The sequence below is a fragment of the Zalophus californianus genome, chromosome 3 (assembly GCF_009762305.2).
Source record: "Zalophus californianus isolate mZalCal1 chromosome 3, mZalCal1.pri.v2, whole genome shotgun sequence".
Lineage (NCBI taxonomy): Eukaryota > Metazoa > Chordata > Mammalia > Carnivora > Otariidae > Zalophus > Zalophus californianus.
The window spans coordinates 191,703,717-191,825,612 of record NC_045597.1 but is presented as its reverse complement, the minus strand read 5'-3'; the positions used below and the strand labels follow the sequence as shown (position 1 = coordinate 191,825,612).

General features: G+C 54.7%; 3 protein-coding genes and 1 long non-coding RNA gene across 7 annotated transcripts; 2 read left to right on the top strand and 2 right to left on the bottom strand.

Annotated features, from left to right (window-relative positions):
• The first annotated feature begins 7,489 nt into the window (after positions 1-7,489).
• RAB17 (RAB17, member RAS oncogene family) lies at positions 7,490-17,797 on the top strand. The gene is given in 7 exon segments (XM_027591293.1): positions 7,490-7,646; positions 13,233-13,384; positions 14,200-14,325; positions 16,853-16,880; positions 16,883-16,945; positions 17,170-17,199; positions 17,202-17,797. Coding segments are annotated over 7 exon segments (624 nt in total). The 3' UTR covers positions 17,270-17,797.
• Positions 17,798-24,179: 6,382 nt separating this feature from the next.
• PRLH (prolactin releasing hormone) lies at positions 24,180-25,016 on the bottom strand. Its single transcript, XM_027591295.1, has 2 exons — positions 24,917-25,016; positions 24,180-24,343 (listed from the first exon to the last, which is right to left on the bottom strand). Exons 1-2 carry the CDS (start codon positions 25,014-25,016, stop codon positions 24,180-24,182), a joined length of 264 nt encoding a protein of 87 aa, XP_027447096.1.
• Positions 25,017-35,826: 10,810 nt separating this feature from the next.
• Positions 35,827-78,686, bottom strand: MLPH (melanophilin). Of its 3 annotated transcripts, XM_027591290.2 has the most exons (16): positions 78,475-78,686; positions 72,269-72,399; positions 56,657-56,878; positions 56,393-56,505; positions 55,185-55,223; positions 53,540-53,643; positions 52,224-52,340; positions 50,905-51,106; positions 48,562-48,701; positions 45,103-45,288; positions 44,671-44,826; positions 43,112-43,204; positions 42,399-42,470; positions 40,792-40,849; positions 38,664-38,764; positions 35,827-36,718 (listed from the first exon to the last, which is right to left on the bottom strand). In XM_027591290.2, exons 2-16 carry the CDS (start codon positions 72,376-72,378, stop codon positions 36,692-36,694), a joined length of 1,740 nt encoding a protein of 579 aa, XP_027447091.1. In that variant the 5' UTR covers positions 72,379-72,399; positions 78,475-78,686; the 3' UTR covers positions 35,827-36,691. The 3 variants fall into 3 exon arrangements, with proteins under 3 accessions (XP_027447091.1, XP_027447093.1, XP_027447092.1); XM_027591292.2 differs by lacking the exon at positions 44,671-44,826; XM_027591291.2 differs by lacking the exon at positions 52,224-52,340.
• Positions 78,687-78,774: 88 nt separating this feature from the next.
• Positions 78,775-89,398, top strand: LOC113919169. 2 transcript variants are annotated; one of them, XR_003518870.2, is made up of 4 exons: positions 78,775-79,120; positions 85,470-85,647; positions 86,658-86,723; positions 88,340-89,398. It is a non-coding gene; the product is annotated as an uncharacterized LOC113919169 (long non-coding RNA). The 2 variants fall into 2 exon arrangements; XR_003518869.2 differs by lacking the exon at positions 86,658-86,723.
• The last annotated feature ends 32,498 nt before the right edge of the window (positions 89,399-121,896 follow it).

Sequence of the window (121,896 nt, the reverse complement as noted above, 5' to 3'; positions counted from 1 at the left end):
GGACCATGGACCTGAGCTGCGGGGCTGATCCCAAGACCCTGAGATTGTGACCTGAGCTGAAGTCAGCCTCTTCGCCGACTGAGCCCCCCAGGGGCCCTGTTTCTTTAGATTTAAATGTGAGAGCGCAGGTTTCTCTCTCTTGGTGGATGTCTCTTTGCAGTGAGGTCGTCTTACAGAGATGAATGGCACATTTGGGACCCTCTGGTGGGGAGCAGGTGTGGAGGATAGTGACTGCAGAGCTCCCTGTGGGAGGGACAAGACTCAGCCAGGTGATGCATGTGCAGGCTAACACTGAGACCAGAAAAGTGGTGAGCCCCCCGGACCTCACGAGTAGCTGGGTCCTAGCCTCTCACGGTGCCCCTGGGCCTTGTGAGGTGGGAAGGGGTCAGGGTGTTTGGGGTTGGCCTGAGCCCTAGGGCCAGAGGGTGGGTCCCACCATCCACCAGCAGTGTGCTAATGGGGAGCTTTCCCTCTGGGTCAGCTGGGCAGGGTGTGGGGCTTTAGCTCACACTGTGGTGAGCAGGATTCTAGTGTGGCTCTCAAGACCACTGGCGCATGGTGTCCACACCTGGTATGATCCCCTCCCCCTGAGAGTGCTCAGGGCTCCTGAGTTAGGTTGTGTGATATGGCAAAGGTGAAGGGGTGTTTGCAGATGTAATTAAAGTCCCTTATCAATTGATTTGAATTAATGAAAAGGGAGAGGTGCCTGGTGGGCCTCACCTAATCAGGCGATCCCCTTAAAAGAGGGTCTGGAAGTCAGACAGACTCTCCGGCTGGCCTTGAAGAGCAGGCTGGCCTGTGTGAAAAGGCCACGTGAGGGGCCACGTGACAAGGACCAGCAGGGGGGCTGTAAGAGCTTCGAACGACCCCAGGAGACAGCCAGCGGGAGACCGGCACCTCACTCCTACAACAGCAGGGAGCTGAATTCTGCCCGTGACCGGCTCAGAAGGGACCTTGGACTCCAGAGAGCCTGGCCGCAGCCTGAGACCCTCAGCAGAGGACCCAGGAAGCTGTGCCCCCGCTCCTGACCCACGGAAACCGAGAGATCTTAAACATGCTCGCGGCCCTCTGTTCCACAGCCAGGGATGAAGACCGGGCCTGAGCCTGCCGGTCGGGCCCTCAGTAATATAACCTCTGGACAGCTGGAGAGTCACATGGGAGCTGAACGGACTCCAGAAATCTCTTCTCTGGACAGGGCCTGGCTTTCAAATCCATTGTCCGACTGCAGGCACTAATCTCCCGTCTTGGATGTCAGATGCTGGTTATTAACTATCTTGTCTGCCTTCCTGCCATAAAACTAGTCTTGACGACTCCCTCTCATTCTGGGCCCCCTTCCCCCAACCTGCAGGAAGGTGGGTACTTCACCATAGCTGGGAGCAGCCCATCCATGTTGAGAAAGAAAAGCCCATCCCTGTCTTTCAGAATTGGACCCTCCATCATATGGATTATAAGCAGAACAACACATCATCACCCAGACCTGTGGTTGCAGGTCTGCAGGTGGGGGGCTGAGGAGGCCATTCACGATGGGGGAGAATTCCTGAGTCTCCCAAGTGGCGCGGGGCCCAGCCAAACTTGCTGGTGGCACTTGGGGGGGTGGCCACACCCCGGAGGGAATGACTGCGTGGAGGAGGGATCCCCCGGCCCCCAGAGGTGGTGTGGGCGCAGCAGAGAGGAGCTGGACCTGCAGGGGTGGTGGGAGGGCACCCCAGCAGGAACCCAGCACAGAGCCCCCCTCCAACACAAGACCCAAGGCCCCAGCGATGGACAGGGAGGGCGGAAACCCTGGAGGTCAGTGGGACCGGAGTCCCCCTCTGTCCGTCCTGAGGCCGGATCTTCCCATCCCCGGGAGGAGCAGTCAGGCTAAGGGTGACAAACCTGGGAGGGGGCGTTAGAGAAACACAGCGCCTCCCCCGCTGTGGCGTGCAGCCAGGATCCAGGTGTCCGAGCCCAGGACTGGCCACCCTGGCTTGCCTCTGGCCCCAGGTGCGGCCCCCACTAGAGGCGGCTCCCAGCTATTTGTAGCAGGAATAACTTCATTTGACCGAAATACATCCTTTATTTTCCCGGACTTCGAGTGCAGCAAAGACCCGTGCCGCTCCCACGGAGAAACCCTCAGCTTTGAAATGAGGGATAATAAAGCTGAGACACTCCCTGCGGTTGGGTGACCCCCCCCCACCACATGGGAGTCTGGCTTCCTGCGGGCGTCCAGGTGATCCTGCAGCAGGCGGCTTTACCATCCAGCCTCCCGCCCAGCCCGGGCCCGGGTGACACATGACCGTGGCGGACTTTGCCCTGGGAGCCTCCCGGGAAGGGAGGCGGAGACCTGACCCGGGGGCGTGGGGCCGCTGGGCCCCACCTTGGCCAGAGCTGCGGGCTTTTACCTGTTTTCTGTTGGAGCAGAAACTCTGTCTGTCCCTGCCTGTGGGGGGAAGAAAGCTTGCCGGGACAGAGAGGAGGGAGAAAGGGGAGACGGGTGGGGGTCCTGTAGGACCCGGTGGTGACAAGCTACCAGGCTTCCTGGAGGTGATCAGGCCTGGGGAACACGTGAGTCGTTGTTTTAACTTCTGTGTGTTTTGCAGAGTGTGTGTGTGTGTGTGTGTGTGTGTGTGAGCGTGCGTGTCTGTGTATATCTCTGTGTCCACGCGTGTCCGTGTATTTCTGTGCGTGTGTGTATGCACATGTGTGCACGTGTCTATGCGTGTCTCTGTGTGCACATGCGTACACGGGTGTGGGAGGGTGCCTGTGCCTTTGGCCTTGTGCGCATAATCAAACGGGCAAAGTGTGGGGTGAGGAGTGTGTTCTCCTGAGGACCAGAGGGCTGTTGTTTGGATCTGCTGTGGCTGCTGGGTCAGGTTCCGGGAAGGAGATTCCCGTTTATATGGTGGCTTTGGGAAAAGTCCAGCTCCGGGCCTTGACCTTAAACTGATGTGGGGGAGCCCCCCTCAGATGGATCAGGATACTGAGTTAGTGCAGATTGACGGGGGGGCATTACCCTCTGCTCAGTAATCTCGGTGCTCTTTACGTGCCCAGGCAGGGGTGACACCAGTGACGTCCTGGACGGTAGCCTCAGCAAAGCAGACCCTTCCCTGAAACCCCCTCCCCTACCGAGAGAAAGGACTAGTTCAGATTTGTAATCCTTTCTTTTTCCCTTTGGTGGAAAAGAGACAAGCTGGTAAGAAACGTTAAGGAACCCCAAACCAGGATGCTCCAGAGGGCATCTCTTACCCGTAATCATGAATATTGTGTTCCTGAGAAGATCTTTGTGTTTAGAAAGACTTCAAATAACCCCATCTTGATTAAATTCTAGAGGTTGGGTCAGAAGTCCCATTTTCAATTTTCTCTCTGATTGTTGGAAGCTTACAGCATGTCATCACACAAAAAGTTGTACACAAAAGTGCTTTCTGCAGTCTTCCTTATTACCGAGAAAACAATTATGACCAAGAAAAAGTCCGTAGTTGGGAAATGAGTCGGCAAAGTGGAAAAGCGGTAGGAATGTTCTGTGGTCACTAAATATATTAAGCTGAATGCATGTGGAACATAAACAGCAATGTGGAAAGCTGCTTTTTATTACGTATGTTGCTTTTTGTAAAGATATGATACATAATTTTATGTTAAAGTTCTGGGTTTGGGTTTGCTTGTTTTTAAGATTCATAGCCAAAAAAACAAGAAGAAAATAGGCAAAATGCCTTTCCTGGTTATATTAAGCGGGTGGGATTTTGGGTGATTTCGTTTTTCTCATATTGACAATGATATGTTTATATTTATAGTAAAATGCTATTTTTTAAACAAAGAGATGTCTCATTGCTAAAGGAATAAGATGCTGTAATGCGGCATCATAGGAATGGTATATTCATTCGTAATCCACCTGTTTTGGTTAATTCAGACATGTCTTAGGCTAAAGATTTTCTAGACCTAAGAGCTTTATTAATCCGAGTGCATAAATAGCGAGGAAAACTTGAAGGGGTATCTTTAACTACTTGAGAATGCATCGCTGTAGGTGTGTTAGAACTTTCTCTGTGCAAAATTAGAATACAAATCAATGGGACACTTGCTTCCAGGCAGGAGCTGTAAGTACTTCTGGCTAGAAACAAGGGCATAGCTTGGGGTGGCACCGAAAGCTGGGACATTCCATTCTTATTTTTTTTTTTTTTAAGATTTTATTTATTTGTTTGACAGAGAGAGACACAGCGAGAGAGGGAACACAAGCAGGGGGAGTGGGAGAGGGAGAAGCAGGCTTCCCGCGGAGCAGGGAGCCCGATACGGGGCTCGATCCCAGGACCCTGGGATCATGACCTGAGCCGAAGGCAGACGCTTAACGACTGAGCCACCCAGGCGCCCCTGGGACATTCCGTTCTTAAAAGGATTTCTTTTTTTCCGGCTTGGTTGAGCTGTAATGGACATTCAACGTTGTGTAAGTTCAATGTATACACCACGGTGATTTGACGCATTTATGTACTCTAACGTGAAGGCCACCATGCTGTTAGCTACCACCTCCATCCTGGCTCATAATTACCATTTCTGGACCTGAGAACATTTAAGAGCTACTCTCCTAGGGACTTTCAAGGACGTAATACAGTGTCATTAGCTATAATCTCCATGCTGTATGTTAGATGCCCAGAATTGTTCATCTTGTAACTGGAAATTTGTATCCTTCGGTATCTTCTCATTCCCCTTCCCCAGCCTTTGGTAACCAGTATTCTGCTCTGTTCCTTTGAATTTGAGGGGGGTGGAAAAAGCAGCAGTTTATAAATTAGGGTTTGGTATTGAGCTGACTGTCCTCTTGGCCAGAGCCCAGGCCAGTGGCTCCCCTGGACGGGCTCACTGCACCACTGCTCTTGATGTGGGAAGTGCGTGCTGGTGCTCTCTGCAAGGGCAGGAACCACACTGGGGTGCCCAGTGTGACTGTGAACGCAGCCTGCTCTGGCTTTGAATTCTGCGTCCTTGTCTTAGAAGAGCTGCCGGGCCTCTCTGTAAGGTGGGGTAATGCCAGGACCCCTGGAGGCTGCTAGCCCAACTTCAGTAGGAGGCTCTGTGCAGCGCTGTGTGCGCACGTCCGCCCTGCTCCTCCGGGGAGGTGGCCTGTGTGTCAGGCTTCGTCACTTCAGGCTTCACAGTCTCCTCCAAGTACCCATGCAGGACAACCTTAAAGCAAGTAACGTTCAGCTTTTCTTGGCCGCTCAGAGCTGAGCCCCCTGCATGGAGCTGTTCTCAATGGCTGCTGGAGGCGCTTCTCCTGTTCAACATTTTTGCAGATGCCCCAATTCACTGCGTGGCCAGCTGCCTGGGGTTTGACCGGCCGTGCAAACCATGGGCTAAACAGCATGTCTGTCCAGTGATGGCTTTTGGCTGAGTCATTCCTGTGTGTGTTCATAAAATATTTATTGAGCACCTGCTATATGATCAATGAGTCTCGTCCTTGCTCTGATGAGAGGTTACAGCGCGGTGCGTGTGAGAATATTAATAAAATAATTATATAAAGTGGATCTCATTAGAGGTTACAGTCCAGCAAGAGAGGTAAGTCATTAGAAAATCATTCTATGAGTTAAGGCAGAGTTCAAAACTGGGATTATTTCAATCAAGAAAAGGGACAGGGGACTGTGGGCCACATGATGGCAGAGACTTTTATCTATTTTATTATCTGCTGTTGATGGGGACCGGATCTGATCAGGGGTGGCCGCCGTGGCAGGATGGAGGTTTGCATCAGCGGGACAGAGAGACCTGAGCAGATCTAGCAGATTTACCAGAAGCGGGCAACTCCCCAGGTGACCTTAGTATCCGATTCGCGAAAACAGAGATGGAAAACTTAAAATACTTTATCTTTCCAATCCTTCTCTGAAACACCATGCATCGACACTGTAAGCATCGTACTTGATGGCAAAACTCGTGAATCCCGCATAGGATGGGGTTCCACGTGCCTTCTGACAACTCCCCTCTGCCGTGTCGAGCCCCCTGTCCCCAAGGGGCAGAAACAGCCCTGAATCCTTCTCTCAGACCCTGTAACTCCCCGGTCACTTCTGTTGAAAACAGTTTTGTTAGTATTTAGGACTCAGCCCTGCTTGTTCCGGGACTTTGGTCCCAAGCTGGCTTCTTCCCCTTCTGTCCCTGCAGGCAGACCAGACAGGGACAGCTGCGGGGTGGGGGTGGGGGACACAGTTTGCTTCTTGCTGCTGTCACTTTTCTCTCTGTTCCTCTTGGAAATTCCTTCCCTTCGGGCATTCCCATCACCCTTGGGGGCCTCCCTCCTGCCCACTGAATGAGGAGGGAGAGGAGACTGTTCCCAGGACTGCCTGCTCCTGGTGGGTTTCCATGTTTTTTAGGGAAGTTTTTCTTCCTAGAAGCGACCCAGATCATAAATGGAGACAAAGTGGGGACATTAGAATGTCACCAGTCTACAGGTCCTAGGGAAATAGTGGGTCTGGCAACAGTCTTCAGGGACCCCTAACATCGCCACCAGAGCTCTTGGCCATTATTCGCCCCCTGAGGAAATGCAAAGCACTCATGAAGCATTCTTGCCAAATGACAGCCTGTATCTGATCACATTTCTGTTCAGAACCACCAAGCTGTAGCAAATACAGGGTTCACAGGACATGGCAAGAACAGGGGACACAAACAGCAAGGTCCAGGCTGCAAAGCTGCAGGACAATCTGATCTCTTGAACAAGTTAATTACAAAGAAAAGAAAAACAGAATACCTGTATATATACTGAGATTTGCTGATGGAACAACAGAATGTCTGGGCTTTGCTTCAAACCAATCGTTGGTGAGAGGGGGTCTGGGGATGTGAGTGAACCAAGGTTTTGGAAGTGGAAGAGGGTGCATGAGGCCAGGTGGGACGGTCTCCGTTCCACTGAAATTTTCTGTAATGAAAAGATATGCAGGGTTTACCCAAATTTATTTTGATCACAGAGCTGTTCTTCTCTATGGCATATCCCTAATGGGTGCTGAGGCTTTAGATAAAGCGGGAAAGACCAAAATACTTTAAGGTCCTTGAAACACTGACTTTTTCTTTAGATAGATTCTTTTGAAACACTGACTTTAACCCATGAGCCGCAATGGAGAGAGCACGTTGCCTCTCGGGTGATTCAGGTACTTTTTGGGAATAAGTAATTGATTGATTTTTTTAAAAAGTGAGAAGTCATGGGAATGAGGACAACAAGGCACTATGATAACCAGCACACACTGATTGTTTTTCAGGGTGTGTAGCGCTTAGGATGCAGTGGGTCCTGCTGGGCACCTTGAGGACACTTCCCAAGCACTGCTCACAACAGACCTGTCACGCAGGATCTGCTCACCCCGCTCTGCAGATGAAGAGATGGGGTGCTGAGTGGTGCAGGGGGACCAACCCAGGCTGCCTGCTTCTGACTCTGTGCTCTGTGCTGTTCAAGGCTGTCTGCCTTCCACCAGGGAAGCGGGGCCCCAAGGGTGAACTTGCTAAGATCATTTGGTGGCAGACATTCAACCTCTTTGCAAATGCTGTCTCTTTGCAGGGCATGGTGCAGGCGGGAGGGGTTCCCTCTCCTGGGGCTGCCCCGGACCAGCCCTGCGCGTTCAAGCTGGTCCTCTTGGGAAGTGGGTCCGTGGGCAAGTCCAGCTTGGCCCTCCGGTATGTGAAGAATGATTTCAAGAGCATCCTGCCCACCGTGGGATGTGAGTGATACGGGACAGCACGCCCTTGGTTAGTCTGCTAGAGGAGAAGCCAGGGTGATGGCCCAGGTGTGGGGCATTTCCCACACTCTGCCGGGGCCTTGGGCTGCGCCCAGTACTGCAGGGAGGGGATGAGGCCCAGCTTGGTCAGACACACGTGCAGTCCAGAGGGCGGTCCGGTGTCAGCTTAGCGGGAGGCTGCAGGGGGCAGAGATTCAGGGTCAGGGCCTCGGCCCCCAGGGCTTGGTGTGAGGGGTTCTACTTGGTGGAGGGGGAGCCCAGGGGAAAGCCCCCTAGGCTCTGCCACTCAGCTGCCCAGACAAGCCGACCTTCTCCCCTGCCCTGTGTCCCTCCTGCCAAAGCTATTCTCCTGGGTAGTTTCCCGAAGAGTGGCTCCCTTTCTGCCTGGTCTCAGTTTACCATCTGGCCTGGATTGGGGGGGTGGGGTGCAGAGGATGGGGCAGCTGGGAGGGAAGACCCTCTCCCTGCACTTCTTAAAGAGGTAACATATCATGGCTCTCAAGAGAAAGGCTCTTTGGAGCATCTGCTGGGCTGTCAGCCTCTGTCACATGCTGCCTGGGGCTGAAATCCTGTTTCCCACCCAGAATAGAGGAACTCAACATGCACTTCATGCCGACCCTCCTGACAGGTGGCCAGCATGGCGAAAGACAGATCCTGCACTCGGGGCCAGAGCCTTGGCTTCAGACTTGGACTCTGCCATAGACAAGCCTTCTACTTAGCACTTTGTCGAGTCCACTCATTCATTCATTCATTCACTCGTTCATTCATTCACTCCCTCCCTCACTCATGTAGCAAGTACCTGCTGGGCATGGCCTCTGTCCCAGGCTGCACTTGGTGTGGAGGATTCTAGAAGATGCCAAACGGGCACACTGGACATGGACACACAACGCTAAATTTGATGCATGCGTTAGCTACTTGGGAGCCCTGCAGTCTTCTCAGGAGGGTGATTCCCAAGAGCGCCTGAGGGCCACGGGGGCTGAGGGATCTGCCAGGCCCAGGCCCCCAGCGCTAGTGGTGAGCCGGGCAGAGGAGGGGTGAGGGGCTGGCACCAGGACAGGGAAGCTCCAAGAGAGCCCCGAGAGACAGTGGTTCAGGCTGGCTGAGGGGGCCCAGGGCGACCTTCTCCATCAGCAGGAAGCGTGACACCACTCAGCCATGATACTGGACTGGACTTAAAAAAATACAACAAGGTGCTAAGTTTGGCCTCGGGGTGGGGGGGGTGGCTTCATCTGAGAGCAGAGACTGGAGAAGGGGGCCTGGCCCAGTGGGATCTCAAGGGCTGTGCACCTTGTGAACCAGGTGTGAACAGGTGATGCAGATTCAAGATGAGGAAGAGAGACAGCAGGTTCTAGACCAGACAGCTCCTTGGGGTTGCATGGAAGACAGAGGCCTGCAAACTGGCTTACTAGGGCTCTGCTTGATTTTGCAAATAAGGTTTTCCAGGAACCCAGCCATGCCCATCGTTGCATATCCTGTGGGGCTCGTTTCAGTCTGAGGCCAGCATTGAGTAGTTGCAACTGTGACAGTAGGTCCCTTGAAGATGAAAATATTTACCGCCTTTTGCCAAAAAAGTTTGGGACCTTTGCTCTACCAATGTGTGAGAGGGGGCCCGTACCCTGAGGCAGTGGGCTGCCCCTGGGCTCCAGTGGGAGGGGAGGGGCAGGGATCGTGGTGTGGACACTCCCTGTGAGCCGGGAACTTGGCTCCATGGGATCAGCACTTGCTGGGTCCAAGGGGGTGGGCTGCAATGTGGACCCTACCCGGGGGGCAGGAGGGGGCCCCTAAACAGGGAGCCAGCTGCGCCTGGGGATGGAGCAGGCACTCTGTATTAATGGGAAGGTCACTAACTTTCCCAAGCCAAGCAGACAGCGTTTCCCAGCCCACAGTAGGTACAGGGATGCTGGGTGAGGGCCTGTCCTGCCCACAGCAGCCTGCACTGGTTCCTTCAGCAAGTCACGGACCACGCTGTCACCCTCCCACACACTCTTCAGAGGTTCTGCTGGGCTCAGGAGGGTAGACAAGCCTGGGCCCAGGTCAGAGTGGGGGTCTTCGCCTGGGGGCGAGGACTAGGTGTGCTGTCTCCACTCGTGGTCCTCTGCCTGGCCCCTGGACCAGCCTCATCCTCGTGGGCAGCTTTAGCTGCCCTCCCCCCTTCCAGGCTCAGGACCCTGCCTCTACCTTGGGGCTGGAGCTTTGGGCATTTGTTCCCTTCCCACTGTGCCCAGGGTGCATGAGTGTGTGGTGGCAGAAAACCACCAGATGAGCACCCACGGAGCCAGAGCGCTCTAGCTGACTCCGGCAATCCTTTATTCAAGCTGTTGCCAACCACGGGGTTAGAACTTACTGATGGAGCTCCTGCTATGTGTCAGCAACCGTGCTGGGTGCTGGGGACGGAGAGGTGAAAAGCCTTCCTTTGCTGTGAGGAGCTAAATCCCATGTGGAAATGCTGGCTTCCTCCACTTAAATGTCTGGGTCCACTTCACATGCTTTATGATACCACAGCCTGTGGAGGTGTCTACTACAATTATTGCATTACTATAAAAATAAATAAAGAAGGGCAGTTAATTATTTTATTTGTTACTATACTATGATATTTATCAGTGTATTATCGTCTATATGACTTATCAGTTATTATGCTGTTATAATTATTACATCGTTATATATTATTATAAAGGTCGATCTTCCCACTTTTCAGGCGAGGCGATGGAATATGATCTTCCTTTCACTTATGTAAATGTAGTCTGTGTTTTACAAAAACCCTCTGAGGGCGGACGCTTCCGTTGCTCGTTTCCACATGTGGCATCAGCTTTATCGAGAGAACTTGCTTTTGTTCTGGAGCAGGTGCAGAGGAGCTCAGCCCAGCGAGAACTCGGGGCTCACCTCCTCCTCGGCAGGTGGGCAGGTCGGCCGGTGGCTGGGACGATAAAGGAGGGAGTGTGGGCCTGGTGCTTTGCGTACTGGAAACTCTCAGTAACTGTGAGCCGAGTGACCGACACATGGCTAAACGGCTTGTTCGCTCATCTTGACATTGTCGTCTGTGAACCGGGGATGTAGACACCCCCTGTAGTGGGCTCTCCATGTGAGGCTGGCTCAAGGCTGTCTTAAGTCGTGGGTTACCATGTTATGACTTAAGGTCATCACCTACCGACCCCCCCCCTCCACTCCAGAGAGCAGAAGTGGGACCAGGGGCTGGCGTGTCCCGGTGTCCCAGGTGGTGCTGCCTTCCGAGCAGGTTGGCTTCAAGATACTCCAGCCTTTGGGAGGGTGGGGGTCCCTGGGCCCCCTGCCAAGGGGTCTGGATCTGTGGGTGATCGCGGGGTGCACAGGCCCTGGGTACAGCCTTCCAGAATGGTGTGCAAGCCAGGACAGTGTTCTAGCTGTCTCAGGGCAAGACCCTGTCCAGCCAGGGGAGAGACAGACCTGTGTGCCCGAAGCAGAGCCAGACTGGGAATCTCAAGTGAGCACAGCCCCCTGGGGGTCCACCTGCTGAGAGGAGACCCAAAAAGCCCTGGAACTCCTGGCCAACCCCCCCGCCCCCCACGGAGGCCCCCATCCCACTGCGGGAGAGGGCCTGGTGGGGGAGGTGGCAGCTCCAAGGGGGAGTGCTGTGGCCGGGGGCCTGGACCACGGGGAGCTCCCAAAGACCCCACTGGGCTCCCCCCAGACCCCTCATCCTGGAGTCCCTACTGGCCACAGCCCTCGGAATTCTGGCCCGTTTCCCAATGCCGGCCGCACTGAGTGACATCTTTTGGAGAAACGGTGACATCTAGTGCTGGCATGCGTATTTGCTGGTGGATCGCCGTGGCCTGCGTGCGAGGGAAAGAAAGGCAGCCCGCTGGCATTCAGCGTTGTCACCATCCTGGCTCCTGTCAGCTCTGACCCAGGAGAGATACTATGCATTTCAGGTTCCCTTCAACCAGGACTCCGCTGAAAGGCAAACACAGTGGAGAGGCTTCAGTGAGCGGAATCAGCTGTTTGTTGGCATTAAAACCAGAAAGAGCACAATCACGTTCCTTATGTCAACATTTATGGAGACACTTTTTAATCTGGGGCAATACAGTAAAGCTGGGGGCAATCCGTCATTCTTACGCCCTTCACTGCGCAGATGGGGGCGCTGTGCAGCTCACCTGCTTCCAGGAGCCCCCCTCCAGCCCCCCAGAGGATGGAGCTGAGGCCAGGGCTGATGCTGGGGCGCCAGTGCTGAGGTCCGTGGTGGGACCAGAGGCAGAAGGAGACCTGGTTTGTGCCGTGATGGGACCATGATATGCAAATGCACCCGGTGGCCCCAGCTCAGTCCACCCGAGGCCCCGTGAAAATGTGTGCATGTGTCATCTCCACCAGCCTATTCTAGAATGGAAAAATTCCTGGTTCTTGGCCTGATCCCACCCCCCCACTCCCCAACTTGTGGCTAATATCATTTGGTGGTTTGGGGCTTTAGCTGTGACGATGTAGAAAATGTGGTCAGTGGGTTTCTGAACAAGGGAGATAATTAATGTGGGCTGTTTTCCTGATTGGAGCCAAGGGTTTCCATGGGGCCGGGGTGGGTGGAAGGTTGACTTGGGGACCAGTCCAGGGGCCCCGGAGGGACCTCGTGTCTCTCTCCGGGGGAGTCAAGGTTCTGCGGTCTGTGAACACCCCGTCACTCGTGCCTCAGCATCGCTGGGACTGAAAGCCCTCTCTGCAGCTTTGTTGGGGTGCACGTGGACTGAGGCTCGACCAGCAGCCGTCGTTTACCAAGTGGAGAAGAAGCAGATGGGAAGCTAGGGTTGCTGAGCCGGCGAGGCTGACCCGAGCGTGACGCCCATGGGGAAGCTGGCGGTGGCGGGTTTTAGGGTACAACCAAAATCAAGTTCAGGAATGTGACTGGACATGAGAGAAGGATGTGGACAGAAGGCCACCGTCCCAGCCAGTGAGTCAGGGAGAGCCCAGGGCAGGCAAAGGAAGGGGAGCTTCATGCACAGGTCTGCTCTCTCTTTTCTCGTCGTTTGACACCCACTGTGGGAAGGGGGCACGGTTGGCTCCCAGTGAAGAAGAGGGCACTGAGATTTAGAAGGGTGGGAGAGACAGGCAGGGAGGTTGGGAGGGAGCGGGAGGGAAAGAGATCAAGCATCCTGTGTCTCTTCTTACAAAGGCACGGACCCCACTGTGGGGGCCCCACCCTCATGACCTCATCTAACCCTGATTACCCCCAGAGGCCCCCCCTCCTAAGACCGTCACTTTGGGGGATAGGTCTTCACATATGAATCTGGGGGGACCGGCACCTAGGAGGTTTATGGGACTTCAGGTTCGTGGCTATGCAGGGAGAGGCAGGATGTGCAGGCAGACACCGGTGGGTGGGTTCTGTTAGGAGCCCCCCCCCCAAGCTAGAGTCTCCTGCCACAGAATCACGGTCTTACCCACTCTATGCTGAAAACCTCCGCCCAGACTCGTCCCTTATCCTCTGTCCCTAGCAGGGTGAATCGTCCCCCCAAAGCTATGTCCACATCCTGCCTGCCTCGATGGCCCAGCCCGAGCTGTAGATAAAGACCGTGTCCTCTAGGTAAAGCTCCCCCCGGGCTTCTGTTTCAGGTGCGTTCTTCACGACGGTGGTGGATTTGGGCGCCGTGTCTCTGAAGTTGGAGATCTGGGACACGGCTGGCCAGGAGAAGTACCACAGCATCTGCCACCCGTGCTTTAGGGGTGCCAACGCTGCGCTTCTGGTATACGACGTCACCAGGAGGGTGAGGCTCACCTCCGGCACGTCCCCACCCTCCTCTGCAAGGTGTCTGCTTTCTGTTCTCTCAGGCGCAGGGCTGCTCTCTTCTGAAGGCTTTCCGTGACCAGCCCATGCTGGTGCTTTATGGGAAAATCACCACAACCAGTAGACAACTCTTTCGTGAACGTCTGCCACTTCCTCCAGGAAGCCCTCCCTGATAACCCCTGCTCCTACTACTGCATGGTTGAGTCTGTGTCCCTCCATGGTCCTCTCAGAACACCCTGCATAGAGCACTCCTATCCATCACCCATGATTCCCTGGGTGCCCACAGCATTGGTGAGGGGTGTGTCCTGGAGACAGCACACGGCCTCGGGCCCTACCTCTCCCCCAGTGTCGTGTGGGTCGATGCTAAGTACGAGTGAGCAGGTACTTAGAGCAGGAGGAGGGAAGGGCAGGGTTCTGTGGGAATTGATAGGAGGGGCACCTGACTCAGCTTGGGGCGGGGGTGTTTCCTGCAGGAAGGGAGAGAAAAGTGGGGATCAGCCTGGTGGGGTGAGGTGGGGAGAGGCGGAGGGCAGGTGAGCAGGAAGAGAGCAGAGTCTGTGGATGGGGTGGGGGTGGGGCAAGCAGGACGCCACGGGCTGCAGCGTGGGAGGCCGGCCACTTGAGCAGCTCAGCTGTAGGGAGGGGCGAGGGGCTACTTGCGGGGACTGTCACATGGCCAGTTGGATCACATGCCTTTTCCCAGGGCGGCCACCAACCTCTGCTTGTTCTTTGCCGGGATAGCCGATGAAAGCCACCCATGGGATTTGTCTGATGTTGATTTTTTCCCTTTGTTAGGATTCCTTCTGCAAGGCTCAGCAGAGGCTAAAGGACCTGGAGAGGGAGTCCCCCCCAGGGGAGGAGGTGGTGATGCTGGTCGGGAACAAGATGGACCTTGGCGAGCAGCGGGAAGTGACATTCCAGGTAGCCCTCGACACTGGGTCATTTTGTTCCCCGAGGCGGGAAGAGACTGACCCCAAAGCACACATATCCGCGCGCACACACACACACCCGCACCCTGTCACCCGCCCACTCACATGCACACACCCACCCACCCACGTATGTCACATGCACAAACACATACACTTCCCACTTGAATTTCCCTCTTAGGCAAAGATTTCTGGGCTCTCCTGGAGAAGTCAGGTCTAGAGATGGCTATTCCGCAGACGTGGGGAGGGCTGCACGCACTACCGAGGCCAGCCCCGCTGCGAGCTGGCGGAGGGTTGGCCCCGTGTCCTGCCTCCCAGGGAGCGGGGAGACGCTGTGCGGCCCACCTGCAAGGGTCCCTGCCGGGTTAGCCAGGGTCGCGAGGAGTCCACGGCCCTTCATACCCCGCCCTCCCACGTTCACTTATGTGGGTTTGCAGATCTTTTTCTTTGTGCTCAATAAATTATTGATAAAGGGACAGGCGAGTAAATCCAAATTTCCTTGCTAGGAACTGAGTGAGGGATAGACAAGAAGCAAGCCAGAGTTTTGTAAAACAACCAAAGGCAGAAAAAATGCCTTGGAGATGCATGCAGAGTGCTGTGAGACATCAGGGCAGTGAGCGAGGGGTGTGTATGTGTCCGCGCGTATAGGGTGCAGGTGTGTGTGTGCGCGGGAGGGGTGCGCGTGTCCGCGCGTATAGGGTGCAGGTGTGTGTGTGCGCGGGAGGGGTGCGCGTGTCCGCGCGTATAGGGTGCAGGTGTGTGTGTGCGCGGGAGGGGTGCGCGTGTCCGCGCGTATAGGGTGCAGGTGTGTGTGTGCGCGGGAGGGGTGCGCGTGTCCGCGCGTATAGGGTGCAGGTGTGTGTGTGCGCGGGAGGGGTGCGCGTGTCCGCGCGTATAGGGTGCAGGTGTGTGTGTGCGCGGGAGGGGTGCGCGTGTCCGCGCGTATAGGGTGCAGGTGTGTGTGTGCGCGGGAGGGGTGCGTGTCCGTGTGTATAGGGTGCAGGTGTGTGTGTGTGCGGGAGGGGTGTGTGTGTCCGTGTGTATAGGGTGCATGTGTGTGTGAGGGAGGGGTGTGTATAAGTGGTGTTCATGCGTGCATAGGAGGGTGTGTAGGAAGGTGTGTGCGCAGGAGTGTGTGTGTCTGTCTGAGTAGGAGTGTGTGTGTGTGTATAAAAGGGTGTGCAGGAGTGTGCGTGTAGGAGGTGTGTGTGTATAAGAGGGTGTGCAGGAGATGTGTGTATAAGAGGGCGTGCGTGCGCATGTGTGCGGGCAGGTTTCAGGAAAGGCTCTGGGAGGGCACGTGCCAGCGGGACGAGTGGAGTGTGGCGGGCAGAGGGAAGGGCAGGGTACTGGCTGCAGGGGGGTCGGCTGACCTCGTCAGGAGGGGAAGGCCATAATGAGAAGGCATGTGGGCTCAGAAGCAGAGATCCCAGCGTGTGGCATTAGGGATTGGGGCCAATATTTGGGGGGCAATAAGGAGTCCTTTGAGGATTTTGAGAAGGTGGGGGCCGGGGCGTGATGGGTGATTTGGAAAGAGTATTTTGGAGGCAAGGTCAGGCCGAGCTGGGGAGACCAGGCCCTGGGAGACCAGGCTGGGAGGCAGGCAGCCCCGCTCGGGGGGTGTGAGAGGCTTCAGGCGGTGGCATCCCAAACTGGGCTGAGCCCGTCCCGCCCATGCAGGGAGGCCTCCTGGCTTAGAGCCCACAGTAACGGCCACCCTGAGGCCAGAGCCGTAGACTCCACCGGCCACCCGGGCCCTGGGCCACCTCCCTGGCCTCTTCTTTATTCCGAGCTCCCACTAAGCACAGCTGGGCCTTGGGTTGGGAGGGTCAGGTGCCAGGGACACAGGCGTCCAGCACGGGGGAGCCGGCAGGTGCTTTGGCCGAGGTGGAGACAGGGCTGATCTTTGGGCAGCACGGATTTTAAATGAATTTTCGGGCTCTCATTTTCACGTAATTTCAGAATTACAGAAAGTATTGCGAAAGTACTACAAAAAGGTCCCGTATGCAGCCGCCCCCCAGTCTTCCCAAATGCTGACGTCTCGCATAAACACAGGACAGCGATCGAATCAGCAAGTGGACATTCATAGGACACTAAGTACTCATCTTACTCAGATTGTACGAGTTTCCCACTAGCATGCTTATGAGTCACTCCCTGCAGGGCTAACCCTGGGGAAAGCCAGGAGGGACCCCCAGAAGGAGGGCCCAGGTGGGCTCCCCGACCAGGGGCTCTGCCTTCCGCCGGTCCTGCCTTCTCACTTGGTTTTGCCCCACGTCAGAGCCCCCAAGTGCTGGAGGGAGAGACGCGAGTGCAGGGAGGGCTCTCCTGGAGGGGGGTGTGAGATTTCCTGGGGAGGGTGAGCACCTCCCCACCTCCCCGCCTCCCCGCCTCCCTGGCCCTGGGCCCCTCCAGGAGCAGCAAGGCCCAGAACGGAGGTTCCTGGGTCTTAGAGGGCAGCCGAGTATGCCTGGGAAAGCGTGTTTTTGTAAGCGGTGTGGGGATTTTGTGGCTGTTCCCCACAGGAAGGGAAAGAGTTGGCAGAGAGCAAGAGACACTGTTCATGGAGGCCTCGGCCAAACTAAACCACCAGGTGACCGAGGTCTTCAGCGCCGTAGGTGAGTGGTGGGGCCCCCAGGAGAGCCGGGGTGGGGGCATCAGCTCTGGCTCTGCTTCTTGGCTCTTCTTTCTGGTGTCTGGGACCCGACAGAGTGTCTCCAGGGGCGGGAAGGTGAGCAGGATTGCCAGGGGCCCAGTGGCTCTGGGTAAACGTCAGGGAGGGTGGGGACCTGGGTGTGCCTGGTGTGCACTCTCCCAGACCGCCCTCCTCTGCCCTTCACAGCCCGGGAGCTCCTGCAGCGAGAAGAGGGGCAGCGCGCGGGGATGCAGGGCTGCCTCTGAACGGGGCACCTACCCGGCAGGGCAGATGCTGTGCCCACTAGCAGCGGCCGTGCCCGGAGGGGTCTGGGGAGGACACCCCCCTGCCCACCCCAGGTCGGGCTGCTCCTCGGGGAGGAGCCGCTGCCTCCATCCACGGAGCTGATTCACCGTCCGGGAAGCTTGCTCCCCGAGTCCTAGAGGTTCTGGGAGCTCCCTGAGCGTTCCCACTTCCCAAAGCCGGCGGGAATCATTCAGGAGAGGATCCCGGGCCAAAGGGCTTCCAGGAGTGATACAGGAAATGTTCATGTTTTAGTGTTTCTGGGCCCTGCTCCTGGGGAAGCTGCAGTTTAATATCTACCGAGGTCAAAATGACTCGGTAAAACCTGTTCAAGGCACGGGCGCCATTTCTGCCCCAAGCACGCATTGTACACCGGCTTTAGTAAAGAAAAAAAAAAACAACCCAACAAGGAGCATCCCAAACATAAAGACAAGAAAAAGAAAACACCTCCCTGGTTCCTGTAACGTTAAAGTCATATAACCTGGCACACACTAAAAACACAAGATAAAAATCTGTAACTTTCTGGAATGTCTTTTGTTGTGATGATCTGTAACTCTTTATGCAAAAGACATATATATGGGATGTTCCTTTCTCCAGGAGCACGCTCTCCTTTGTGAAGGTTGTGGGTCCCGGGCAGCTGTCCTCACTTGGGTTCCAAGAAAACACTTTTCCTTTTCTCTTTAACATTTTAGAAAAGGTTTGTTCAATTTGCGTTGTTGGGGGTGGGTGTTGGCCCCACCTCACCGGACACTGATGCCCGGTGCCCGGCCCAGATGGCCGTTCCCTCAGCTGCCTCGCCACCAGACACAGAGGAGGGAGGTGGTCCAGACGGGACCGAGGATTGGGAACATGTGCTGGGCAGGGCGCCGTCTTCCTGGGGCTGGGCCACCTGGCTCTGGGAGCTGGGGGAGAAGCGGACAGGCCCACATGGCGGTGACAGTGCCAAGAAGATCATGGGGATGCGTCCACTTCCTGCATCTCGGGGCGGTGGCCCCGGGAGGGACAGCGTCTAATGGGGCAGCTGGGGCGGGGTTGGGGTTGGGGGGGGCCAGGCCTCTCTCCGCTCCCTTCCCCTGGCTCTGAGTTTAGCAGGTGATGGTTGTGCCCAGCGAGCCTGAGGACGCAGACTTCTGGCCCGTGGTGCGAGTGGTACTGTTTATGTGTCGGCAAACATCGAACCACTTTCTCTAACCCGGTGTTGCTGAGTTTGCAAGGCTGGGGTTTGTTATGCCTCGTGTTCTAGGAGGGCTCATCCTGAGCGAATAAGGAGGCAGGCCCATGCGCCGACCGTGGCTCAGGTGGCACAGGACATTTCTCCAGGGGTGACACGTCATGCGTTCGCCCCGTTACTGCCTGCCTTTAGGGGGAGGCCCAGATAGTCTTTTGCGAGCTAAGCCCTGATGTTGAGGTGAGGGTATTTCAGAGGGGACTCTATTTTGTGAGGGGGAGGGGTAGTGTTGGTTTCATCCTTTCATCTTTGGGTCTGGGATAAGCAAGTCTGAAATTATAAATACTGACACCGCTGTCCGCCTGAAAAGGCCGGCTTCACTGTATTCATTGTAAGGATCAGCAGCAGGACAGGTGTTAAGCATCCTTTCATGATGACGCTGAACTCTGGACACCCATGAAGGGCGTGCCAGCATTTCTACGGGTTCCTCTGGACTGGTTCTCTGCTCGTGTCCACCCTGCATGGGCCCATCATCCCAGCCATGGACCTGGACCTTTGGCTGGGGTCCAGCGGTTGGGGAGCCCAGGACTGACCAGGACACATCCCGGCATTGGCTAGGACCCGTCTAGCTGAGGTCGTCTCAGCGTGGCTGTATCCCGCCAAAGGTCAGGGCTCCCCACAAGGCTCCCTCCTACGTTCTGGCCCCTGGTCCCTCCCTCATCCAGCAGGCCTGGGACCTCCTGCATTCCAACCTCATGGAAGGAGGTTGCGCCCAGGCTCTGAGGAGGTGAGGACAGCCCAGGTGCCCCACAGATCCAGGCCTTCCTGATGCATATTCTCAAGGAGATTCTCGTGTGTCTTTCCAGGCAAATGCGGATTTCACAAGGCTTCTCTTGTCATGATTGTCAAGAAAAGCTAAAGGATAAATATAGAGATAAAAGCGTCCGAGAGAGCCTGCTACCCAGATTTCCACTCACGCTATTATGTTTCTTAAACAATTTCATCGGTTTCTGACTGTTGTCAAGTTGCACGGTGTTTCATATGATTATTCCCACAGAGATGAATTACGTGGGGGTGAGTCCCTGGGGTGCCAGGCGATGTCTTTCGCTCTCCCGGCGACCTCCCCGCTGCAGCAGGGCTGGGGACCCCCTCTGTGCGCACCTGGTGGGACCAACCTTGGACACGTGTGTGTCCCTGGCCACTAGATGGCGCTCCAGCATCGCTCAGGGCAAACCCTGCTGCTCAAGGACACGTGGGCCCAGCATTCTCTCTGCTAAATGCCAGGCTTTCAGAGAAATTTCCGACGAGTTGATTGATGCCACAGCAAGTAGGGAAATAGTGATCATGCGTGTAGGGTGCCCACATATCTATGCCTATTTCCCTCCTGTTTTGTCAAGTCAGTATCACTGTGCTAGAATTTATTATTAAAATATATCCTTGGACGGATTTCTACCAGGCATCCTTCCACCGTGCCCCTAGACTGGATGGGGTGCATTGTGCTTCTGGAGCTCAGGTTCCCCATCTCCCGGGATGTGATTGCTCCTCATCCTCTCTTCTGCCCCACCAGGCAGGTGGCTCAACCCTGCTTTGGAATCACCTGGAAGACTCTGCTTGCAGCGCCCCTTGCCCACCACAGGCTGCCATTCCATCCGTCTACGGTGCAACTTGGGCCCTGGGCTCTGGGCGTTTTGAGCCCTCCCCGGTGAACCTAATATTCTGGCAAGGTGGGGAATGTCCCTGAGGGCAGAGGTTCTGTTCTTCCTTCTGTGGGATGCTCGGTGCCTGGCAACATCTGACACAAGCCAGGTGCTCAACAAATGTGTGTCCAACAAGAGGATAGAAATTGGTCCTTCCCCTGAGGTCTAAAGGAAAGGCAGTCTCCAAAACCAGCCTCCACCACAACTGACAGGTGTTTATGGAAGGTTTTCTGTGCCATGCTTTGCCCACCTCAGCTCCATCCTGAAACCTGTGATGGGGGGGCAGTGGGTGTGGAGCACGCAAAGGGATGCATTCCCCAGGAAGGCTCCTGGAATACCACTTCCAGGTCTGCATTGGCCTCAGGTCCCGAGGGAGGCCAGCCTGGGAGCCCCCTGTCCCGCCTGCCGCCTGGGAAGCTGCTCCAGCCCTGCTCAGCCTGAGTTTGGACCTGGCTCCTCTCTGGAGTTGGGTGTGTGTGTGTGTGTGTGTGTGTGTGTGTGTGTGTGTGTGCACGCATGTAGGTGGTGGGGGCAGGAGGCTCCCAGGGTTCAGAAGTGGCCCCTCGGAGGAACCCTGCTGACCTGCTTGTGACCATACCCTTTCTCTGTCTTCTGTTTCTGTGGGAGGGGTCTCCCCCAACCACCCTGGAAGGGCCCCCTTCCCACAGTCAGAAAGAAAACCACAAGGCCCAAGGAGTCACTGAAGTTAAGGCATCAGTAAAGCCAGATTTAATACTTAACCTAACTGCAGTTTCAAGCCCCTCTGGAATGTAACCTTTAACCTGCCACCCTGGAATTTCCTGGAGGCACTCCTCTGAAAGACCCCGTCCCCCTTACAAGGGCGACCTTGCCTAAACAACGCGAATGAATTCCTTAAAAAAAAGGGAGGCTTCTCTCTGCGTTTAAAAAGCTTTCCTTTTCTGCACCCTGGCAGAGCATCTCTCTGCTGGCTAGACTGGATGCTGCCCCATTCATGAGTCACTTAATAAAGCCAATTAGATCTTCAAATGTTTGAATTTTGTTTTTTAACAGCCCAGAGGGCCCAGTTCAGGGATCCATTCTTCTTTTAAAATTTATTCCTGGGGCTCTTGGGTGGCTCAGTCCATTGAGCTGTCCGCGTCCGACTCTTGATCTCAGGGTTGTGAATTCAGGTCCCGCGTCGGGCTCCGTGCTGGGTGTGGAGCCTGCTTAAAAAAAATTTATCCTCGGGGCGCCTGGGTGGCTCAGTCGTTGAGCGTCTGCCTTCGGCTCAGGTCACGGTCCCGGGCTCCTGGGATCGAGCCCCGCGTCGGGCTCCCTGCTCGGCGGGGAGCCTGCTTCTCCCTTCCCCCTGTGGGTGCTCCCTCTCTCGGTGTGTCTCTCTCTGTCAAATACATAAATAAAATCTTAAAAAAAAATTTATTCTCTTCCTGGGGCTCCGAATGGCTAAAGTGAGGACAATCTGAGCATCCAAAATTATTCGTCAGTGTTGAACAAAGAGAGAGAGGTGGGTGGGACCTCCTTTAGAAGAAGGCAGCTAATAAATGTGGAAGGAATCGGAGAATCTCCTTTGTGCGACGGGACGTTCAGTGGGTGCTTACATCACTGGCTGGGGGCCCTGGGTAGACCGGCTCCTGCCTCAAGCGCACAGTGAGCCACAGGGAGGCCCCTTAGAGTCGAGATCCACCTCCATGGGAGGGTCAGGCCCAGCATCTGCCAGAGCGGGGCCCGGACTGTCCATTGGATGAGGTGCAATAGAAGGGGCACAGGGCCCTTGTGTCCCCCGTGAGTAACCAAATCCAGCTGAGGCCCTGGATCTCCCTCTCAGACCACAGGAAATGTGGGTACAGAACAGGAACAAAGTAACAACCCTCCGGGGGAACAATCCACACATCACACACTGGATCATTCTATAGGATACTGTGTCTGGGGTCTTGTAAAAGTCAACGTCATGACAAAATAAGATCAGGGACTAATGAGCAATACCTAACAGCAACAGTGAATTTAGATTGCGACCTGGTTTCAAAAAAAAAGAAAGTAAGACAGCCAAGACTTTCTGGCCATACTTGGCGGATTTTTGAATATGGACTAGAAACTAGATGATATTATGGAATTATTCGAAAATGATTTGAGCACAATAACTTGATGATAATGCAGGAGACTGTCCTTATTTTGAGGAGGAACATGTGGGAACATCTAGGGGTGATGTCATGGTGTCTACAACTTACTTCCAAGTGGGAGGGGGGGAGAGAGAGAAACTCGGTAATAATTGTTCAGTCTAAGTGGAGAGTACGTGGATGCTCATTAGACTACTTTTTGAACTTTCCTGTGTGTTTGAAAACCTTCATGATAAGTTGTAGGACACATAAACCCCCCGCCTCTTCCTCCGTCTGGGGCGCAGATGAGCTAGTGTCCTGGGGCTGCCCATCCTCACGTTGCTGTGTTGCCCTGTCTGACCCTCACCCTGAGCTGCGAACTCTTTTCTAAAAAAGTGTGCAATTCAGTGGCGTGAGCCCATTTATAGTGGTCTGCAACCACCACCTGACTCCAGTTCCAAGGCATTTTCATCCCCACCATTAAGCAGTTACCCTGACAACCAGCAATGTCTCTTTTCTGCACATTTCATACAGATCCGGTCATGCAGTGTGTGGACTTCTGTGTCTGGCTTTTTCCACTTAGCATCACGTTTTCAAGGACCCACGCTGGAGCATTCAGCCCAGCTCAGTTCTGTTTAATGGCTGAATCATAGTCCATGGTGTGGCTGGACCACATTTTGCTTATCTGTTCATCTGTTGCTGGGTATTTGGTGTTTCTACCTTTCTGTCTATTGTGAATTGTGCCGCTGTGAACATTTCTGTGTAAATATTTATTTGAACACTTGTTCTCACTTCTTTCGGGGATGGAGCCGGGAGTGGCTCTGGGCCATACGGCGACTCTATGTGTAACTTTCTGAGGACGTGCCAGACTGTTTTCCTGGCTGCTCCCTCTTCCAGGCCTGGGCCGGCACCTGCCTGCCCTGGGCGGGGTCCTGGCTCCTCCTGTTCCTGTGCCCATGTAGCAGGGGCTCTTCCCTGGGAGGAGCTGACCTCTGCGCCCCCTGGGGCCTCCCTGGGGCTGGGGAGGTGGGTGGGAAGCAGCAGCTCTGCTTCGTGTTGATGGACTCCCCTCCCTTGAACTGGAGCAGGGACAGCTGGGGTTTGGGGGCCTGCAGGCCTGCTCTGGGGCCTCTTGAGTGTGGACCGACAGAAGTCCCGTCATCAGGGTGGGTTCCTGAGACCCTGCAAACAGTGCAGGCAGAGGCCCGTGTGCTTTGGGTGTGGAAGTAACTGGATAAGCCTGTCCCCACCGCCCTCTGGATTGGAGTGGGCCTTGGGAAAGCGGTCTACACTGAACACACACACCATGTTGGCCTGCAAGCAGATGCTGTGCCTGCCTGAGCTGTGGAACGAGGCGGATGTTACTCTCCTGGGGTGTTCAGATGTGGAAATTGTGTCTCAGAGTTAAGGGCTGGGCTCAGTTGCCTGGTCGGAGGCAGGACACAGGGACATCTTGGCACAATTTGAAACAGGTGGTAAAAGGAAACACTGTGGTTCATCTAAGGTTCATGTCTCCTGCTATTGATTAGAAACAAGCAGCTCATGCTTCTCTTTCTCCTCCGAGTGCCAACAAGGGAGGTAAAAGGGACTGGGCTCGGAGAGGGACAGGTCAGGCTGAGGGGCTGTGCTGCCCTCCCCTGGGGCCTCCTGCACGGGGTGGTGCAGTGTGCAGCCTGGGCAGCCACTCAGAGCGGCCTGGGTGGAGGGTACGATGGGCTGCAGGTGACCCTGGAAGGCCCCACTCCCCTACTCAGTGTGGGCTGCCCTCGGGCAAGTCATGGCACCTCTTGGCTGCTGGGCCCTCAGTGTCCTTCCAGGCTAACATCCTATGAGGACGAACAACTCCCAGTGGCCACCACAAAGACGCACCTCAGCAAGGCCAGCTGCTTTTATTAGGATCGAGGGGGAAGTAGCCTGTGGTGGGGGGGAGGCTGGGGGACGGCTCCTGGAATTATTCCTCCGTGGGCTGGGCTGTCACCCATCCTGGGAGGGCTGGGTGCCTCCTCGCAGAGGGAAGCATGGCGGCTGGCGCCAGAGGCTCGGCCTCGCCACGTCGCCCAGGGCCGCTCTCCTCCGGCCGAAGCGGCCCACGGGCCTGATTCTGCGGCCCGTGTACCAGGCAGGATCGATGTCAGGGGCTGGGGAGGAAAGAGCAAGAGCCGGGCGTGGGTATGGGCGGTGTGTCCCCTGACACTGTGCACTGTGTGCTCCCGTGGGTGGCAGGGCCCAGTGCACGCTCACAGCGCAACCCACAGGGGCCCCCAGCTCACCCCTGCACACCTGCCCAGGCCATGCTGGGACCCACCTGCACAGCAGGGACACCCAGAGCGGGTGGCGAGGCCAGTGTTGGTTTGGGGGGGGCGTTGAGAAATGGCAATTCAAACTCACCAGCAACCCCTTCCTCCCCTCGCCCCACCCCCGGGTTCTCGGGCCAGGGGTGGGAAAAGCCAGCTCTGGCCCAGGCCACCCCGGGGACAGGAAGTGACACCCTCCACTGTGTGCTGCTCGGGGGCAGGGGCGCCGGGGAGCCGGTGACAGGGCCACTCTGTGGAAAGGCCTGGCGAACGGCAGGCCACAGCCCTCCCGGAGCTGAGGCACTTAGCAAGGCTGTTACCCCCGGTTAGGAGGTGGCCAGGCGCCGGCCACGGTCCCTGGGGGTGGAGGGGTGGGGGTGGGTGAGGGAGGCTGAGGCCCAGGGTCCGGGCACTCACTGTGCATCTCCATGGAATGCTGGTGGGCTTGGCTGGCAGCCCCCTTCAGGGCCAGGCCCAGCAGAAGCAGGCATAGGAGCCAGACCTGCAACGCCTTCATCCCCCCGGCTCCTCGCTCAGGCCCCGCTTGAGGTGGGATCCCACACGGAGGGCACAACCTGGGGCGGAAGGGCAGGAGCAACGTTATGTACACGCGGGACTGCGTGCTCGCCAAGGCGGCCACCTGAGATAATGTGAGCACGGTGTGTGTGCATGTGTGCACAGGTGCGTGCAAGCACACGTGAGTGTACGTGTGTGTACCAGTGTGCGTGAGGGTGTGTGCACGTGTGAAATGCATGTGTGCACACACACCTATATGCGGCAGTGTGTGCATGTGCGCTGGTGTACAGGAGAGTGTGTGCAAGCACACGTCAGTGTATGTGTGTGTACCGGTGTGCATGAGAGTGTGCACATGTGAAGTGCATGTGTGTGCACACACCTATATGCAGCAGTGTGTGCATGTGCGCTGGTGTACAGGAGACTGTGCATGCACACGTGAGTGTACGTGTGTGTACCGGTGTGTGAGAGTGTGTGCACGTGTGAAGTGCATGTGTGTGCACACACCTATATGCAGCAGTGTGTGCATGTGCGCTGGTGTACAGGAGAGTGTGTGCATGCACACGTGAGTGTACGTGTGTGTACCGGTGTGTGAGAGTGTGTGCACGTGTGAAGTGCATGTGTGTGCACACCTATATGTGGCAGTGTGTGCATGTGCGCTGGTGTACAGGAGAGTGTGCATGCACACGTGAGTGTATGCGTGTGTACCAGTGTGCGTGAGAGTGTGTGCACGTGTGAAGTGCCTGTGTGCACGCACATATGAGATGGTGTGAGTGTGTGTGTGTGCACATGCGCCTGTGTGCATGGGCGTGCATGCACGTGTGAGTGCACGTGTGTGCAGCCACACTGCCCTGTGAACTCCGATCTGTGCCAGAGTGGTCCTGGGCACACATCCAGCAGGCAAACCTGGCTCTTCGCAAAGCCCGTCGCCCTCCCTGGGACCTCATTCTCTCCTCTGTCCGTGAGCGTTATGTGAGGCCATCACGTGTGTGTCAGCCTCTGACAGGCTCAGACATGTTTGCACTGACCCTCTGTCATGGGGAGGATCCGGGAGGTGTATACGCAGTGGCACAGGGAGGTGGACTGTCTTGGAGCTGCCCTGGTCTGTCTGTCTGTCTGTCTGTTAGGGCACCGGAGGGACGGGTGCTCTCTGTACCACTGTGTGTGCTGTGCACCTGGGCAGGGAGGGCAGAGGTGGGGAGCTGGTCCCAAGGAGCCAGGGGTCGCTGCAGAGGTATAGGGGTGATTTGCCAACCTCAGACATGGCCGGGGGTGGAGTGTGTCGTGCCTGCCGCAGGCTCATGGGCTACGACCCCGGTGCAGGCTTCTTTCCCTCACTCAGCCCAGGACCTCCCGATACCCTCACAGGGCGGGCAGCAGCTGGGAGATGCAGGGGAGTGAGGCCTCTGTCCTTACCAAGAGCACTCACCCTCATCATGAGCCCAGATGCCACCTGCTGTGTCTCTAGCAGGTGGGATCTGCTCTCATGCAGCAGGGCCCCCTGCCACCCATGCGGCATGGCAGGACCAGAGGGCTGTAGGCAACAGGGGCACCCAGAAAGTCCTCGTTCACCCTGCTGGAGTAGAGGCGCTGACCTGCCTAAGCAGCATCCATCAGGCTGACCTGGTATCCAGCCCGCAGGGGCCCACACCCTTGGCACTTGGAAGGTGCCTGGGAGCCCTGTCTGTTCAGGGAGGACCCCCTCTGCTGACCTTGACTTTCCAGCCTGTCCGAGCCCCATGGAAAGTGCGATTTCAAATGCACACTTCTTTCCATTTTAGAGGCCTGTTGGGGTGTCACACACTGGGTGGGATGGGGACCCCCAATCTGGAGGAAATGGAGGGGCCTCCATGAAGCAGAGTAACAAAGAAATCCATCCAGACCGGCTGGGCTGTTTCTTGTCCCTCGGGGCGGGACCCACGCCAGGTGGCTGGCATTGTAGGACCTGCTTCCCAGCCTGCTGGAGATTTTTGCTGCCGGCCCTTTGGCCTTCCCAGTCTGCATTCCCAGAGGAGTTGCGTGGGACAACTTTGCCTTTTGTTTCCCCCACGGACCATGCTTGAACATGGGGGGCTCTGGACAGTCTGGTGTCCCTCAGACGCACCAACCCCTGGCCGCAGGGAGCGCCCACCCAGCCCGCCAGGGAGGAGAGTGGCTGGGAAGGAGCACAGAGAGACGGCGCGGGAGCTACTCACTGTGAAACCCACGAGGGTAGCGGCAGCGTTGGCGAGTGGGCTGTGGTGACCCAGGCAGATCCAGCTCGCCCCTTTTATAACCTGAGGAGGAAGCAGCCCGCCCCCCAGATGCCCTCCTCTCCGCCTCCCCCTCCCTCCCAGGGCAGCATCAAGACAGAGTCTCCACGGTTTTTCTTTCTTCTATTTTTTTAAAAACTCATCAGCGACGTGATTTGTCCCTTCCTGGGTTATATAATTGCATTTGGGTCGAGTGGTTTTAAAACACATTAGCCTTCCTTCTTTATGCTGGCCCTTGGGCGGACGGCAAAGGTAGCTGGAGCCCTCGGCCCAGCTTCACGGCCCTCAGTCCCCGCCGGGTGACACGCAGACCAGCCTCGTCCTGTTTCTGTGACGCGCACCATGCTTTCTCCTGGGCCTTCCACAGTCTTCACGACTGATGTGTAGAACTAGCAAGTTTGTTACTATTATAAAACAAATGAATTACTTTTTATTATAATTTTTATTATACAATAATAAATTTGTATTATAAAAGCGATTTATATACATTGGGGAAGAATTTAGCGCATATGGTAAAACGAGGGGGGAAAAAGCACCAATAATGTGGAGGAAGCCAGTCATTCAGCACATGTGATGTATCTCCTTCTAGTGGGGTAGCTCCCCGCACATTTTCTGGGTACATTCCCTGGATGTCCACATTTTGAATCTCATTGCTTTCATTCAACAGTCATGCCCTCAAGTTGTTAAAAAAGCCCTGTGGATTGATGCCATTTAAAATAGCTGCATAACACTCTGCCATCTAACTGGGACTTAAGAACCTAACTCATTCGTATTCGCAATTACAGAGGGTGTGAAGGTTTTGTACGGGCTGTTGTGTGCAGTGTTAAGGAGCCCCTCCCAGGGAAGAGGCCTCCTAGTGGCTCCCCTCAGATGAATGTGGGGGGACAACCCCCCGCTTCTTGCCTCTGTCAGACTTCTAGCGAAAGCTTCAGGGTGCACCTGACCCCTCAGGGGATCGGTCTCACGCACTTCTCCCTTGCCCCACGGCTGCCCATTCCTAGCGATGAAGGTTCTGTGGGCTCCCGGGACAATTGGGGGCCTGGGGGCACAGATGAGGGGGCACAGTGTAAGGAGCATGGGGGTGGAGGGCAGGTGGGGGGCTTCTACCCTGAGCTGTGGGGTAAGGACACCGGAATTCCTGGGGCGGCCGTGCTCAAAAGCTCCTGGCCCTCCTAGTGAAGAGTAGTGATGGTGATGCAGGACGCTGTCGTGGGGTGTGGTCCTATCTGGAGGGGGGTCCCCTGGGTGGCCCCCACAGATGTGTGCACAGTCCCAGGGCCCCCTGGGGCAAGAGAAGCGGAGATCACAGGAGCCCTGGGAAGCTTCCTGGCCATCACTGTGGGAGTGTGTGTGTGTGCTTGCACGTATGTGTGCATGCGTGTGCACGTGTGTGCACATGTACATGTGGGCGAGTGCGTGTGCGTGCGTGTGCACGTGTGTGCATGTGTGCGGGGGATAGTGAATCCTCCCTTGTCAGCTAAGTAGCTCTGTCCCAGCGTGGCGTTGGCGCCTTGCCACTGTGGGGGTCCGCCAGTAGGTGAAGGCCGGCAGGGGGGCTGGGAGGCTGCGCGGCATCGCAGCCTCGCTCCTACCTGCCCTCCCGTCCTTGAACCCTCCGGTGCACAAGCGTTCAAAGCCCTCCCCCACCCCCCACCCCGCACACTTGTCTGTCAGGGGTTGGCTAACCTTATCAGCTCTGCGGGCCGGAGTCCCTGCTGCAGCCACAGGCCACCCCGAAGTGACCGTTGGTGGCTGGGCACCTGTAGGGACTTTTACAAAACCAGACTATGGGCTGGATTGGGCCCCTGGGCGGCAGTGGGCTGCCCCTGTATTTCCAGCAGGAAGATGACTCACTGTAGGTGTGGGCGCATCATAGAGGGAGGCCCTCAGACCCTTGTGGAGAGACCACAGTCTGGTTTCTTGAGGTCGCAGTGACCATGTGTGGGATCAAATGACCTGCTCCCCTTGCTAGTTGAGCGGGGGGCTTTTCATCTGGATCTGGCAGCCCCACTCTAGGTCGGCCAGCGCCTGGGATGCATGTGGCCCTGTGCACCCTGTCTCTTTGTGTCTGGAACCATGAGCTATGGCCACTGCAGAGACAGTCAGGACTGGGGCTGGAGAGGCCGCTGGAGGCCGCCTGCCGAAAAGTCTGCTGAGCGGTTCACAGTCATGAGGGATGCCTCAGAGAGGTCACAAGGGCATGGCTGCCACAGAGCCTCCCCCAGCCCTGCCCTTTCTGAGGCTGGGTCTTGGGTTCCCACTGTCCTGACGGAAAGTGCCATGAGTCTCACACACTCTCTCTCTCGCTTGGGCCGGTTTGAGTGGATTCCACCCCTTGAAATTAAAGGATCCCCACATTGATGAGACCTTCATGAGGGGCTCAACTGTCCCTGTTCTTCACGTTAGCATGATTAAGACGACCACACTTTTGGAGTGAACTGGATGCTTTTGAAATCTTTGAGCTTTTACCCTCAATAAGGTGGGTCTCCAGGCATACTCAGCGGGTAGCATGATGATGGGTGGCTGTTTTGGGGTTTGGGTTTTAGACCATAATGGTGCAATGGGTTGAATAGTGTCCCTCCAAAACTCATGTCCACCAGGAACCTCAGAATGTGACCTTATTTGGAAATAGGGTCTTTGCGGATGTAATCAAATTAAGATGAGGTCATGCTGGAGTAAGGTGGGCCCTGAATGCAGTCACTGGGGTCCTTATAGGAAGAAGACAGACCCTCAGACACATCAGGGGAAGGTGCTGTGAAGACAGAGTTAGAGATGGGAGTGACATGGCCACAAGCCGAGGACTGGCAGCCACCAGGAGGTGGCGGGGAGGGTGACAGGGCTTCTCCCTCAGAGCTTCCGGAAGGAACCGGCACTGCTGGCATCTTGAGCCTGGACTTCCGGCCTCCTGGGCTGTGAGCGGGCAAATTTCAGTTGTTCTCATCCACTCTGCTTGTGTCACTGTGACATCAGCCCCAGGAAACGGATGCTGTGCTCTGTGGGAAGAGTGACTGATGAAACACTACTTCCTGGTGCTTATTTCTAGAAGAAGCTAGTCCTTGTGACTTTGGCCTGTGTGTTTTAAATATGGTATCCTTCTGGAGGCCCAGAAAGACAGGCACAGTCTGACAGGGAGGAGGCGGCCTCGGGGACTGGGAGTCAGCAGCGTCCTAGCAGCAGAGTGACCGTGGCGAGTGGGGCCTTCGGTCAGCGGCAAAGCTGCTTCTGACATAGAAGGCTTCTGAAAATCCAAACGCTTAAAAAAAATTTTTTTTTTACTTACAATCAATTTAACTCACATATAGTGTAACATTAGTTTCACAGGTAGAGGTCAGTGATTCGTCAGTTGCATACAAGACCCAGCGCTCGTTCCGTTAAGTGCCCTCCTTAATGCCCATCCCCCAGTTACCCCATCCCCCTCCCCTCCCCTCCAGCAACCCTGTTTGTTCCCTGTAGTTAAGAGGCTCTTGTGGTTTGCCTTCCTCTCTGTTTTTATCTTATTTTAATTTTCCTTCTCTTCCCCTATGTTCATCTGTTTTGTTTCTTAAGCTCCACATATGAGTGAGGTCATAGGGTATTTCTCTATCTCTGACTGACTTATTTCACTTAGCATAACACCCTCTAGTTCCATCCATGTGGTTGTAAATGGTAAGATTTCATTCTTTTTGATGGTTACCTAATATTCCATTGTGTGTGTGTGTGTGTGTGTGTGTGTGTGTGTGTGTACCATGCCTTCTTTATCCATTCATCTGTGGATGGACATCTAGGCTCTTTCCACAGTTTGGCTATTGTGGACATTGCTGCTATAAACATCGGGGTGCATGTGCCCCTTCAGATCCCTACATTTGTATCTTTGGGGTAAATAGCCAGTACTGTAACTGCTGGGTCGTAGGGTAGCTCCATTTTTAACTTCTTGAGGAGCCTCCATACCCATTTCCAGAGTGCCTGCACCAGCTTGCATTCCCACCAACAGTGTAGGAGGGTTCCCCTTTCTCCGCATCCCCGCCAACATCTGTCGTTTCCTGACTTGTTAATTTTAGCCATTCTGACGGGTGTGAGGTGGTATCACATTGTGGTTTTGATCTGTATTTCCCTGATGCCGAGGGATATTGAGCATTTTTTCATGTCTGTCGGCCATGTGTATGTCTTCCTTGGAGAAATGTCTGTTTATGTCTTCTGCCCACTAAAAATCCAAATTCTTGAGAACATTTTAAAGGACTCATCTTTCAGTTAGAAAGCTGTTTCCCAAGTATGTGTCATGTGGGAAGCGAAGTTCCCGAGAACTGAGATCAAGTTTTAGTGAGAGATGAGCAACGTTGGGAGCATCTTCCTGCCCCGAGAGGCAGTGGCTCTGGGAACTTGGCATCGCATTTGTGGTCAACGGAAATGGTGTTCTCCAACGCTTGCACGTGACTCCCACCCAACTGGTTTCTGAGTTTTCAGTGTGGGAAATATTAGACACAGCTATTGGGAACTGTGCATGAGTCAGTTTTCTCCAGAGAAAGGGCACCAATAGTGTGTGTGTGTGTGTGTGTGTGTGTGTGTGTGTGTCTGTGTGTGTAGAGATTTAAGGAACTGGCTCATGGGATTGTGGGCCTGGCAAGTCTGAAATCTACAAGGCAAGATGACAGGCTGGGGACCCAGGGAAGAGATGATGTTGCAGCTGGAGTTGGAAGGCAGTCCTGGGGCAGAATTCCCTCTTGGGAGACCTTTCTCGCTTAAGGCCTTCACCTGATTGGACGAGGCCCACCCACATTACAGAGGAGAATCTGCTTTACTCAAAGGTTGCTAACTGTAGTTGTTAATCACACCTAAAAACTATTGTCACAGCAACATCTAGACTGGTGTTTGGTCAAACGTGAGGGCACCATGACCTAGCCAAGCTGATACATAAAGTTGATCATCACAGACTGTTATAAGGGTTTGCAGGGATGTAGTCAAATGCTACTTTCTCCAGCATGACCCTTGCCTTGGGGTTCTGAGCCCGGGCACTACTGAGCTGCAGGTGTGGGAGTACTTGGGCGGTCTGAGGGGACTTGGCTTGTTTAGCTACCTGCAAGGCTGTCTCTGGGCAGACTTCGCTGGAGGTGTCTCCAGGGGAATCTCGGCAGCAAGAGAGGGTAAAACTCTACTTTCCAGAGCCGGCTCCTTCCTGAGAAGCCATAGCTGTGGGGGCAACATCCGGAGTGGGTTTCACCTCTATGCCAGGGAATGCACCTGCAGGAGTTTTAAGTTGGAAGCGAATATACGGAGGGATGTCCGGAGCGATGGACAGGCTTGCTGGTTGGGAGATGATGCTGACTGTTCTTGTTGCCTTAGCTTGTCCACATTTTCTATTTTCTTCCCAACAAAACACAAAGACAGCCCATAGGTCATAATAATTCTGTGCAAAAGCAACTTTGGTGCTATGAGTTTAATGGGCACGTGTAAAGTTCACTTGGCTGGCCCGCGTGCTGGATGCCAGGCATCTGGGGATCAGAAAGCAAGCACCCAAGAATCCCATCCTGTTTTCAGGGTGGGTTATCTGGCCCCCTGTGAAGTGGGTGCTTCCACACTGTGCTGCTGAGACCTACAGAAATCGTGGCTCACTATATCACTGCGGTGGAAGAACCCTGACCCGGGGGTGGCTTGAGGCCTGATGCGCTGGGGACCTCCTGGGAGGCTGCGTACTTCCCCAGCCATCTGCTGGGAGCTGGGCGTGCTGTGGGTGTCTGGGCCTGGACCGCAACGTGTCAGATGCAAGGTGATCTGAGCAGAGAGCCTCCCGCTTCCCGCTCCAGACTCACTTGAAACTCTGAGGGATCTTCGGGAGACCCGTTCATTCAGCTCCTCATGAAGCTTTTCCTCTTTTCCCTGATAAAGAAGACTGTTGGAGAATACAACTCTGGAGAAATTTTAATTTTTTTTTTTTAAAGAGAGTGAGCGAGCCGGGGTGGGGGCAGAGGGAGGGAGAGAATCCTAAGCAGGCTCCACACTCAGCATGGAACCCGACGTGGGGCTCAGACCCACAACTCTGAGATCATGACCTGAGCTGAAATCCAGAGTCACATGCCCAACCGACTGAGCCACCCAGGTGTCCTAACTCTGGAGACATTTTAAATGCTAACTCTAATATCCATCCGGAGTCATAACAAAAACCACCAACTTCTCTTGCTCTTGGTTAGAAGCAAGTGAGTGCCAGGGTCACTGGTCCCTGACCCGTCTGTATTCAGCTTCCAGGAAGGATGTCTCAGGAATGACCATCTGCTGGAAAAAGAGACTCAGGAGAATTCTTCCAAATACTGGAATTTATAGATAGCTTGGGGAATTAAATATGAAAAAAATCACCTCTTATTTGAGGCCATGGGGAGCTGTTGGCACAGGCTCCCGTATCTCCTGAAGATGCAGGGTACCTGCCTCCCAGCAGGACTCAAACCTTCGCTCTGAGTGAGAGACTGGATGGAGAACAGCCTGGGGAAAGTCCCACTCAGAGGGGGCAGGAAACTCTTCCCCTGGTCACCCCTTGGGGACCAGGCCAACTCTTGTCTCTGCTGCCTGATTCCCAAGGAAGCCCTCCCCAGAGCCAGGGATGCAGCCTCAGGGCTCTGTCTGGGCTGTGAGGAGTAGTGTTAGCCCTGGAAAGGCTGGCACGGAGTGGGCGCTTTGGGGGCTTAACCATTATAGCCACGGGGAGCCCACAGGTGTGGGGTTGTCTTGTGCTCAGGCCCGAGTTATTGCTTGGTGAGGTCACACGCACAGCCGTTGTTCCCGAAGCTTTCTGCTGTGTCAGCGCGCAGGCTGGGCCCTGGGGCATCTGGCCGTGGCCACTCTGCACCCGGTCACCCCTCTCCCCCTCCCCCGTCTCCCTTCCCTGAACTGAACTGGCGGAACTGGAGGTTTACTTGCACAAAATGGGTCCTCTGGCCTTGATGAGGCAGGGAGCGCTAAGTCTGCTCCTAGGTGAAGTAAGGACAGGCATGGACACCGGGGAGTGTCCATGGAGGCGGGGGCTGGGAGGACGGGGGTGGGCAGCTGGCTGTGCGGTGGGCCGCAGGGTGGAGCAGGGAGGGAGGCCCGTTGCCTGTGCTGCGCTCAGAAGGGAAGCGTGTGCCTGCGCCCAGGGGGGGGAGGCCGCTCCCCTGTGAGTGTGCAGCGCCCCTTCTGCCGGCTCCGTGCTCTCTTTTAGGGTCTGGGTGGGGGGTTCCACTCTGTCAGCAGACGAGGTTTCCCAACTTAGCTAGAGCGGGCTGAATGGTGGCTCCCCAAACTCTCACCCTTGCTCCTGGACCCTGTGAATGTGAACTCATTTGGGGAAAGGGTCCTTGCACATGTAGTTAGGGTAAAGACCTCCAGATGAGACGATCACCCTGGATAATCGAGATGGGTCCTAAAGCCAATGACAAGCATCCTCATGAGAGAGACCTGAGACGGACACAGAGGGCCATGTGAGGACGGGGCCGCCACCTGGAGTGAGGCAGCCACAGGCTCAGGACAGCGGGAGGCCCCGTGGCTGGAAGGGGCAGAGAAGGGAGTCTGTCCTGGAGCTTCTGCAGGGAGCTGGGCCCTGCTGACCTGCTGATTCTGGACTCCTGGCCTCCAGCACAGTGGGAGAGTCAATTTCTGGTGGGAAGCAGCCCAGATTGTGATCCCTGGTTAGAGCAGCCACAGGGCCCATGGCGATCTGGGCGGGCTGCCATCCCCTACTCCAAGCTGTAACGTCTTCAGTGTTTGCCAAGACTGTGCTAATGTGGGGCGATGCGCCTCTCTCCGAACACGTGGCGGGTGGGTAGTGCAGGGGCGGAAGGTGGCGGAGAGCGTGGGGCGGTGTGTGTGTGTGTGTGTGTGTGGCTGGTGGGAGGGCAGACTCGAGAGAAGCTGGTGTGCAGCCCTTGCCCTGGCCAGCCCTGCTGCAGGAGTCAGGGAGTCGGCAACCCCTCCCGTAAGGGGTCGGATGGTAAATACTCAAATGTGTTGTTGCAGCACAAAGACAACCCCCAGACAACGAAGCTCATAGATGTGGCCAGACTCGCAGGCTCAGGCCTAGACCATGGGCAGTGTCCTTGGGGGGAAGCAGGAGCATGCGCTTTGGAGAAAAGAAGGCTGCTTTGGATGGGGTCCCCCAAACCGACAGGCCTCTCAAGGTTCCCGGGTCGCAAAGCTCGCGGTCCAGGGTCTGTGTGGCGGTGCGGTGGGGCTCTGTCCACCATCGGGGGGAGATGGGCTCGCCCCCTTAGGCTCCTGGGTACCACTTCTCCATCTGCTTTTGGTTCCCAAGTTCATTTGCGCACAAACACCAAGCAGTTTAAGAGAGAAAAGTTACAGCTGACCCAAGATCACTTTAGAAAGTATCAGGATCACCTGGTAGCTTCTCGCTCCAGGCGAGGCTGCCTCACACTCGGGGCTCAGTGTCCTCCTCTACAAGATGGGCTTTAACTTAATCCAAAGATTAAACATGTGAGTCCCTGTGAAGCACGTAACAGTGCTCAGTTGGGGAGGGGGTGCAATTACAGTTACTTGTTCCAAGCGGCCCCGAGGGTCCCAGCGGGCTCCCCTGAAAACCGGATGAGCCACACAGACACCCAGAAGTAACGGTGAATCCCAGACTGTCCCAGGTGGAGGGACTTGGAGCTCACCCACAGCACGGACGGCAGGTGCCCAGCAGGCATCCCTGGTTGGTCCTGGCCCCGTCCCGCTGGATGTCACCACAGCAGCGGCAGCACCAGGCCGGACCCCACCCTCCTGCCTGCATGTCCTGGGCTCCAGCATCCGCCTCTCCCACAGGCCCTCCGCGCCTGCGCCTGGGCATCGACCTGAGGCTCACCTGCCGCCACGTGCTCGCTCTGCCCTTGACCACAGTGTAATTCCTCCTGGGCTGTGAGCTACAGGTGAACCCACAGAGTAGCTGCGAGGGGGTCGGGGGGTCAGCTGGCCATGAGTTCAATCACTCGTCGGGATGCCGGATTTCCTTGTCCGACAGCACACGCGTGCACACGCGTGCACACACAGGCACATGCACGTGCACATGCGCACACACGCCCACGCACACAGGCACTCTGACACCGCGTGGAATACACACAGAGCAGGTGCTGCACCGAGCCAGCAGGGAAAGGGCTAAAAGATCACACTGAAAGTGTTGTTCTTTGTGTCCTTCAGAGTTTAACGCCGCCCTAAAGGAAAACCAGGTCAGCTTAGATGTTTCTCACGGATCAGAGCGGGTCGGCAGGGGTGGGGGCGGAGGTCGTCTGTGAACGTGGGTGAGGAGCCGAGGGTCTGAGAACGCTGGTCCCTCGCAGGTGGGGGTCCCTGGTGGATGGTGCTGCGTCCTGTCTTCTCCCCGGACTGCGTGCGGCCCGGAGCGCGGGGCGGACGGAGGGACGGGGCGGTGAGGCGAAGGGAAAGAGAGTGCTGGGGCCCCTGGGCCACTCCGTCCCGTTCCCACAAAGCGCCCCCTTTAGGGCTGGTGGGTCATCACGGGTTTCTGTGGAGCACAAATACACACACACACAGTTGTGCGCAGATGGGTGTGCACACAGACACGTGCAGAGACACGCCTGTGCACACACACGAGCGTGCACACATGCACAGGCACACGTGGGCACATAACAGACACAGGAGTGTGCACACGCACAGGCATGTACACATGCACAGAGACACACGTGGGCACGCACACATACAAGCGCGTGCACACACAGAATGCACACACTCAGAGACGTGTGCACGCACACACATACAAGCGCGCACACACACAGAATGCACACTCACAGAAACGTGTGCACGCACACATACAAGCGTGCACACAGAATGCACACACTCACAGAGACATGTGTGCATGCACACACATATAAGCGCGCACACAGAGTGCACACACACAGAGATACACGTGTGCACACACAGACATGAGCGTGCAGAGTGCACACACGCAGACACGTGTGCACGCAGAGTGCACACGCACAGAGACCCATGTGTGCACGCACACACAAGCACGCACAGAGAGTGCACACATGCAGAGAGACACATGTGGGCATGCACACAAACATGGGCATGCACACACACAGAGTGCACACACAGAGACGTGGGCACACACAGACATGTGAGCGTGCACACACACACAGAGATACACGTGGGCACACAACACAGATATACAAGCATGTACAGAGTGCATACATGCACAGACACATGGGCACGCACACACACACACACACAGGAGTGCACACAGCAACACGCAGACACACAAACACGATCAGAAGGTGCCGGTCAATCCCTGTGTGGTTTCTGCACAGCGTCTCTGTCCCTGCTCCCCCAGCTGGGTTAGCGGCACCGGCCCCTCATCAGAGGGGGTGCACGGATGGACAGTATCCGAAAATGTAAGGCTCTGAAACACGAGGAACTGTATCCTAACCTGAAAGCATTTAGATTCTCAAGTCCCTGTTGGCCAGTTTCTTATTAGTGGTCATCAGCCCTCCGTCTGGGATGGCCCTGCACTGGCCACAGTCCCGATACCTTCTGGTTAAGGTGGGCTTGCGGGCACCTCTACTCTGTGCCATCTCCCCCTACACACGTCCCCTCGTCCCCTTGTTGGGGCAGCCAAATGATGGCGGTGTCACCCACCTCCCTGTCGGCCGGCATAAGCTCACACAGTTAGGATCAGCCTTTTCCCTGTAGTTGTGCATCCCTGGCGTGAGATGCTTGGAAACGCTTTTTTAGAATGGAGTTCACGGAGAGAATCAAGCGCCGGCAGGAGGTGCGAGTGGAGAGCCACCGGGGTCGCGGGGGTTTGGGCCTTGACTGTGGCCACCAGCACCGAGTTGTCATGCCCATCCCCAGGCTGTGGGCGTGACCTTGAGGTCCTAAAAGATGGGCTCTTCTGAGCAGTCACGGAGCCATGTCTGCGAGGAGCTGCTGGGGTTGCCTCGGGCAGGCAGCGCCCATGCGGGGGGAGCTGGTGCTTTCACCAGCTCTTGAGAGGGGGTGCCAGGATGGGGCATTCTGCAGAACGCTCTCTCCCACAGAACCTGGGGGACAGCCTTGACCCCAGCATCTGCACATGCGGTTTGCTGAATGACCTTTACAGCACTCGTGAGCTGCTGGGGCTGTGAGGAGAGTGTCCTGTCTTTCTCTTGTGGACAGTCCCCTCCCCCGAGTGTCCTCACTGTCTCGTGGGCGGTCCCCTCCCCCGAGTGTCCTGTCTGTGTCTCGATGGTCCCCTTCCCCAAGCCGAGACCCACCCCAGGGAAAGCGGGAACCCCTATCACTGGTATATGCTGGTACCTTTAAGAAACGGTCTCAATTTTTCTATAACTCTTTTGCTGATTTCACTTGTTAGTTTATCCCCATTTTCTCTGCTCTGGAGTCTTAACACCAACATGTAAATCTGACGGTCAGGGAGCTTCCAAGCCGCCACAGGAGGGAAGAGACAGGCTTACCGCAAAGCTGTGGTTGGCCACCCCTTTCCTGCCGTTGGGGTTTCTCTGCGTCAGGGATCCCCGGTACACCGACTGCCGACCAAAGGAGGCCCCGTCTTTACCTTCAGGGGCACAGAAGCGTGTCAGCAACTGTGCAAACACACTTCTTTCTCCCTTGCCTCGGAGCATTAAAATCCTATCTCGCGGCTCCAGAAATGCTCCCTCAGGCAAAACACAACACACCATTGCATTTCCTTTAATTCTTGAAGTGCCATGGGCCTGGGGGGCCTAGGGACCCTGCCCCTCAGAAGAGGGTCCCCCCACCCAGGGCTTCAGTTTAAAGCTGCGGCATTTGGTCTCACATCCTAGTCAACCGTTTGTGTTCATGGGCACGTGAGCAAATCTCGGGGGTCTTCCTCCTCTGGCAGGTGTGGTGGGGGCCCTGCCTGACATGCACCTGCTCCTCGGGGGGGGGGGGTGCTGGGCCACGTCTCCTCTGCCCAGCCCTGTGTCCCTTGACGTCAAGGCGGCAGCTTGACATCAGCCGCGGCAGAGTGTTTACAGCATGGAAACTGGCAGAGGCTACATAGTAGGGCTGAGTGTCACGTTTTGGCAGGGGGGCTGGCGAACGAGCTCAGGGTTCCATTGTGGGCAGAGAATGAGTTGCCGGGCTTTGCCCCCGTTCCTGCTCCTAAACTCTGTGGAGGGCGCTGCTAACCCAGCGATCCCAGCTACGGGGCACTGAACCCTTCCTGTGTGGGGACGGACGTCTGGCACACGGGTGAGAAGCCACCCCGCCGAGGCTGGCCGTGGTGACTGGAGAGGCGTGTGGGGACCAGCAGCTGCAGCTGGGCCGTTTAGCCCCTGGAAAGCCCACCGCTCCAGGGGGCCTGGGACCAGGTGAGAGGCTTCTGACTGACACAGGCGCTCACCCCGTGGCCCCCCGCTGTAACCGTGAGCCTTCACTTGGGTGGTAGCCATGGGGCCTGCTGGAAGCTCCCCCCAGCGCTGGTGTATGTGCGCCAGGAGCCTCCTCCCAGCCCCGCGGCAGGTGGCCTCGCTGACAAAGTCCGTCACCCCGCTTGTGGCCCTGAGTCAGGGATTCGCCTCAAAGGGCCTTGGGACCAACTCTGTCTCTGGCCTGACCTGCCCGGGTACGGGGAGCTCTGGGGTGCAAAGAGGAAGCTGCACGGAGGGGAGCTGGGTGCAAACAGGGGTGTGCAAAGATGTCCCCTGAGGAGGTGGTGGAGAATGTTCTGGAGGTGGTGGAGAACCTCCTGGGGGGGGACGCTGCACTTGGCCTTCAGAAGGCAGAGGCGGGTAGGAAAGGGAGTGAGGAGCCCTTGGGGCAGAAGGCCCGGCCCAGGCCAAGGTACGGAGGTGTGTGTGCACAGAGCGCTCGACAGCCCCATGTGCCTGTGAGGTGTGTGTTGTTCACCCAGGGGTCCCGTGTGGGGCAGAAAGTGAGGGTCTGGAAGGCTGTGCTAAGAAATCCCACTCATTCTGCAGGCAGGTGGGAGCCAACGATTATTTGGGAGCAGAAGAGGAACACAGCGCTGCGCGCTGGGACCGTGGCTGTGGGTGGTGAGGGCAGAGCTCAGATGCAGGGACAAGAGGAGATGCCACGGTGGCTCAGAGACCTGACACAGCAGCAGAGGGACTGGATCCTGACCCGGGAAAGGGGCTGCTTCCCTCTGTGATCCTCGGTCGGGCTGCAAGGGGAGCAAGACATGATTCCCCGACAGCCTGGCCGTGCACTGTGGATGAGGCAGCCAGGCCTTTCACCCTGTTTGCGGAGCAAAGTTGATGTCCTTGTCGCCACTGAGACATCAAGGGAAGCGAAAGTTACGTTCTGTGCTTTGCATGAGAAGGCTGGGAGCTGCTTAAGCCTCAGAGCCGTTTACAAGGCAAAACGTGGAAAACACCAGCACCACCCCCATTGCGTGTTCAACCAGGCGGGTTCCAGAACACCAACCCACTGGAATGCTTCCTGGCAGGAGTGGTTTGGAGAGTCGTCCTTCAGGCCCCGGGGGCATGAGATGCTGTGTCCCAGAGATTACACAGAAATGCAGAACACCCACTGGCCACTTTCACACCCTCGAGCTCATCTCCCAGGCCCTCGGGGTTGAGGGAAGTCACTAACTCTTACCTTGACTTTTCGGGGAATTACTGAACTTCCTTCTGAGAAGATAGGGCCCTGTCATCACCTAGAAGAAAGAAGACATCTCAGGGCTTCACTGAATTACTGTAATCCTTAGCAACACTGGGAGCTAAATTGGGACTTCTTAGGGTTCTTCCAGATTCTAGTGAATCCGGTCAGCTGTCTTCTGTTCTTTGTCGGAACTTTTGTCAATATTAAAATACACGGTATCAATAAACGAAGCACCAAATGCCAGAGCACAAAAGAGATGCTTACATTTGTCAACGGTGGGTGGGAGGGCAGGGAGAGCACGCATCTCAGCCCCGCAGACCTGGGTTCAGATCCAGGTACCCCCCACCCACCCCCGTGATGTAGACGACTGTGTGTCCTCTCTGAACTTGTCTGGAAAAGGGGCCACTAGCCCCTTCTCAGGATTACTGGGAGCCTAGCTGCTCCTCACATGTCCCCAGCTCCCACGGCTGTTGGTCCCCATGCCTTCCCTTCACTCTCCCGTTGACAGCCTCTCCGCGATGGCATCATCTGCTCCCTGTTCTGCCTCTCCAGGCACGAGCAGGTGGCCTGACCCCCCCTGGAAATCTTCCCAACGTCCGGCCCCCGAGATTCTGCCTGGCTGGTTTTGTGGGCTGCCCCTGGAGGCTGAGCTTCCCTGAGCCAGTTAGGAAGCACTGTGGCCCCCAGGAGAGGGTGGGAGGTCAGGGCCAGGGGGCCTGGGCTGAGACCCCTCCGTCCCTTATGGTCTGCGTGATCTCAATCAAGTACGTCAACCTCCCTGAGCTTGGGTTGCCTCATCGGGACAATAGGCTTAATCCCAATGCCTCCTCACCAGGTTTGTGAACCTCAAATGGAAGGGCGGGAAAAGCACTGTTTTTACCTGTAAAGAGCTACCCAGCGTCCTTGTCGCGATACACACGTGACCGCGTGTTCGCTATGGCTGCTGGTGGCATCAGGCAGCAGGCAGAACTGGGAATAGACGCCACTCTTTCTGGGGCACCGGGGATGGCGCCTCCCACTGCACCCCTAACCGCACAGCCTGCACCTTGGAGACTGGGCTCCCTCCTGGCCGGCGCCTCCCCTGCACGCTGTGAACGGGGCCACCGTCTCCCACACCCCTGGTCCCCGTGCCACACTGCACGCGCCCTGGCTCCTGATGCGTCCACTGCTAGAGCTGGCACCTGCATCTCCCAGATGGGGCCTGTCCCCAGGCCGCTGGAGCCCGCCTGCCTGCGCAGGGCCAGGAAGAGCCCGGAATGGACGGCGTCCATGAGTGACAGGTGTGCAGGGGTGCACGCGGCCTCCTTGCCCCCACGCAGGACAACGCCCCATGCGTCCCTTTGAGCCAAACATACCTTGAGTGGGGTTTGCCGAGGTGGGAGGCTTGCTTCTCCTTCCCTCTCTGCCCCACCTCCCCCCTCCCCAGCTGGGTTTTCCTGGGTTTCCCCCACAGTCTGACGCCAACCCTGTCCCAGCATGAGCCTCTGAGGACGCCATCCTGTGGGGCTGGCAGAGCTCACACGGTCCGTACGGGTCAGCCCACTACCACCCGGGCTCGCCCCACTGCTGGAAGAGCCGCCCCACTCTCTCGGGACGACCCATACCTCCTCCGCAGGGTCTGCATTCAGATCCTTAGGACTCTGGTCCAATCTCCCAGCAAGTCGGGGAAGAAATATCTGGAGGACAAGGAAAAAGCCTGTACCTGATGGCTGCTTGTTTGACCCCTGTCACAGGGGGGCCAGCCGGACAGAGGGATGGCCCTTCTCCCTGAACACGGGGCCAGGCGCTCAGGGACGGCCCGTCAGCCCCCAGCGCACCATGTTCAGCGAAGTAACACACGGAGTAGCCAGTTAGCTTTGAAGTTCAGATAAACAACGAATAACGTTTGTTTATAAGTATGTTCCAAGTATTGCACAGGGCATACATACGCTCGAAAATGATGTGTCATTTATCTGAAGTTCAAATGTACTGAGCATCTTGTATATCACCTGCAGCCGGACCTGGGGCTCTCCCGGGACCACCTTGTGTTCGGCTGCCAGGTTACCCCACTGGTGTGACCGGCCTGGGGACCCCAGCTTGACCTTGGGGAGAAGGGTGCTGGTCCCAGACCTGCAGCGGGGCTGGGGGGGCAGCCCCCTCGCTGCCATCCCTGGAGAATCTGTTCCAGTCACATCCAGCCAGGCTGGTGGGGCTGGAAGGGAGGTGGTCAGCCAGCCTCTTGGTTTCAGGCCCCGGAGTGTGGGGGGGACAGCAGCTGGGGGGCCGAGGTGGCCGGGGCTCTGGGCACAAAGCCGGGTGCCAGGGCCCCTGCACTCACCGGGAGGTTGGACTTCCTCTGGGGCTTTCCCGACGGCTTCACTGAGAGCCCTGCAGCCTGCAAGGCAGCAATCTTGGACTTGATGTTGGAGACCTGGCAGGAAAAAGGACGGACACACGACGTTACTCTGATGTGCCAACTCGAAGTCACAGTCCAGGAAGAGAAGCTGCCCGTTCACTGATTTTGTTACGGTCCCCTTAAGATGGGGGTCCCGACAAACGTGCTTCCTGGGGGCCCATTTTCATGCATCTTCCATGGTTGTCGGGGAGGGGGCTGCTGTTCCTTGTGGGTCACCCTCCAGGCAGGAGCAGGGGGGCTCTGCACACTTTCTGGCACATCAGAAAGTCTGGCTCCCCCCAGGCATGGCGAGGCGGGGCAGTGCCGGGGACAGTGTCACCATAGCTCTAAGGGACGGGGCTACACTCTGGGCAAAGGCTTGGCTGGCATCTGGCAGAGCCTGGCTTCCTGACATCATTTTAAATTGGCCCCCACAGCAGCCGGAGGAAACTTCTGGAAACAGAAACAAGGCCCCATCACCCCTGTTCTGATCCCTCCAATGGCTCTCTAGACTCTGCCCTCCCCTTGGACCTGCCTCCAACCCTCTCCCCCTTACTCCCTCTGCCCCAGGCTCAGGGTTTCACTGCTCCTTCCTGAACAACCAAGTTCAAGACCACCCCAGGACCTTTACACACGTGTGCTGCCTTCTTCTTGTAATATCCCTTCCTGAGCAGCCCACCTGGGGGCTCCACCGAGCCACCCTCACTTCCTGTTTGCCCAGCTTGCTTCAAGAACCGAGCTCCTTGGTCGTTGGCTTGTCCTCTATCTCCTCCCACGAAAGCATAAGCTCCACGAAGGCAGGGGCTCCATCTAAGAATGCGACAGCTGTGTCTTTTGTGTCCTGCCATTTGCAGGAGTTTGAAATCATTTGCCGAGCAAGAAGGAATAAAAGAACGCAAAGTCTTTGGGCTGGCTTGTCCCCCTAATGAGCACAGCTCTGGAGACATGCTCCTTACTCCCGGTGGGCACCTGATGATGAGCAGAAGTGAGAGGTGGCCGTGGGTGCTGGCTCCCCTTGCAGCCTGAGGGGCAGACCCTCTTTTCTCTGGGGGTCCCCAAGGGGAGGGCAGAGCAGAGCCCAGTCACCTCGGCTGTCCCTGAGAGACCCCGGCTCTGTCCTTTGACCTTTATACGCTACTGACACAACCCTCACCCGAACTCAAGTCCTGGACCCACACTCGGGCTCACAGGATGGCCCTTGTGTCAGAGTCCGGTCCTGAGCCCCAGGGCTGTCCTCAGACCTAAGCCTGCTTCTGAAGAAGCCCCCTCCTCCTGGGACAGAGAGGGGTAAGCGTCAACGTCATTCCTGTAGGGATGAAAACCCTGCCTGCCTCTCACCAAGGCAAATGGGATGAAGACAGGGGTGGTGGGATGGGCTACTCCCACAGAAACCCTCAAGCTCCTGTCCTGGAGCTTCGGGTAGGCTGTCCACAGCCTCCAGAACTTCAGGGCCCACCATGATTCCACTTGGGGAGCCCCCCACCCCCTGGGCCTGGTGCTACCTCGCTCTCCACCTGCTGAACCTCAGAGGCCGTGAGGGCCACTCTGTCCTCCAGCTCCAGCAGGTCCTTGTCTGTGGTCCTGCCGGGCTGCACGAGGTCCTGAGGGTCCTGGGGGGTGGTTTCCTGTCTGTACGCCTGGCCGGCAGCCACGCTCACCTAAGAGAGGGAAGCATGGAACATAACCGCCAGCAGGAGAGACGTCAGGGCCCTCCCCAAGACGGGCCCATCCTACGACACTCTTTCTTCTGAACTCGGGGCTGGTTGACCAGCTGGCTGGCCAAGGGTTAAGCATCCCATGCAGCTCTTGTTGGCCCCCAGGGCCGACTGGGCGTTGCCTGGCTGCCTGGGGTGGGCCAGTGGCTTAGTCACAAACTCTTGCCCCCTGGGCCCACCTCTGCCCAAGTCCTGCCGAGCCCACTCGGGCGGCCTCACCTCCGGCGCTGCCCCAGGGAGGTCCTTGATGGAGGGGCTCCTGTCCAGGTCTGCCTCTTCCTCCCTGCTCTCCTCCTCCTCGGATGAGGCCCCCTGGTCACTGATGTGGCTGGTCAGCTCCTCCAGCTTCCTCCTGAGGGTCTCTTCTTCTCTGTCGGCATCTGTGGGCTCGTAGCTGGTGAGACACTGAAACCAACGAACAGATCTGCGCTCAGCTGGTCATCCGTGTGCACCGTGCTCAGAGGCAGGGCTCTGGGGAAGTCTCCACCCCTTCTCCAGAAGAGCTTGCCCGCAGTGCCCGTGCTGGGGCCAGTCCCGGCCCTCAGGAACTGGGCTCTGCAGGGTGGGGCACTCCTGGTGATCCTGTTGCCACCCAGGCCAAAGACCCACCTTTTGTGCACCAGACACCGAGCTTTCCCTTGTGGACACTATTACCATGGGAGGACAGTTCTTCCCTCTGACCCTAAATGGGGTCCCCAAGCTGAGGGACTGGCCGGAGGACAACGCCACCAGCAGGAATCTGGGACCCATCACTGCAGAAGCACCGAATTCCCAAGCACTGGAAGGAAAGCTAAGGCCGCGATCTGTAACATGACCTGGGGAGGGGGCGTGAAGCCCATTTTGACACCAAGAGTTCTAGAATACCAAGCGAACCATGGGAGTGGCACCAGAAGAGAGGGTAAAGGGGTGAGCGCAGAAGAAGAGGTGACAAATTCAGTGAGCAAGGAAGCTGAATCTGAAAGGGATGATACGTCATGACCGAGGGCTAGCTTGTCTTGTCACCGCTGCTCCTGATCAGCACAGGAAGGCGCCTGTTCATGACATCAGGCTGCTCGAACCCAAAAGTCATTAGCTGGCAAGAGCCTCGGGTCACTGTGGGCCAGGAGGTGCCAGGTAACAGCCTCAAGTGACTAACATTACAACTTCCTCTCCCCCTGAGTCACCAGAGGCTATTAGCGCCCAGACCGAGACCCGAGAAAATCAATTCTTCCATCTTCTTCCAAGCCCAGCAGGTACGTCTTTCCTGCCATTATCTGTGGCTCACCTTTTTCAAAGGGGAATGGCCTTTGAGGGGCGGGAAGATGCTTTTGCTTTGTTTGATGGTTAATGAGATTGATCTGCACAGCTCTGAGGCTTCGAGTGGGCCAATCTGCCCCAAGAAGAACAGGAAGCTGAGAAACGTCAGCACGAGGGTCTCGGCGAGGACTCGGAGCGGCTGCTGGTAACTGAGCCCCCCTCTGGCTGCACTGGGCGGAGAGGTGGGGATCGATACCGGGCTGCAGGAGTGTGCACAGACCGCTTCCTGTGTCCTGTGCAAAGGACACGTGGCCGCCACGGCAGACCCCCCAACACGGTCACTGTCAAATGTCACCCCCAGAGTGAGAAAGAAAAGCACCCCAAGACAAGGAACTGGAATTCTCATCTGGGGTTGGAGGAGAGGCAGGAGCTGAGGGGCAGCACGAGCCGCGGCCCCTCGCAGGGACCCCTGTAAGAGTCTGCCCCGGGTTTTCCCCGGCGCACCGGGCCTGCTGCCCACTTGCCTTTACACAAAGATGCGAGGGGCGCACGCCGGGTGAGATGCCGGGGGAGGTGGAGTTGGAGATGGGCTCTAAGCATGAAATAGGGAATCGTTCAAGGAGGCAGGAAGGATGGTGGGTACCAGTAGGGCTAGATGCCAGGGCATGTATTTTACTGAAAGTTACTGAAGTTGTTAAGTTAAAAACTTGCTGAGAATAGACAATTCTAGTCTTTATTGCCGTCTTCTGACTGGGGGTTTCTCTGCCAGCCGTGGCTCTGGTCTCACCGCCCCTCCACTGCCGTCCCCAAGCCCTCCAGGACACAGAGCCCTGGTCTGATCAAAGGTCACCTTCCCGCGGGATGTTCTCCTCGCTATTCCGTAAAAGGGGGTTCAGGCCCTGAGAAGTGTGAGCCACCCTGGGTGCAGAATGGTAGATGGCTTTCACTGCAGACCTTCTCAGGGCCTTTCACACCCTGCTGTGCTCAGGGCAGAGGGAGAGTGCACTTCTTCCAGAGACGGAGGGAGGGCACAGAGAACTTCGAGCCTGCTGGCAGTAGGAAGCTTCTGGGTGGCATTCCAGGAAAGAGAGTCAGCTGTGCCTGAGGGCACTGACTCTGGGGAGCGAAAGACTCCACATTTCTGTTCTGCTGACATTGTTGAGCCCAATTTTAAAACAAAAACCATACACCGATTCCTCAAAAGCCATGCAAGGAAGGGCTCCTTCTACAAGTCTGCTGCTTGTTTTTGGCAGATCATTTCCTGGGGCTCGGCGAGAGGACGGAGGTCGGAAGAGCCTCTGACCTTTCCTACGTCAGCTGAGACTGGGGAGCGGCCGGCACCCCACCCGCCTCATGCAGGTCCTGCCCCGTGCGGGTACATCTGCTGCTGGGGAGAGAGTTCAGCAAAGCCTGGGCCCTGTTGGGCAGCTCTACTGGTCACCGACGGCTGTGGGCCGTGCTGGTGGAGTGACAGCCAGGACTTTTAGCTGGTGGTGTGGGCTGTGGCTGTGTGAGACCAGCTCCCCCTGGGTTGTCTGAGTGCACAGAGGGGTAAGGGGCTGGGGAAGGCCCCACGCTCAACATTGGTCAGTCCTTCCACCTGTTAGCCCAGGGCTCAGCCCCTGGGTCCCCTGTCCTCGTACGAAGCATTGTCGTCTTCCCCCAGTAAAGTGTACTTGCTCAGCCCTAAATCAGTTGTCTGTAAGCAGGACCACGGTTTAAATTCAGTAAAGGGAACCCGGGGTACTCAGAGGAACCTGTGGTTTAGGTCATAAATCAGGGTCTGCAATGTGAGGGAGTCGCACTACTTTAACAGGTGTTACATATTCTAAGTTAAATTTTCTTAAAACCTGCATAAGGTCTGCTAAAGGTATAAAAAAATGGAGTATTTCCTTCTCTTGTCAATGACAGAATACTTGATCCAGGATAAAGTATTTGCATCCAAAGGAATCAAGCACTGACATGAGCTACAATATGGACGAGCCTCGAAAACGTGACGCTGTGCGCAGGAAGCCAGGCACGGAAGTCACGTGGCAAACGCTTCCGTCTAGATGCAATGCGCAGAACAGGCGAAGCCAGGAGACAGGAAGCAGGCTGGCGGCTGGCCAAGGCTGGAGGGAGGGGACGGGGTGCGACTGCTCACAGGATCAGTTTCCCTTTGGGCCGATGACATTTGGGGACCAAGAGAAGTACAACGCTGCGAATGTACTAAGTGCGAGTGAATGCCCACTTCAGGACGCTGAATTGTATGTTCTGTGAATTTCACGCTGATAGAACAGTGGCTATTTTGAAGATATCACATGCACGTCTGCTACATAGGCTTGGGCAAACGTGCAGTTTTAAAGTACTGGAAGCTTTGATTTCTCTGACATGACTTGGCGTGGAGGTAAAAAGGCTCCACCCAAAGCAGCAGTAAGAAGGAACTGTTCGCAGCTGCCTTACCTGGCTCTGGGACGGAGAGCGGCCTCTCTGTCCGGAATGGCAGGAGGCCGCGCTGGGGGCCCGGGTGCTCTCGTCATCGGAGGCGTCCACGGCGGCCAGATACCGGGAGGGGAGCTGCTCACTCCCGATGGCACTCGTCCCTTTGGAGTGAGAGTGGGATCAAGTTCCTCAGAGCGAAAAGCCGGAGGCCAGTGGACACGTTTTTCCCAATACGGGAAAACGAGAGATGAGGGAAACCACGGACGTGATTACAGCCCCCTGAGGGGAGGGAGCCGAGAACCTCAGATCCAAGTGGGAACGGAGCAATGGCAAGCCCTCACATGGAAGCTTCAGGAACCAGGGCCCTGCCTGGCACTCTCGGTGGGGCCAGGGGAGCAGACAGGTACATGGTTGGTGGGAGGATCAGAGCGCACCGCATTCCACCGCCGGAACCCGTGTGCCCGGAGTGCGGCCCATGCGGGGCCCGGGGAGGGTCTGTGAGTGGAGGGGACGTTGGGAAGTCTTTCCACATTGGTCTCTACGGGCTTTTCCTCATGCCTGACATTATGTGGATCCCAGTCATCCACAATGTGCCTGGAAACGCTCACCCTGGGCTCCAGATGAGGGGGGGAAGCTTACTACCCCCATGGCCTCACCAAAGGTCCCCAGGGCTCCAGGCAGCCCGGACGGCGCCGCACACACCACCCTGGGACATGGAGGGGGAAGGAGGTGCGGCCGGGGCTGACCACACGGGAGCTCCTGCACCAGGGAGTCACTGGGGCTCTTCTGCCCTCAACGGCACCAGGCCCCACTGGCTCGGTGAGCCTTGCCAAACACCTGAGCAAGCTTGGGAGAGGGCCCCGAGTTCCAGCGGGATTCCAGCCCCAGGCCCCGCTGGTTTCAGCCTGGGAGCCCGCGCGCTGAGCACACAGTGAGGCTGCGCCCCAGCTCCCGGCCACAGGAATAGACAGGATGGAGGTGCGCTGTTTTAAGCCAATAGGTTTGCGATGCTACGGTCTCGTTTAGTGTCTACAACCATGCCGCACAACGGGCGTGAAGCCCTCTTCACGGTGAGGAGAAACCGAATCACAGTGGCTAAGCAGGTGGATCGAGCGGCATGCCACGTTCCACCAAACCTCAGATGGCGCACCTGCGGGTTGTCTGATGCATCTTTAGACAACGCTACCCATCAAACTCCTACATGGCCCCGTGAGAGGCTCCCAGTTTAAGGGAGGAGGTGAAAACTGTGCTGGTTGGTCAGAAACGCGGTCTCCCTCGGCCTCTCCCTCCCCGCCCGCCGCCCTGTCCGCGTCCTCAGGGGGGCGTGGGATCACGGTGGGGCGGGCGCGGAGTCTGTGCACGTCCCCGTTTGTCCCTGTCCTAGGACTTGTTCAATGTAGATTCATTTATTCACTGTTTACAGGGAATTAAAGCCCCATGTTCCTCCCAAAATGCCTCCAGCATCCTAATCAGCCTGTGGACCATGAGATTACGGTTCCTATAATATAATGAGAAGGAAAAACAGAAAGGGGACTGAGTTCCTGGCAGACGGTGTCTTAACCACTTTTCCCGGCAGCTGGCCCCACGCGGTGGCCACGTGGGGGCTCGTGAGCGGGAGGGCCGGGCTGCCTCCGCGGTCTCATCTGCTCCTGCATCCGTAGGGTGTCCGAACTCCTGAACCCACACTCCCACAGGGCACAGGAAAAGACAGCAATTCAGGATTTCATTATGAAGCACACTGTCTGACAACAAAATTAAACTGAGCAAGTCTAGGTTCTCAGCACTTGCAGAGACCTCGAGATTCAAAGCTGGGAGCTGGTGGTGGACCAGGGGAAGCAGTGCCCAAACAGAACCTGCCCCACCGTCCCCAAGTGCACCGTCCGTCCCCAAGTGCACCGTCCGTCCCCAAGTGCACTGTCCGTCCCTAAGCGCACCGTCCGTCCCCAAGTGCACTGTCCGTCCCTAAGTGTATTATGGGTCCCCAGGTACAGCGTCAGTCCCCAGGCTTGGACCTGCCCTGTCCTTTGATCAGGATGGTTGGCCCAGGTGACCAGTGATCCCAATCATTTCAGGGACACCTGCATGTCCCTACCCCCAGCCGGCTCAGTACCCTCCCTACAGCCGGTAGCGAGCTGTGTGGCCGCTGAGGCGCTAATGCTGGGACTTCTGAGTGTTAACAAGAGCAGCACCCAGCCTGGGGGGCGGGGAGGAGGCGTGGATGGCGTCTACCAGGACCGCACACGCCGGACAATGCGGTGAAGGAAGGGGTTGCTATCAATCGGCCAGGATGTCTGCACAAATCAGGGCAGTGGACGGGTTTTCCATGGACCCCTTCCCTCATGCAGAGCCCATCAACGGACCTACCGGCTGTGGCAGGAGTCCGTGGGGCTGTCGTGCACGACCCTCCAGGGATGTAGAGCTCAGTGAGGGTGTCCTGTCGCTCAGGTGAGGGGCCGTCCGTCTGCTCTTCTGGACAGGGATGGCACCCAGAGGCGCTGACATTGGCCTCCTCCAGGACTGTGGCCTCCGCGGAGGTGTCCTCTGCACGGGGTTTATCCGTGAAGGCCTGCGCACACGGGACCGGCCAGGTGCGTGACGTATTACTAGGTCTTACAGCTCCCTGGCATGTGGGTCTTTCCACCCCAGTCTGGAGGGTTTCCAGACATCAAGGAGCCAACGCCAGACACCCCTCAGCTCTGGCCCCTTGCAATTCAGTTCCCTTTACTTCCAGAAATCCTGCTGAAAGCCATTTACTGCCTACTCTGTATCGTGTGTCCGTGGAAGGCTGGGGCTCCCGAGACCCTGAGCCACTCATCGTACAAGGGAACACATCTGACAGTCTTGGGGGCTCCGACCCACCTAGAGACTGAAGCCCTGAGGAGATGGATGGGGAAGTTATTTTTTGGGGGGGCATTGTTCTAACTGCATGCACCTTAATACTCCCAGAAAGAGAAGAGGGGGTGTGGGCAGGGCTCCCGGGGGGCCCCTCGGCTGCAACCCCAGCACTTCCTCCTCTACCCTTCCTCGGGCTGGCAGAGGGTTCTCGCTGTTGTGCCCTCATCCCCAAGGAAACAAGGTGCTGAGGTCTTCTGGAAGCCACATGCCCCAGCTCCTTTCCAGCTTGAGGGGGGCAGGAAGGAAGCAGTCCTCAGGCCCCGGAGGCCGCAGGAGCTGGTCTTGCAGCGGGAGCAGGCTTGTGGCCCAAAGACCACTGCAGTGCCAGCCCGCTGCCCTCCCCGCAAAGTGGTCTGTGGATCAGCCTGGGCAGAGGCATCCCTGCCCCCGCTCTGGCCTGGACCCGCCAGTCGGACGCCCAGGCACAGGTCGGGCCCCGAGTCCAGGGCAGACGCCGGCTCCCTGGCCTGCCCTCCTGAATCACAGGGTAGAAGCCTTACTTCTGGGACAAGCAGCCGGCCCGGATCCCTGGCCCCTCATTTGTCCAGCCTGGGTTCCCATCCCGCACTCCCCTTCTCCAAGCTGCCAGACCCATCTCTGCAGAGATGGGGAGTGTGGGAGCTTCTGCATCCTGTGCCCCACCCCAACTCTCCCCTGGCCTGTCATGCCCTGATGCCTGCTATGGCCATCGCACCCTTTCCTGGAGCGCTGTCCCCCACCTGGGGCCTGAGTACCTGTCGCTCAGGTTATCCCGGGAAGGACGGGGGCAGAAACCAGAGCCCACTGACCTGTAGGCTGTCTGTGGCCGCTGGGACTGGGGACGAATATGGGGGGTGACTGCCAGACCAAGTAGAGTCATCGGAGTCTGCCTCAAAGTCCAAGTCGTGAATGGAGAGGCGCTTTTTCTTAGCAGGGGCAGATGTGGGCAAGAGGAGGAGAGTCGGGGTCAGCTTGACAGAGACGACCAGGGGCGTCTCAGCCCCGGGCAGCAGGGTGGGTGCCTCCAGGGGCACATCCACCTCCTGCACTAGAAACAAACCCGAAGGAGCTCGAAGGCAGCTTCAAGGGGCCCAGAGGGCTCCCCCTCCGAACCCCCTGCAAGAGCTGCATCCTCAGCATCTCTTAGAGCAGAAGGAAACACCTGCTCAGCCCGAGGGGCCTATGGCTGCTCAGATGTGCTAAGGACACAGGTCCCGGAGCACTGCAGCCTTGGGATGAGGGGTGGGGAGGACGGGCAGTCTTCTCTAGGGCTGACAGGTACCCTTGGGAGGTGTCGGCAGGGGGAGTTCAGGCAAATGAGGGGCACCCACAGTGAGGCCACGAGGTGGGGGAGAGCTCCATGTTGTTCAGATGAAATCCTCCCTCATGAGAATCTTGATCCTTTAAAGATACCGTACAGGGAATGTTCCAGACACTGGCTAGTGTTCTTTAAGCTCACTGAGTGGCAGGAATACAACTTTCTCACTGTAGACTGGCCAGACCTGGCCGGTGTCGAATCTCAAGGACGCTGGCCTCCTCCCGGGGTCTCCAACTAAACTCCTTGTGCCCCCCGCCCCAACCTGCTCTCCTTCCGTCATCCCCCCGCAAAACCCCGGGGCATACTCTGCTTGTTGATCACCAAAAATAAGTTACAAAATAAGTAAAGACGGAAATAAACACTAATAAAAGCAAGGCTCGTGGCTGGCTATGAAGAAAAGTAAAATGTTCACAGAGGGCAGTCTAAAGGGGTTCACTTCCCTGAAAGATGCCAAGGCCACCTTGGAGGACAGCAGGGCGCCCTCTGGGACCCCTGCCTGCCCTCACAACCTCACGAGCCTGCCCCCAGGACCCTGACCGGACGGGTCAGGCAGGCTTGCCTGCAGGCTCTGTCTCCCCCACAGCTTGCTTTGGGGTTTCTTATGGTGACACCAGGGGCTGAAAGCATGATCCTCTTTGGTGCTCAGTGTCTCAGAGACTGTCCGGGCACGGCAAAGGAGGCAGGGTCTTTGTGCTCACGCTGCGGGAACGGGCAGAGTCAAGGAGAGCACTGAGATTCTTAGGACATCAGAACCCCAGGCTCCAGCTGGGGGAGGGGCAGGGGCAGAGGTGACTGGGGAAGACTTACCTTGCTGCCAGCGGGCTGGGCCTGGGCCACTATGTCCAGTTCTCCAACCTCATCTGTCTGCTCACTCTCTCCACTTCCCTCACCAAGGCTTGGCTCAGGCCCACCTGCAATGGACCACGCACATGATTCAACCCAGGGTGAAGAAGACTGGGGGCAAACCATCCATCCACCCAACTCACCTACCCATCCAACCATCCAACCCGCCCATCTACCACCTGTCCGTTCACCCATCTACCCACCCACCCACCTATCTACCTACTCTTCATCCATCTACCTACCCACCCATTCATTCATTCTCCATCCATCCATCCATCCATTCTCCTTCCATCCACCCACCCACCCATTCATCCATTTTCCATCCATCCATCCATCCATCCATCCATCCACTCATTCATCCATTCTCCATCCATCCATTCACTCATCCGTTCTCCATCCATCCATCCATCCATCCATTCTCCATCCATCCTTCCATCTACTCATTCATTCATTGTGCATGCACATATCCATCCATCCATCCACTGTGACACATTCAGGCAAGGCCATTTGCTGGCTTTACAAAGACCTATCCAAGCATCAGTCAGACTCGGTCTGAATCCCAGCAGAAAGCTATTACTCTGCATCAATTTTGTCGAGGGTCACGCCTATAGGCATTCACCCTCTGTTCATGGACTGTTTCTTGGGCAATCTGTATCCCCGGCCTTGTGGTGGGTGAAGGAGACCAAGGGCAAAGTCATGTTTTCTCAAACAAACTGCTTTACTTACAGTCCTTTCGTGTGCTTACATGCAGGCTGCAGACATAGCTGGGAAGGAGGTGAGCCTCAGCCCCAGGGCTCCCGCCCCTCCTTTCTCTGCCCCCCAGGCCCCCTGCCTCACCCGAGCACCCAGGTGGCCCCATCACAGCCTCTTCCCTCTGCTCTCCCACTGGCCTGGCCCCTGTTCTCCTTTAGGTCACCAGAGGGGTCCAGGCAATGAGCTCTGGGGTTTTAGAGCATGGATCATCGGCCTTCCCTCGGGGCCACGAGGCCACTCCTGCACTGGGGGAGCATGGGCTGTGGGGTTGGGCCTGCACATACTGCCCCTGCACACCCCCAGCCTGCGCCCAGGCCCTCACTCCCTGTGCCTTTGGGTGGGGGGAGGTCTCAAGTGTGAGCAAGCAGGGCATTTCCTGGGCTTGAATATGCTCTGTAAGCCCTTCTGTACCCCCCGAACTCGGACCCATGCAGCGGGCAGGCTGGGTGATTATTTTCATTCTCTGGACAGTGAGTCTTGAGGAAATTCACCCCAAACCACCAGACAGAAGACACTGAGCTGACCTCTACCTGCACCGAGGGAATGTGGGCGTGGCTCCCGGAGGCCCGGGGCGCACGCCTGTGTGTGCATGTGTGTGTGGGTGTGCATGTGTGCACGTGGCCTGTCAGTGAGCTGCCCCCAGGACTGAACAGGAACAGGAGCTCTGTGCCCCTTTTGGTTATGGACTCCTTCCATCTCTCCCCACTTGGGACAGCAGTTTGAGAGACACTAACCCATCTCTCAAGAGCAAGCCCAAAGGATGTCCCCTGCTCCTGACACGGGAGAGTTCTCAGCCGCTCTTGGCAGGGAGGTGGAAAGAAACACGAACGAACCCCGGTGAGCACCAGGGACTTACTGTGGATGTCAGGTGAGCTTCGCGCTCCATCAGGGAAACCTGGAACCAGAGGAAGGCACTGGGGAGAAAGACATCCTCCCGAGACCGTGCTTGAGGACGGAACATTTCCTTCCCAGCCTAGGATAACCGCCTCCCGCAGCGTCTGCCCGTCCTGCTGTGGGGGCCTCGGAAAAACCCCCATTGCTCTGCAGGTCCACCTGGAGAAGACCCGGGCCGCCTGCCACCCTCACCCCAGCTGACCAGTCTGCCCTTGGCCCTGGCTGGCCAAGCTTCAAAACAGTGACTTCAGTCATTTCTATTTTTTCAGTTTGTCTACTTGAAAACAAACATGGAACTTTCCTTCCCTGCGCCCTCTCTGTCTTCCAGGCGCCCTGCAAGGAGAATTCAGCCTGGGCATCACCCCAGAGCACGGAACCCAGGGGCCCAGGTGGAGCGGCTGGGAGTCGGGGTTCCTGTTGCCCCACAGCGCCACCTTGTGGTTCTCGGTGGTGAAAACTTCGAAACGGGCAGGAGCCGGTTGGTTGGTGTTGGCCCAGCAGCTCTGGACCCTGGCTGGGCATCACGATCCCCACAGCCTTTCACACAACACAGACTCCTGAGCCCACCTGGTCCCTGGAATCGGCACCTCCCAGAGCAAGGTCAGGTCCTCAGGGGTTCCAACGTGGCCTCTGGGAACAGGGCCGCCTTTGGGGTCGAGATCCTTAAACACTTTGTGGTGTGGCTTTCCGCCCTGCTCCCTGTGGTTCTCACCCTTGAGCCCTGTGGTGGGGCCAGACCAGCTCCTCCAGCTGCAGGAAGACCCCTTGGCCCATCAGACGCACAGGGAATGTTTGTTGAAAAGAGAAAATCTAGGCCCCACATCAGACGCCCAGGGAGGAAGGGCCTGAAGAACAAGTTGTATTAACCAGCACCTGGTTATTCGACTAGCCACTGAGTTTGAGACCTTAGCTATGAGTTCTCAACCTGCTAGGAAGCCTTGAAAAATAGGATTTCAAATAGTGGGGCTGTCAACAGCATGCAGGACTTCCCGGGGGGCCAGGCCGGGGGTGTGCAGAAATTCACACTACCCAGAGAGTGGCCAACGTCGTACAAAACACCCGCAAGGGACGGACAGGGGCACACACCCATTCCACAGGATCTGCTTGGTCGTGAAACCCAAAACAGGCATGGGAACAAAAAGTGACCCCGGGGAGAGGTGCGCTCCTCACCTCCCCCCTGCAGCCGTCCGCACAGGGAGCGGATCACTTTGGCGCTCCCAAAGCGCTTGAAGCGGGCTCTCAGGTGCTGGTGGTACCATTCCAGGGAGCCGATCTTCACAACCCTGCAGAGACACCGAGCTCAGGCCCGTGGCGCTGTGCCGGGTGGCGCACGTCCGTGCCCACCCTTCTTCAGCCAGCCCCACCGGGGCTGGGGGAGGGGACACATCGGGCCCTAGCACCCCAGGGTCCCTTGGACACCAGGCCGTGGATCACCTGGCCAGGTGGCAGGGGTCGCAGAGCCAGCCCTGCTCCTCAGGGTGGGCGTGGCTGCAGTCTTGGCAGGTGAAGAGAAGGCAGTCCAGGCATTGCCTTTTGGGGGTCCCAAGGAGCCGGTAGGGCTGCAGGCAGTGGGCACAGTGGGTCTCATTCAGGTGCGCCGTGTCCGCAAGCAGCTCCCTCTGGGAACTCTCCTTCTTAATCCGGCCCTTCAAGCCCCTTAGGAAAATATCAGAAACAAGGAATCTATGAGACACTTGCCTTATTTTTGCAACAGGTTTTAAATGTTTGCACGCATGTGTGTGCGACACACACACACACACGCAGGAACTTTCTCATATACAGAAACCGGGTCGAGGCACCCCCCCAGGCGGCCGTCACCATCTGCAGAGCTACCTCCACATTCCCACTCTCTCCCAAGTGGGAAGTCCAGCAAATTGGGGTCAAATGTGCAGTCTGGGTAGGCTGGAATCGAAACACCATATTTTTATAGAAATTAAGTTGCATTTAAACATTTCCGTGACTTTTTACAATCGTACGTTTTTCCAAGCTGCATGCCTGTGACTTTCATCCAGTGCCAAAGGGCCATGACCCATCAAGTCTCAGAATCACGGGCTGGGACTGTTGTCACCGCTTGCCCGCACCACCTAACTCAGAATGGAGAGAGGAGGGACAGAGGTCCTGAACTCTAGCTTTGAGACGGAGCCTGGAACTTTTCTGATGCACAGCGCAGAGCTGAGAGACTGTGTTCCAGCACCCGTTTCACCGGATGAGGGCGGGCTTGCAGTCACCTTCCTTGGAGGGGGTGAGGCTGGTGGCTCTGGGGAGCCCAGCAGGGCCAGGACCAGCTAGGGTCCTGGGGGAGCACCTGGTAAGGTCACATGGTTACTCCCAACCCCAATCTGTTGCCCACTCTAATTGTTTAAGAGGAGGTTAGAGAAGAGAGAGAAATCCAGGTGGTTCACGGGCTGGTCAGAGCTGCCACAGAAACCACAGAGAAGGCAGAGCTAAAGCTCATTACAAGCGCAAGGCTGTGCTCCTCTCTATAAGGCCCTGCTCTGCACGCTGGCCTGAGCTAAGGGCTCTGGGCAGAGGATGACACCAGGCAAGTGGGGGTTGGGCTGGCACCCTACTGAGAAAGTGATGGGTCACTGCACTCTCCCCAGGAGGCCACAAGTGTCCTGGGGACAAAGACGGGAGGCATCTCCTCGCAAACAGTTTTGGGTCCCTTCCAGCAGGGGAGAAAGCTGAGCTGCGCCCCCCCCCCCCCCCCCCCCCCCCCCCGCCCATTTGTTCCCACAGAGCAAGGCTGCAATGGTCTGGTTTGGAGCGTGTCCGGCGCAGGAAACATCCAGCACTAGGATGTCCCGGGAAAACCACGTTCCCCCCAGACCTTCCTGGTGGGCTCACCAAATTGAACCGACTGGGAAATGTCCCCTCCACATCATGGACACATTCCACCGTTCTGGATTTTAAGAATGTCTGCAAAATGCAATATTTTTGGTTTCTGATGAGATCCAACTAACTCCATTCTTAGTGACAGACCCTGGATGCCACTGTCCTGTAGGAACTCGGCGCCTGTGGTTTCTGAAGGGGACACCCCAGAGCGTGGTGGAGGCGGGAGACGAGGCAGCACCTCTAGAAAGCTCTGGAACACTACTCCCGGTTTTAAGTGGCGTTGATTGCACTTCACTGATTTCCCGCTCCCCGCTCGTTGTTCAAACACTCTGGAACTCGGGCCCACAAACGAAACTCTCATCTCAGCTTGGACAACCAAGAAAACATGGCCTTGTGCTGGCAGCAATCCAGGGGGGGTGGGGAGCTGTCATCCACGGATAAAGCTGCGCTGACATCCTTGCCCCGAGCCCGGGAGCGTAGGCACTTGGAGCCAGGTGGGGAGGGCCTAACCTCCCCCATTTCCCCTCAGACAATATCTGCATCAGCCAGAAAATCTAGAGGCCACCCCTTCACCTCTCTACCAGTGAGTGCCCCTCATTCTGCATCCAGGCAAAACCACACCCCAGCCCAGCAGGAAGAAGGATGAGGACCTGTAGGATACACACCGCATCCCGGGGCCGGAAGTCATCTGAGATAAGAGCCGCGTGGGTGGCGGCTGGACACTGACATATTTCAGGGGCAATAACCCCCACCTGGAGCCGCACAGGGAAGAGGCGAGGGGGGCCAGAGCGATCCACACACCCTGCCTGTGGCAAACACTGGGTCGACCAGATGTCACTCCACGATGGCGGCATCAGCAGGCAAAGGCCCAACATGCAGCTATCAGTTCAAGTCAGCCCCAGGAAGAAAAGACACCCTGAATGTGGTCGACTGTCAGAACCAGAAGAAGACTTGAAACAGGCGTGCTTGGTGCACTAACTGGGATGAAGAGAGAGGAGCAGATAAAGAAGGAACCAGGCTGAGATGGAAAGACCACAGGCTAGGCTATGCTCACTGAGGTGGAGGAGAGATGGTCCAAAAAAAGATGGGAAGGGATGGAAACTGACAATGGGCCGGAATTACCGCCGTACATATTACGTCCCACGATTTAGAACAGTGATTCTCAAGGTGTGGTCCAGGGACCTCTGGAGGTTCTCAAGACCCTTTAAGAGGCTCCACAAGGTCAAAACTATTTCAGTAACAATGCTGAGATGTTCTCTCTCTTCTCCAAGATGTTATTTCTCCTGTACTCGTGGAGAAGCAATGGCGGCCAAACAGCTAGGACCTTGGCATGGGTCAAGGCAGAGGTACAAACCGGACCAGTAGTCTTTGCGGTATTTGTCACAAAGGCAAAGACCATGTCTTTGATGAAGTGTGTCCTGATTCAAGGCATGTCCTTGATGCTACAATAACAGTTACTCGTCTTACTAACCTTGACGCTTGAGCCCATGTCTTTTTAATGTCCCACGTGAAGAAATGAGAAGCACGTCCTGAAAGCATTTCTGCTACGTCCTGAAGCACCACCGAGGTCTCGATGTAAGGAAGCAGCCAGTTGCTGGAGTTCTGACATGAACTAGAATTTCTTTTTTTCACGAAGCATCATTTTTACTTAAAAGCACAACTGGAAGATAAACTATTCTGACTGGGGTGTTTGCCAGACATTCTTTTAGAAAGGAACACTGTGAGCCCGTCACCTTGAGGAAAACAAGGGACGATATTTGTGGCCCATGACAAAACTCAAGCTCTCGAGCACGAAGAAGAACCTTGGGAAATTTATGTCTGCCACCGTGAGCTTGACAGTGTCCATCACTTAGAGGCTGCTGATGAGATCAGCCGTGACGGTCATCAATGTGATTTTTTCGGTATATAATGAAATGTGTCACCCTTTAGAAACTGTATATGGTGTGACAAAACCTCACACGGATACAAGATGCACTTTGAGCGCAGGACAGATCGATGGATTTTAGTTCACTAATATGCGTTCAGATCCCACCGTGCAACTACCTTGAAGAAATCACCAGTTGCTGGGTTCCCATGTAGTATCAAAGCACAATGTCCACAATCTGGGAAGAGGGCGCCTGGGTGGCTCAGATGGTTGAGCGGCTACCTTCGGCTCGGGTCATGGTCCCGGGGTCCTGGGATCGAGCCCCACATTGGGTTCCCCGCTCGGCGGGGAGTCTGTTTCTCCCTCTCCTTCTACTGCTCCCTCTGCTTGTGCTCTCTCACTCACTCTATTAAATAAATAAATAAAATCTTAAAAAAAATCATCTGGGAAGACTACTGAAACATGCCCCATTTTTCCAACTGCATATCGGTACGAGGCTAGATTTTCTTCAAATTCTTCCGCCAAAACAACATATTACAATACATTCAAAACAGAAGCCAAAACGAGAATTCAACCATCTCCTATTACACCAGATGTGGAAGGGATTTCCAAAAATACAGAACATGCCAGTCTTCTCATTTGTTTCAGGAAAAGTTATGTTTCATAAAAATGTCATTTATGGCATGTAAGGGCTTACTGTTGTTATTTTTCAATGAAGGAATGAATGAGTATTTTTTTAAAATGCCTGGTTTTAATTTCTGATAGGGTCAATGTTGACATACATAATCCATATGAACATAAGCTCTTTGTGGTTCTCAATAATTTAAGAATGTAAAGGGACTCTGAGGCCAAAATGCTTGAGAACAGCTGATTCTGGAGCAAGTTTGCTGCCCCAGATACAGAGCAAAGGTTGAAGGGAGAGCAATGAGGAGAGAGGGGGTGGCGGTGAAATCAGGGACAGATGGAGGAGAAGCTCAGCAGGGGGGCGGCCCTGGCATCAGAAACCCACAGCACTGTGCTCTGCCCGCTGACTTCCAGCCAGCCCTGGGGTGGGTGCCAACATCCAGAGCCCAGAGTGGAGGGGGGATGCCCGCTGTCCTCAAGAGAGGCTTAGGGACCTCACAGGACGAGGCGGGTCTGGTGCGAGGACGGGGCAGGGGAGGCAAGTTCCCGCTCAGCCGTGACTGGGTGCGGAAGGGAGGGGGGCTAGGGGGACGTGAAGGGGGCAGACCCACGCGTCCTCGCTCTCCCCCCTCAGGGGGGATCTTGAGGGGAGCACGGTGGAAACGTGTGAGTACTGGGGACAGCCCGGGACCCAGGGGTTGGTGGCGCACCCTCCAGGGTCAGCTAGGGAGGAACACACGGTGGCCATGGCACCCATGCCCCCAGCAGCTGCGGAAAGAGGCGTGAGCTCGGATCAGGCCTTCTGCTCAGGTGATCCTTAGACCCTGTCCCTGGAGGACAGCACGAGGTGCTGAGAGGCCCGGGGACTGTAAGTCCAGGGTTGGGGTGAAGAGGCCGATGGCTGGGATCAGGGATCTCAGGGGTGGGGGCGAGCCACTCCCAGCGCCCGGCCAGGACGATTCACGAGTGATGGTCTTCATTCGGGAAGCTGGCCTGACCCTCTACTCTGTCTCGGGGACCAGCAAGGAGCCAGTGGGCAGTGTGTGGAGCCAAGACCCCAGCAACTCTGTCACCCCGAGGGCCAGAAGCAGGGGGCGTGGAGATGGGGGACTCTGAAAGACAAGACGAGGCCATAAAGAGTCGGTGTGAGCGAGCAGAGGGTTGGACCCAGACACCAACAAGCTGTAGCCATGTTCCGCTCAGGCGGTGGGGACCCACGAGCAACCTGAGACGGGCAATTAAGGGGCTGCTCTTCTCGGCACAGCTTGGGTGGCTCTGAGTTTTGACCATGCCACGGAAGCAGTGATCACTGGAAGAATACAGGAAACCTCTCCCAAGCAGGAGAAGAAAAGGAGCGGGGTCTTCAGGAGTTGCTGGACTGCAGGCCGCACACACGCGGACGGCCCGCAGCGCTCGGTTGGGATGCGGCGGGCTCGCTCTGCGGAAGCACGAGCCGGCGGGCCGGTGGCTCTCTGCGAGGCGGGGAGAGGAAGCTGGCTGCCAGGGGCAGTTCCCTGTTGCTGCTCTGGCAAATGCCCACACATTTCATGGCTTAAAATAACACCGCCTTTCCATCGGATGGCCCTGGAGGTCAGAAGTCTGACGTGGCGGTCACGGGGCCAAAATCGAGGTGTTGGCAGGACGGTAATCCCTCTGGGACGCTCTGGGGGAGAATCTGTTCTCTCGCTCTTTCCAGCATCCCGAGGGCGTACCGTTGGCCCGCGGCCCCCCTTCCTCTAACCTTCAGAGCCAGCACGGCTGGTGGGGTGCTCCTCACAGCGCTCTCCTGCCTCCCCCCTTCCTCCTGCTGGGCCCCTTGTGATCACCCTGAGCCCAGCCGGGGGGCCCAGGACCGTCTCCCCAAGTCCAGGCCCACTGATCAGCAGCCTTCACTGCAACTGCAAGCACATCCTCCCTCGGCACATGACTGACCCAATCACAGATTCGGGGGATCAGGAGGTGGGCGTCTTTGGGGGCGCGTTGTTCTGCCAGAGTTCTGAAGGGAACGTGGGCAAGAGGAGCTCTCACTCCCAGCGGTCAACTCCACAGCCCGTGCCCTTCCTGAGAAAATAACCTGCAGATGTGCTCCAGACGGAGAGAAGAATCCCAGGCGTGACCCCAGGGACGCAGTGTTGGGGCCCAAAGGCACTGATGAGTCCCAGAATCAGGATGCTAAATCATTGAAAGCACGGCGCCCAAACTAGGCAGGATGGTCAGTCACAACTGAAGGACAGCGTAGCGTAAGGAGAGCTGAAGGGCAAGTATGTGGATCTAAAGTCCTGACTCTATGAATAAATATCAGGAAGGATAATGACAGGAAACAGAAACTTGCTAACGTTTTGTGAAGTCCTTGGAGGAGACTGACCACAGGACGACAAACAGGACACGTCTGACCAGTTTGCTGCTGTGAGAGCCAGAGGCCCCTGGTGTCGCAGGAGCCCCGGGGGCACTCTCCGGCTGAGCCTACCCTCCAGGCCCCGCGCGGCCCCCCAGCTAGGGGGACCTCACATCCCTTGGTAGCAGTATTTCTAACGCCTGCCGCGCTTGCCCACGTCTCACGCTGGGAGAGCTTTCAGAGAGCATTTCAGGAACTCCCATCTGTTTGTAGAGACTGCGAATCCACAGGTCCACCTGTTTGCCTTTCTGGGGAAGGCTCACAGGGCTAATATTTGATTTTTGGGCTGTGCCCTTGAAAACAGGGTGTTCTATTTAGGTGAGCTCTGTCCTCGCCCAGGGGCATGAGTCACTGCCTGAGCTCTCTCGCTCCCCCTGCACTTTGGGGTTACCCAATCCTTCCCAGCGCGGATGCAGTTGAGAAGCTACCTTCATAGATGGGGGTGCTGCTGAGCTGCAAACTCGGGACCTCACTGGAGCCCAGGAGGCAGCCCGCAAACCAGCAGTGAGTACGTACGGCCTCCAGAACGCCAGGTGGAGGCTCGCCTCTCTCTCTGCTGCGCACGGCCGTCGGGTCGAGGATGCAGGTGTCCGTAGCCCCGGCTCTTCTCCAGATGGAGGGAGTTAAAGAGCTGGGTCATTCTCTGCATGTTCCCTTCCAGGTGGTTTCCTTGGGTGCTAGTCTGTACTTATGTACAGACATTAAAAAATTAAATTAAAATTAAGAATTAAAAATTAAAAAAAGATTAAAAAATCACGCCTATCTTTTCTGTAGCGAAGACTCCTTAACAGCCGAGTAGCGAGGATGAATGTTGAGCACAGAGAGGAGCCATATGACAAACCGACGCGCAGCAAGATCTCCCCTCCCCCACACAGTCCCACAGTTAACCATTCATTTCTGGACATTCTTCACAGCCGGGGAGCCTGGCCCATCCTCAGCGGCCTCTCCTGGAAATGTGGCTAAGAAGAGCAGCCGCGTGGCAAGCTTGTCTAGGGAGTAAATGACGTAACACAAAGCCCCCAAGTGCACATCCAAAGTGCACTTTGGAGTCTTTCCATGGTCAGGCACTGTTCTGGGTGCTAGTGACAAAACTGAGTCCTCACTGGGCTTAGACATGGGCGGGGAGACAGATTCTACTCAACAAGTACATGACTCATATATTAGATGAGCCCTAAGTGCTGCGGAGGGAGATCCAGCGGGATAAGCAGAAGGAAGTAGTGTTGGGACGGTGGTGGCTGTTTTTAGAAAGGGCAATCTGGGGAGGCTTCTCTGAGGAGGTGATGTCTGAGAAGGGATACGAGCACTGTGAAGGAGGGTGCAATAGGGAGACCTGCGGGAAAGGCGACTCCTGGGGGCCACGGGGAGAAAGACAACAGGGCAGGGAGGGTGGAGGGGAGATGTCCAGCAGAGAGATGGTGTGGCATGAAGCGGGGTGGCTCTGTGTGGCTGGCCAGCCACAGCCGGGATTTATCTTGAGGGCTGAGCCAACAGGGTTTGTTGAGGCATGAAATGTAGGATGAGAGGGAAGGAGTGGAAATGACCGTGATTCCTGAGCACTTGACCTCAGCAACCAGGCTGATTCCAAGATGGGGAAGTGGGGGCCTTGGGGGAATCCAGACCTGTCTTAGATGCGCTGTCTTGGAGATACTGGTTAGACCCCTGGCCGACGTGCTCCGCAGTCATCTGTCTACCTGCTTCGCAGGTTCTGAGCACAGTTCTCGGCTGAGGGCATACACTGGGACCTGCTCTCTAGACCCGCGCCATCCAATAGGGTAGCCACGAGGCACACGGGGCTACTTAAGTTAGTTACACTGAGAAAAAAAAAGACAAAGTTGGTTCCCCAGTTGCGACAGGCACATTTCAAGGGCTCAACAGGTGCAGGTGGCTACTGGCCACAACCCTGGGGAGCAGACGTAGCTTAGTTCCTCGTTCCACCAGGCAGGGCGGGTCTAGGGGGCATCAGCACCACGGTGCTGGTGCGCATACCTCAGGGAGTGAGCGTGCACAGAGCAGAGCTGAGGTGGGGGCCCTGGACCCTCCGAACGTGAATACCGGGGGGTCCAGGAGGATCAGCAAAAGGAACAGAAGGGGCTAGACCCCCAGACGTGAGTGCAGGGGAGCAGAGCAAGAAAAAGCTCAGTGAGCGCAGAGCCTCTGTTATTACTAGACCTTTCTCTGCATTTTTAAAAAGTGAAATGTCATAAACCCATACGTTTTCACAATCTGCTTTTTCCACTTAATATCTTAGGACTGGTCATGAAGACTTATTGCTACAACTTTATTTTTAATGGGCGCCAGGTGATCCACTGTTGAATTCATGGTTCAAGTTGGTTACTTAGCGAAACTTGTAATTTTGGACAGTAGGGTCTTTCTAGTTCTTCGCCCTTAAGATCCTTGCTGGATCAGAATATCCTCTCTTGCTTCTCTCCTTAGCATGACTTTTAGCAAAGAGTCTGCTGGCTCAAAGGGTGAGCACCAAGGGTGAGCACCTGTTTAGGGCTTTGGCTACGTTAGGCCTGACTGGCCTCTGCAAAGGTCCAATTTATCCCTCTCTTCAGCCCTTGCATTTGCCTGCACCCTGCGGCCGGGCTGACTACTGGGATTCTCATTCATCTTTGGAAATCCGTGAAAACGATATATTTTCATTAATTTGTATTTCTCTTGTTATTCTTTTAGTTATTTCTTCACGTTTATTGGCCAAGGGCATTTCTTATTTGGTGAATTGCCTGTTCATATCCTTTTTCCATTTCATTGTTTTTTTTTTTTTTGTGGTTTTCTAATTTGGAAAACCGACATCTTTCTGATTTTAAGAAGCTCCTTATAGATCAAGGATGGGAATGCTTGCCTTTTCTGTTACATTGTTTCTTCTTTTCAAAAATGAAAATTTTCTTTTAAATTTCATAGGTACATATTTATTTGGTCAATACTTATGAACAGCTTCTATTGTGATTTCTGCCTGTGTTGCCACATGTAGGTTCTTCTACTTCAAGATTCTATACATATTTATGTATATTCTCTCCCAGGAATATTCCTAGTTACGTGTTTTACGTTTTTAACATTTCCATTAAAAATCTGAGATTAACCCTCACCCCTGCTGGTGGTCAACTGTCCCCAGACTAACCTTTCTAACAGGTATGAAATGTTACCTTTGTTGTAGCAGAAATTGTTACACATACTTTGTTGTATTTTAGACCTTTCCATGTTGTTTCATTGGTGACATCTGTGAAGGACCACTTTACTTTAGTTAATGAAGTAAATTATCTCCTGGAACAAAGCTCTTCTTACTATTTTTATTTAAACCCTCCTACCTTACTTTGTTTTTCCGCAACATTTTCTCATGCTCCCCAAAGTGCCTCAGGAATTTGACCAGGGTTATGGTTCACCGATTCCCGGGCAGCAAGAGGCTTCTGCTATCTAGCGCACATGGTGTCACTTGCTATTTACTTGACATTTTCGAATGTTGCTCCATAATGTTTTGTGCTATTCTTCATACTGCTATCGCACATTTATGATATGTATATATTTCTGGGTACCTCATATTTTTATTGTAAATAGAATTTTTTTCTACCTATTTTCTAACGGATTATTTTTGATGTCTAAGCTTAAAGAGGACCCTGATGTTTCTTTTATATTCTTTTGTAATTAGCCAGGCTACTAAATTCTCTTTTTTCTTGGTTTTACAGAGAACTACCTTGGGTTTTCACATCTGCAGATAATAGCTATGGATCTCCCTGACCACAGGATTTATTTTGCTATCTTCTCTAATCGCATTGGCCAGCACATCGAGAACAATGCTAAATTGTCACAATGCAGTGACGAGTGCTGATGATAGAAATCCTTTTCTTGCTTCTGATGTTAATAGAGCCTGATGACTGTTGTTTGAGGGGTACTTTTATCACGTTAAGAAAATATTTTTATTTCCATTTTATTCAACAAAATTATCAGAAATAGCATGCTACCACTCTTCTGTGTCACTGAGATAATCCTACTTTTTTTTAAAGATTTTATTTATTTGAGAGAGAGTGAGAGCGAGAGCACAAGAGCGGGGGGGGGGAGGGGCAGAGGGAGAAGCAGGCTCCCCGCTGAGCAGGGAGCAGATGTAGGCAGATCCCAGGACCCCGGGATCATGACCTGAGCCGAAGGCAGATACTTAACCAACCGAGCCACCCAGGCACCCCAAGATAATCCTGTTTGGTCTCCCTAGCACCTGGGATGGCTCGCAGCCCAGGCCCTGCACCAGGTAGCAGACTGGGCATAAAGAGGACCATGCTCTCCCACAAGGGTCTGCCCGACTTTCAGGCTCGAAGTTCATCCACAGCAAGACACACGTCCTCATTATATAGGCCACTGCTCAGGACTCGATGGCAGGAAACAGGTAGTAAGTTAAATCCATCCTAAAGCACTTACTGATGCCAAGGTTGTTAACATCCTAATTTTGTATATCTTTGAATTTTTGATTCTTTGGAGCGCAGCATCACATCCTGATGGGAAGCCAGGCATAAAAGGGCACGCTGCACGGTAAACACCCCACTCCCAAGTCCCTGGTCCCACGCGCCAACTGCAGGGAGAGATTTCTTTTTTTTTTTCTTTTTTTTAAAATTTTTTATTGTTCTGTTAATCGCCATATATTACATCATTTGTTTTGGTGTAGTGTTCCATGATTCATTGTTTGTGCATAACACCCAGTGCTCCACGCAGAACGTGCCCTCTTTAATACCCATCACCAGGCTAACCCATCCCCCCACCCCCCTCCCCTCTAGAACCCTCAGTTTGTTTTTCAGAGTCCAACGTCTCTCCTGGTTCGTCTCCCCCTCTGACTTACTCCCCTTCATTCTTCCTCTCCTGCTATCTTCTTCTTTTTCTTTTCTCTTGAAATATGTTGCATTATTTGTTTCAGAAGTACAGATCTGTGATTCAACAGTCTTGCACAATTCACAGCGCTCACCGTAGCACATACCCTCCCCAATGTCTATCACCCAGCCACCCCATCCCTCCCACCCCCGACCACTCCAGCAACACTCAGTTTGTTCCTGAGATTAAGAATTCCTCATATCAGTGAGGTCATATGATACATGTCTTTCTCTGATTGACTTATTTCACTCAGCATAACACCCTCCAGTTCCATCCACGTCGTTGCAAATGGCAAGATCTCATTCCTTTGGATGGCTGCATAATATTCCATTGTGTATATATACCACCTCTTCTTTATCCATTCATCTGTCCATGGACATCTTGGCTCTTTCCACAGTTTGGCTATTGTGGACATTGCTGCTATAAACATTGGGGTGCACGTACCAGGGAGAGATTTCTATGTGCCTGGGGCCACATCAAAGACGGCACGGCCTCCCCCTTCCTTCTCGTGCATTTCCCGAAACAGCCTACAAGGAAAGCCCCCCATTCAGGATGCTCTCTATGTGGTACCTGCCACTCATGAGTTAGAACCTAGGAAAACTCCTTCCAGTCAATTCGGAGGGAAGGCATCTATGTTGCCTCTCCTCCCAAATATCAGGGATCTGGGCCAGCTCGTTTGTCACGTGCTTTGACAGAGGAGACGCAAAGATGTGTTGCTCCTACAGCTTGGGAACAGGTGCTGGAGTCTTTACCCCGGCCCTGTCCCAACATCCTTTATAGAGGACTGGCACTTCCACATCTGGGGAGAAATCCACCTAATACACATTTCTGTTAACTTGTAAATATTAAGAGAAATATCATTGTTGTCTATTTTCCAATTGGTATGTTCGGTGAGCTGGTTGTTTAGCTAACTGCCCCCTTGGCAAATTTGCTCCGGGCGAATCAGGCCTAGACACGGCGTCCACCTGATGCATATTCAGGACAGGAAAGTTCTTTTCATTTAGTGAACGTGTTTCTTGGTTTCACAATTTCTTCCCCGTTCACTCAGTTCCATCAGTGACTGTGGTCGGTTCCTCGAGCCGAGCCTTCCATTTGGCGTCCCTTTCGGAGGATGGCCAAGACATCAGAAACCCATCGGAGCGATTCCCGAGCTGCTCCGGTTTGTCACACGGCTGCCCAGCTCATGGTCTCCGGATGACCGATTTCTCCGCTTGGCCCATGACTGGTTCACGGAGCAGAGAACTTGAGTTAGCCAGCTGCTCCGTCAACCAAGTCTGGTGTCAAGACCCCAGAGTCTTTATTTTTAGGCTGGTGTGAGCCGTGCCCTCTCGCAGCAAAGCTGCCTGTCTGGACTTGAACCCACGTCCTGACCTCCTGGCGCTCATCACTCCCACCCTCGTGCCTCGGGACCACACGCCCGGGTCCTGCGGCAGCCCGGGGTCGGGGGGACACTGCAGAAGAGGTTCCTCACAGTCAGAGGCAGCTTTAGTTTTTGCTGAATATTTAACTAACAGCACAGTGAACAAGAGACGAAACCATCAAAAATGGTACGAACTGTAAAAGCCCTTCCCTCCCACCTCCCTCCCAGAATGACTCTTTACGTCCCAAACGTGTCACCTGCTAGAGCCCTGTCTGCATGGCAAGAACCAGTCACGGTGAGGCCAGTGGGCTTCCCTGCGCTTGGCTCAGTGTTCGTGTGCCACAGCCTCTCTGCAGCTCGCATTTCCAGGGCCAGGACAGCACTGCACGGCATTGACACCCCCCGGGACAGCCTCCTCCGGTCTGGTAGCGGGTACTTAACAAGCCCACCCCCAAGCACATGGCAGGCCCAGTAGACATGGCAGAGTGGGCCAATCCCCCCACACCCCCGCCTCCCTCTTCCATGACTGGCCCTTTCTGAGCAGACAGCATCAGAAGCTGCTGAATGAGGGGGGGGCACCCTGATCATAACTGGCCCCGGGGGCCTGGCCTGGGCCACAGGCTGCACACAGGACCGGGGGAGTCACGGTCCGCATCCTTGTAGGAGCCTTCCGTCTCCAACAGCATCGAGAGGTCAGCTGGGCCTGTCTCCTCTTGGCAATGTGAAATGACCCAAGGAATATGACAATAGGGAATGACGGATGTCAGAAGGGACTCACCTTCACGCAAGAAACGGATTTCTGCGAGACCGCTTCAGCTGTCTAGATGAAGGCAGAGCAGCCCAGCTCAAGGGTCTCTGGGAAAGAGGCTGCCTCTTGGGACCTGGCCCAGGGGGTCCTCCCTCTGCTTCCTGAGAGCTGGGTTCCCCTCCTTCCCATTTATCCGTGTTTCTATATATACTTAAAATAAAAGTCGACAACTGCTGGGTTGCCTGGAGGCAGGGTCTGGTCCATCCCCGGGGAAGGGGGTGCTGTCAAGCGGGAAGGCTAGGCTGCCTTTGCTGGCACGAGCTCGTGGCCCTTGGCAGGGCCTGGCGGCCACGGCCAAGGCAAGGAAGCTGCTGTGGGTAAGGGTGAGAGGGCACTGGAGGGGTCACAGGAAGAAGGGAAAGAGGGAGGGGCTTCACCACGTGGAGAAGTGGGGTCATCAGAAGCAGAGGGAGAAGGGGCGGAGAGCAGGGCGGGCAGCTCTGGCCCCCGCTTGGGACCTGGAGGTCGGGTCAGGTCAAGGCCTCCTGTGGGCTCCAGTGTGAGGTCTCGAGGGGGCGCCTTAGGGGCTGGCAGTCCCCACAGGCCAGCAGGGTGGTAGCGGCTTCATGGCCAAAGCCAGGGGGTGACTAGGAGCCCACGGCAGAAAGGTGGGGGCGGGGGCGGGGCAGGGGGCAGCGGGAGGCCTCGGCGGCACCGACCTGGACCCCTCCCCGCTGACACCGGGGTCGCCTGCCAGAACCACGCCTGTCTCTCTTAGTGGCTTGTCCATTGTTATGGACTTTGTTCTGTGTTGGGACCCAGAGCTCCCCTCCCCGCTGGTCCTTCTCTGTCTCCTTGGGGGCCCCATCTTTCTCTCTCTGGACTCCCTCCTGCAGGGGTCTCCTCCTGCCTGGTGATGACACACTGGGGTCAGTCGAATAACGCTCCTCGCACGTGAAAACTGTCCTACGTTCCTGGTTCCCGGGACCTGTAACTATGTCACCTCACCTGGCAAAGGGGCCCCTGCAGATGTGATTAAGTTAAGGATGTTGAGGCGGGAGGTCACCCTGGATGATCTGGGCGGGCCCAGTGCCATCACGGGTCCTTACAAGGCGCAGAGGGAGGGGGACGAAAGCGGAGTGAGGGCTGGATGCCAGGCTGGCCGCCCTGAGGACAGAGGCAGGGCCGGGCGCCAGGGAGCGGGGGCGCCTCTGGCAGCTGGGAAAGGCACGGACAGATTCCTCCCCGGAGCTTCGCGAAGGAACTCAGGCCTGCTGACACCTTGATCTGAAGACTTCTGACCTCCAGAACCATGAGAAACGGACGCGTCGTAAGCCGCTGAATTCACAGTGATTATAGCATAGCTGCGCCAGGAAACTCATACAAATACCATCTACTGGTGACAGCTCCACACTCCCTTCTGAGCTCCCGGCAGCACATGTGTGTTCACTTGTCCACGTGACGTCCCACAGGCAACCTAACCGCGACGTGTCTGAACCCTTTCCTGGTTCCCCCAAACCTGCTCCACCTCGCCTTCCCCAGGGGAGGCAGCGACGACCCATCCTCCCAGCTACTCCGGCCACGACCCTGAGTCGCCCGTGGTACCCGCACGACCGGTTGTGGGCAGACTTGCTGGCTCCACCCTCTTTTCTCGGAGCCCACGGCTTGCGGGGCAGAAGCCGGGTCTCACTGTTCCCCTGCCTGACGGCGGCTGGGACTCCGAAGGTCCGAGTCCTATTGAGGACCCTCACAGCTGGCACCCCACTCCTCTCCTACCTCCTCTCTGCTTCCGCCTGGAGTGCCTGCCCCCTCCTCCATGAATCTTTGCTCCAGGGTCTCCTTCTCAATAGATCTACCAGCCGCCACGGACACCAAGAAAGGGTCAGAAAGGAGCACAGTGCCCAGCTAAGCGTTACAAGTGTAGGGGGGTAAATAATGGTGGAGGGGGCTGGCTCCATCCATGGCCGCCCATTCAAGAATGGGTGCCATCCAACACGCTGGAAGGACAGACAAAGCCAGCCTTGATCCTAAAACCCCTCCATCCCAACATTCTGGGTGTTTCCCTATTTTATCACCTCTAGCTCGCCATGTCATGGGCAAAGCATCACCTGGCTCAGGAGACAACATGACCCTGAAGCTGGGTCAAGAGGAAATAAAACTATTCAGGGGACACCTGAATGCAGGCTGGAAAGTCAGGTCCCCTCACTTTAATTAGGAGGAAGCCGAGCCCAGAAAGCGGGACGTTTCCCAGCGGCCGGCTTCCCATCCGGTGTCCTGCACCCATGCTTCCCGGTGTCTGCCCGCCCTGGGCGCCCCACGAGGCCCCTGCGGAGGACACCGGAGGGGCGGGCTCGGCCCCCCACACTTACTCCAGTCTTTCCTCTTCTTTCCTTCTCAGATCAAAGTCCCGCTGAACCACTTCCCAGACGTGCTTGGCCTCTTCGTCCGTGAGCTTGGACAGATCCAGTTTTCTCCCCATCTCTGCTTGTCAGGATCACACCTGGAAAAGACAAGATCACCGGTGGTCGCCCCATAAGCCTGTGGACAGCGCCTAAGGCACAAAGAGGCAAAACGGAATGCACCGAGATCCCGGGCAGTTTGTCTGGACCTGGGCGGAGGGCTTTACTAAGCAGATTTGTGTAGCTGAAATGTGTCAGGTTTATGTGTGAAATTCCTGCACTCCTGGGACTCACACACTGAGCCACGGGGCCGCTGTCCCTCCACTGTGAGATAACGCTGGTGATGTCAGTATCTAGGGGCGCACCACTTTCCCCCGACCCAGGGTCGTGCTCTGCAGTGGGAACCCCAGAAATGCTGGGGAAATGCTGGAGATGTGCTCCATCCATGGGCTTTTTGCCTTAGAACCCTTGGTGGAAGCAACACTGCCGAAAAGAGGCAACATCCCCCCCAGATTCCTGGTCAAGCTGTGGAGTCGCGGGTGCACGCCCTGGCCTGCTGAGCGGTGGCCCCAGCGTGATGCCTGCGAGGTCACTGTGTCTGTGGGGGGCGGGGGGGGCGTGCGCATTCTTCCCACGGTGGGGCCAAAGTGCCGGCAGATGAGGGAGGGGCTACCAAGCCCGTGGGCAGCACCGTCAGCGGGAGCTCGGTTTACCCAAGGGAGGTTGGCTGTGGGAGCTCTGGAGCCCGGGCGCACATTGGTCGCCCCGATGCCCAGGCCTCACCCTCCTCCAAGATCCTGATGTCATACAACTGCTTAACACAGTGGCACTGTGTGACGCCCTGTTTCTAGGTAACCTGCTGGCCAGGAAGACAGACTTCAGGTGATTTTATGCCCTATTTGTAGACATTACACCGGATCCCAGTCCATGTTAAAAGGACAGAGGAAGGAAAATCCAAATGCCAAAAGCCAAGATAAGCAGAACCTTAGAACCTTGCATGCTATTCAGTTTGCCTCGTATGGAGCGCCTGGGTGGCTCAGTCGGTGAAGCGTCTGCCTTCAGCTCAGGTCACGATCCTGGGGTCCTGGGATCAAGCCCCGTGTCTGGATCCCTGCTCAGCGGGGGGCCTGCTTCTCCCTCTGCCTCTGTTGCTCCCCCTGCTTGTGCTCTCTCGCTCTCTCTCTCAAATAAATAAAATCTTAAAAACAAAACAAAACAAGTGTGCCTCATGGACCAGCAGCGTTTCCTGGGAGCTTGTTAGAAATGCAGATTCTCAGGCCCTGCCCCAGACCTCCTGATTCAGAATTCATATTTCAACGAGATTCCCATAGGGTCGTGTTCACACTGGAGTAGGCCAATGTCGCCGGTCCCAGGACCCCTCTGAGCAGCAAAGCTCTAGTGAAGCAGGACAGGGACAGAGAAGGGGTTGGCTGAGCAGAGAATGAGGATCACAGAGAAGGTACACGGGTCTCACAGATGCCGAGGCTGCCGTTACTCTGGGTACAACATTGAGGCATCACCACATGAGGGAGGTCTTTGCCCGGGGATTCGAGCACACGGGGTTGGGGGTGCTGCCCAGAGGGGACCACCCTGCTCACCCCACCATGCCCATCCTTTGAACATTTCTTTGCCCCTTCTGGTGTGACTGCTGTGGTCACATCCGTCCCTGTCAAGCTCCAGGAGGGACAGAGATTTTGTGTTTTTCCTGGTACACAGCAGGTACTGTTCCGTGCTCCCAGTGCTCTGGTCCCCTACAAGGCTGCACACGGGAGCCCCTCGGCCCGAGGACGAGGCGGCTACACCCACGCCAGCTCTCCTCTGGGCACCAAGGCTCAGGGGAAGATGCGGTTTGGGTGACAGTTGTGCCGTGGGCAAGAGAGTTTGAGAACCGCTGGGTGACTTCAACAAGTCTTCACGGAGGACTGAAATCCGTTTCTCAGGAACGTCAGAGCAGGGGTCCCATCTGTCTGTGCTCCCTGGGAATTCTTCAAGCCCACGAAAGACTTGATTTTGCTTCTGAGTTCTGGGGAGCATCTCTCTTCCAGTTCTGCTGACCATTCAAGCGTTCGTCACGGAGATGTCAACAAAACTTGCTCTGGGCCAGGGATGGACTCTGATTTGTTTCACAAGGGGTCAATTATGACAAGTGACCTTTTCAGGGCGGCATCCACATATCATCTACAAGGAAAATTTCCTCTGAGTTCCCGTGGCCCTCGACGAAAGTATTCCCTGACTTCTGCCTTAAATCGGTGAAAAATAATTTCTTAATATTTTTTGCACCAAACCCTCAGTATTTCCCCCTTCAAGCACGATGCTGACCGTGAACGATGCATTCCGAAGTTGCCTCAATGGGCCAGAGTCATTCAAACTATTTTCATTGACAGCTGAATTTAGATTTTGGACAAGAAAGTGTTAAAACCAAATTCACTGTTGCTGTTCTCCTAGAATACATGATTTCTGGTTTTTAAAAACTGGAAGAAAAAGTTCTTTTTTGATGAATGACTGGGGTTTGTTCATTTTTCTTAAACCATTTTTGAAAAAAAAATGTATCCTAAGAAGCACATTCATTGAGGTTCTCTTTTCAGAGCAGACGAAAGAGCTGTGAGCATCAGCTGACTAGTTAGCGCCATCTCCTCTCCAAAGGGACACAATTCCAGGCTTCCTTTAAGAATCTTAGATGGTGAGGGGTGGGCGCGAGAGAAGCCAAACAAAAGGAAACTAGTATTCTCTTTTTACCATGAGAGCCTAGTGGCGGGTAAGCGATGGATGGGAAGTCTGCTAGCCATCAGAACCGCCCCCCGAGGCTGAGAACATGCGTGTGTCTCCCCCCCCACCCCCAGGGTTCCCTTCCAGACTGTTCCTTCTCTTGGAAGCTTCTTGCTCATAAGGAGGGCTTCTTGGTGTCCCAGCTCGGACAGCAAAGACCACCAAGGCCCCGGGGACCAGATGCATGCTGGACCTGGAGGGTCTGGGCACCTCTGGCGAGGGGGTGCCTGCCAGGAGGGGGTGAGCCCCTCAGAAATAGGCTGAGATGTAAACAGGGGAGACCAGCAGGCCGAGGGCAGCAGGCGGCGGCCCCACTTGCTTCTACAGAAACTGGCTCCATGGCTTAGCTCCCTCTTGGAAGTTCTGATCATGATGCTGGGTTATTACGGAAAGTGAACCTTGTTCGCTATGTTCTGTTTAATAAAGCCAGAACTGACATGATCTCGATGGTGAAAAAGATGCATCCGACACAGCCAAACCAAGCAGTTCAACGTCACCTGAAAATTTTACTCTAGTGTTTTATGTTTAGCTCCGACCCAACTTCGGGGGTAGAGGGAGAGGAAGGAAGGAAGGAAGAGGGATTCCGAAGGTCAGAGTCGCCCGTAGGAGGCTGTGCCATGCTGCGGCGTCGGGGCTGGCGAGGCGCCCGGCACAGCCAGGGGTTGAGAGACAATGGCCCAAGACCCGGGTCTTTATCTGCTGTGACCAAATCTTCCCACTTAGTGAATTAAGGACATGAAGATGCTTTTGGGGCTTTTTGAAAACTATCTTTGAAAAGTAACCTTAAATTGAATGGAGAATACTTTTGACTTGACCAAAAGTCACTGGCATCTTGGGGAGGCTTTGCTGGGCACCCCCTCTGGCTTGCCTCGGGCTGGTACGCTGATGGGGGCCCGTGTGCCAGGTACAGCCACACCGTGGGACCCACATGGGCTCATGGAGTGGACAGCCCTTCAGCCAGTTATCAGTCTCCCGTCACTACACACTGTGTTTGCTCCCCGAGACCCCGATCCGCCCCTGGAACCCCTCCACCCTCGACAGTCACGGGGGAGCATGCTTCTGTCCCTGCCCCCGCCTGGGGGAACCTCCCAGTTCGTGTCAGGGGGAGGGCTGTCTCCACCAGGCTCCAAGTCATGAGGTTCCTGTATGAAATGCTTTCAATTTCGCCCGTTCCACTGCTCAGATTTAATCACATTTTTAATCTCCGAGACGGTTAGCCCTCCCTGATTGTTTCATAGCTGTAATGGAGAAAAGCAGGGATGACATGGAGATTAACGAGTTGCAAAGACAGTGGAACGGGTTTTATAAAATGGATCTCCCAGAGGCACAACACTGAATTTCGATGGTGTGTTGTGTTTATCTGTTAAAGAACTGAGTCCACAGTCTGGTCAAGTTCAGGGGAAGTGTGGGCAGTGGCTCCTCCTACATGACACTTGGCTCGACCAACCTCTTGGGTCAGCTGCCCTCCGAGCCTTGGAACAGTGGTGATTACAAGTGGTCACCCGCCTGAGCAAATAAAACTGGGAAGCAAGTCAAAGTTTCTCATGAAATGCCCAACTCACAAAGGAGGCAGGAATGCTCTCTGACTCAGAGTCGAGGCTGAGAGGTGCTCTTGCTGATAGAGGCGCGGGCACATTCCTGGGGGAAGGCGGATGTGCCACCTGTGGGTTGCTCTGTAACCCTGGTGGCTGTTTCTCGAACACCACCCTCTGCGCTGGCCGGTGTGGCTATTTCTGTGGCCAAGGCTTGCTGCTCATTAGGAGCAACCAAAGCCCCAGCCCTTGTCAGTGGCAAAATGAGAGCATTTCCACCCAGAAGCTTCCCCGGACCCCTGCTCGAGGTGCCCCAGGCTCTAGCAGCAACGGCACTGGGTGTGCACTCTGTAGCTTGCCCCCACCTCCCGCCCATTCTCTCTGCTCTCTCAGGTCTCAGGGCGGTTGCTGGTGATGCTCTTCTACACACGGACATAGTTTCTGCATGTGCAGCTGAGGCCTCAGCCCCAGGGTCCACAGCAAGAGCGGGTCCTGGGGGGAGGCTGCAGGACGGGGTGGAGGGGCTCTTCCTCCAGAGGCTGCTTCTCAAACAAACAAGACAGTCAGCCCCAGAAGGCTGACCCAACCACGTGAGCCGGCACACACACGAGCAGGCGCCACGTCGTCATCCAAGGGCACCGAAGTCACCTTTCCCGTGAGTCTTCAGGTCTCTGAAACCTCTTTACCACCCCAAGCCCCGCACCAGCCCCACTCAGCCGGTTTTCACGTTTCACTCTCTAATGCCTTACTCAACAAGACCTGCTGACTTCTCTTCCGTGTTCCTAGAACGGTCCTCCGTCAGTCCTCCAGAGCACCTACCACTGTGCCCATTTTTTGGATGTGGGGGAGGTCCTGGAGGTTTGGGGGGGGATGGGGCTCTTGCCCAGGAAAGCTGTAGCTTTGCTAGGGTCCGCTGAGTGGCCCAACAATGAGGCAGAGGCAGGGACGTCCAGAAAAGAGGTGAATGAGCTGGATCTGAAGGGCAGTGTCACTGGTCAGCTACCCAGGGCCTGCAAGCCCTCGCCCTTTCTGTGGGCTTCACAGCCACCGCCAGTGCCTGCCTCGGCACATGATGGGCTAGTGGGGGCCTCACCTCCCCCATTACCATTCCAACCTCTCAGAAAGAAATACATAAATAAGATTTTAAAAAACACCACACCACATAAAAAAAGAAAATGTGAAAGCCCCAACCCAACTGAAAATGGAATTTTCAATATTGGGTTAAGGTTAGTAGGAAACAGGTTTCTAAGCCTCAGAAACTTTAGGGGATTTATAAGGGAGGTTTAGCTCAGGCCAGGACCTGGGACCCGTGCCTACTATGCGATGCCCATCACCCACCAACCGGTCCCACATCTCTAGAACTAGGTGGATGGGGGGAGGTGGAAGGAGGGAGGGCTGTGTGTAAACAAAAGATGATTCTAATAAAGCTGCGGCTTTTGGAAGCCCCGGGAAAGGTCAGGACCCTCCTCCCGTGGCAAAACATCATCGGGGCTCTGTCCCCTCAAACCGGCACCGCAGTGGACGTGGAAGACTCACAGAAGGCCGTGGGCCCCTGGGAGTCCAGCCTCGAGTCTCCTGGGGTGACCCAAGCCTCAGCCCTGTCTGCCCTCGGACCCGCAGTAGGCTCTGAGTGAAACCACTGTTTTGCCCAAAATGGGCTCCCTGAGAACCCAGGCTCTGATCCGGGTATCCCCGAGGCCTGGGTTTGGGGGAAAGGGAGCGCCCTCCTCAACAGCCTGGCCCAAGGCCTGGGTGCCGCCGGGGGCATTTTCACACGGGTGGAGCTGCACACATCACCACGGACCCTCCCTCTGCCTGCGTCCCCAGCCCTGGGCGCCACACTGGCCTCGCCATTCCCCTTTCTGACTGCACACTCACCGGCTCCTTTCTAGGGGCGGGCAGGCCCTGGGGCTGCTCTCGGGGCTGCTCTCTCCGGTCCTGCGAGGGAAAGGAAGGCGACCAGGCGGGTCCGAGCGCACTGGGGCGAGGCAGGACGGTGCAGGCCAGGCGGGGCGCGGGGCGCACGGGGCCAGGTAGGGCGCAGGGGGGCCAGGCGGGGCGCGGGGCACCTGACCTGCGGGGCGGCGGGGCGCGGGCTGGGTCCGGGTGCAGCCGGCCGGGTCACGTGGGCCGAGCCCCGCCCCTGCCCGTCCCGCCCAGCTCCGGGAGCGCCTCCGGGTGCCGCACGTAGGGCGCCCGGGCGCGTGGCGCGGGTGCCGGGAGCGCACCAGACTCCGCGTCCCCAGCCAACCTCCGGGAGAAAGGTGGCGGCGGGGAGGGGAGGGTTGAGCCCACGCCGGGGCGTTGCGGCGACTTCGTCGGGGTGCTGCGGCTGCCGCGGCCCCGCCTCAGCGCCAGGGGACCCGCTGGCCTGAGCGCGCCCCCGGACCGCGCCGGACTCTTTTTTATTCCTACCCAATTCTGCAGGGGAACGCACTTTACTTCGGCTTTACCGACGGGGAAACCGAGGCTCGGGAAAGAGCTTTACTCAAAGCCACCGACTCATAAGTGGGAATGCCATCTGGTAAGTGGGACTTGGGGTCCCGGCCTTCGTCGCGCAGGTCCCGTGCCTCTGGCAGCCCTCCGTCCTGCCCGGCGTCGGGTCGCGGCTGGGCGGGGAAGCCCACAGCGCCAGGAGCCCCGCGCGGGGAGGGCACCGAGGCCTTGCCTATCGAGGACCGTCCTGCAGGTCGCACTGCCGCGGCTCTCGGCGGAATGAGCACATGGGGCGCGCAGACCGGGTGGGGTGCCATCGGAGGACGCGGTCGGGGCGACCCTCCTCCGAGCTCCCCGCACCCTCCCCGCCCGGACTCGGCGCTCAGGGACGCTTCAAACCCAGCCGGCCCCAAGCGCCGCCACCAGCCCCAGCCACCCACCGTGCTTTGGAATTCCCAGGGACCGTTAGGGGACCACCATCTCCCCTCTCTCTTCCGGAGTTGGGCGCCTCAGAGCACTCTCCCCGCCTCCCTCTCGCTTATAAAAATCCTGAAACGGAAAGTACACCGCCCCCCGCCGCAGGAACTGCCTTTGCAACTCAGTTTCCATAGCTATGAAATGGGGATAGGATGATTAATAAATACATAATCGATACTCTTAGGTGAACGCATACTACAGACGAGGACATTAAGCCTTATTAGGATCATTGCGATGTCACATTAGATAATATGTAAGGGGTCTTCAAAAGTCACAAAACGCTACTGCAGTTAGTGTTTGCCTGGCCTGCCCAGGAAGCACTGCAAGTGAATTGGGGTGTTTCAGGCCCTTGCACTGCGTTAGGATAGGAACTCTCACCAGACATCTTCAACTGGGGTGTGTGTGTGTGTGTGTGTGTGTGTGTGTGTGTGTGTGTGTGTGTAAATAGTTGCAACTTAAAGCCGAGTTTCCACAGCCCATAGGAGCCCGTTCCTATGGTTTTCATTTTCTTACCATATATTTTACTTTTGCTTGTAAAATCAATGAACCTGTTAAAAGTTGGCATCAGGACTGTAAGTTCCTTAAGGGCAGAGTGGGTTTTTTTTTAAACTTTAGTGTTTATTTACTTAAATGAGTGGGTTTTAAAAAATGTACAAAAGTGATAAGTGATAAAGATATATGGTAAAGAATATTAACAGTATGAAATGAAAAGTCAATTTCGCTCTTGTTCCTGCTCCCAACCCCTCTCCGCAGAGGCAATCATTGCTAATGGTGTCTTAGGCGTTGTTCCGGAATTATTGTGGGTGTGGATAAGTACATGAACTGTGGATCCAGCTGCAAGAGGTGGACTCCCAGCTGGGTGTATTACCGTCTAGCTGTGTTAACCCCACGCACGTTACCTCCCCCCCTCCCCCGGGGCTCACTTCTCCCTGTACATGGTGGGGAGAGCAATAGAATCTACATTCTGGATTGTTCTGAATCCATATACATAAAGCTCTTGGATGAGACCTGCTACGTGGTATTTGCTAAATGCTAACTGCTGTTAGTGTAGACCCAATTCATTCTTTTTAAGGGTTGCAGAGTATCCATTGCATGAGTTTATCGTAATTATTTTACAGTTTTCTATGGATGGACAGTGAACTTTTGATTTTTTTTGCTATTTTAAAAATTTCTGTCATCGATATTATGGACAATACTTAGTTTCTTGACATATATGTGGCACAAAAATTTTATTGTACGAACATACCTATCATTGTACATGTATACTCATACCAATATATTTATGGAATAAAACGCTAAAATTGAATTGCTGAGTCAAAGAACATGCAATTTTTATGAGGAAATTCTAGAATTAAAACATTTTTATGTTGAAACAATCTCAAGATTACAGAAATTTGCAAGTATTACACAAAGATATCCTCCCCCCCCGTTTGTAAGCTGCTGACATGATTTTTCTTTAGTGTGTATTTTACACAAACAAGGGCAATTTTCTACAAAACTATGGTCTAACCATCAAAATCGTGATACGTTGCTGTCTCTAATCACGAGAACCCTTTCAAATTTTGCCAGTCGTCTCAATAATATCCTTTATTGCAAAGGATCCAGTTTAGAATATCCTGATTTCCTACATTAGCTATTTAGGGGAAAGTGGGAGGGGACAGGGAAGAGAGGAAGGGAGAGGTTAGCAGTGGTACTTGACGGCTCCTGGCCAGGATCTTGGGGTGTGCTTGCTTCTCCTCCCCCTGACAGTCCTGCCTTGCCTGGTCCTCACCTTTGGGACTCTGCCCAACCCCATCTGCTCCCCAGCTTCTTGGGGCTCCCAGTGTCCCCTTGGTGGTACCCTCTGGCTCCCTGACAGTTTGCCCCGCCCCTATGACTATCCTTCCTTGTTCACTTGCTTAGGGGCTGGTGTTGTCTTTCTCAACCCTATGTGGCTCAATCCTGTCTCTGGATTGAGTGATCGAAGAGCAGTTAACATAGTGATTCGCGTACAACGTAGTGATTCGACAATTCTACACATTATGCCCCACTCACCAGGATAAGTACAGTTATCATCTGTCCCCATGCAATATTGCTATAATACTGTTATACCCCCCATGCTCTACTCTTCATTCCCATGACTTACTTATTTTATAACTGGAAGTTTGTACCTCTCCATCACCTTCACCCGTTTGCCCATCTCCCTGTCCCCTCCCCTCTGGCATCAACCAGTTTGTTCTCTGTATTTATGAGTTTCTTTCTGTTTTGTTTTTTCATTTTTTTTTTAAGATTTTATTTATTTGACACAGAGAGAGCGACAGTGAGAGAGGGAACACAAGCAGGGGCAGAGGGAGAGGGAGGAGCAGGCTTCTCGTTGAGCAGGGAGCCCGATGCGGGGCTCGATCCCAGGACCCTGGGACCATGACCTGAGCCAAAGGCAGACACTTAACAACTGAGCCACCCAGGCGCCCCTCATTTGTTTTGTTTTTGTTTTTGTTTTTCTTTTTTAGAGTCTACATATAGTTGAAACCATATGGTGTTTGTCTTTCTCTATCTGACGTATTTCACTTAGCATAATGCTCTCTAGATCCACCCATGTTGTCACAAATAGCAAGTTCTCATTCTTTTTTATGGATGAGTAATAGTTCATTGTATGTATATACCACATCTGTTTCATTCATCTCCATCTACTGAGGGACACTGTTGCTTCCATATCTTGGCTGTTGTTAATAACGCTACAGTACACTTAGGGGTGGATATATCTTTTTGAATTAGTGTTTCCTGTCTCTTACTGATGAGGAAACTGATCCCCAGAGAAGAGGTGGTGTACCAGGGTCAGCTTGCCTCTCTAGCAGTCAGCTTCTCACTAAGCCATCGTGGACTTGCCCGGAATCTGGCTGATGGGTGGACACCAGAGGGCAGTAGAGGGCTCCTCCCCACCTCCTTGTCTTCACGGTGGCTGCCTGGAGACTCCGCCTTTTCTGGGACTTAGGGCCAGAGAGGACAAGGAGGGAAGGATCGTTGTCTCGGTCACTCCAGCAGGAAGCTCAGCATGGAAGATGGCCTTCAGAGGAGGATCTTGAATGTCACCTTTTGGGAGGCCCCCATCTCCAGGACTAGTGTGCAGGCAAGTTTCACGGAGGGCTGGGCTTGGACTTAGCCTGGTCTCTGCTCATAGCTGGGGCCCCAGGGGAAGGGAGGCCCCTGGCCCACCGGGGAGTGTCCTACAGTCTCTACGAGATGGCTGAGCCCGGGATTTGTGGGGAAAGGCCTGCTGTCCCTGGCCCAAAGCCCCCTCCCGAGCCTTCTAGGTCGCTGCAGGTGGCTGTTAGAATCCATCCCTCATTCTCCCGTGTTGATTCCTCTGGGCCAGTTTGGCATTGGGCTAACAGGGGCATCTGGATTCTTTTCAGATGAACATACAGGAAATTGAATACATGCAAAATACTGCCCCAAACCCCGGCCATGTCCAGCAAACTACCTGTACGTTACAAGAAAATATGTTTACATCAGATACTGAATGGCATTTTTTTTTCTTTCATGAATCTGGAAAGTTGGGGAAAATCCCATTTTTGGAAGCATTCTTCTGGCTCTGTGGTTGTGGGACTGGGCAGGGTGTCACAGGGCCTCTGAGGAGGTGTCTCCTGACCCTGCTTCAGCCATCTCCCCAGGGCATGGGGCCCTGGGACTGTCCCCCACACGTTGGGAGACACACACTGACCCTGAGCTGTGTTTCTCGTGGGGTCAGGACCACTGGAAAGCACCTGTCTGCTGTCTCCCAGCCACCCCCCCGCCCACACCCTTGCTATCTGAGCCCTGGCCTCCTCGGACGGCACCCTCTCCCTTCCCCTGCTCTGGCCCCCCTCCCTTTTTGGTTCTTAGTTCAACAGCCCTCCCTTAGAAAAGCATTTTCTGAGCATCCAGCCCTCCCCACCATCGGACTCTGTTATTCCCTGCACATTCCTGCAGAACCACTCCCATAATTTACCTGCCATGTATGTGGTGACCTGGTTCACATCTTTGCTCCCCTGCTCTAAGCTCTGGGAGTGCTAGGTCTGTGATGTTCATGAACTCTGGTGTGCTTGCTGCCTTACACGATGCGTGGTACATAGTAGGCCTTTGATAACTATTTGTTGAATCAACACTGTTTGATAATCATAATCATGTATTTTGATGATGCCCTTGATCTTTTGTTTATTTTTAAAATTTTTATTTTTAAAAGATTTTATTTATTTATTGAGAGCGAGCGAGCATGAGTGGGTGGGGGCGGGGAGGGGCAGAGGGAGAGGGAGAAGCGGACTCCCCCGCTGAGCAGGGAGCCCAACGCGGGGCTCGATCCCAGGACCCTGGGATCGTGACCTGAGCTGAAGGCAGACGCTTAACTGACTGAGCCACCCAGGTGCCCCTGCCCTTGATTTTCTAAAGAAGTTTTACTTTAAATTCCAGTTAGTTAACCTGCAGTGTAATATTAGTTTCGGGTGTACAATATAGGGATTCGGCACTTCCATAGAGCGCCTGGTGCTCATCACGACAGGTGCACTCCTTCATCCCCATCACCTGGTTACCCCATCCCCTCTGGTCACCACCGGTGCGTTCTCTAGAGTTAAGAGTCTGTTTCTTGGTTTGTCTCTCCCTCTTCCCCCCCCCCCTTGCTCCTTTGTTTTGTTTCTTAAATTCCACATATGAGTGAAATCATGTGGTATTTGTCTTTCTCTGATTGACTTACTTGACTTAGCATAACACTCCAGCTCCATCCATGTCGTCGCAAATGATGATGCCCTTGATTTTAACTTTGACTGACGGTCATTTTCCAAACAGCTCTGCCCCCAGCACCCAGTGCTCCTGGCACCCTCCTGGGGAAACGGGTCTGCTGGGAAGAGGCCCAAGAGGGGGCTCATTGCCCTCACCGAAGCCCGAAGCTTCTGCCGTTGTTTTCCTCTTGCACCTGCCGCCCACCGGCCCTTACTGTGTTGTGAGACCCTGGCCCCCAACTCAGCTCAGACTCTGCCTCTCTTGAGTTGGTCTGAGGTCATCCTGGCTTTCCCTCCCCGGGAAGAACGTGCTTGAGGGCAAGAGACGGTTTCCCTCTACTCAAAGCCTGACCGAATTTCATTTGCCTGTTCCTACCCTGGGCTCAAGTTCTCAGAAACATAGGGTCTGCAAATTCATTTTGGCAACGTGCTTTTCCTCATCCGAACACATAGGAATTCGATTTTGATATCGCGTAGAAGAGGCTTTAATTAGCCAGAGAAGCCAAGCCAGAAGAGAGCGGAATCTCCTGAGGAATGAAGCCTGTGACTCTAAGACCGTCAAAGCACTTCCAGGGTTCTGGAAGCTTCAGATCATGTGAGGCAGGGGCCAATGAGCCCTTGCCTTTCCCTCCATTAGCTGAATTAGGGGCTTTTACTCCTGAGGATTCGGGAATCGAGCAGAAATGGTGTGAGCCGAAGAGAAAGAATGCAGGCTTTAGGTTTTAGGCTCTACTCTCAGAAGAAGACCCCGCTGTGAAGGGAGGAGAGCAGGTCCTCACTGAAGACCTACTGGGTGCTGAGCGGGCACTGTGGGTGCCTCATGGTGTCAGCAGCGCTTGTGCTGGGCGCCTGGCCCTCGCGGCGTCACTGGGGCTGCAGGTGAGGAAGCGGAGACACCCGCCGGAGGCCGCAGGGTTAGCGGGGTAGAGCGGGGCCATCAGGTCTCAGCCCAGGCGAGGGTGTCTCTGAGCCCTGGCCCCCGCAGCGCCCAGCACAGCAGGAGGGGCCTCGCCCACTGGGGGCACAGCCAGAGGCAGGAACCTGGGAGGGGCAGACCCAGAAGCTCCGAGCCAGAGGCCCTCTGGAGGCCACCAGCCAGCGCAGGGCTGGGGAGCGGCTGGCCCCGGAGCGCGGACCACGGTCGTCTCCCCTGCTCCTATGTCACCGCGGTTACACCAGGCATCGCGGTAACGACCCTCCCCACCCCTTCTTCATGTCCACACCTCGCAGAGTGACCTCGCTTCGGTTTCGACTGTGTAAGCTGCATTCCACATTTCACATTCCACTCCGGTCCGAATGTTCCTGAACATTTGCAGCGCTGCTAAGGAAACCTGTCACATGCTGGCTTACTTGGGCTGATACCCACCGGACCCTCTCAGGACATCCTGATGCCGGCAAAGCCTCGGAGGTCAGTGCCAACAGGAAACCAACCCAGCACCAGGAGCAAGACTCCAGCCGCGCCTCACCCTGTCCCATCTCCACCCTGTGGTCCACCCTGTGCACACTGACCCTCGCCCTGCCCTTCCCCTATCCCCATACTCACCCCGGTCTTCACGTTAACTAGCTACCCGCTCCCCAAACCTGGTTCAAATGCTCAGCCCCCTCTCCCACAGCTCCTGCCCCCCAAGGCACGCTTGTTTCGGGGAGCACAAATAGGCCTTTGGTCCAGGGTGGACACGTGATGTCCGCCTGCTTCTGTCCTCCACCCCTCCCAAGTTAACCTTCCAAACTGGCCCAGATCCCACCGGCCCAGGAGCCTGGGATAGCTCCCCGGTTTTGAAAGTAGTTTCATAAACGTATTTCGGGGTTCTGGACACACTTGATTAGAATTTTCAGGTATCTAAAGTCATTTAAAAACTGTAATAACAACCTAACGCATACTTGGGAACTAGAATGGCAGGGGCAGGTGTCTCCCAGGGTGTGCTGTGGAGGCCACAAGTCCTCCAGGCAATGTTTAAAGAGATCGCTATCTCTTGACACCTTAGGGCAGACTGTGCTGATCATCAGACCCAGCATTTAATCGTTGAGGATGCCAGTGTAGGTTTTCCAGATAAAATATGGGCTGCCTCGTTAAATTTTATTTTATTTTTTTAATTTAATTTAATTTTTTTAAGATTTTATTTATTTATTCATGAGAGACAGAGGGAGAGAGAGAGAGAGAGAGAAGCAGAGGGAGAAGCAGGCTCCCGCGGAGCAGGGAGCCCGATGCGGGACTCGATCCCAGGACACTGGGATCATGACCTGAGCCGAAGGCAGCCGCTTAACCAACTGAGCCACCCAGGCGCCCTGCCTCGTTAAATTTTAATTGTAGGTTAACTGGGAACAGTTTTTTTTTTTTTCAAGTATAAGTATGTTCTAAGAGTTTCATGAGGCATACTTATTTTTACTAAAATATTCATTGTTTTTCTGTAATTCAAGTTTAACTGGTCATCTCGCATTGACATCTGGCGAATGTGCCTCAGAGCTACAAAGGGAACACCCTGGGTAGGTTTTCTGTGCTGTAGCCGGGGCCTTGGTAGGGCGGTGGTGGCACCCTGTGACCCGGGATGGGGACATCTGGGTGGATGAGTCTGAGCTTGAACACCCAGGTTCTCCAGAACACTCTGGGCATAAAGAAGCAGCCTCTCCCCTGATTCTCCAGAACACTCTGGGCATAAAGAAGCAGCCTCTCCCCTGATTCTCCAGAACACTCTGGGCATAAAGAAGCAGCCTCTCCCCTGATTCTCCAGAACACTCTGGGCATAAAGAAGCAGCCTCTCCCCTGATTCTCCAGAACACTCTGGGCATAAAGAAGCGGCTCTCCCCTTTTCCCCCTCAGTGCTGGTGCCAGGACACCATGTGGACACGTCCCCTGAGCTAGCTGTCTGCAATAGGATGCTTATTCTCAAGACCTGACCCCACCTGTCCTTTCCTTTAGACCAGTGACTAGGGCTGGGTCTCAGCAAAGCCCAAGTGGGAAAATAAAATTCCTGCTCTGGGCATAAATGGCATCTTCATGGACGTGAGCGCAGGTCCTGGCTTGCACGTGTCGCCGATCAACAGGGGAAATGTGTGGGCGCGGACCTTGAAGATAATGAATTGAGTTTACTGATTTGGGAGAGCTTAGCCATGTCCTAGTGTCTGACCTCCCGGCAAGCATACTTGGGAGTTACCCAAATACACCGCCGAAGTGGCTCTGCAAAGCTTGGGCATGTGTAAGCAAGGTGAGGGTTCTGTGGTCGCCTCGTTAGTGTTGAGAAAGAGTGGAGGCAGTTTGGGGAAGTAGGGATGTGCCAGTGGATTTATCATGTGAGGGCTGAAGCCTCTACCACTTGACTGTGTTCCCTGGAAGGGCCCAGAGGACACTCCCCTCATCAAGGCAGCAAGGAACACAACTATGAGTGCATCTGTATCTCAATGCTGTTATGTTGACGGTAGCTTATGCTATGGAACTTCACGCCCTGGTGTCAAAGGGGATGTTAGGGTCGTCAAGTAGAGTTTAGGTGGAGGTGCTCAGCTATCAGAGGCAAGGTGGGCAAAGTTGCCATAATGGCAGCAAATCCAGAAAAGCGACCATGGCCCATTGGCCCAGTGGTATCAGTGGGGCTGGCTAATAGACCATGGTATTCCATGGGACTCAAAAGACGAACATCCAACCAGGACATTGCTTGATTGGTATATGCAGAAAAATTCAGGAACTGGTGAACAGAAGGCTGATATCAGATGCTGCAGTGAAAAATCACTATCCCTCCCCTAGTGTCCAGATCTAAACTAGTTTTCAGACCCAGAGCCCACTGGCTAAAGGAGAAGCCAGGCCCCTGGAGGACAGACCTTACAGTGTCACTACGATATACACCATAAATATTCCACATTCCTTGCCCCCAAGGGGCCTACGGCTGCTTACCAGAGTAACTTGTGTACTGGGCGAAGGCAAACGCTCAACCTTTGGAAGGTGATAGGATATAGGCTCTGAGCTGATGCTCATCAGGGAAACTCTACACCCTCATCAGGAAAGAGGATCGGAGCAGTTAGCTTTTAAGCGGGAAGGAAGCAGTGCACCCCCACTCTGCTATCTCAGGGCTATCCTAACTCCTTGATCTGTGTCTTAATATAATCCTCAGGAACCTTGAGCATGCCTGTCCAACATATCGATATTTTTCTGATTAGACCTGGCACGTTAGAAGTGGCAAGGATGCTGGATGCCCAGCGAAGACTTGAGGATCAGAAGCTAGAAGCAAATCCTACAAGACTCAGGGGTATGCAACTTTGGGGAAATTTTTAGGGGTCCAACAATCTAGAGTAGGGTGGGTTGTGCCTTCTAGGGTAAAGGCAAGTTATTTACTTTGTGGCCCCTACGACAGACACCGAGCCACCAGCACTCAATGAATCTCTGGATTTTGAAGGTGGCACATGCCTCCCTTGGAAATAGGGCTCCAATCTCGTTAGCAAGCGAGTTGGAAGGCTGACAGGTTTGTGTCGGGCTCAGAGCGTGGGAGGATGCTCTTCTGCAGCAGGTCCAGGCAATGATGCAAGGCTCTCTGGTTGGTCAGGGGACCAGAGAGAACCAGAGGAAATAAGATGGGAAGACTGGAGACAAGGAGGCATGAGTCTCCCACGACCCAAGATGGGGGCAGGCGCCGTGTGTGAATCAGTATCTCAGGTCAATGCCCACCAGAGGCGGTCTACTGTAGCAGAGACGCTGAGCCATAGATGCACGCCTATGGAGTCAGCCTCAGGGACTCATCCTGTGGAGGTCAGCCTCTGTCCTGGGTCACCTGGGTGTCTGCACCGTGGTCCAGCTGCACGGCTTCCTCTCCCCAAGGCGGACCTAACTTTATCTTTTGCTGCCTATCTGACTGGTGATGAGCCCTTTATATGGAACCATCCTCTGAGGAGACCAACCAGCCTGGTGGAACTAGGGTATATTTTATATCATATATATATATATATTTTGGGTCACTTAGTGGGAGTTGGTGAGAGACAGGGTTGGAATGTGCGATTATAAAGAACTTAAGATTTTGATTCTGGAAAAATATGCTGGACTCTCTTTCCCCTGCTCCCCTATTCTAAAAATAACCTAATACCGCTCTGAAAAACAAACTGAGGGTTCTAGAGGGGAGGGGGGTGGGGGGATGGGTTAGCCTGGTGATGGGTATTAAAGAGGGCACGTTCTGCGTGGAGCACTGGGTGTTATGCACAAACAATGAATCATGGAACACTACATCCAAAACTAATGATGTAATGTATGGTGATTAACATAACAATAAAAAATTTAAAGTAAAAAAAATAAAAACATAAAAATAACCTAATACCTTGGAAATTATTCAACCGACCATGATCAAAGGACTCTGAGCATTGGGTGGAAGAGGGTGGAAGGGGCTGGAGATCTCAGGGCTGGAGGAATGATGCTCCCTGGGTTTTCTTTTTATCTGGGTCCCAGAAAGACCTGCGGTCAAAACCTCCCACAGGCAGAGCTTAAAAGAAAACCTCAAAAAGCCCAGTTTCTCCGGCCAAGACCCTGGGAAAGGGGAACCCAACGGAAACTCCGTGAACATCCCCAGCCTTGCTCAACAACCCAGCCCCAGGAGGCAGTCTGAGCTGTGAGCAGCGACTGTCCCAGCCCCTCCACGACGGGGCCCCCGGCGGGCCCGCCTGCCCACAGATGCTGCCCATGGCAGCAGGGGCCACAAAGCCGCGTGCCTCCCTGCCCTCCACCCAGTGGCATTAGGAGACCTGGGCCCAGTGGCTTCTGCCCCTTCCTGCAGCAGTTCACCCAGTGACACAGGTGGCTCAGGGCAGTGCCTTCTGCCCCTGCAGCCGATAAAAACAGGGACAGAGTAGCAGCCCCAGCAACCCTGGGAGAATGAAGAACACCTGAATGATGTGACATGGGCTCAGAGAACTAGGCTGTCCTTGCCTCAACTGAAGTAGGTGATTATCTGCTAAAATAGATTTCGCTGGGATCATGTCTCTTAACATTATAACCCAAATGTCCAGGATACAGCACAAAATCCCTATCATACCAAGATCCAGGAAAACCACCGGCATGGGGCAGAGAGACAGGGCATGGATGTCAGTGCTTAGATGAACCTGATGCTGGAATTATCTGACAGTTGAGAGAAGCTGTCATAAATAGGCTTCAGACATCAGTGTCATAAAAAAGTGTTTCAGCTGGGTTTTCTTTTTATCTGGGTCCCAGATCATCGGCTTATAAAACACGGGTAGTCAGAATCAGGGGGCCAGGATGTCATCACTGGCTGTGTGATCTTGGAAGGTTTTCTAGGAGTGGATTGTCAACTATTACGCTAGGATGCTGGTGACCATCCGCTTAGCCCTGGTGCTGTCCTCCAGGATTTACCCACATGGTCACAGGTCCTCCCCGCACCACCCACGAGGAGGGTACCAGGGCTGTCCCCATTTCCCAGAGGACTGAATGGCGGGGAGGGCACTTGTCTGAGATGCACAATAAGAACGAGGGCGACCAGGGGCGCACACACCCTACCTTCCTGGCATCCGGCCCAATAAACATTAGTGGCTAATATTTTCTTTGTCTTTATTATGGTTGTTTTCTAGGATTTTTAGGGTTTGTGTAAAAACGCTCAGGACAGTGGTCATCACATCAGGACCTCCTCCCTCCCTCCCTCTCCCTCCTGCGTTCTGACCATGTGTCCACCTTTGCTGGGGCTGGAGACACAGCGGCGGATGAAGCTTGGAGCCTCCTCTAGGGCCGATCCCCGACAGCACTAGGACTCGTGGCTGCTCCCTCCAGCTGTCCTGCCCTGGATGGCAGCGTGGGAAGGGACACAGGGAGCCCTGTGAGGCAAAGCCTTAGGGACAGCAGAGGCGCAGTCCCGAGCCCGCCACTGGGCCATTTCCCGCTGTGACCCCCTCTGCACTGAGAGGGAGTGACAGAGGCCTCCGGCCAGTGGACCCCAGGGCACTTGGTGGCTGGCCTCCTGCCCTAAAGAGGCAGGCAGGGCCAGGGCCATCATCCTGCTAAGGCCACCTGGCACCTGCCCCTTGCAGCCTCAGCTTCCCGACATTTAACACTGGGACACATTCCCGCGCTCTGGTGTCTGAGCGCAGGGGCAGGGGTTAACCTTCAGCAAAGTGCTGTGGAGTGTGGACGAGGGCCCTGTGCAGCTCGGATGAGGTCCTGGTGCTGAGTGAATGAGATTCCAGTGCGGCTTGGACGAGGCGGCATCTCATCCTCTCACTAGCTGGACTCTCCCTGCACCCACCTCCCCCTAGCATCCCCTCCCCCAGTCCGGGTCTGGCTGGGGCCTCAAAGGCTTTCCATCTGTGGCCAACAAGCTTCCAGCAAGTTTAACTCAAATGCATAATTAAAGGCAGAGATGCGGTTTCTGTTGGAGGGTGAGCCCCTCACAAGCATGCAGGCGCCCCACCCTCGCACATCTGCCCCCTGGGTGGGACTGACTGTGGCCCCGGTGGCCCCCACTCCTGGAGAAGAGCGGCAGCCGCAGAGACACCAGGAAATGTTAGCCTTCTGCTCTCCGGTCCTTCTCTGTGGACCCCCGGGGGCTTCCGATGCCTTGGAATGCAGTGCCCCCAGCCTCACGCCCTTTTACTAGGAGATCGTCATCACCATCCATGCTTTATGGTGGATCAGTGGCGACGGGGACCTGTTAAGCCCAGAACAGTGGATGTATTAGGTGACTCTGTTCTTACTCCCTCCCAACCAGACCGAGGTGTAGATAAGTTGTAGAAATTTGTTTTATTGTATTAAGGTTTTATGTCTTTATTTGAGAGAGAGAGCGAGAGAGAGAGTGCGAGAACACACCAGTGGGGGGCTGGAGGGCAGAGAGCTAGGGAGAAGCAGACTCCCCGCTGAGCAGGGAGCCCAATGTGGGGCTCGATCCCAGGACCCTGGGATCATGACCTGAGTCGAAACCTGAGAGTCTGAAGCTTAACCAGCTGAGCCACCCAGGAACCCCTAAATTATGGAAATTTGGCACTGGGCCCTGCAACTCAGTGTTTTTACCCATAGTAGTTACTTGAATGCTTTTTTTGTTGTTGTTTTTTGTTTTTAATATCAAATTAAAAATCAATCTCATCTCCTGCTGCTCCCTGTGTCTGGCTTGTTGGTGGTCCAAGCCCCCTGCGCTGGGCCCCTTGGGGAGTCACCCGCCAGCAGCCTGTCACGGGCCCTGCTGGGCCCTGCAGCAGCTTGTTGCATCCCTGGGCTTCCTGATCCCGGAGGGCAGCTTAGGGAATCCTTGGGCCTTCAAGGGCGGGACCAGGTGGGGGGGGGGGGTGATGGGAGTTCTGGGATTTCCCTCCATCCCCACCTACAGGGTCAAGATCCCTGGCCGGGTGCCTTCACAGCCCCAGGACCTCAAGGCCTGTAGAGGCTTCCGGGGACCCACCCACAGCTGCCTGGGGCTGTCCACTCAGGGCTGCCCTCTCTTCCCCAGCCCCAATTAGCAGCTACCACTAGGAACACTGAACCTCCAGCGACTCCCTTTCTGGCCTGAACTGCCCGCAGAGGCCCGGCTCCTGCCTCCTTCCATGGGGCAGACCCGGGGGGAGACCATCTGGCCAGAGCTGAGGGCAGAGGACCACAGGTGGTTGGCCCCAGGGACCTGGGTGGGAGAAGGGGCCAGACAGGACTTTTAATTCTCAGGACGTGAAGGGGTGGGACCTGGGCCTGCCATTTCCCAGGGAACAATGGGAAACTGGCTGTCTCTGTCGACCGCTTAGTCATGTCATGGGTGGTGTGGTTTCTGGCGTGGGGCCGGGCCACTGTGGCTGTGGGAGCATGTGTCCTGGGCTCCAGGCAGTTGAGTGAGGGATCTGCAGAGAAGCTGGGGAGGGCTCCTTCTTGCCGCCCGTTCATACCCAGCACCTACCCCCTGAGGGGGCTTCCCTGGTGGGTGGGTGTCCTCTTGTAGTTGTCACTCACCCTAACTCTCCAGGGTAAGTCTGAGCTGGGGCAGCTCTGGGCCCCCCACCCCCATGCCCTGGGTTTTTTTCCGTCTGCTCTCCACCGGTGGGACATGGTAACCTCAGGGCTCCCTGCCCGAGAACAGAGCTCACACTCTCTCATCCTGGCCTCAGGGGGGCTCCGGGCTGTGCGCCCCATGGGCCTCCTGAGTGCCTTCGCTCTGCCAGCCAAAGTCTGGGCAGGAAACAGCCAGAGGAGTTGCCCCCCGGGCACCCCTGGTGAGGGGTGGGCAGAGTTAAGGGAGCCAGCAAGCGAGGCTGACTTGCTCCTGGAGCTGGTCCCCGGGAAAGCATCGCCCGCTCAGGCCTTGAGGGACAGAGGAAGGAGTGGTTTCCGGAAGTGGCTGGAAGAGAGGCTGCACCACCAACATGGTGGGCTATGCCCAGCGAGGGCCACGAGGCAGTTGGGTGGGGGGGGATAAGGGCCGTGGCCTCTCTCCCCTGCTCTCCAGGTCCCGGCTGGTGCCTCTCATTGGCTGAGCCCACGGGAAAGCCCCCCGGAAGGCAGGCCTCAGTAGATGTGGGCCATAGAGGTCAGAGTCCGGGACACAAAGCAGGATGGAGAAGGGTGGGAGGGCCTCCAGAGGGCCAAACGGAGGTCCTGCCCAGGATTGCCCCACCTGTTCCTGGGCCTCCGAGTTCCCGGCAACCCTTTCTGCCCCTGGATCCTCGGGGTCCCTCAGAAGCAGCCGCTGCCCCGTGAGAGGTCGCTGCCCGAATCCCAGCCACCTGACCACCCTGGTCACATGAGCAGCCTCTGGAGAGACAAAGGCTTCCCCTCCCTGTACGTCTCACACCCCAGCTGTGGGCCAGGTTGTCTAGAATGGTGTTTGCAGACAGTTGGCGCTCAGCCCAGGTTTGTGGGGTGAATAAGTAAGTAGGTCCTGGGCCTCGCCACCAAGCCTAAGAGAAAGGCCACGACTTCAGGAGTAGGGGAGTATGACCTCAGGCTGGGAGGGAGGCGGGGGGCAACCCAAGAGGTTTCCCCTGGGGCCCTGAGAGCGGGGGGCTGCCCTGGCCCTTGGATGGAGCCCCACCTCTGTGCCTAGGACCCAGCTCCTGTTGCCCATCAGGTGACAGCCATGTGATGCTCAGTGGCTCCCAGCTACTGAGCCTTTAAACCATGTACAGCCCTGTGCTTAGTGTCACTAATATGGTCTCATTTGGTCTCCACAGCACTCCTGTGGGGTAGGCACTGCTCTAAACACCTCCATTTCATGGATCATGAAACTGAGGCTCAGAGGGGGTGAGGGTCAGAGGGGTAAGTGACTTTCCAAAGGCCACTGGACAGCGCAGGTGGACCCGCGGCTCCCACTCAGGTCTGTCTCAGAGCCGAGCGTGGCCTCCTGGTCTCCCTGTTGTGAGGCTTCTCCTGAAAGGCCGCCGGGCCACTGGCACACCTGTCGTGGTCCTTGGGAAGTTGATGGCTGGGGACCAACTCTCCACTGAGCCCCAGTTTGGTGGTGATTGGGCCAGGCCCTCAGGGGGAAGTCACCCTGGGCTCTGTCAGGCACCAGGCCTCAGATGTCTGCCTCTCTAATACTCTGCCCTTGGAGACCCTCCTTCCAACCCCTGGGTCATCGCAGACTGACCCAGGCCCCAGCTCCCCAGCCTGGAATGGACACCCTAGAGATTCCCAGGGCTGCCTTTCTCATCCCTGCAGCCAAATGCCTCACCTCTCTGCGAGCGAGATTCTGATGTGCACATCTCTTCCCCATTAGCCCTTCCCCGTTCCCTGGGGCCCCGAGTCCTCCCAGCTTCATGGCCTGGCACCATCTGAGTCCGGCTTTGCACCTCATCCTTGCCACATGCTCAGACTCTGGCCCCGCAATGCTGAGCCTTCAGTGTGGGTCTCCCCCGCGCATCAGGCTGGGGGGTACTTTAGCCTTGGCGTGTAATAGACCACCGCCCTTTAGGAGTTCACGTGGGAGAGCAGCACCCAGGTCTGACCCCAAGGTCTATGCCAACCAGTGGCTCATCCTGGAATGGAGGAAAGAAACATGCATCCCAAAAGGCACATGCTGTAGGAGCCTGATGACTGCCTGCCTCTGTCTACCGGCTTCCCCAGGCTCCTGGGACAGCTTCCTTCTGAGTCTGGGTACACTCAGTCCTTTAAAGATAGCTCCCAGGCCAGCTGGTGCCTGAGCGTGACCCACGGGTTCCTGCTGTCCTCCGATGCCCTCCACTGGCCAGAGCCAGTTACTGAGGCTGACTCTCCAGGCCTGGAGGCCCCAGGGGACGGGGGTGTGGGGGAACTCAGGATCATGCACACTCAAGAAGAGCGGCCACACATCCCAGGCCTTAATACCAGCCCCACAGCACCCCCCGATCTGCTCAACGTGCCCATGTGCCCTGACCCGGAAGGCACGGCTAGTCTATGCAACCCTCCCAGCCCACCATGAGAGCTTGGGTGGCTGTAGGCTGCCCATCTGGTCTCCATTAGCGTCTGAGACACCTAGAAACATAGATTTCTCCTGAGCAGACCTAAGTGGCATGCTTTAGTACTTTAATGTTTATATTCTTTTGCTAAATGGCTTGCCACGTCTTTAGGTATCTGGTTTCAACTTGATGGTCTTTGGAATCTTTATAACGTCTATGCTTGATTTCACAGGCAGAACGATTTCAGACGTCCAGATGCTAGAGTCAGCAGTGGTTCTGCCAAAATGTCCCCTGTGTAAAATCTGGAATGATGTTTGCCAGCCTGGGAAGCACTCCTCCTGCGAGAGCTTCCGAAGTCAGGTGACCACAGCCCGTCAGGTGCATCTGTGTGTCCCTGCGCACATTGAGTGCAGAGCGCGGAGGGGGCGGCCGAGCCAGCTCCGTCCCCACTGCTGCTCAGGTTTGGGCACACCTGCCCTCTCCCACTGTCAGACTAGGGTGACTGGAAGCTGAGCAGAAGCTTACTTGTGGAGAGGAGTTTACTCCACAAGACCTAGAAAAGATGGCAGAATTCCATAGTCAGGTCTCTTCTTTTAGATCTAAAGGGAAGCATCTCTAGTATTCTAAAGTGTTGTTTCATTTGGTTCCTTTCCCTTGGTTCTATGAGTGTTGATCAAAGCCGACTCTCTGCTTTGGCCTTTCTAAAGAGTTCCATCATTCTCAGTTGTTTTGAGTTAAGGAGATTCTTCACCAGTATGAGCTAGCTTTCTCTCCTCCCTCCCTCCCTCCCCCTCCTGACTCCCCCCTTCCCCTCCCCACTACTCTCTCTCTTCCTCCCTCCCCCGCTAGTCCCACCTCCCTCCCCTCCCTGTCTATTTACTACCTGTATTAGTCTGCCTGGGCCGCTATAACAAAACACCATGGGCTGGGTGGCTCAAATAACAGAAATTTATTTTCTCATAGTTTGGGAGGTCGGAAGTCCAAGACCAAGGTCTCCATCAGTTTGGTTCCTGGAGAGCACTTCCTTCCTGGCTTGCAGATGTTTGTCTTCATGCTGTGTCCTCACATGGCCTTACCTCCCTGTGTGTGTGTGTGTGTGTGTGTGTGTGTGTGTGTGTGTATGTGTGTTAGAGATCTGTGGTCTCTCTTTTCCTTCTTATAGGGACACCAATCCTATTAGATCAGAGCCCCACCCTCATGACCTCATTAAAATTTGTAGACCTTCCTATAAGTCCAATATCCAAATACAGTCACACTGGCAGGGGGGCCAAGGCTCAGCATATGAGTTTTGGGGGGACATATTCAGGCCACAGCACATTTTTAAAAGACAAGAACAAAACTCCCAACTCTCCAGGTTAAAATGCCTAAGCTGCAGTTGCTGTCAGCCTACACAGGTGGCTTCATCACACAGGAATCAGAATTTTTAAGGAGCAGCTGGTTTATAAGAATCCAGACATGGAGTGAAAGCAATATGGCACCAACGCAGATTGTAGGCCAAGGGCAACTAGCTCAAAGCCAACCCAGGGCCCCCTGTCTTGGTTTGCGTCCCCTAGAAGCAGACTCTGAGCACACTTGATGCAAATAATTTATTTTTGGAGGCCACCCCAAGGAAGCACATGTAGGGAAGTGGGAAATATAAGACAAGGAACTGGGGTGAAAGGGTGTATGACCAAGACGGTTACCACCGTGGGCAACTGGAGCCTGTGCCTGATAGGGTTTGGGGAGGCCAGGGAGAACAGGTCTCAGAGTTATTCCAGCCTGGGCTGAGGAAGCTGACATTTTATCCCACAACTCCCTGTCCATTGTTGATTGAAGCTCCTCTTTTCAGGAAAGCTGCCTCAGGCACAGAGTGTTGGGGTTACCAGTAAGTAGCCTCCAGTAACAGCTCCATGTATACCTAAATGTGGCGCTGGATATCCCTCTGCTGTAATTCCTTCATGTGTCCTGGGTTGGTCTAGCCCACTGGCAGGGCCTCTATCAAAACTTCCTGCCCTGTGACTAAAGCCCTACCCCACCGCCACCCTGTGGGAAGTGGGCGCCCTGCTGAGCCTTTCTCATCCTCCTCTCCGCACAAGAACTGGACGCCTAGCAGTGGCTGGGCTCAGGACCATCTGTGCTACTTACTTGACTCTCACTTGTGTCCCATCTCTGGCAGGATCTTCAAAGCATCTACGAGAAGTTAAACAGAAATTTTGTTTAAATTTGTTCAAAAGGAGTGGATTATGATGTTAGGGTCATTATATAGCTATACTAATTGAGACTATATGGAATTGGCCCCAGAGGGATAGACACATAGATCAATACAACAAAATGGGGAACCCAGAAATAGATCCACACAAACATGCGCAACTGATATGTGCCGAAGGCGTGAGAGCAGCCCAATGAAGGAAGGATAACCTTTTCAACAAATGGTGTGAAAACAAGTGGAATCTGTGGGCAAAGAGATGAACCTCAACCTAAACCTCATATTTTACATAAAACTCAATTGAAAATGGATCACAGACTAAATGTTAAATATAAAACCACTACATTTTTATGAAAAAAAAAAAAAGAAGAAGAAAATATTTTAAACCAGAGCTAGGTGAAGAGTTAGTTGTTTGACTTGACACCAAAAGAAAAAAGAAAAAATGGATAAATGGGATAAATGTGACTATATCAAAACTAAAAACTCTTGCCTTGTGAAACATTCTATTAAGAGGAAGAAAAGAAAAGCAACCCACCGGGGGGACATATTTGCAACAAATGATTAGTATCTAGAGTATATAAAGAACTCTTAAAGCTCAACAGTGAAATAAACTAAAAACAAAACAAAACTCAAATAATCGGGTGCATGGGTGGCTCAGTCCATTAAGCATCGGCCTTAGCTCAGGTGTCCTGGGATCAAGTCCCACATCGGGCTCCCTGCTCAGCGGAGAGCCTACTTCTCCCTCTGCCCCTCACCCTGCTTGTGCTCTCTCTCTCTCTCTCTCTCTCTCAAATAAGTAAACAAAATCTTTAAAAAAAAAACACTTCCAAACAATCCAATTAGAAAATGGGCTAAGTAACATGAACAGACATTTCTTTTTTTTTTTTTTTTTGAGATTTTATTTATTTATTTGACAGAGAGAGACACAGCGAGAGAGGGAACACAAGCAGGGGGGAGTGGGAGAGGGAGAAGCAGGCTTCCCGCGGAGCAGGGAGCCAGATGCGGGGCTCGATCCCAGGACCCTGGGATCATGACCTGAGCCGAAGGCAGACGCTTAATGACTGAGCCACCCAGGCGCCCCATGAACAGACATTTCACCAAAGAGAATACACAGTAAATGAGCACAGAAAAAGGTGCTTAGCATCTTAGTCATGAGGCAAATGCAACAGAAAACCACAATGAGATATCATTGCCTGTGAGAATGGCTAAAACAAAAACTTGTGATAATATCAAATGCTGGCAAGGATGAGGAGCAGCTAGGTCACTTAACCTTGCTGGTAGAAATGTACAGTGGTACAGCCGCTCTGGAAAAGAATATGGCAGTTTCCTGGAAGACCCAACATGCCTTTACCGTACGGCCCGGCAGTTGCACCACTGGGTACTTCTTCCAGAAATTTGAAAGGTTTTAGTTTAGGCAAGTAGCTGTCTGGTGCTGAGGGCAGGGGTTGACTAAGAAGAGGCACAAGGGGCCCTTTTGGGGGCAATGGAAATGTTCTATATGTTCACTGAGGAGGTGGCTGCATGGTTGTATGCCATTGTTGTAATTCATTGAGATGTGTACTTCATATACATAGGTGTATACATTTATCAAACACTGTTGAAATGTACATTTAAATGAGTGCATTTTATTAGATGTAAATTATATCTGATTAAAAAGATTTTCCTAAATGTGAGCAGGAAAGCTGGTTACAGAAGTTTTATCATCTTATCTTATCTTACCTTATCATCTTATTTCTTAGAGGGTGGAGGGGCAGAGGGAAAGGGAGAGGGAGAGAAAGAACCTTAAGCAGTCTCCACACGCAGCACAGAGCCCAACATGGGGTTTGATCTGACAACCCTGAGATCACAACCTGAGCCGAAATCTAGAGTCAGATGCTTAACCGACTGAGCCACCCAGGCGCCCCTAGATATCAATTTTAGAGTATAGTTTCCTATGTTCCAGTTGACAACTCGATGAGATTTATTTCTTAAAAACATTTCTCTGCATTTAACTCATTCCAGCTGGGCCCTAACAATCCCATCCACTGCGACCCTGTGATTAATCACCTATTTAAAAGTGTCTATGGAGGGGATGCCTGGCTGGCTCAGTCTGTAGAGCATGCAACTCTTGATCTCAGGGTCATGAGTTCGAGCCCCATGTTGGGTGTAGAGATTACTTAAAATAAAATCTTAAAAAAAGATTCAAGTGTTTATGGAGGTTGGGTTTCACCCATTTTTGTTCACTTCTCAGGTCAAGTGGAGTTCCCTCAAGATGACATCAAGATATAATTTAGACAATTTTTACAAAGGAGTAGCTTGCTGTTGTGGATATGGAGGTGTACCGCTTGGCTCTCCTTTTAAGGAAGAACTTTCCAAGCTGGAGTGAGTTTGTGGGGAAGTCTCTGGCTTCTGTATCTTTAGGACCCATTTTGGTGTGTGGGCTGAGGCTGCTCCTTTCAGTAGCTCCTGACAGGTTCTGGGCACAGTGGGGGATTAGAGCCTGGCCCCTTCTACCCCATGCAGGACCCTTGGAGGGCTGGTTCCAGGGCTTCCTGCAGAGCCGCCATCTTCCCCCATGCTGGTGGCCTCCATCACGGTGGGTCTGAGTTTGTCTCCTCCTCTATAGCTTCCTCCCCTCCTTCCTTTACAGGTGTTGTCCACAACAAGCATCTTGCATCATGGCCTGTGCCTCCCAGAAGGCTGGAGGTCACAAACTTGTTTCAGCCGGGATCTAATCAAGACAACAGAATCTATGCCTGTTATTTCAGAAAGAGAACACAAAGCAGGGAAGTGTTTCCACGGTGGTGGAAAGAGGTAAGACGTGGAATACAGAATGATAAGGCGGTCAAGACATGAGCAAGAAAGTCTCTCTCCCCTCTAGGCTATAGGGACAAACGGAGGAGGAGGAGGTTGTGCTGGACCCCAGGGTCTCGGGCTACCTGGTAGGTGCTGGAGTCATTTCAGGCATGTCAGGGAGGAGCTGAGACCCCAGAAGGATGACTAGCAGGTTCCTTGTAGTCAAGTTGGGGGCCACCTCAAACAAAGAGAGAGAGAGAGGTAGAAACACCCTAATTTCGCTCCTGCCTGGGTGCCTCCACCAGTGTCGGCCCACACCCACAAGCTAGAAGACATCGGGGCCGGGGCATTCTACCTCCCTTCAGTGCAGAGCAGAGGAAGGAAAAGTGGGGGTACGAATCTGAAGGGAACCAGGACAGCTTCCAAAACCTCATCCTTGCTAATTTACCAGGAACCTCATTACGAGGCTATGTAGATGGTGGCTGGGGGATGCATAGATGGATCGGTAGGTGATGAAGCAAAGGCAGTGAATGATTAATAGCAGAATGTGGGTGGTGGAGATAAGGACATTCCTTGTGAGATTCTTTCACCTTTGCTCTGTGTCTGAACATTTCATAGTTATGTATTGTTGAAAAAAAAGTACCCTCTTTAAGCACCATTCTCATCTTTCAAGAGGAAGAGGTGGGTAGCTTTCTGGGTTCACCATGTCTTCCTGAGCATGGTTACACAGCCAGCCCTTTCTTTCTCGGCACTGAGAGAGGAGCGAGGAGCGGTGTCACCCCCGTGCCCACGCGTTCGGGTCTCTCGAATTTCAGTGGGGTCAGAGGCTGCATGCCCAGGGATGGGCTTCAGTCTGTGATGGGCTACGTGTGGCTCGCCCATTGCTCTACCACTTTTTTTTTTTTTTAAAGATTTTGTTATTTATCTGGTAGAGAGATAGAGAGAGCACAAGCCGGGGAAGCAGGAGACAGAGAGAGAGGGAGAAGCAGGCTCCCCACGGGGAGCCCGATGCGGGACTCGATCCCAGGACCCTGAGATCATGGCCTGAGCCGAAGGCAGACGCTTCACTGACTGAGCCACCCAGGTGCCCCTGCTTTATAACTTTTGAGTTAGTTACTCTCATTTAAAAATCTGAAAAATTCTCTTAAAAATCTTAAAAATCCGAAATGTCTAACCTCTCTTTGGAAGTGGAGATCTGACAGTGCCGGGCCTGCCTTTCCCCACTGCGGTGGGTGGATGGAGTGGAACCCAGCTGGGTCGTGCCCCCTCCAGGCTGCCCGAGCCTCCTGCTCCCTGCTGTGTCCCACCTGGCGCACCTTACTCACTTAGGTTTCCTGTCTCGACCCTGAAGTTTGCATTTAGGACGCTGGACTCATTAGAGCACTTCTATTTATAATGAGCTCTCTATAACCCCCTCTTTCGGGCCACAGTCCTTAAGCAGCATTAATCCACGAAGCCCCTTTGTGACTTGCTATATATCCAGGTGCCACCTCTATTTGCTTAAAACTTTCAAATGGGTTCTTTTTTAAAGTAAAGGCCTATTTTATATGTTTCTTAAGTAGTAAACCCCATAAAACCAAGAGATTGGTGTACTCATCAGGTTCTTTTCCCCTAACGTAAAATAAAACATGGATCCTCTTTTGCACTCGGTGGCACAAGCGTTTCGTTCCAGGCAATGCTGATTGGATTATGCTAAGGCAGATTGCCAGAAAGACTGACCCTGTATCAGTCGCTCTCCAGCAGGGCTTCCCTGAATTACACTTTAGCCATCCCAGACCATTTGCTCTCCCATGGGCCAGGTTGTCTTCCATGTGAAACCGAAACCCAGAGTACATGGCACGGCCTCTGAAGTCCTTCCTTCTCCAAGAACTGCCTGGTTCTTGCCCCTCTTGAGTCCTGTTTCTCTAGTGTTTGGATTTCAGCGCATCTTCAGTTTGCTTAGGTTCATCCAGGTTCATCCAGAAGAACCCTAACCAGTTCAAACTGTAAGTCCTTTGCCAGGGATGGGGGGTGTGTTGTGAAGTAGGATCATGCAGGAGAGATAGACAGGGTCGGGGTGAGGAGGGTTTGCTCTGCCACACTAAAGATCTGTCAAGGTCATTGATGGACTATTAGTGAGTCCTCTCTCAGTTAGCCCAATAACTTGTAGAGATTGTCATGTTATTCCAACATGACATAGTTGGAAATAGGGATAATAACATCAACAGCAAGAACACCACCCACATTTACTGAGTGCTCACCATGAGCCCAGTGCACACATGATTTAATTTAATGGTCACAAGAACACTGTGAGGGAGCTACCATGACTTTGGCTACTTTACAGATGAGGAACGTGACATTCAGAGAGGTTAAGTAATATGACTAATGCCCCACAGCTGGTAAACGATGGAGCCAGTGATCCAAGCCAGGTCCATTCGACACCCATGTCCACACTCTTGACTTGCTGCTCACAGGCATTTGATGCTGAGTCATTTCCTGTTCATTTGGTGAGTTAATCCCAGTACCTTCCACCTTCACTTATAGGTCAAGTGGTCTTGTTGTTCTTGGATTTCTATCTGGTTTCTCCACCTTTGTGCTAATATGGCTCCCTGCATCGGGCACAGTGTGTGAAAAGGCTATACAAATCAGCCTGCCCAATGTGGCCAGTTCTGCCTCCCACAATGATACTGTGTGTTCTCCTTAACTAGGTGGGAACCAACAGGGTCACACCAGCGGCCTCCACCCTCGAGAGGAATGAGTTCCTCTTTATTCTGGCCAATACTACAAAATACTCTGGAAAGAGGGCAGGAGGCTGCTGTCCTGATGTTCTTCAGCCCTCGTCTTCTGTGGCTTAGTCATGCCCACTGAGTCCTAGAGCCCAGAGGGCCCATGCATCCTGTGGTCTCCACACCCAGCCAGGAGCAAGCAGGAAGCTGGGCAGGTCACACTGCCCTCCAGCGGAGGCCGTCCAGGTTTACATACCCACCCACAGTGAATGGGAGTCGGCTTGTGCTCACCAACATAGGGACCATCCTTAGAGGAGTAGATGGTGGGGCAGAGGCCACTGGGGCTGACAAAACAGTCCCCCACTCCTCTCCATTCCTGAGCTTTCCTTGCAGTCATGTTGGGGTCATAGGACTAGTTCTGGCTGATGAGCAGAGGCAATCAGAAGTCACTGTACTTTCTCAAGCTCTCTCCCTTTCTCTCTTTTCCTCTGCCATGCTGACTTTGGAGACCACAAATTGCAAATGATGTTAGCTAGACCTGCTAAGGACTGTGGCCTGAATGAATGTGGTTGCTAATCCTTGAAGATGGCCCCAGTGAGCCACACCGCCTAGCGTCTGCACCTGTTTTAGTCTGTTTGAGCTGCCATAACAAAATACCACAGTCTGAGGGGCTTATAAATGACAGACATTTATTTCTCATAGTTCTGGAGGCTGAAAAGTCCAATGTCAAGGTGCTGACAGATTCAGTGTTTGATGAGAGCTTGCTTCTTCATAGACAGCTGTCCTGTGTACATGGGTCCCCACCCCCGCCATGGTAGAATGGGTGAGGAAGCTCTCTGGGTCCCTGAGAAGAGGGCCCTGGACTCAAGCCAGAGGCCATGGTGAGGAAAAGAAAGAATGGCTTTGATCATGCATTCATTCATCAGTCCATCCCTCTGTCTGTCATCCATCCACCCATCCACCCATCTACTCATCCATCCACCTACCCATCCACTTTCCCACCTACCTATTCATCCATCCACCAATCCATCCATCCACCCATCCATCCATCCATCCATCCATCCATCCACCTTTCCATCTGTCCATCTATCCATCCATTTGTCCATCCATCTATCCATCCATTGGTCCATCCATCCATCCATCTACCCATCCATCTGTTTGCCCATCTATCCATCCATCCATCCATCATCTATCCATCTGTCCATCTGTCTGCCCATCCATCTGTCTGCCCATCCATCCATCCATCCATCCATTCATCCATCACCCCATCCATCCATCCATCCATACACCCAGTCCTTGTTAGAGCTTGCCATGGGCCAGGCCTGGGGATCATTTTAGGACAAAACAGATATGCCCTTTGTTGGACACACTTGGTGAATCCCCTAAAATCCTAAAATGCTTGGATTTCATAATCAAGTTCTCTTTTGCACATGAAGGTAACAGTGCAACTTCTCCCCCAAGCTCTTGTTCGGGGCCAAGCCCTGTAACTTGTGCTCTGCATCCTTGGGGCTACTTCACTATCCCAGCAGCAACAATGTAAGGTGGGAACTGTTCAGAGATGAGGTGACTGGGGCTGAGAAAGAGGTGCTAGCATTCACACCAGAAGCCAATAGCAACCAGACCTCACTGCCCCCGCCCACACCCCATTGGGCTTTCCCCAGTTCTGGCCCTGCCTGACCCTCTCTGGACATCAGAATGTATCTTCTCCCAGAGGCAATGCAGAGGCAATGCTGCAGGGAAGTGGAGATGTGAAAGTGGTAATGTACTTCCATCACTATCAGAGGAAGAGACAGCTGTGGGTTAGCTTTATGACCAACGGACATATGGGAAAGTACATGTCAAGCTCCAAATGACTGACTTGGGAACACAGTCCTGGAACTCAGACCGTATATGAACCAGGGACTGTCTGTAACGGTAAAGATTGTTTATTTTGAACACGGACCTAACTGGACTTTCCTTTTCTCATTCTCTTTTGTTTTGTTATGCTGTGCGAAGACCCTGTTCTAGCTAATTGGCAAAAAACACACTGTCCCTTAGCAGTGTATACATTTTTGTAAATGCCCCCTAGAGATTTATTTCTTCACTATGGAAAATGTAATTCTGTTTTCCTAAGTGACGGGATGTGTTTATGCAGGGACTCCGAGTGGGCTCCAGGCCTGGCCAGATGGTTCTGGCTGTGCTCTATGTAACATGAGCAGCGGAGCCCTAAGGCCCTCCTCAAGCCGCGTGACTCTTGTGGGAGCGGGGTCTGGGCGGCTGTGTGGCTGCATGACATGCTCACACAGAGCCATACCTACAGGACGCACGGTTCTGCTCCCTGGACACTTTTGGTGGCATTTAGGGCGGGGGAGGGCTTGCTGGAACTGCAGGTTGGTCTTCCCTGCCAAGGGTGAGTCATGCCTATTTTCAGCTGCACCACTCACCCAGGTGGGTGCTAACTGTTCTCTGCGCTCGGCATCTCTGTTTCCTTTGTCAGGTGGTGAGACAAGCTGAGCCCTGGGCATCTTCCAGCGGATACTTATGCACACATGACTCTTAGCAAGGCTGGCAATGTTGGGGGAGGGGGAAGGAAAATTAGCCATTTTGGGAACTGGTGACATGATGACAGTGACATTCATTGAGTGGGTTTATGGGCTCTGCAAGCCAAGTGGCTGGAGCAGGGATGGCAAATAGCAAGGCACATGCTGTGCTCTCCACTTATTCTACCAGTGGCAGACATGACTAGGTGATCATGATGCTCTTTCTTGCTGGGCTTGGACAGCCTCCAAAAGGGGCCTCCATCGATTAGCAATGTCTGTCTCTGAGGACGTGGGGCGGGAAGCTGTGCACTGTTATTTGCCTTCTAGGTTGGAGGGTATTGGTATATAATTTAGTTATTTTATAGGATTTTCTTGTATCTGCTTTATCGACAACAGCTTATCAGTGTTTACAGAGCATCTTGGTGGAGGTTCTACCCGGCAGACCCCGAGTTGAGAATTTGGCTGCATGCAAATCATTTGTCTGGGGGGTGGTCCGGGAGGCAGAGCAATGGGGCAGGGAGACAGGTATGTGATCGCCCTGGTTATCCCCGTGGGCTACTGGGCCTCCTAGGGACCACGCAGAATTGTCCCCCTCCAGATGCAAGGAGGTGAGGACTTCCTTCTGCTGCTTCTGCCGGTCATGGATTGAGGGCTGCTCTTGGACCCCCAGTACTGGTTGGAGGCTGTGTATGTGCTTGTGTCCAGAGAGAGCCCTTGGCTGGGAGCGGGGGCCCTGGTGGGAAGGTCAGGGCTGCAGGTGAGCATGGTGTCTATTGGGTAGCAGACTGATGGTGTCGTGAAGGAGAGCAGTGGGTGCGGCCACCAGCTTCTCGGCAACCATCGGGACTGCCTGTACCCCGAGGGGAACAGGGAATCGGACAAAGTAATGTCTGTGGGAACGCTTGTCAATGTCAGAGATCTCCCTCCCCCCACTCCTGCTGGTGACTTCATAGGTGGCTTCTCTGAGGGCACTTTTGCAGCTCCTTAGTAAAATCTGGAATTCTCATCCATTCCCCCCAAACACCTAGGTTGGGGAGGACAGATAATGAGCAGTCCAGACATCAGAGGTCTGGGCTTGGGGAGTTCGGTGAAAGCCCCCTGATGCCCGGTCGCTCAGCCTGAGAGTGCAGGTAAAACCTGCTGTCTGCTAAGTAACCTGTTGCCATTGCGTTTATCATAAGGTGTTCTCAGCAATCTTACTCTGCCCTGCCGCGTCTTTGATGGCAACTGTGCTCCAGGGCACTGGGTCAGATTTAGCCTGGGATGTCTCACCGTGCCTGTCCCTTTGGCACGAGGACCCTAGTGCCACAAGCAGGGTCCCCATCAGAAGGTTGAAAAGTTGGGGTGGGGGCGCCTGGGTGGCTCAGTCAGTTAAGCGTCTGCCTTCGGCTCAGGTCATGATCCCAGGGTCCTGGGATCAAGCCTCGCATCGGGCTCTCTGCTCTGCGGGAAGCCTGCTTCTCCCTCTCCCACTCCCCCTGCTTGTGTTCTCTCGCTGTCTCCCTCTCTCTCTCTGTCAAATAAATAAAGAAAATTTAAAAAAAGAAAGAAAAGTTGGGGTGGGGGCTGGCTCCTCAAACCCCACAGATGAGTCCCTCCCTGGACGATGTGTCCCGCCTCCACCGCTCCCCAGCCCTGGCCCTACCCTTTCTCTTCACGTGGTCTCCGTGCCTCCTTCCTTCTATCAGAGACCATACTCCCCCACAGTCTCGGGCTCCAGCCCCTTTCCAGGACCCTGCTGGTCCTTTAGCCGACATGACTGTCTCTCCTGTCCCTGTCCCCATAGCACGTGGGCTCCGACTTCTCCAAGCCCTTATCTGAGCTCCCGTGAGCTGCTGTCAGAGGCTCTGCACTGTGGTCTGGCCGCCTTTGGGGCCAAATTTCCTTGCCAGAGGAAGGATGCAGGAGGTTGCAGACATCTACTTCTGTTGCAGGGCACAGAGAACCAGGGACTGAGCTGACTCCCCTGCAGGCCGCCTCCCTCTCTCCGCGCAAGACTTGTTGTCCTTTGTGGCCACAGGATGAGGCAGTTTGGAAAGGCTCAGCTGAGCAGCAAGGGGGCCAGGGCTGCTCAGGGGAAGATGGAACCTGCCTCCATTCAGCAGTCAATGAGCCCCTCAGGGTGGGGGTGACGCCGTGTACTCGGCCTCAGCAGAGATGTTTCCCAGCTGTTGTTCATTTGCGTGGGGGGACCCTGAACAGGAAATGAGCCTCAGCTGCAGTGGGAAGGGTCCTGAGTTAAAAGTGAGGGAGATGCGGCTGCTCCAGGGATAGATGCTGGGAGGGACTCTTTGGGGACCCAGTGATGTGGGCTCCGAAGAGAGCAGTCAGGATCCCTAGAGCTTGACATCAGAGTGGGGTGCCCGAGCCTGGTCCCCAGTTGAAGGAAGTCAGGGACATCCCCTCCGCATCCTCCCCATGTGCCTTTGTCATCAGAGTAGCAGTGCGTCCTGCGTGGTGTAGGGGCGAGGCTGTCGGGACACGCCTGTTGGGGCAGAGTTTTGGCTGAGCCCCTGTGGCGGTATGGGGGTGTGTGTGTCCCTGCAGAGTTGCCGTGTGTCCTGGCAGTGGCGTGGTGGGGCTGGAAGGAGAAACAGCTCTCGGGCTGCTGAGGGCTGAGACAAGGCCTAGGAGGGACGTGGTCTCTGCTCCGTGATCATGCTAAGGGGTGTCCATCCGATAGCCGGCCCTGAACCCCATGCTCCACACGCTCCACAGGTAATCCTCAGCAGCTGCGTGAGCTAAGCACGAATGTGAGCACACACATGCCCAGCTGGTTTCTGACAGCAGTGCCAAACCAAGCTGACGGAGGGAGGCTGTCTTTCCAACGGATGGCCCTCGAGCACTTGGATGTCTGTGGACAGAAAGTGAACCTTGACCCATCCTCATACCTTGTACAGAATTTAACTCAAGGTGGATCCCACACTGAAATGTAAAATGTGAAACCACGAGACTCGTAGGAAAAAAAGAGGAGACAATCTTTGGGACCTACGACTAGGTGAAGTGCTCTGAGATTTGGCATCAGACATCATATCCCATAAAAGGAAAAAAAATTGATGAATTGGTCCCCATCAGAATGAAAACGTTGCTCTGTGAAAGACCCCGTTAAGATGAAAAGGCAGTCTGCGGAGAGGGAGAGAATGTCCATGAAGGACAGGCCTGTTGGAGGACTGGTCTTGGAACGCAGCAGGGGCTCTTGTGGAGAGTGTCAGCAGAGCGAAAGCCCAAGACTCGCGTGTTGGGCACGGCCCTGTCCTGTAGAACTTTCTGCAGCCAAGGAAACATTTGTTGGTGCTGGCTGGTGTGGTGGCCAGAGCCACATCCTCCCCTCCCTGGCCACCAGGGGTGCACACCTGGCCCGGGGTCTTGGCCTGATTGCCGAGCCCTGCCACCGTGGCTCACCCCACGTGCCCAGGGACTTCTCAGGGACCCCAGGACAGTGTGAGCCGGACCCCGGGGGATCCTGGCTGCAGCCGCGGGCAGCAGGTCCCCTAGAGAGCCGGAGGCCCCCACATGGGGAGAGATGGGCGTCAGTCCTGCCTGCCTCCAGAGCAGGGTGAATGTGACGGGCGGGGGCTGCCTGGCTGGTCGCGCATGCTCCACGCTGTGGTCTCCCACTGCCCTCGCTGTGCACGGCGGGGTGGACCACGGCCTGGCCGAGGAAGGGGAGGATGTGTGTGGGTGCTGGGGCAGGCCAGACCCTGCGCTTCCTCAGCCCTCGCGCCTCAAGCCTTCTCCTCTCACTCAGAGCAACGGCCGGGGCTTCAGGGGCCCCTTCTCAACCCCAGCTTCTGGAACTTTCCACATCATGCCTCCAGTGAGGTCCCTGACTCCTCTCATCCCCACAGGATCCTGCCTCCCTTTGCCCCAGCTAACATCACGTTGGTCTGGCTCCTGCTCTGGAGCGGAGGCTGCCCGAGGGCTGGGGTCCTGGCCTGTTCTGCCCTGTCTCCGGGGCAGGATCCAACGCCGAGAAGGTCCTCCACACACGTGAGGAACGAGCGATCAAACTCAGGCCGCGCGTGGGACACGACCCGGGCCCTTGTGGCATCAGAACGAAGCAGGGCGGTGCGTCCGGCTGGAGGGCTCTCAGGAGGACTATTCCAGGCCGGTGGCACTTGGAGTCACTTATGGGAGAAGGGGGAGTGGCAGAGGAGTCGCCGGAAACGCTGGGCTCGACCCTGTCGAGACACCAGGAGCCTGGGACGCCTTTCCTTCCGGGCTGACTTCTACGAACACAAGCATCTCAAGCCTGATTCCCTGCTCCCAGTGGGATGTTTTAGCAAGGCCTGGGCCAAACCGGAAACACTCGGATTTCCTGAAAATGGTTTTTAAATCTTTTACAGAAGCGTTAACCTACAACAGCCGGATGTGGATGCTGGGAAACTGGAGTGAGACATGAAGATTCCACGGAGGCCGCCACGCGGGGTCTTTGTCCAGGATCACGTGTGTCCGGGTGTGACGCGTCGCTTGGCTGAGGTCAGACAGGAGGATGCGACCAAACGCACACACTCTCCTGGAGGAGGGAGGAAGAGAGGCCGGAGAGGGGGAGAGAGACAGGCTTGGGTGGTGGGGGCGCTGCCCAGGAAGGTCAAGGCCTTGACCACGCCCCACCCTCCGACCCGGAACTCTGCGAGTCCGCCAGATCAGACTTGCCCTCACCCTGTCGTGGTGGGAAGGGAGAGAACAGTTGGATAAATACAACTTCCCGCTCCAAGACGGGCCTCAGACACATCATGTTATTCCAAAAAAAAAAAAAAAAAAAATTTTTTTTTTTTTTGAGCACTAAGATAAATTTCCCCGTCTTGGCATTCTGAACGGGAGTTTTATTTTCTTTGTCTTCTGGGTGTTCTCTTCTAGCTGGTGAAAAGTCTGCTCAGCTCAGGGACCAGAAGGATCCCATGAGTGTGGCAACTTCCAGAGGCAGGGGCGGGGCTGGGCGGGCTCTTCCCCCTCCCCGCCCCATCTGGGGCCGGGCCTGGCCTGGCCTCCCTGCCGCTGTCCCTCCCTGTCAGCTTCATCACCGGCCTGGGCACGTGGCCAGGGGGCAGTGAGGCTCAGATGCACAGGGAAAGCTAGATAGCTGGGGATCTCTGGGGGAGGAGAGAGTTGCCCCCTGAGAAGCCGGGGTGGTGGAGGGGGCAGGACACCCTCCTGGTACCGTGCCAGCCAGAGCTCCATGAGACTGGGGGCTTTGTGTCTCCTTACTATCCGTCTTCCCCCTGGGATGCTGGGGCTGGGGGCGCTGGGATCATCCCTGGTTTATTCACCTCTGTGTCCTTCGGGCCCAGAACAGCTCAAGACTCATGGACCGACACACAAACAATGAACGGACGCCCCAGCATCTCCAGTTCCAAAGCGAGTCTAGACTCAAGCAAGATGTGTGGATTCAAGTCAAGTCCTGTGGAACTTCCAGGCGTGGGCTCGAATTCAACACGGCCTAGCAGTTGCTGATCCCAGGCCTCTCTCTTGACCTTCCTGGCTTCCATTTCCCAACTGGGAAGCCATAGGGACAGCAGGCCATGATGGCTAAAACGTTGTTGGAGGTGGTCAGCAGGGCGGGCGGATGGGAGCACAGTCCGACCGGCCTGGGCGGATGTGGGTGTTTCTCACCAGGGAAGAAGCTCAGGTGCGTTAGCAGGTGCATCTCAGAACAGCTACTTTGTCTGTCACACATCACTGTCCATCACCCAGGGCTCCTGCCGAGGGACCTGGGATACAGTGTCCACGGAATCCCTGAGAGGCATCTGCAAGGTCGAACGAGGCAGGAGAGAAAAGGACAGAGAGACAGAAACGCCTGTCGGGGGCCGCCCAGGTCCAGGCAGGTCAGGCCGGGTCTGCTCTACCTCCCACTTTGAAATCAAAAGCCATACAAGTAGGGGGGCCGGCTGGCTCAGTCAGTAGACCCTGTGACTCTTGATCTCGGGGTTGTGAGCTCGAGCCCCACGGTGGGTATAAAGATTACCTAAAAATCTTAAAAGAAGAAAGAAAGAAAGAAAGAAAGAAAGAGAGAAAGAGAGAGAGAGAGAGAGAAAGAGAGAAAGAGAGAAAGAGAGAAAGAGAGAAAGAGAGAAAGAGAGAAAGAGAGAAAGAGAGAAAGAAAGAAAGAGAGAAAGAAGAAAGAAAGAAAGAAAGAAAGAAAGAAAGAAAGAAAGAAAGAAAGAAAGAAAGAAAGAAAGAAAGAAAGAAAGAAAGAAAGAAAGAAAAAGAAAGAAAGAAAAGTGCCACACAAGTATTCAAAGTCATTCATTCCCAGGCATAACCTTGTTCTCCTTGCTGGGTGATCTGGATTTTTCCCCATGTCCTTTGCATGGACAAGGACTCCGTGTCCCCTCTGGAATGATTAATATACTGAAGTGTCATGAAAAAGCCTTTGAACTTTGTTAGAGCTTGTAGCACATGCATTTGGATTGTTTCCCCCCCAGTTAAGAAATAAAGCCTCTTCGCAAAACCCATAATATAACCCTGCCTTAAAATTAAGCGCTTTTAGAGGCTGTTTCTGATTATGGTGGTTTCAGGTTTTTCTAATTATTCCGTTCCAAATGTTTATATTTTGCCCTAGTGTGCAGAGGGTGCTGTTTATATAACATTATAAGGTAAAACAGCTGTATGCTTAGGTTCTAGCGCTGCTTGATACCGGAGGCAATTAATGTGCATTGATACTGAGTTTCTAGCTACAGGACTTCCGTATCATTAGCTAAAAATCAGCCTGCATGGCTTGATATCAAGTCTCTTATTTCCCCTCCCCGATTAAGGCATGTTTTCCTTTGGGAAGCCTAATAGAGGTATGAAAAGAATACCATATGTAGCTCTGCATATCACAAACCCTCTGCTGAAAAGAATAACGTGGAGAGCGTCCCCAGCACCATGGGTTATGATGGCTACACTCTTCATGAATATGTAAGGCAATTTTACCTTTTAATACAAATAAGTGGTTTTTTGTGATAGCAATCAAGAAAAAAAATCTGAATATTTATTATTCTAATTTGGGGAGTTAAACTTCCATGGTTTCAAAAATCTCTGTTGCAATATAGTAACTCGTCAAGCCAAGATCTTCCTCCATGCATTCTTCCCTTCCACAAATATTTGAGCACCTACTAGGTGTCTGGCCGTGTGTTTCAGGGGCCAGGGGTTGATGCAACGGGCAAAGTTCCTGGCCTCGGGGAGCTGATGCTCCAGTGGAGGGGAACACGGAGGATCGAGGAAGCAAATGACATCAAGAAGATACTTTCGGACGGTGATGTTCTCAGGGGGTGTGTGAACAGCTGGGGCCAGGCTCCCCCCATGGGGGTTCTCACCCAGCAAGATCACACTTCCCATGGCGGCTCCTGGGCTGACTGAGCACGTGGGGCTCTGACGCCGGCTGGATTCCGCGAGCTGTGGGACCCCCTCCAATGGGACACTTGGGCACAAGGACTTCCTGCCAACCTGGCTGAAGCTCTCTTGGCGCTGCGCGGGAGTCTGAAGCTCTTCCTTCCCTTCTCCTCTCATGGAGTTAGGCCAGCCTCCCTGTCTGCAGGCTCACCCCACCTCCTTCTGCCCCTGTCTCTTTGTCCTGCTCGGGTGTCCCCCAGAGACCCTCCTGCGCATCTAATCTCTTCTTGGCCTCAGCTTCTTGAGACGACTGAACCTGCAGAGCCTGTTAGAATAAAGTATGAATATTTAAAAAGGGTCTTGTGGCAGGGACATAAAAAGGGCCCTTGATTGGAGGACATCGGACTGCTCTCCCTTTGCAAAGTTCACTAACTGTTGCTCGGTGCTGCTTACTGTCGCTTCCTACTGTCAAACTGACACCTTAGCAGAGGTAAGCTCCCTCCCCCCTCCCTCCTCCCTCCCCTCCTGCCTGCCTGCCTTCCTTCTTTCCCCTTCCTTACTCTCCCTCCCTCTCTTCTTCCTTCTTTCTTTCTTCCTCTCCCCCGTCCTCCCACAGCAGAGAACACTGTCCTGCTCGGCTCACTGTGAGCCATATTTTGCTTGCACCCAGGTGTTTCCTCCGTGGGGTCATCAGCCTCCCTACCCGTGCCCCTGAATACCTTTGCTCCACTTCAGCTGCCTTTGGAACACTGTAATAACCAAGCCCAAAGGAACATCTGTGGAAATCTTAGCTGGAGAATCAGGACTGGGTGTTGCTCAATATGTGGAAAAAATGCATTTTTTCCAAAGAACCATAATCCACACAGTGGTCAGTCCATCCGCATTGCTGAGGTCCTGGCAAGGGCAGGTGCTGGGGAGCCCCACTTAGGATCCACCCATCCAGTCCCCCGAGCTCTTCCCAGCTGTTTGTTACCCCAGAGACAGCAGGCTCCCCCTGCCTCCAAGCTCTTGGCCATTTGAGGCTCCCCCACTTTGCAATGCCAGGGTAGGGGTGGCAACGGTCCAGGTGTTAGGCCGGGTCAGAATCAGGAAGACGCCTGGGGAGCGGGGAACTGCCGGGCAGTCAGGGGGCCCCGGGGGCTGCCCTGTCCAGTTCCCACCATGCCACATCTGGGCCCCCCCCCCAGGCCCAGCCAGGTCATGGCGCCCTCATACGCACTTCTGCTGTTCACTAGATCTCTTCCGTGCTGGCAGGTCCTGGGAGAGGCCCCCTGACGGGGCACCCACAGCTCTCCTTTCTGCTGAGAGCCTGTGGGTCAAGCTGTGGGTGTTCATGTTACTGACGCCCGTCCCCGAGGCCCCTCTATAGAGGCACGTCATCCCAGGGCGCGCCGGGCCGCCCCGTGCAGGGGTCTGGGTCTCCTGGGGCTGAGAAATCCTTGCCTCCCTGGGGCTTCAGAAATTGCTGGTCCCGACACAAGCCAGAAGGGTTCTGTGAATCACTTTCATCTTGGATGTGTTCATTATGGAACGGATGGCGCCATTCAAACGTTCACTGAAGCCACATTTTGTGTGATGGAAAGAATTGTGTGCTGTATAATTGTGCATATAATGACATGCATATCTAGAGATTTAGACGACTTTCAGGATGCAAACTCTTCCACTGCTGGTCTAATGCATTTAACTTCATATGTGTGACTCTTCTCTCTGCCGGGACCATGGGGCCTGTGGTGGGAGGGATGTGTGGGATGTGGAGACGGCAGCAAGTGTTCCCAGCCCTTTGGTCTGTTCTCCCAGGTCCTGACTCTGGGTGGATATTGAGACCTTCACTGGACACTGTCCCCCTCTTCTGCTGGGACAGCCCTCCCTTCGGGACGCTGGTCATTTTTGGCCTCACTGGCTGTCTCTGGCTGGAGACCTGCAGGAATCAAAGTGGTGCCGGGTCCGGCATCCCCGAGGCGCCCTGGCCAAGCGGCATCTCTGGGACAAGTGCAACAACGCTGGCTTTAGTCTACACTTTGTTTAGTGAATGATCTGGTGAGCCGTGGGGTGTGGTGGCCAGGCGGAGGCAAGCCCCAAGCTGGGGGACTGGGCAGAGGAAGGGTTGCATGGAGAGGCTGGCGGGGGGGCAGGAGCCCCCTAGCATGGACCTGCAGAGGGAGCCAGGCTGAAGACTGCTTTAGGGGTATCTTCGGGAGTTGTGACTGCTCTCTCCCGAGCAATCCTGAGACACAGAGCAGTGCACATCTCTGCTGCTTCTGCTAACTTCTTGGCGGGTGGAGCGTGTCTTTGGATAGGACTGCGTGTAGAACAGGGTGCACGAGGCTCCCATCCCGTTTCCGAGTCGGAAGGAAGATGACCAGCTGTGGGACAGTGCTCAGGGTGAAACCAAGAGCAGAGTCGGGGCGGTGGTAGAGGCGGGGAGACAGCCAGAGAGAAAGATCTGTAAGCTTCATCATTGCAGTTTGAGCAATACAAATTTTATAGCTTTGAGATGGTCTTAATAAACTCACAGAAGGAAAGAGAATGGGAGGGGATCCTTCCCAGGATGTGAGATTTCAACACCTTTGGAGAGGTGGTGGAGGGTCCTCACGGGGATACTCGCAGAGGGGCAGCACCGAGGAGGGTGTGCTACGCCCCGCGGAGCCTGGAGGTGCCCAGGACTCAGGGTGCCGCCCGTGGGGAGGCTGCAGACCTGAAACGCGGGGCTAAGTGGAGATATACCACCTGACCCCCTCTTCCCCAGAGTATCTGCCATTTAAGCATTGCTCCTCTCCCGGATCCCTCCACCTACACAACAGACTCAACCACCCGACCCACCTACCTACCCCCTACCGACTGACCAAGGATTCTGAACTCAGGAATTTAATGAGTTATTTTGGGAGGACTGACGTTGGCATGGCGTCTGCTGGGTACCCCAGAGCCAAGCCCTAGCAGTTTGACTTTTACCGCCCCCTCCCCTGGACCCTGTTCCTGAGGTCCCGGGTTATCGTTGGCCCCGGCGTCACCCAGCGAGAGGCCCACCAGCGGCCAGCCCCTGCCCCAGGCAGCGTCACGGCCCTGCGCCCCTGCATGAACACACAGCCAGGAACCGTCAGACATGGAAGGCGAGCTGGCAGCCTCAAAGACAAGAGCAAAGCAGAGTACTCACACGCAAAAAAATGCAGAAGAAAAGAATATTCAGAGGGACTCGACAGCCATGGGGGGGTGCCCCTCTGATCTCCCTCCAGGAACTCCCCAGTCGCGGTCAGCTCTGCCCAGCTGCAAGCAGAGGTCAGAGATGGGCAACATCGGGAGGCTCACCCTTTCGGGCCTGTGTGGGACTCCTCTAAAGATGACCTCTGCGCCAGCACTCCCCCTGGCCCAGTGGCCCAGCCGAGCTGTGCTCAGGGTTGCATGGCCCACTTGGGCTTCCCCTTCTGTGTCCCTCTTTCTCTCTCCGTCCACAGGAGCCAGACGTGCATCACGGTCTGAAGGCTCTTCTCCCTCCCTGTCCCCTCCCGCTTTTATTTTTCACAGGTGTGATGCCCAATACATCTCTTGCACGTCTGTCTTTGCTTCTGCTTTGCAGAGGACCTGAGAATTAGGTGTAGGAGCTAGATCGCTTGCAATCCGGTTGGAGAGGGGGATCCCATCCCAAGTGGTATGTGGGCTGAGGATAGTGCCTATCTCAAGACGCTGGCCCAGATGCCAACAATTTTAATGGTGGGTGACTTGGAAGAGTGTCCCAGTGAAGCAGATGCCCTGACAAGTGTGATCAGTCTACTGAAAGCGGGGAGGCAACAATATGTATGAGGACAGCAGAGAGGGCTGGTTATTGCTGCATTGCATTCAGTACTGCCTTGGGGTTGGATATATTTGGCAGTGGTGCCAATCCTGAGCTGGACCCTTGGAATGCAGAGTAAGAGCCATCATAATGGGAAGACCAAGTGGGAATCCTGGAAAAGTCCCCTTACGCCCCTTTGGCCAAGGTAGTGAATGGAAAACAATGTCACTTTCTGGAAGCTGGGTGGGGTGGCACGATCCGCACTGCCTTTGAAGATTGTCAGAATGTGACCTTTAAGAGAGTTGGTGGTCCATCTCCCATCACCGTTTATCACCCACCAAGTCATGAAGCTGGGTGTGCCTGGGGGCAGTCCATTCCTCTACGGAAGTGGTACTTCTGGGATGGAGCCGGGGCAGGGGCAGGGGGCGGGAATGAGCTGCGAGCAGGTGGCCCAGACGCCCACATCACCTGCCACAGTCGGACGGGTGCCCCTCCTCCAGCTGGCCTCTCCGGCCCTGTGGGGGGTGTGGCACAATCTGCTCAAGGAGGAGGAAGAAGCCCGAGCTTTACAGGCCCAGCTTGGAATCTGGAGGCCAGCTGGAAATGCTCGTCGCTTAGATTTTAATCGTCATGGGCTTTGCTGCCAACCCGTGTCATTCACTCCTAACTCTGCTCTTCATGTCTGCTTTGCAGATGACCCAGCTGACACAATAAAAGAAAAAAAAAACGGCAAGATCAAAAGAAAAAGGAAAAAGATAGAGAAAACTCAAACCCAAACCCAGCTTCGTTAACATCTTCAGTGAATTAAAGAAGACGTAATGCATCCGTGAAACATGAACACAGGGCTGTAAGAACAGAATACTCACAGCAAGGGCGTGCTGTGGGGTCAAAAGTAGAGCAGAAACCTCAGTATAAGTCTCAGAAGTAGAAGGAATCCTCTGGAAAATAGTTCAGAAGACCAAGAAACAGAGACGAGAGAAGAGCCCCAGGACCCACGTAGGAGCCCCCCTGTGTGAGCGGCAGTGGCTTCGGAAACTGCTGCCGGGGACAGTGCCCCTCTCCCTGTGGACTCGCCGTCAGGACCTCCTGCTCCCCGGGGGCCCCAGGCAGGGTTTCTGGGCGGGTGCCTTCGAGAAGGTTCCTGCGGGGAGGGTGGGGGAGCCGCCTGCAGGGCGCACGGGTCCTGCCTGGTCCGGGGTCCACGGGCTGTGTGGCCCCATGGCACCGGGTCACCGGGACTGGGAGGGGGGAGCAGGGGGTCTCGGTCCAGAGCTGCCCCCAGGAGAGCGAGAGTCCTTTCAGTGGGAGTGCGGGCCTTCTAGGGGGAGAAGTGGGGAGGGAAACTATTCATGGGGTGCGGTATGCATGTTTAACTTTTAAATTGAATTCGGGATAATTAACTCAATGGGAAAGCAGGTTAAGTGTTATCATTCAGGGTAATCATAAAATATTTGTGAGAGGCAGAGGGAGAGGGAGAAGCAGAGTCGATCCCAGGACCCTGGGGATCACGACGCTTCACCAAACAAGCCCCCCAGGCGCCCCCTCAACTTCGCTTCTGTCACTCGTGCGTTTTGGTTCTCATCCTCATATTTTTAACTATGGAGCGATCATTATTTCTCTGTTAAAAAAATGTTTTTGAGTAGTAGGCTTGTTTTAAGAATCCATTATTTTATCCTGTTCTCTGAGATTTTAGGTAGATTCTCTGAAGGTTTATTCTGCTCGCTTTCTTGTTTCCCCTTCTCCCTACATGTGTTGATTTTCTGTGGTCTTTGACCTCTGTGTCAGGCACGTGTGTAGAGTTGGGGCCTCCGGATGCTGGCGGAAAGTCCTGGGTAGGGTGACCTGGAGGTCAGCCGCTTGTTCGGGAGGGACCCCTGCTGTCGTCAGTCTCCACAGCTGACCGTTTGCACCGCAAGTGACCTCACATCCTCGCTGGGCCAGGAGCCCGTGAGCCCCCTTCTAAGGGCAGTTCCTTCTGACACTTCCCTGGTGCTACTGTAACAAATCACCGCAGACTTGGTGGCCTAAAGCGACAGAAATTTATTTTCTCACGGTTCCGGATGCTGGAAGTCTGAAGTGAAGGTGTCAGCAGGGCTGTGCTCCTTCCGGAGACTCTCGGGGAGGGTGCTCCCTTCCCTCTTGCAGCTTCTGGAGCTCCAGTCCCCGGTGTCTCTCGGTTTGTGGCCACATCAGTCCCTTCTCTGCGTCCATGTTCTCCCTTCCCCGTGTCTTCAGCCCTTTATAAGGTCGTGTTCAATGTGTAGGGCCCACCGAGTAATCCAAGGTGTTCTCATCTCAAAATCCTTAATTATATCTGCAAAGACCTTTTTCCAAATAAAGTCACGTTCTGAGTTTCTGGGGTGTAGGATACAGACATATCATTCGGGGGACCACCCTTCAGCCCATGACATTCCCTAAACTACCCCCACGTCCCCTTTTCCAACCTAAATCCCTGTAGAGTGAGTTCTCTGTGGAGACTCGTAGGAAAAGATGAGGGGATGCAGCCGTCTCTTGGGTTTCCAGGGAGCCATGCTGCTCTGTGACACTCAATGGAAGGATAATAAACTGGATGAAGGAGGGGGTCTCTCTCAATTTTTATTCATTTAGCAGATGTTCATATTCTTTGTGGCACAGAAGGGGTCCAGTGGTGGACTGGCTTCTCCTGGCTGACAATGGCTCCCTTTGGATGACGCTGGTGTCTGAGTCCTTCTCCAGGCTCAAAGACCCTTGGCTGGACCTTGACATTGGCCTTGCTCCCCCCTGAGCTGGCCTTCCTCTGGGTTGACTCGTTGTCCAGCCATCGAGCAATGCCTTGATACTCTCTTGCAAGATCCCCTTGATGAAGCACAAGTTCATTGCCCTTCCAAGGTGGGCCTTTCAACAGAGTAGAGCCTCATTCCAGAGAAGGGGCCAGAATGACAATTGTGGGCAATGTATGGTGAGTCAGAAAGGGTCATTTTAGGGAGGTAAGTATTCCTTATAGTAATAAAAACACACATGAACCCTTAAAAGGAGCGGGAAAAATAAAAGAACAGAAATTGGATAAAGAAAAGGGGTGGGAGAGAGTATACCAGAAACACTGCACTATTCCTCAGAAGTGCTGACATTTTCTGTTTGGGGCCTGTTGCCTAGGGAAATTCCACAACTGGAGCGTCATTCCCGCTGGATCCAGGGTTGTCCAGAAACCTCATGAGACCAACGGCTTCTACTATTTTAATATGTGGGTCAATGGAAAACAGTTGGAAATCTGGTAGTTGGTTAAAATTTCACTGGCCAGGCCCCTGTTTGAATAGACACATTTACAATTCAGTTAATGCTCTAATAAATTACACCAAGAGGCAGTTAGAACGTTTAAGTCAGGCTTTTGGGGGGGGTGGTGGGAGGCGGGCAGCTGGGAGGGAGCCGAAAGCTGGGGGCCCGCCCCTCCCCCGCTGGTGGGGCACCCCTTCCTGTTGTGTGAGCTGGATCCTCTGCAAAGCAGACGAAGGCCCGACGCCTGCAGGACGGGTTTTGTTCCAAGGAATATTTGCTCCCACATTTGAAAATGTGATGTCCCACAAAAAGTGAGGTTTGCAGCTTCTCTTGAAACACTGGAAGTTCTGGCCACGGTGGGCTGACATCTCTGTGGGGCAGCAGTGTGGGTTCTAAGTGCTTCCCCCCTCGAATTAACTGGAGAAACCTTGAATTAGTTGGAGAAACTGGGGGTGGGGAAGGGCTCCCGAGATGGGTGGAGTCCGAGAGAGGGAGGCCAGCCTCTAGGAACCCCAAACTTGTCTCTGGGAGGTATATCCATGCATAACCCCTCCCCCCCAACCTGTCTGTCTGTCTGACTGGTGTAACTGGTATGGTCTAGTCTGGGAGCCTGGGCTCAGATGTATGGACTCCCTTAGGGGTGAGAAGAGTAGCTGACCTCCTGAACCCTTGTGACATGCCAGACTGAACCCATGGGGAAGGAAGGACATGGCCAGCCCTGAGCAGCTGGGCCTCGGCCTGAAATCCTTCCAGAAAGCTACAGATGCCTTGATCAGTACTTTTGGAGAGGAGACGTCCCAGGGAAGACTGTGTAGAGCTGGTTTTGAGAACCTACATACTACATTTAATTAAATGATACATTGGTTAATATAACATAACGTAGGGGCGCCTGGGGGGCTCAGTCAGTTGAGTGTTTGCCTTCAGCTCAGGTCATGATCCCAGGGTCCTGGGATCAAGCTCCATGTCAGGCTCCCTGCTTCTCCCTCTCCCTCTGCTGCTCCCTCTTCCTCGGCTTCTCCCTCTCCCTCTGCTGTTCCTCTTGCTTGTTCTCTCTCTCGCTCTCTCAATAAATGAAATCTTAAAAAATATATATATAACATAATGTAATATAATACATATATAATAATGTTAAATATTTTTATATTTATACATATTATAGTTATAATAATATAATATATTACTTATATGTTATTATATATTATAAATATAATATTTTAGAATTTATATACTGAATTTTCCTAAAGCGATTGAGATTCCTCACCATACATACACATAACTCTTTGTTTTTTTGCTTTGTTTTAATTAGTATTTTTTTTTTTTTTTTTTTAGAGAGAGAGAGAGCAGGAGAGGGTGAGCAGGGGGAGGGGCAGAGGGAGAGAGAGAATCCCAAGCAGACTCCCTGCTGAGCCTGGAGCCCGATGCAGGGCTCAATCTCACGACCCTGAGATCATGATCTGAGCTGAAACCAAGAGTCGGATGCCTAACTGACTGAGCCACCCAGGCACCCCCACATAACCCTTTATAAAAGGTAATTGGAATAAGAGAAAAGGAGAGATCAGCTGGGAGAATGGGTTACGAGATCGAGATCAAGAGAAGTAACATTTCTTTGAAAATTAATTGCAGAAAGAATCGACCACGTGGTTTCTGAGACACAATTCTTGATGTATCGGTCTGTAGAATATGGTCTTTGTGATGCCTTTTTGTAGCTGCACCGGAAGACGCTGGAAGCAGGGTGAAGAAGGTACTTCACGGGCCGGGCAGCTGGGGTCCCCGGAGGTGGTCTCTGCCCACCGGTGATGACAGCCACGGCCAGGCTGCC

Excerpts from the sequence above, each read along its gene's own strand:
- PRLH (XM_027591295.1), bottom strand. The coding sequence starts at position 25,016 with ATGAAGGCGTTGCAGGTCTGGCTCCTATGCCTGCTTCTGCTGGGCCTG. Across the intron at positions 24,344-24,916 it reads GCATTCCATGGAGATGCACA|CCCCTGACATCGATCCTGCC; the intron begins GTGAGTGCCCGG and ends TTTCCTCCCCAG.
- MLPH (XM_027591290.2), bottom strand. The coding sequence starts at position 72,378 with ATGGGGAGAAAACTGGATCTGTCCAAGCTCACGGACGAAGAGGCCAAG. Across the intron at positions 44,827-45,102 it reads TCCCTGGGGCAGCGCCGGAG|GTGAGCGTGGCTGCCGGCCA; the intron begins GTGAGGCCGCCC and ends TCCCTCTCTTAG. Across the intron at positions 38,765-40,791 it reads TAATTCCCCGAAAAGTCAAG|GTAAAGACGGGGCCTCCTTT; the intron begins GTAAGAGTTAGT and ends GTGCCCCTGAAG.